This window comes from Hibiscus syriacus, unplaced genomic scaffold (genome assembly GCF_006381635.1).
Source record: "Hibiscus syriacus cultivar Baekdansim isolate YM2019G1 unplaced genomic scaffold, ASM638163v2 tig00111311_pilon, whole genome shotgun sequence".
Classification (NCBI taxonomy): Eukaryota; Viridiplantae; Streptophyta; class Magnoliopsida; order Malvales; family Malvaceae; genus Hibiscus; species Hibiscus syriacus.
This window is the reverse complement of record NW_024063054.1, coordinates 1,040,889-1,185,067: the sequence shown is the minus strand read 5'-3', so window position 1 is coordinate 1,185,067 and position 144,179 is coordinate 1,040,889. Positions and strand designations below refer to the sequence as shown.

The 144,179-nt window shown below is 33.1% G+C and overlaps 2 protein-coding genes and 4 pseudogenes across 2 annotated transcripts; 4 read left to right on the top strand and 2 right to left on the bottom strand.

Moving 5' to 3' along the window:
- Nucleotides 1-81,809: 81,809 nt before the first annotated feature.
- On the bottom strand, nt 81,810-83,892 carry LOC120158422 (annotated as a pseudogene).
- A 6,089-nt stretch (nt 83,893-89,981) lies between these two features.
- Nucleotides 89,982-92,723, bottom strand: LOC120158292 (pectinesterase-like). Its single transcript, XM_039169166.1, has 3 exons — nt 91,819-92,723; nt 91,567-91,727; nt 89,982-90,774 (listed from the first exon to the last, which is right to left on the bottom strand). Exons 1-3 carry the CDS (start codon nt 92,622-92,624, stop codon nt 90,080-90,082), a joined length of 1,662 nt encoding a protein of 553 aa, XP_039025097.1. The 5' UTR covers nt 92,625-92,723; the 3' UTR covers nt 89,982-90,079.
- Nucleotides 92,724-98,640: 5,917 nt separating this feature from the next.
- LOC120158365 lies at nt 98,641-105,305 on the top strand (annotated as a pseudogene).
- Nucleotides 105,306-107,579: 2,274 nt separating this feature from the next.
- On the top strand, nt 107,580-110,367 carry LOC120158291 (exocyst complex component SEC15B-like). The gene has a single exon (XM_039169165.1). The coding sequence runs from the start codon at nt 107,729-107,731 to the stop codon at nt 110,144-110,146; it is 2,418 nt and encodes an 805-aa protein (XP_039025096.1). The 5' UTR covers nt 107,580-107,728; the 3' UTR covers nt 110,147-110,367.
- A 974-nt stretch (nt 110,368-111,341) lies between these two features.
- LOC120158421 lies at nt 111,342-111,998 on the top strand (annotated as a pseudogene).
- A 960-nt stretch (nt 111,999-112,958) lies between these two features.
- On the top strand, nt 112,959-142,103 carry LOC120158340 (annotated as a pseudogene).
- Nucleotides 142,104-144,179: the final 2,076 nt, after the last annotated feature.

The window sequence follows — 144,179 nt, the reverse complement described above, 5'->3', positions numbered from 1 at the left end:
CAAAAGCACTTGCAAAGATCGATGGTGGTTGCTTAACTCAACAGTGATAAGCTACACCTCAACCAAATTAACATATCTACAGATCTCAGAATCAATTTCAGATGGGTTCGAGAGCCAATTTAGAACGAATCCAGTTCAACTTAACTCAATAATGAGTAGCATGTTTCTAGTTAACGTTTTCAAGCCAGATTTCAATTCCACGATGGAAGATATCCGGCTGACAGAATTTATTAGTGGGCTTTCCCGTGAAGGGGAGTTATCCAAAAATCATATCACTTGGTTCAGACCCACTCAGAGAAACCACATGAAGAATTATGACCAACTTAGACCCGTGAAGGGAAGCCATTTTTTTAAAGGAACTATTGGCAGCATAACTCAAGGAAAGAAGGGTTATCTGTCAGCCAAGACCTTCAAGTTTGATTACACTCAGCTCAAGGACATATCATTTCCAGCATAACTCAAGGCTAGAAGGGTTATTTGTCATCAAAAGACCTTCGACTTCGATTACACTCAGCTCAACGGCACATCATCTGCAGCATAGTTCAAGGCAAGAAGGGCTATCTACCAACCAAGACCTTTGAGTTTGATTACACTCAGCTCAAAGGCACATTATTTGCAGCATAGCTCAAGGCAAGAAGGGCTATCTGCCAACAAAGACCTTCGAGTTCGATTACACTCAGCTCAAAGGTAAATTATTTGCAATATAGCTCAAGGAAAGAAGGGATGTCTGCCAAAGACCTTCGAGTTTGATTACACGCAGCTCAAAGGAACATCATTTGTAGCATACCTCAAGGCAAGAAGGGCTATCTGCCAACAAAGACCTTCGAGTACGATTCCACTCAGCTAAAAGACACATCATTTGCAGCATAGCTCAAGGTAAGAAGGACTATCTGCCAAAGACCTTCGAGTTCGATTACACTCAGCTCAAAGGCACATCATTTGCAGAATAGCTCAAGGCAGGAAGGGCTACCTGCCAAAGACCTTCGAGTTCGATTACACTCAGCTCAAAGGCACATCATTTGCAACATAGCTCAAGGTAAGAAGGGCTATCTGCCAAAGACCTTCAAGTTTGATTACACTCAGCTCAAAGGCACATCATTTGCAACATAGCTCAAGGCAAGAAGGGTTATCTGCCAAAGACCTTCGAGTTCGATTACACTAAGCTCAAAGGCACATCATTTGTAGTAAAGCTCAAGGCAGGAAGGGCTATCTGCCAAAGTCCTTCGAGTTCGATTACACTCAGCTCAAAGGCACATCATTTGCAGCATAACTCAAGGCAAGAAGGGTTATCTGCCAACCAATACCTTCGAGTTCAATTACACTCAGCTCAAAGGCACACCATTTATAGCATAGCTCAAGGCAAGAAGGGCTATATGCCAACAAAAGACCTTCGAGTTTGATTACACTCAGCTCAAAGGCACATCATTTGTACCTTAGCTCAAGGCAAGAAGGGCTATCTGCCAAAGACCTTCGAGTTTGATTACACTCAGTTCAAAGACACATCATTTGCAGCATAGCTTAAGGCAAGAAGGGATATCTACCAACAAAAGACCTTTGAGTTCGATTACACTCAGCTCAAAGGCACATCAAATTTACAGCATAACTTAAGGCGAGAAGGGCTATTTGTCAACAAAATTTTTGAGTTAGGTTTCATTCAGCTCAATGAGTGTCGACTATTTTCATGCTAAAAAATGAGGTCTTTAAGTTGAGAAGAAGACCTGGGTTAGTCGTGCCTTAATGATAAGTAACCATAGTCCGACAGCATGGCTTGAGTCGAGAAAAACTATCTGTCAAATAAGATTTTTTAGTTTGGTTTCGAATTTTTAAATCAAAGTCTTTAAACCGAGAAGAAGACCAAAGTTGACTACAAATTGACAACGAAAAGCCGCATCCCGATTCAAATCCCGAATTACGTCTTCAATTCCACATCATTTCAAGATGGACTCGACTTCGCGACAGAGGAGTCATCCATAACTCAATTTGACATGGATTTATTCTTAATTGAAATACCAGAGCCAATTTTCAACTCCACCAAACGAAAATTTGTGTCCTTTTATCTTTGTCCTATTTTTTGTTCCACGAAAAAGGACAAAGAGGGGCAGTTGTGAACACTAATTGTCGCCCAAACTACCCAAACAACCAGTGATTTTTGGCACACTCAACCACCACAACAACAAACCCGATTTCATAGGATTCAAAGGAAGAACAAATTAGTATCCTAGTTCAACTAGGATACTAAAACAGGGTGTTTACAGATCTATAAATACATGCAACAAACGATGAAAAAAGAGGGGAACTGGAAGTTGTTTGCTTGATGTGGACCAAAGGTTTTTGGCTTTTTACTACCAACACTCTTTTGCCTTCATACGAAACCTCTCTTTCTCTCTCTTTCTATCGACCACTCGAATCGAAAATCACAACAGAACTCAAACAGAAACAGCAATGTTCCCAGATATATTCAAGCGCAAACCCCTCAAAAACATACATTCCTGAAAAAACCATCTTTGTCTAGAAAATCATCAGCGTCGAGTACGTATTACACTTACGGCAACTCAACACAAAGGCCACCACACAGAAACAAAGGTAATACCCGAATCAGAATCGACGAGGAAGGTTTCACGACCAACCGGTACTGCCCAGCCACGATCCAAGCCAGCTGTGCTTTTTCGGAGAAGATATGCCTTACCATGGCCATGAATAGCCGAGCACGACTGCGTATGAGATGGGTTTGCTAGCCCAAAGCTCGCAGGTTTGTTGATAACCCGCTCTAACGACGATGGCAGCGAATGGGGTTGCGAAGGGGTCATGAGGAATGGCCAGCGAGCCTACCTTGATGATGAATGGCGGCGCGACGATATAAAAACTCCACGAACGGCGCTTCTAGGGTCTGAAGCGAGAGACCAAAAGAAGAGGAAGAGCACAACGACGTGTAAAGAAAGAAGAAAAAGGCTAGGTTATTTGAGAAACACGTGCAAAATGAATGGGAAAATCAATCTGTTTGGCTTTGAGCGTGAAAATAAAATGGAAAACCCATGTGTTTTTAACTTTGGAGGATAAATTCTCTTCATGGTCCTTTAAACATCATTGGTTCTTTTAAAACCCATAAATTTCTTCTTTCTTTTAATTTAGTCTCTTTTTATATTGTTTTAACTATTTCTCATTATTTGGTTTTACATATCCATATTTGTGTTTTATTCATTTCATTCTCGAATTATTTCATTCACTCATTAAAGTCTCTAACTTATTTTTGTTTTGACTTGCAGGTTACATTTATTTTATTTTGGCCTTTTCCTTTATTTTATTTTTTTATTCTTAATTTATTTAATATTCTTTTTTTCCTTCTTAACATTTTTATTGTTATTTTCTCAGTTTATTCATTTATTATTTGTTTCCTTCAATTTATTTAATATTTATTTTTCAATCTAACCTTTTTTGACATTCTAATGGTAATTTCAATTGATCAAAGGTAAGTAATTCGAATCAAACGTTTTTAATTTCAATTTAAAATTTTAATTTTCGCTATTAAGACAACCAACAAATTAATTGGTACCGAAAGGTAGTTCAAGGGTGCTAATCCTTTCTTGACTATAACCGACTCCCGAATCCAACACATTTCTGGTAAAATGCAGACTCAACCGAAAGACGACCGCGACAACTTCTTAATAAATAAAAAATACTTCAATATAATTAAATATATTAACCAAACGAAATAACTGAAAGTTGTATCTTAGTCTTAATTTTTCAAAATTAAATTCATATATTTGTGTTATCTCTATGTTTTATATTAAAAATTAATTTAAATATTATTTAAAAAAATAAAAGTTAAAAAAACAAGACTATTCAAATAATAATTTAATATATTTTTGTTTAACTACAATAAACTAATATAAAAATATAACTAAAAATAATAAAATTTAATTTTTTGATAACTTATATATTATGATTTTTTAGAAAAAACTTTAAGGATAAAAGTTCCATCTTAGAATGATTTAAAAGATATGAAACTTTTTTTTTTTGTAAAAGATAAGAAAGTTAAATACAAATTAAATCACAATATTCTCGGATTAACTTGTCCTTTCAGGCATTCTTTACCTTTCATGAATAAAATGTTTCACCGCTTTAGCCTTATAAATACAAACTTTAGCGACCCTCCAAATATCACCAAAGAAAAGAAAAAAAAATTCACACGAAAAGACAGAACATTGTGGAAAATAGTTATGGCTGCAAAGAAATTGATGGTGACGAGCTTGATCGTGTTGATGATGTTGGCTTCTCTAACAACTTTAGTGCAAGCAACTGATGAATTAGATATTGGTGTAAAAGAAGGGATAGGTGCATGTGTTAAAAAGTGTATTTTTCCATGTGTTTCCCTTCTCATTCCTGTACGCATTGCTACTTGTATATCTGTTTGTATTTTATCATGCAAGGCTCTCCCTCCAGCTATTGTCGAGGACTGTACCACAGATTGTAAAAACTCCATAATCAAAACCTACAAACCCACTGGTATTTATCTACATTCTTATAAGCACACTAAAATAGTTCTCTACATTTAGTTATAATAAAAAAACATGTTATAATGTGCATCAATTATCCTTTTTATTGGATTTTTTTATTATACAGATGTTGGAAAAATTAACAGCATTGTCGATTCTTGCTACGAGTCTTGCAAGCATAACTAAAAGGATTTGAGCTTTTATAATTAAACTTGTTATTTGGTCACATTGTATCTTGAAGTGACTATATAAACAAAGTACTATTGTTCACTCTTATGCCTATCAAATAAATAAATTGTACCCTTTTATTCTATGTTTCTAATGCATTTTTTTCAATTTTCGGTATCTTAAGTATTCTATTCATTATTATTTTCTTTCTCTTAATTCGTAATTATATTTCTCAATTTGGTCAATACAAAGGTATGATAAACACTTATAAATTACAAGAAAATTGTATTATGGGTGTAGTGTCTCAAATGGCATTATGTAGTCTTGATACACTCCTAGATATTTTGATCTTTTATAGTTTTATTTCTAAAATAAAAGAGTTCAACTATTGACAGTTAACACTAGAGTCTCTAATCTTATAATATCTCTTCAATAAATGTATTTATATCACCGAATAAATTCTTCAACTACATTTGAAAAATATATAGAATTAATATGCATGTCAACAATTAATTTTAAACTTGGGCATGAACTAAAAAAACTCACCTAACACTATTGTTGACACGTCATTTCTGTCACATATTTTACACGTATTATATTGATATATATATATATATATATATATATATATATTATTTATTTGTTGTACAGGTCCAATACCAATAAATCAGGGACAAGGCCCAACAACCAAAACCCTAGCGGCCCAGACCCGTAGTAGATTAGGGTTTTTAGAAACCCTAGCCCCATCTCGTCCAAATCAGCGCCGTAAGCCATTGCTTGAGGATTCCTCACACCGCACACCTCCCTCGGCCGCATTTCACGGCACCCACGACTCATACCTCCAAACAACCGAGTTTTGCTCAACAAACAACAACCAACACGCGTAAGATTTCTAGTTAGATTAGGAGTCTAAAAATAGAAATTTTGTAAACTATAAATAAATCAACACTCACACAGAATCCAAGGGAGATTACACTAGAAAAACTCACAAAATACGAGAAGCATAAGAAGTATTTGTAACATTTTTGAAAGAGATAAAGGTAAGAAATTGCTCACCTTCCCGGTTTCATGGCTTGCATGTAGTTTTCTTATATCGATTTTTCTTATTCTTACGCTCGAACGAACAGTCGATGACTGGGGGAGGGTAAACGTTTCGAGATCTATTTTTAGATCCGGCCCTCCTGAGGCCAATTTTTCAAAAACCTTCCACACTTTCAGAAAGAGGGGAAGAAAAGAAATTGAAAAATGATTTTTTAGGCCACCGCCGATGAACGGTGACTGGCGCTGATGTATGTTGACCGGCGAGGCGGTGGAACTAGAATCTGGGTTTCGTGCGTTGGCTGTTCTTCAGAATGAAGAACAGCCTAAGAACATTTCAGAGGATTTTGTGGGGGATGTTTTGATCCAAATAGGGGGACGTTTTAAAATGAAAACATGTTCTTGATTTTTAAGTTGTATAGTGGCCCGTTAGACCACTCACTACTCGACCCGTACACGCATGACCTGCGTGTTTTCAAGAAAAGTAGGTTAATCCTAGTTCTAGTCCCCCTTCATTTTGAAACATTAATTTCACTCCCTAATCCACAATTTTAATGCTAATCATCTTTAATTTAGCCCTAAATTTTCTCTCTATTTTCGATTTAGTCCATTTATTTATTATATAGATATTTTATTCATTTATTTTTATTATTCATATTATTATTATTATATGTATATATATATATATTAAATTATTTTCATTTGATTATTTTTTTAAATACTATATTTTATTATTATTTATATATATATATATATATATATATATATATATATATATATTAATATTTTACTTATAAGTTTATCATTACTATATATATTGTAATTATCTTTATTTCGTTTTTATATTTTATCATCATGTATCTTTTAACATTTTATTATATGTCTATTATTATTATACACACACACACACACACACATATATATATATATATATATATATATATATTATCGTTATTCTTATTTATTATTATTAATGTAAATATTTTTTTTATTTTGTTCTTCGTTTATTATTATCATCATACATTTTTTAGTTGTTATTTATTTATTTATTATACACATTCTTATTATTTTACTTCATTTATTATATTTATTTTTTTTATTTTCTCACCTTATTTTATTTATTTCTCATTATCTTTATTTTCAAATCACTTTCATTTTTTCTCCTAACATTTCTTTTCCTTTAAGGTTATTTCAATCAATCAGAGGTAAGTTTTGGGATCGTTATTTTACCTTTTGATTTAAAGTTACAAATTTTCTTAATCAAAGACAACTGGAAATTACGTAGTACCAAAAGGGCAGTTCAAGGGTGCTAACCCTTCCTTGACTGTAACCGACTCCTGAATTCGACACATCTTTGGTAAGACGCATATCAGGTAAGTAATAAGGTATCCGATCTACCCAGTTGTTTTAAAATAAAAGATTGGTGGATACTTCTAATCCATTTTTTCAAGTCGAAGCCCAATTTCGGGCCCAACCGAAAGACGGTTCCGACAGCTTGGCGACTCCGTTGAGACAGGTAAGTGAGTCAAGCTAAGGTAATTTCCAGTTGTCTTTTTAATGAAAAGGGTAAGTTTAAATTTTAAGGTAACATTTCGATCCTTATTGCTTACTTTTGATTATATTTTTTAGTAAATAGTTGTACTAACCGTTTTCTAATGATTTTAGCATTCCAAACTTGTTTTTCACTTAAGGCTCTAAACCCGAGTTCTGAACCCATTTTTAAGTGGGGGTGAAAGCGACGGCTTCATGTGAATTTATTCATCGTATGGGCCTAGCAAGTAACCTTCAGGATTCATATATATTATGCCTTCGTGTGAATTTATTTTTCGTATAGGCATAAGGGAATGTCTCCTCTCGAGTTTAACTTAGTCCACACAAGCCTATGATGGGTTTAGGACTAAGGGTCTGGCAAGCCCAAGGGGGTACCGGCAAGGAGAACTTGGGTACCTTTTTTTAGAACCTAAACTGGGAGACGATGAAGAATTAGAGCCTATCCCAAAACCCCATTTCAAACCCTAGGATATTTTTACCCTAATCATGTTGCTTGATTTTTCTTTTTACCTTTTCTACTCTCATTCCTATTTTTCTTATTTTACTAACTTTTTGCTTTCATGTTTGTTTGTTTTTTTATCATTTGTATCATTAAAAAGAGGCGTTGATCCACCAAAAATGTGTTCTTTAAACGTAAATAATCTGCATTAATGGACAAAGGGGTTATAATACAAGAGACTAAAATACAGAGGACAGTCTACAAGGTGACTATGTGTCACATTCAATCCTCAAGACGTGGCGCCCATAATTGAAGAGTATATCTCATTGTTACGTTATAAAGGACTCAGAATGAATCGGGTCTACATCAAGCAAAATGAAAGTCTATCTTGGAAGAACTGACTGACAGAGGTTGCATGGGCAAGATGAAGGTTATTGATCTTGGGAGTCTCATCAAAGACAACAATGGCAAAACGATAGCTGAAATTGGAGACTATTGCTGACACAGACAAATGAACTTCACATAGTTCATATCAATTGAGGGCTCCAATGACGTATTCGTTGGGAATAGACTCAACAAAATATAAATGCCAGAGATGCAGTCATTCGAGACTTCTTGGGCCAATACAAAAAGCAACTCAACATTTGCACGGTTCATCCAGAGAAGCTGGAGCTGTTCGACAGGTTATTCAACCGGTGACAGACGAAGGCAGAAGACTAGTCAACATGTCAGAAGCTGTCATGATATTTTTTATCTCTTAAAAGATAAAACATTTTTGTCCCTAATAATGATTATTCATAATAACAAGCACATTTTTTTGGATCAATGCCTCGGACATTTCATGCATCATGCATTTAGACATATTTTGCATTTTGTTATTTTCTTTGCATTCACATTAACTAACGAAAGAGTGCTTCAATAAAGGAATAAATACTGGATACACCACCTCAAGCGCTGGACACACCCCATCTGTATAACACCCGCTTGAAAAAGAGGCGAATGGAGGCTAGAATCATTCAAATCGAAGAGAATATGGAAAAATTACAGAAAGAGCTGGAGGATAAAATGGCTCAGAACAATCAAAGTACCCTGGAGTCCATCAAAAAGAACCAGGAGTCCTTGGTCGATCAAATTATGGCCAAGTTATCAGGTCTCCAACAAGCCAATATACTAGGGGCAAGTTCATCTGAAAGGGTTACTATACCACCAACCCCACAAATGGTTGTCTCACCCAGGATCTCACCCGGATTATGAGGAGACTCATCTACTATCAAGGGGAAAGCCATATCTGGTGCAAATATACAAGCTTCCGCAACCAACACTGACAGTCATCTGGACGACTGCCCTATCCCAGATTTTGACAAGGAGGATAAGGCAAAGAAGATAAAAGAGAAGATCAGGATGTTAGAAGATCAAATGAAGATGGTCCAAGAGGACCATGATTATTATGGAGTAGACTCAATGGAGCTAAGCTTGGTTCCAAATTTGGTGCTTCCACCTAAGTTTAAAATTCCTGAGTTTGAGAAGTTCGACGGGAACAACTACCCTTCAGTCCATATTACTATGTTCTGTCGGAATATGACAGGATATGGGGGAAATAACCAACTCTTGATCCACTGCTTCTAGGAGGGCCTGTTCGGTTCAGGTATCTGGTGGTACAACCAACTTAGTCGAACCCATATCAAGACGTGGAAAGACTTAGCCAAATCTTTCTTAGAGTAGTACAAGTATATCAACGATATGAGACCAGACCGTGTTATACTGCAGAGCCTGGAAAAGAAGCATAACGAGAGTTTCTGATAATACTCACAACGATGGAGGGATTTGGCTGTGCAAGTTCATCCACCTTTGGATGAAAAGGAAACCAGGAAGCTATTTGTACAAACCCTGAAGACACCTTACTTCAGGCACCTGGTGGCAATCACATCGAAAAGTTTCTCAGATCTAGTTATGGCTGGTGAGATGATCGAGATAGCTATAAAACAAGGAAAAATTAAGGGAAGAGACTCCAATGAGAGGCCTCCCATTAAGAACAAAGAGTGAGAGATCAACAATGTCAACACATACAACGCTAACAAGGGTGTTACGATATCAACCACTACAGCTGTACCATCCGGTACTTCTAAACGAACTCAGAGAGAACAAAGGAATGAAAGGGATTCTTACCTGACTAATCTGGGGATTAGACCTCATAATGTCTTCCATAAAAAGACTCGCATCAGTCCAATCCCAATGACATATGAGGAGTTACTCCCAATGCTAGTTGAGACCGGTTCAATCCAAACCTAGAGAGGTCCCATATCCTGAAGGCCATGATATTAACGCCATATGCAATTATTATATTGGGAGCACAGGGTACACCACTGAGAACTGTGGGGCATTGAAACGTATGGTCCAAGATCTGATCGATTCAGGGGCATTCACTTTCAATGTATAGTGGGGCATTCTGATCGAGTTGATTGGGGCATCCATCAGGAGTTTTGTTGTGTTCTCATCTTGTTTGAAATTGTTTTTCTCTTGTGCTTCTTATGTTTAAAAGTTACTTGATGTTCAAACATTTTAAATAAAATGTTTCCTTCTGAGGAAGTGAGCAAATTTTAATCTTGAATTCCTTGAATATCAACTCAATTAAAAGTTTTTTAAATTGAGGTTATAAATATTTGACAAATGATAAGATTGAATCCTACAAAACAAAGACCCCTTGGTCATAATTTAAAAGATACATTAGACTACATGTTATTCTCTTACGGGGACCGAGCTAGTTTTCTCTTCTCATGAAGAGTCCATCACGGAGCGGATAAAATGGGGCATATAGTACTTGAAATTGCAAAGCTAATTGGTTTCTACTTCTTTTAATGACGTTCAGTGATGATCATGATCTTCTCAGATGGAATGGTCAAGTAGGTGAATTTAGTTTAGGTCAGTTGCCTAGGAATTGAACTCTAACGATGAGATTTTCTGACCTTCAAAAACACCTAGATTATTACAGGTTCTTCTTAACAAACTTAAGAAATTAGACCTGTATACCCATATTATAATATTATTTATATACAATAAAGCTTGAGTTGTCCCTCTAGAGCAATTGGTTAAACGCCTCGGCTATATGGATAATATTCAACTAGCCTGATAAAGGTGATTATACTATACAATAAAGCTTGAGCTGTCCCTCTAAGGTAATTGGTTAAACACCTCGGCTTTATGGATAATATTCAGCTAACCTGATAAAGGTATTTACATATTGAGCTGTCCCTCTAGAGCAATTGGTAAAACGCCCCAACTTTATGGATCCAGCTAGCCATTTAATGGAAAATCTAAATAAGGAGTTTCACTAAAAATGGACTAAGGGAGCTAAGGAACACCTGTTATAGTCAAATACACACGAGCACTCAAGAATCTCATTTTTAGACCGATATTTCTACACTACCTTTGTTAGAGGAGCTTACAAAACTTGAACAAATGGAAGATTTTAGATAAATGAAACAGAAGTATTTTGAAAGGTCTAGCCATTGATTATGCTAGTTGTGTCATTTTGTTCGCCTCCGATCAAAATGTCAAATCAAGAAAAAGGGTATGCCATGATCTTCACGATGACCGAATCGATGAAACAAACCTTAATAACCCACCTCTAAACCAACTTTTCGATTTTGATATTTGTCAAAGGTTTGCACCTATCAAAGATTAAAAGAGCATTTGATTCTTTTGATATCCAATAAACTCTTTTTTTATGATTTTCTTTAATTCTGAAACCTAGAAGGAGACAATATTTTCCAAAACTCCTTTTGTTATTTTTCAAAGTTTTGAAAATTCAAAGAAAGAAAAGAATTTTCAAACAAGATGAGTTCTCTAGAAGCATATCTTGGAAATCAACGAATATCTCTCCGAATCTAAAGATTAAAACTGGGGCAGGAGAAGCCAAATTTTTTGGGGCAAATGATAGGGAAAGGAAAACAAATTTTCTTAGGCTGAGGTTTGCAAGAGTACACCCCGGTGGAAATAAAGACAAACTGAGAGAATGAAGACTGCTCACATAATTATTCCCTTCACAAATCAACATTTTGTACATCGGATTTAAGCATATTGAAGAATCCAAGATCAAGAATCAGAAATTCAAGATTTCATCTCGAGAGTCATTAAGACTAACAACCAGAGAGATTTCTCTCTAAACCCTAAAATAACATGTTTCACATATACATTTTAGGCATACACAAGAGCATCGCATCCATGGCATCGCATATGTGCATAATTTTGCAGATTCATGCTAGAGTAAATGTCCATTTCACAGTGAAAGATATTGAATTCAAAAAAACTGCAATTTACAAGTGTGGATCTTAACCTCATAGCAAAGGACATCCAGTTAAAAGCTCAATTTCACAGCGAATGAATCATCCATGATTTCAATTTTACGAAGAAGGATATCGTGCCCGATGAAGTGATTTAGTGTCGCAACAAACCTGCCATCCACAGATTTGACTTCCTTCAGTCAACGATTAAAGCTTCTAAAAGGATTTCTTTAACGTGCATTAACAAGCAGATTATCGATCACCTTTGAGATTGTTTCTCTCAAAACAAAGAAGTCGTCTCGATCAAGACTAATTTACTCAAAACAAAGTTTTGTCTCTCTTGAGACAGTTTCTCTTAAAACAAATTTTGTCTCTCTTGAGACATTTTCTCTTAAAACAAATTTTGTCTCTCTTGAGAGAGTTTCCCTTGAAACAAAATATTTGAATCTGTTTTCCTTGAAACAAATTTTGTCTCCCTTGAGACAGTTTCTTTTAAAACAAATTTTGTCTCTCTTGAGACATTTTCTCTTAAAAATTTTGTCTCTCTTGAGACAGTTTCCCTTGAAACAAAATCTTTGAATCTGTTTTCCTTGAAACAAATTTCGTCTCCCTTGAGACAGTTTCTGTTGGAACTAAGTTTTGTCTCTCTTGAGACAGTTTCTCTTAAAACAAATTTTGTCTCTCTTGAGACAGTTTCCCTTGAAACAAAATCTTTGAACCTGTCTTCCTTGAAACAAAATCTTTGAATCTATATTCCTTGAAACAAATTTCGTCTCCCTTGAGACAGTTTATTTTGGAACAAAGTTTTGTCTCTCTTGAAGCACTAATCTTTGAAATTGTTTCTCTTGAAACACAAAAAAAAACCTTTGAAACAATTTTCTTGAAACACAAAAAAAATCCCTTGAGACAGTTTCTCTTGAAACACAAAAAAACCTTTGAAATTGTTTCTCTTGAAACACAAAAAAAATCTTTGAAAATGTTTCTCTTGAAACACCAAACCTTCGAGTTCAATTACGCTCAGCTCAAAGGCATATCATTTGCAGCATAACTTAAGTCGAGAAAAGCTATCTATCAACGAAGACCTTTCAAGTTCGATCTCATTCAGCTTGAGTACCTATCAACCACTTGGTGAAGTTAAAAGAATTATTTTCCAGTCAAATTTTTAAACCAAGATCTTTAAACCGAGAAGAAGATCGGAGTTGACTATAATTTGGCAACGAGAAGCCACATTCCGATTCAAATTTTGAATTACGGCTTTAACCCCAACAGATTGACCCAACTTCACGACGAAGGAGTCATATGTAACATAACAACACCGAAGTCTTCAGGACAAGTTTCACCTTCACGACGAAGTATCTTGGGCTAGAAGACGATCCAGGAGCTACTTCCTAATACTCTGAGTTTAATTTTAACTTCACGACGAAGGATTTTGTGCTCAATTTTTTTCATTTTAACTCGACCTCACGACAAGGGAGTAATTTCATATTTCAGTTCAAATTGACAGACCAACATTAACTTCAAATTTCAACTCTACGGCAAAGGCCATTCGATATGGACGAAATTCGTGTCTTTTAATCTTTGCTCTATTTTCGTTACACGAAAATGAGCAAAGAGGGGCAGCTGTAGACACGTCATTTCTATCACATATTTTACACATATTATATTGATTATATATATATATTATTTATTTTTTGTACAGGTCCAAGACTAATAAATCAGGGACAAGGGCCAACAACCAAAACCCAAGCAGCCTAGACCTGTAGTAGATTAGGGTTTCCAGAAACCCTAGCCCTATCTCGTCCAAGCCAGCACCGCAAGCCATTGCTTGAGTAGTCCTCACACCGCACGCCTCCCTCGACCACATTTCACGGCGCCCACGACTCACACCTCCAAACAACCAAATTTCACTCAATAAACAACAACCAACACGCATAAGATTTCTAGTTAGATTAGGAGTCTAAAAATAGAAATTTTGTAAACTATAAATAAATCAAAACTCACACACAATCCAGGGAAGATTACACTAGAAAACCTCGCAAAATACGAGAAGCATAGGAAGCATTAGTAACGTTTTTTTGAAAGAAATAAAGGTAAGAAATTGCTCACCTTCCCGGTTTCATGGCTTGCATGTAGTTTTCTTATCTCAGTTTTTCTTATTCTTGCGCTCGAACGAATGGCCGATGACCGGGGAAGGGTAAATGTTTCGAGATCTATTTTTAGATCCGGCCCTCCCAAGGCCGATTTTTCAAAAACTGACCACACTTTTGGAAAGAGGGAAAGAAAAGCAATCGAAAATGATTTTTTAGGCCACCGTCAATGAACGGTGACCAACGCCGATGTACAGCGGCCGGCGAGGCGTTGGCACCGGAATCTGGGTTTCATGCGGTGGTTGTTCTTCATTTTGAAGAACTACCTAAGAACATTTCAGAGAATTTTATGGGGGCGTTTTGATCCAAATAGGGGAGGTTTTAAAATGAAAACTTGTTCTTGATTTTTAAGTTATATAATGGCCCGTTGGACCACCCACAACCCGACCCGTACACGCATGATCCGTGTGTTTTCAAGAAAAGTGGGTTAATCCCAGTTCTAGTCCCCCTTCATTTTGAAACTTTAATTTCACTCCCTAATCCGCAATTTTAATACTAATCATCTTTAATTTGGCCATAAATTTTCTCTCTATTTTCAATTTAGTCCCTTTATTTATTGTATAGATATTTTATTCATTTATTTTTATTATTCATATTATTATTATTATACGTATGTATATATATATATATATATATATATATATATATATATATATATATATTAATATTTTACTTATAAGTATATCATTAATATATATATTTTAATTATCTTTATTTGGTTTTTTTTATATTTTATCATTATGTATACTTTTAACAGTTTATTATATGCCTATTATTATTATACATACATACATACATATATATATATATATTTATCATTATTCTTATTTATTATTATTAATGTAAATATTTTTTATTTTGTTCTTCCTTTATTATTATCATCATACATTTTTAGTTGTTATTTATTTATTTATTTATTATACACATTCTTATTATTTTACTTCATTTATTATATTTATTTTTTTATTTTCTCACCTTATTTTATTTATTTCTCATTGTCTTTATTTTCAAATCACTTTCATTTTTTCTCCTAACATTTCTTTTCCTTTAAGGCTATTTCAATCAATTAGAGGTAAGTTTTGGGATCGTTATTTTAACTTTTGATTTAAAGTTACAAATTTTCTTCATCAAAGATAACTGGAAATTACTTAGTACCGAAAGGGCAGTTCAAGGGTGCTAACCCTTCCTTGACTGTAACCGACTCCCGAATTCGACACATCTTTGGTAAGAATCAGATCAGGTAAGTAATAAGGTATCCGATCTACCCATTTGTTTTACAATAAAAGATTGGTGGCGACTCCTAATCTATTTTTTCAAGTCGAAGCCTAATTCCGAGCCCAACCGAAAGACGGTTCTGACAACTACCATAACAAAAAAAATCTAGATTCGAGTCTAAACCTAAATCCAGTCACTCAACCCACCACATACCACTTTCAAACACGACCAATCCTTTTCTCTTAGATTGCATAACACTTACTATAATCTATATTAACTATTTGTAAGAATGTTTAGTTTTTGTTAATATAATATATGGCTTTGTAGAAGAAGAGTTTTGTTAAGATGAATAGGGATGTGAAATCAGGTAATCGTTCAGGTTCCAGTCGGATCCTGTAAGGTCAAGTCAAATCAGTTACAAGGCATGTCAGGTTATTTTGATGGTTCGACTCGGATCAGGTCGGGTCTGGGTTAAAACAGTTCAGTATATTTTTAGGTTGATTTGACATCAAATTTAGTTGGGGTTCTTATCGAGTTAATTTCAGTTCAGATTGATATCAGTTCAGGTTTGAAGGAGTTAAATACAAGGTTAATTTAGGTTCGGATGGATTTCAGTCGGATATCGTTCAGATCGGGTCACATCATTGACATACAAAATTAAGGTCAGATCTAATCGGGTACAGATTGGGTTCAGGTCGGTTTATTTTTGGGTTAATTATTTTTTGTCTTTCATGAATGAAAAATTGTAACTTGTGATTGTATATGATTTGGAGTAGAATACAAAAATATAAATAATTATGGGTCAATTTTAGTAAAAATATAATTCTAAGGACTAAATTGAATAAACATGAAATTACAAAAAATAATTTAAATAAATTAAACAACATGAAAGGATGAGGGATTAAGTCGAAATAATTATAAAATGTTAAGTTGAAATTAATATAAAAATGGACAAAACTAAATCCATTTAAAAAGATGGTGAAAAAAGTTTAAAGGGTTTGGAGATTATGATATAATTTATAGCGTTTGAAATGTTAAAGTATTGAATTAAGTATATTATTAAGGTGCTGGAAATTTTAGTAACTTATGTGAAATGACCATAATGGTGAATGATCACTAAGAATTAAATGGAAAGGTTGATATAAATTCTAAGAAGAATTCATAATTAGCAAATTGAAAGCAAGATGGTAAAAGTTGGAGGGTTGATGATGAAAATAAATATTTATAGAATCGAATGAGTATTTTGGGAAGTTTGAAATTATTATGGGAATATGATTTAATTTTATACCAATTAAGTATCGATTATTTTTTATAGAATTTATTTTATCAGAATTATATTGTGTTGGTAGAATGCTAAAATACCGTTGAAATGGTATTTTGTATGTGATGTCGTACAAATTATGACAAATCTTGTGATTCCCGTGACTCGAAAGCAAGAGGCAAAGTTCTTAAGTAAAAGACTATCATATTAAAGTTTCAATAGTGAGGCAACGGTGAGTACAATTTATTTAATTACTTATTCTAATTGATGAAGACTTGTGATAAGTCAACCTCATATTATTATTTTAAAGACTTGTATTTTTTTGGTACGAGATTACCCAATTCATTTTTATATGATATTTTATGAATATATATTCGAATGAATTTTAGAATATAATTTTAAAGAATGATCTATAACTTTAGTGATGAAATATTTCATTAACGATTTTAGAAATGTTATTTGAATTCATTTTAGAACATGATATCTATATTCTAAATATGGATGATTTCGGGTATGAAAGAGTCAAGTTATGATTTTTATAATGATAAGTTAAAATTGATTCTAACATGGAAATGTTGATTATTATTATATGAATATAATATGATATGGAAGTCCATTGTATGTTGCATTGAGGGTCTGGGTACACTTGGCATGGAGGAAGTTGAGTAAAATTCAATTTAAGTTATGTTACATTCGTGTACATTACGTATGGCACCGTTGGTGCATATGATATGATTTGCACTTGGAGTGCATCTTATGATGATGATGATTAGCATTGTGAAGTGCCTAGTGCGCACATTATTTTTTATCTAATTTGATCCTATGGTAGGCAGAGAGGCAGCTGACGGCCCTAAGGTGAAAACCCTAGTTCTAATTTTCTTCACGTGGGCTGTATTGGGCTTTTGATTTGGGGCTCTGTAACAATTGTTTTTTCTTTTGTAATTTTTTATTTATTTTAATAATATTATTATTATTAGTTAATAATAATAGTAGTAATAATTATAACAAATAATAATAACAATAATTAATAATAGTTATATCAATAAAAAAAAATGGTGATTACACAATGAAATGAAAAAGACATCTTATCTAACCCTAGCAGGTAAGTTCTAATCCCGTCAGCGTTAGAATTGGTTGCATCTTTACCTATCACAACACAAATACAATGTTGTATCTAATAGCAAAGTTGCATATTTGATAGATGTTATTATGAGGATCGAATCAAACTAAACACAACCTTGTGCAAATTTTTAATTGAAAAATAATAATTAATGATTTTAAAAATAAAAACAACGCTAATATTTTTACGTGAAAAATCATTGATTGGAAAATTCACTAACAAAAGTGGTGAAATTTTATTAATGTAAAAAAAATAAGAATAATACAAGAGGATTGTATCTTTCAAATACTCAAATTATTTTTTAATTCTAATGTACGTTGCTTAATGAAAGAAGACTTTCATTAAAATGAAATGTTGCCGACATTATGTCATAAGCTATGATCATTGGACGATGCATTCAATCAACCTTTAAAATTTATTTATTTAGAAACTACTCTCTTCATTAAATAGTATTGTATAAAAGTAGTTGAAATACCCCAAATTCTAGGTAGTGACCAAAATGCAAGTTTTGAAAGTTTGGTGACCAAAGTATAAATTTGGAAAAGTTTAAGGACCAAAAATATAATTTTTAAAAGTTATAAAGAAGTAAAATCCTAGAAGAAATAGGATAATCGAATCGAACCGGAATTTCACAAAAAATTGTAGGATGATAGATAATGGTTTGAAATATCATTTCCATAATTTAGAACAATGAAATTTAGAATTAATCAGTAGAATTGAAATTAATTTTCCCTATTTACCCGAAATTGGGAAAATTAAGTGACTAAATTGTAATTTTCAAAAAATTGCTTGGGCAAAAGAGGAAATTAATTTTTTTATTCATATTCAACTTTGGAATATTAAATTGGAAGATATTGCAATGGCATGGTTGAAATTATCAAATTTCGTTAATGCCAAAATGGTAAACTAGTTTAAATGAATTTTAAATTCATTATAAAGCCATATGTATTATGGAAAATTGGTAGAAAATTCAAGAAAATCAGCTCCTTCAACCTCCCATTGTCGTGACCTCCATTGAAGAGTAAGCAAGTTTTTATTTTTCAATTTTAAACCATTTTTAATTGGTTTTAGGATTAAGATATTAGGTAAAGAAATAATCTACTTGAAATTCTCTATCATTTGGTATAATTGGTTCATGGAAAACATGATTGGATGATGAAATTCATGATTAGGGTTCATGCAGAACATGTTTGATTTTGAAGAATTAAAGCATGATTTTTATGTTATTGGTGTTGTACATTAATTTCCAAGCCTTTGTGATGATTAAAATCAAATATAAATGCTTAAAATCAATTTGATCAAGTTAGGGTTTATGTAAGTTGGTTGAATTTGGATTGAATTTGATGTTATGATGATTGAAATTGCATGAATTTGATCATAGGAGGTTGAATTCATGCTTAAAATTGAATGAAAATCAAGTCCTAGTATACTAATTATATTCGTCCAAGGGGAGAAAAATAGGGGAAATATTCAAAAATTTCCTATGATCTATATTTGATTTTAGAACGATCCTACAAATTTTAGAAGTTGATTTGGATCAATTTGGAACCTTGAGATAGAAAAAGGGCTATTTTGTAAATTTTGAGAATTGAGGTGCATTGGTTCATAAATATGTAAATTGGAGTATTCAGTGTTGAATTTTAATAATGGAATGTTGTAATTTTAAGTTAAATAAGTGATTTGGGATCAAATTACAAATGTGGATAAATTTGGTGATGGAATTTGAATAGTCTCAAAAGTTGGGACTTAATTTTGAATTTTGAAATGTGATGGTATTATTTTAGTATGGAATTTCAATGCTGGAAATTTATGTTAGTATTCTGATTTTTAAGTTTAAATATTGGATTTGGGATCATATTGCAAGTTTATTAAAGTTGGTGGTTGAATTTGAAAAGTCTAATTAAATATAGATTGAAATTGCAAGTTTTTGAATGTTAAAGTATTGATTTGAGTATATTATTAAGGTGCTGGAAAATTTATTAACTTATGTGAAATGATCATAATGGTGAAGGATCACTATGTATTAAATGGTGAAAACATTAATGTCACCGACTTAGTTGTCTCGCAATGATGGAATATGAGGGTTTTGATTTCTCGGCAAGGAACTCGAAATGAGTGGACATCTTAAGGATTTAGTTTTCCTCCAAGTGAACCCCTTTCTCACTCGTGGTGTTCTCTCTTCGACTTAGTTGTTCCGAACCATTATCTCATTGGTCGATTTTTTACTTTGTGATCTTCAGTAATGGGATCAAATGTTTGTCTGTTTGATTTGATGTTGGATTTGTGTTGTAAAGCTGAAACATCGATTTGTTCTTGAAATATAAGGAGAGAAGGTAGTTGAGAATGTGCATGGAGGTTGACACATGCCACGTCAGATGAAACTAATGAAAGATAACATTAGGGACCTTATTAAAAAATAACAAAAAGTTCAGTCACTTATTGCAAGTTTTAAAAATTCGATGACCAAAATGGAAACACCCTAAAAGTTTTGTGATCATTCATGAAATTTAACCATTTATTAATATAAACAAACTTACTCTTCCATCCATTCCAAAATGTTGTTTTATTTTTGCTTTATATTATTAGGGTTGCTTATTGTTATAAGGGTAGTGCGATTCCTGGTCGTGCGTTCCCGATCTTAAGCTTTCGGGACGATGGACTCATTGAAGCGCATTCACTATGTTATGGGATTTGTATGTCCATTGAAATGGACAGGGCCGACCCTGGGCCAGGGCAGGAGGGGTGCCCGCCCAAGGCCCACAAAATAAAAAAATTTTAGTACAATTTTGTTTATTTTTCTGATAATAAATTAAAAAATTAAATAGAGTAATCTATGCATTTAGTATATAAACTATTAGTTCTGATACGTTTTGGTACTTAAACTTTTAATTTTTTCAAAATCATATATAATGTTTAGTTTTCATTTCATTTTAATATTCGTCGTTAAAAACTTAACGCGTTTAGTACCTAACTATCAGTTTTGGTTTGTTTTAGTACATAAAATTTCAAAAAGTTTTAAAACTTAACGTTAAATTTTGATTGTGTACAAAAATGAAATAAAAAGACTAAAGTTTTTAATGGCGGGTACTAAAATGAAACAAAACCAAAACTTTACATATGGTTTTGAAAAATTGAAAGTTTAGGTATTAAAACAGACCAAAACTGATAATTTAGGTACTAAACACATAATTTACTCAATAAAATAATGATGCCCATGAATTTATTAAGGTGTAAATTATCTTTATTGAATTTTATATTTACGTTAATAAATTGTTCTTCCATAAAATTCTAATATAATATTTCTTTCTCAAAATTGAAAAAAAGATCAATTGAACTCTTTAATTTTGATCTTTTCGAATTCCCACTATCAATTTACCAAATCTATTTCTTAATTTTTCATATCAAAAAAAAAATTATTAACATTATTTTTTTCCAAAACTTAATTAGAGGAAAAAATTTAAGTATAATTAGCATGCTTCTTTCCTTTTTCATGTTATGTTATGTATTTAGAAAAATATATTGGAAAGCATTGATGTTGATACTATCATCAATGGTTTTGCATAAAAAAATGATTGAATGTAATATTTTTTATAAGTATTTGTATTCTTAAATATATTTTTTGACATCTTTTATATTGTAATGAATTACTATTTTTTTAATTTAATAAAAAATCTAATAAAATTTTTATATTACATATTTCTTAATTTTTTTATATTAGGGGCCCATTTTTATTTTTCGTCCCGAGCCTAAAAATAGTCAGGACCGGCCCTGGAAATGGAGTTTTCATGAGTGATTATTTGAATGTGGTGCGTCAGTTGGAGAATGTTATGAACTCAATAACACACTGATATGAATTGAAGACACTCAAGCTTATTTCAATGAAGAACAAGAGAAGAAAAGAGAAGAAATAGAAGATAAGTCTAGAAGAGAAAATTAGGGAGAAGAGAGGGTAACAAATTATCACATTTTTCATACCCTTTTCCTTTACCCTCTTTTGCATATATAATAACTAGCTAACCAACTAAACCCGATCAAAAAAGCCTTGGGATACCTCCTCCCACGTGTACTTTTACCCATCACGTGTTGCCGACTTGGCCATGGTGGTTGTGTGTTGCTTTAACATGGTTTGCCTTTGTCATAATAGAGAATCCGGCCACTGATGGAAGCTAGTCAACTGTTTGATTCTAACCTTCATGTTTCTATCTGAATTTTCATCGAGAAGCGAATGACGCTACTTATTTACTAGCGTCTCATATTTCTATTTCAATTAAGCCTTTTTATTTTGATTATGCTTATCCCGATTGTATTTCAGATGTTCTTATCACTGACGCTATTTTCAAGTGATTAATACATAGTTAACGTAAAAAAAAAGTTATATTAAATGATTAACATAAAATAAATAATTAAAAGTAAATTATATTATTTAGCCTAGAGTCTTAGTATGCTTTTATTAATATCATCTTATTAAGAAATTGTATGATTTTTATATTATTAAATTTAGAAATATGTAAAATAAAGTTATAATATCTTTTACTTCTTAATAAATAAACAATATATCAACATAATAAAATAAATTAACCAAACGAAAAAACTGAAAGTTTTAGCTCAGTCTTAAGTTTTCAAAATTAAATTCATGTATTTGTGTTATCTCTATGTTTTATATTAAAAATTAATTTAAATATTATTTAAAAAAATAAAAGTTAAAATAACAAGACGATTCAAATAATAATTTAATTTATTTTTGTTAAACTACTATAAACTAATTTAATAATATAAGTAAAAAATAATAAATTTTAATTTTTTGATAACTTATATATTATGATTTTTTTTAGAAAAAACATTAAGGATAAAAGTTCCATCTTAGAATGATTTTAAAAGATATAAAACCTTTTTTTTTTGTAAAAGATATGAAACTTAAATACAAATTAATTACAATATTCTCGGATTAACTTATCTTTTCAGGCATTCTTTACCTTTCATGAATAAAGTGTTTCGCCGCTTTAGCCTTATAAATACAAACTTTAGCGACCCTCAAAATATCACCAAAGAAAAGAAAAAAAAACACACGAATAGACAGAACATTGTGGAAAATTGTTATGGCTGCAAAGAAATTGATGGCGACGAGCTTGATCGTGTTAATGATGTTGGCTCCGCTAACACCTTTAGTGCAAGCAACTAATGAATTAGATATTGGTGTAAAATAAGGGATAGGTGCATGTGCTAAAAAGTGTATTTTTCCATGTGTTTCTCTTCTTATTCCTGTACGCATTGCTACTTGTATGTCTCTTTGTATTTTATCATGCAAGGCTCTCCCTCCAGCTATTGTCAAGGATTGTACCACAGATTGTGAAAACTCCATAATCAACACTTACAAACCCACTGGTATTTATCTACATTCCTATAAGAAAACTAAAATATTTCTCTACATTTAGTTATGATAAAAAAATCATGTTATATTGTGCATCAATTATCCTTCTTATTTGAGTTTTTTTTTTATGATACAGATGTTGGAAAAATTAACAACATTGTTGATTCCTGCTATAATACTTGCAAGCATAAGTAAAAGGATCTGAGCTTTTAAAATTAAAATTGTTATTTGGTCACATTGTATCTTGAAGTGACTATATAAACAAAGTACTATTTACTCTTATGCCTATCGAATAAATAAATTGTACCCTTTTATTCTATGTTTCTAATGCATTTTTTTAAAAATTTTCATATCTTAACTATTTTTTTCATTATTCTTTTATTATTTTATCTTTGTATTAATTAATAATTATATTTCTCAATTTGGTCAATGCAAAGGTATGATAAACACTTATAAATTACAAGAAAATTGTATTATGGGTGTTGTGTCTCAAATGGCATTATGTAGTCTTGATCCACTCCATGATATTTTGTTCTTTTATAATTTTATTTCTAAAATAAAAGAGTTCAACTATTGACAGTTAACACTAGAGTCTCTAATCTTATAATATCTCTTCAATAAATGTATTTATATCACCAAATAAATTCTTCAACTACGTTTAAAAAATAATATATAGAATGAATATGTATATCAATAATTAGTTTTAAACTTGGGCATGAACTAAAAAAACTCACCTAACATTACCATAACAAAACAAAATCTAGATTTAGGTCTAAAACTAAATCCAGATTTAGGTCTAAAACTAAATCCAGTCACTCAACCCACCACATACCACGTTCAAACACCACCAATCCTTTTCTCTTAGCTTGCATAACACCCACTCTAATCTATATTAACTATTTGTAAGAATAATTAGTTTTTGTTAATATAATATGTGTCTTTGTAGAAGAAGACTTTTATTAAGATAAATAGGGATGTGAAATGAGGTAATCGTTCAGGTTTCAATCGGATCCTGTAGGGTCAGGTCAAAATGGTTACAGGTTGTGTCAGGTCATTTTTATGGTTCGACTTAGATCAGGTCGGATTTGGGTTAAATCAATTCGGGTCATTTTTAGGTTGATTTGACATCAGATTCAGTTCAGGTTCGGATCGAATTAATTTCAGTTCGGATCGATATCAGTTCATGTCAAAACAGTTCAGATCCGAAGCAGTTAAATACCAGGTATATTCATGTTTGGATGGATTTCAGTCGGATCTCGTTCAGATCGGGTCACATCATTGACAAATAAAATTTTGATCGGGTACGGATTATGTTCAGGTCGGGTTATTTTTGGGTTAATTATTTTTTGTTTTTCATGAATGACAAATTATAGTTTGTAATTGTATACGATTTGGAGTAAATTACAAAAAAAATATAAATAATTATGGGTTAATTTTAGTAAAAATATAATTTTAAGGACTAAATTGAATAAATATGAAATTACAAAAAATAAATTAAATAAATTAAACAACATGCATGGATGAGGGATTAAATCGAAATAATTATAAAATGATAAGTTGAAATTAATATAAAAATGGACAAAATTGAATCCATTTAAAAAGATGGTGAAAAAAGTTTAAAATTGAGTATATTATTAAGGTGTTGGAAATTTTAGTAACTTATGTGAAATGGCCATAATGGTGAATGATCACTAAGAATTAAATGGAAAGGTTGATATGAATTCTAAGAAGAATTCATAATTAGCAAATTGAAAGCAAGTTGGAAAAAGTTGGAGGGTTGATGATGAAAACAAATATTTATATAATCGAATGAGTATTTTGGGAAGTTTGAAATTATGATGGAAAATATAATTTAATTTTATACCTATTTAGAATCTATTATGTTTTATAGAATTTATTTTATCAAAAATAGATTGTGTTAGTAGAATGTTAACAAATCGTTTAAAATGGTATTATGTATGTGATGTCATACAAATTACGACAAATCTTGTGATTCTTGTGACTCAAAAGCAAAAGGTAAACTTCTTAAGTAAAAGAGTATCATATTAAAGTTTTAATAGTTAGGCAAAGGTAAGTACAATTTATTTAGTTATATATTCTGATTGATGAAGACTTGTGATAAGCCAACCTCATATTATTATTTTAAAGTATGAATTAATTATAAATATAGATTATTTCCATAATGCTTATACAGAAATTTATGAATGATTTTTTTGGTATGTGATTGCCCATTACATTTTTGAAACATCCAAAAAACAGGGCTAGTGACTAAATTGTAAATTTTGAAAACTATATGGTCAATTTTGAAATAAGTTAAAAGTTTAGGGATTTAATTGGAGAATTTTGATGTTGGATTTAAAAGTAAATTTGGAAAGATGAGAGGGTGTAATGGTCATTAACTAAGGAAGATTTTTATTTTTCCCTTATTAAAGAGTGTAACACGTGGAAATAGAGAAATGAAAAAGGAAAAGTCTGGAGAATGCAAGCTTCTTCTCCTTCTCTTCCCGTGTCTCCATTGCCAAGGTGAGAATGCTTTCAGTTGGTTAATTCTTTCAAGTTTTGAGTTGGTTTTATTCTTTGGATGTTAGATAAGCTTAAGGGAAGCTTAAGATAGGTTAATACTCAAAGAATTTCAAGTTATTAGAGATTAAGTAAAATGAGATTTTAAGAGAATTATTAATTAAGAAGAAATAAATGGATTTTTAAGTTGAATTTGACTTGTCAAGGGTCTAATTAAGAAGATAGAAGTAATAGAAATGAATTATAAACATGTTGGAAAATTGATATGATTTTTAATTTCCATCTTGAGGATGAGATTTTGAAGATTAAGATGTGTTAAATGCTTAGGAAAATGTTTGAGTATGTATCCTGTAGTCAAGGGTATTAAAGGAGATAAGTTATGAAGGAATTGAGTTAGAATGAATGAATTTTCGGGCTCAAGAGTGATTTCTAGGCAGGGTGTACCGGTACCCTATGAACAGGTACCGATACACTAAGACCAAATTTGAAGAACATCTTCATAGTGTATCGATACTTTAAGGAGTGTATCGATAACCCCTTGAAAAGGAAAATTTCAAATGTAATTTGTGTACCGATACATAGGCAGTGTACCGATACACCAGTGAAGGGATGTATCGATACCCTATAGTGTGTACCGATACACTTCAAAGGGAAAATGGAAATAGATCCTTCTTTTAATTTAAGAAATGAAAATTAAAGTATGCAAAGTGGAATGCTGATATGTATATTATACATGTGATTATGTAGATATCAATAGAGAGCAATGTCCGGACAAGGTGTAAAGTAATAGCCATCAGAAGAGATAAGGAATTGGTATTGATTAGTGAGGCCAGGTGAGTGCATAGAATTAAGTATATTTTATTTTATGGAAATAAGACTTGCGGTAAGCCTATTTCCAATAGTAAAAATGCATGAATTCATTGATAGAAGTATGTATTTGTTATGATTTATATGCGTGCATGGGTATATGTATTAACATGTTATTACGTATGTTATATGAGTCGTATAAGTATATGTTAGTTTGATAAGTCATATGAAATAGTACAAATGATCTATATGATTATATAAAAACATGAAATAAGCTATGTGATAAGGACATGAGGAATGAAATGAACACGTGATATAGGCTATAAGCTAAAGAATTATTTGATATAAAATATATGGGAGCATAAGATAATCAAGTATAAATTATATTATATGGTATAAATGACGATATCAAATTATAGGACAAGTGTTATAGGGATGAATTAAATACTTAAAGGAAACTATGATATAGAAGTCATGTGAAATTGAACTAAATAAATAGATTAATTTAGTAAATAAATAATATTAGATAAGTGATATAAATTATATGTTATATTATAGATTACATGATTTGTATAAGTTCAGGATAGTGTAATAAATCATATGACTGGGTATAAATAATTATGTGAGTAAATGGGAAAGGAAGACAATATAAGCATTTATTTATAGGATAATAAGAGATTATATGAACATATAGTATAACTTTATGAGAAAGACTTAGGTGTTATAGGATTTAGGCATGGAAATAATCTATGTGGAAGTGAATTACGTGAATTATGTAAGTATAAAAGTACAAACCATAAGTTATATGATACGAATAAGTTATTAAATGTACATGATATATGTTATGAGATGTGATCTACGTGATTAAGGGAGAATGATATTAACAATAAGAGTATATGTACATGTGAATGATATCGAAATGAACTACGTGACTATGTGTGATTTAATGAAAATGTGATAATGAGCTATGTGAAAGAACTATGAGATTATGTGTATATGTGATATGAATAAGTGAATGTATGATAACATAAATATTAATGTCCATGTTATGTGTCATGAGAGCTAGAGGTATAGTTGGCATGCCAAGATTCTAGGGTCTACGTGGTCCTTCAGGACATATATGTATCATTTGGAACATCTATGAGGTCTTTTGAGACACATACTTGGTCCTTAGAATATGTATATGATTCTTAAAGAATATCTATGTGGTCCTTATGGACATTTTATATGGCACTTTGGTGCAATTCTACGCGGCACTTCAGGGCAATTCTACATGGCACTTGGGTGCATTTATACGAGCTATGGTGACAACATTAGTGTACAACCTCTATAGACTCATATATCTATAGTTATCAGAAGTATACATGGGCTAACAAAGAGATAACAATGAACATATTGCCTGTGAAGTATTTGTTTTTGTAATATGAATTGTATTACATGATTTATATGATGACACATGTATTGTTTGATTAAATGAGTCATATGTTGGTTAAAATGTTAGGTATAAGAGGATCTGATTAATACATATAAATGATAATAATATTGATAGTGAAATGAGGTTAATGAAGGAAATTGTGAGTGATATGTATATGTGTACATCTAATTATATGTAATATTATATATTGTTCGTGAATGATCATGCATGATTGAGTGTATAGAGTTCATATCATACGTGTCTTATGCCTCACTAAGTCATAGACTTAGAGTGTAATTGTTTCACACGTAGGTTTCGGAAAGCAAGAGAAGAAACTCAGAGGAGCGAGACAGGTCAGCATCTTCTTTACGAAATCCAGATCAAAAAAGTAATGATTAATAGGTATTTTGTTATGTTGAATAAGTTAGCATGTACTAATAGAATTGAGTTGAATACGATCTGATATGTTTTGTAAAATTAATTGTTTTAATTAATGTAAAGAATCACTTTCTTGAATCATGAATTTGAATATATATTTTGTCACTTGTAAAAGAAATGTTTGAAAAGTCAATATGACACCTCGAACTCGTATTCGGGTCGAATACGGGTTGGGGTGTTATATTTAATGGTATCATAGCTAAGGTTAGCCGATTCTAGGCTTAAATCGAAGTCAAATGAGTTTTAAAATGTGTATATGCCAACTCAAAGTGAAATTTCTGATATGATAACGTAAAGAGTGTGTTATCTTGCTAATAGAATTATATTATTACGTTATAATAGAAGTATAATAATAAGAGTTTCGAAAGAAGTGAGAGGTGATATACCTGATGGTGATAGCAATTCACCTGCCCTGGCCAGGCAAGATGAAGAGCGGACACCTCAGGAAGTACCTCGTAAGGTCAAGGTTGATTCCAGAGAGTTGAAATCATATCAGAATAGTGAGAGAAGATCTTTACTGTTTGAATCAGAAAAGTGATATGGAGTAGTTTTTTTATTACAAGGATACAATAGAATATGTTGAACAAGTGTCATCATAAGAACGTTAAAGAGTCTTTACTATTTGGAAGGGAAGAATTTAGATAAAGTAGTTTAGTTATTATGTGGACGAGTTGAAGTATAGTAAATAAATGTTAACATAAGAATGATAGAAGATTCAGGGATATGGTTATTAGTTAGAAAAGTTCTATAATAAGTATTCGGTGATAAGTTTATCAGATATATGAAGTCAGAGATTATGAATTTGAAACATAGGAATTGTAACGTGTATGGATAGGAGTGCAGTTTGATAAGTCTAAGAAATTGTTGTTAGGTTAATTCAAAGGAAATGATGTATGTAAGTGATGCGTGGAGGGCTTGTTTCCTAGACTAAAAGAATATTATTGGTGTTGAAATTGTTCTTTTCAAGAAGTGGTTAATTCTGTTAAGGATCTAGAGAGATCTCAAAAGGATTAAGAGAATTGGTATCTCACAGAAATCAGCACTATCGAAGAGAGGGCTTTAGCGAAAATGTTCTTGCTTGAGTTTATTTCACGTTAAAGAAGTAGTGTGGATCCCGGTGCAAGGGCTTTAGCACTGTAGGAAAGATCCCAAATCCTCTATGAAAGAAGACGAGTCTGTAGCCAACAATGAAATGAAGACGAAAGTCATACTCACTTAAGCAGTAGAGTCTGGTACTGGAAAATTAAATAAGGAATTGGAGATGGATATGAAGAAAAATAGGAAGGTGGAGGAATGTATTAAGAGTTCTATTAGAAATTATGTTAATTGAAGAAGAAAAAGTATTTAAAATGGATCAAATAATGTGGATATTATTTTGGAAGAGTTTAAGAATGTGTACATCAGTGATTAGTTTACAAGACAAGGGAAGTTGGAATGTTGAGTTTGAGCAAAGAAAATTGCATAGAGTATGAGGAAAGATGTGATTTTGATAAGTTAAGTAAATTATTGATGGGTTAATTCTGATTGAAAAGAATGTATATAATTGGTTCAATGAATGTTTACATTTCAGATTGGAAGAACTCGTGTTGATTAACGAAGTTATGTTATAATAAGTGTAATTGAGTTAAAGGATTAGAACATAATGTCAGGGTAAATTAATCAAGTATGGCATGAAATTTGGATACGGTTGCATATTGGATCTTATGAATGTAGTATAGCTAAGAAGATAAGGATTTTGTATAATAACAAGATTTCGGGTAATTCATATGAATTATAGGAGTTATGAAGATGCAATGAAGATGCAATGAAGATGCAATAAAGATGAGTAATCAGAGATAAGTATAAGGGAAGTAAAAAGAGTATGAGAACACGAGTGAAATATAGGGGTTAGTTATGTTATAAGGAAATCTTAATTATGAAAGGATAAGTGGAAAAAATAAATGAAAATGATAGAGTTTAAAGAATTAGATGTGATAAAGGTTATGTTGAGGTATGGATTTCAAGTGTGATTAGAAGTAAGAAAGGTATGCCAGGTAATACGAAAGGTTGTTTGAATATGCAAAGTGGATATTAATAAATTATGATGAAGAATTAAAGATTTCATTTTCTTTGACAATTAGACGTAGTCAGAGAAATAAATAATGATTTCTATGTATTAATGAAATTTTAGAGGTAATCAAGTAAAGATGGAATAAAAGTTTGGTTATTACGGTAAGGCAATTAAAGATTGATAAGGAATTTTGATTTATTTATGATTTTGAGTGATAAGAAATAATGTTACTATCTATATGATAAGTGACATGATATGGATGTATAAAGGAAAAAGGTAGTTGAAGAATTAAAGTAAGGAGAGCCAAGTTATTAGTGATAACATTCAAGATTAGATTAAAGAGGCAACTTGGGAATCTGAATAAGGTATGTGTAGACAATATTTTCATCTATAGGTGCAGTGAAAATTCGAGGATGAATTTTCTAAAAGGAGGGGAGATTTGTAACATCCCAAAAACAGGGCTAGTGACTAAATTGTAAATTTTGAAAACTATGTGCTTAATTTCGAAACAAGTTAAAAGTTCAGCGATTTAATTGGAGAATTTTGATGTTAGATTTAATAGTAAAGTTGGAAAGATGAGAGGGTATAATGGTCATTAACTAAGGAAGATTTTTATTTTTCCCTTATTAAAGAGTGTAACACGTGGAAATGGAGAAAGGAAAAAAAGGAAAAGTCTGGAGAATGCAAGCTTCTTCTCATTCTCTTCTCGTGTCTCCATTGCCAAGGTGAGAATGCTTTCAGTTGGTTAATTCTTTCAAGTTTTAAGTTGGTTTTATTCTTGGGATGTTAGATAAGCTTAAGGGAAGCTTAAGATAGGTTAATCGTCAAAGAATTTCAAGTTATGAGAGATTAAGAAAAATGAGTTTGTAAGTGAATTATTGATTAAGAATAAATAAATGGATTTTTTAAGTTCAATTTGACTTGGCAATGGTCTAATTAAGAAGATAGAAGTAATAGAAATGAATTATAAACATGATGGAAAATTGGTATGATTTTTAATTTCCATCTTGAGGATGAGATTTTGAGGATTAAGTTGTGTTAAATGCTTAGGAAAATGTTTGAGTATGTATCCTAGAGTCAAGGGTATTAAAGGAGCTAAGTTATGAAGGAATTGAGTTAGAATGAATGAATTTTTAGGCTTAGGAGTGATTTCTGGGTAGGGTGTACCGGTACCCTATGAACAAATACCGATACACTAAGACCAATTTTGAAGAACATCTTCATGGTGTATCGATACATTAAAGAGTGTATCAATGCCCCTTGAAAAGGAAAATTTCGAATGTAATTTCTGTAAAGGGATGTATCGATACCCTATAGTGTGTACCGATACACTTCAAAGGGAAAATAGAAATATATCATTCTTTTAATTTAAGAAATGAAAATTAAAGTATGCGAAGTGGAATGTTGATATGTATATGTTGGGATTTTTGGAAGCTCGAATCGACAACCTGAACGGTTTGCAAAGAGGGGTCGAAACGGTTTTTTTTAAGAGTAAGGAGATTGAAAGATAGAGAATTGCACAACGATTTATAGTGGTTGGACTTTCTCAACCAAAGTCTACATCCACTACCTTAGCTCATCACCAAGGATTTTCCAACAAATTCACTAATTTGTTCTTTCTTTTGAGGATAAAGGGTAACCTTACAAACTCCCTAGTTTTTCCGGGCTAAACTAGAACATTTCCCTAGATTTTACATGGGATTGGCTAGAACCTTTCCCCTTTACAAAAGGACAAGAAATGTAAACAAGAAAACCTCTATAAGATAGGTGTTTACAAGAATTAAGCTCACAAGAACAAAATATTTACAAGAGAAAGATGAAATAAGAATGAAAAACTCTTCTCTTGTGTTTGATTGCTTGGATAGTTGTTGTCTTACTTCTTCAAGTGTCCTTAGCTTGTATTTATAGCTTGGAATGTGTTTGAAGTCGTATATAACCCTTGGGGATGTTTTGGAGCCGTTTGGGGATGAGAATCAATTAATAAAACAGCTTGGAGCGTGTGAGAAATCGGTACCCCCTCATAGGGAATCGATTCCCTATATGTAAAATTCAAATATTTCGACCATTAAACAGGGGGAATCGATACCCCCTTGGGGGGGAATTGGTTCCCTCTAGGCAATCTGCCCATTTTGGTTTGATTTTAATTAAGAAATGATTTTTGACTCGATTAAGGCTCGAAATACTTTGTAAATTTGTTTAACATATTTTTACACTTTAGTAAGGATTAAAATGAACTTTAAAAGACTTGGAGTAATATTTTGATATTCGAATAATTATATCGAATATACTTTAGAAAACCTTTTGTAAAATCTTAAAATTCATTTAACTTAATTTGTTATATCGAAACATCAAAATGTTTTTAACAATCTCCCCCTTTTTGATATAACAAAACATTTTACTAATTTTAAGATTTTCTAATTGAAAATAAATTTAAATCAGTTTTGAAATTACTGCCCCTTACTATTACACTTCTCCCCCTTTTTGTTAAATAAAAAATAGCTCAATCTTTGAAGTTCAAAATAACTTTGGAGAGTAAGTAGTAAATTTGACATTTTAAAACTTATTTGAGAAATCAAAGCTCCCCCTCAATAAATGCATTCCAAACAAAATTTAGCTTTAAGAACTTGACACTTAAACACAATTGAATTTCAACAAAGAATAACAAACATGTTAGTAGTACATGAAATTCAATATATCCAAGTCTAAAATACTTTATGCAATATTAATTATTGAAATTAAGTGCATATGCATAAAGCTTTCCAAAAATGTTATGCATTTGAAAATTTTGATATCAATTGTTAGAGAGATATCATTTTCATTTAAATCACATGCATAATCATTTAAATTTAGGTCAAAATTTTGAAATTTGTAAAATCAAAGTTTTTGAAAAATTGATATCAATTGTTAGAGAGATATCATTTGCATTAAAACTAATTTTGACCAAAATTTTATTATGATGAACTAAAAATTCTTAAAAATTAATATTTCTTTAAAATGTTCATCATAATCATCTTTTCAACATACATGAGATTAAAACAATGATGCATAATCATTTAAAACCAAAACTCATGCATGATTAAAATCAAATGAGCAACCAAATAACTAAAATTAAAAACATTAAGCTTAGAGGTTACCCATTCCTTTACATGTGTGGCTAGAGCATCTTGAATATCATCATTTTCATCACCATTGCTCCCACACACCTACAAGAGACATTTAAGTAGATTTTGGTATCCAAATTGCTTTGGATCCTTGAACGTTAGTTTCAATGCCCCTTGTTCTTTTCGGAACCCATACTTGTCTAATTTTAAAACATTTTCCTTTCTTTAAAGGACAAGTATGTTCCATATGACCATGATAATGGCAATGTGAGTATTTTTCCATATTTAAACATAATAGGTTGTTTTTATAAATTAATTCTTTTTCTTTTATTAAGCTTTCAAGCTTAACTCCTAACTCAAACTTTTCTTTTTCTAAATCATTTATTTTGATTTTTGAAATCTCTAAATTATTTTTCAAAATTTCATTTTGATTTTCAAAATCAACTTTTGCTTTCAAAATCAAATTATATTTAATTTTGAGTTTTGAAATTAATTTCGTATATTTGGAATGCATGGTCTCAAATCCCAAATACAACCTATTATAAGCATCTTGTAACTCATCAAAAGTAAATGAATTAAATTCATTTGAGTTAGAAGATACCTGGAATTCTTCTTGAGTGACCATGAGGCATAGGTTGACTACTTCATCTTCATCATTGGAATCATCTTCATCACTCCAAGATGCAACAAATGTTTTTCCCCTTTTTCTTTAGAAGAGGACATTCATACTTGACATGCCCCTTTCTTTAACAATTGAAACATATCGGGGGACTCTTATTCTTGGTTGATTCATGTTTCACTTCCTTAGAAATCATGAATCTCTTGAGTTCCTTCAAGAGCTTGATCATCTCTTTTTCTTGTTCATCATCATCTTCATCCATCTCATCACTTGAATCTTGATAGCTTTCATTAGTGGATTTGAAGGCAATGCCTACCTCCTCCTTCTTCTCATTCTTCTTGTTTTCCTTCTCTTCCCTTTCTTCATCTTCCTTCACCATCATCTCATGAGTGAGAAGGGAACCAATTAGCTCATCGAGAGTGAGAGACTTTAGGTTTCTTGCTTCGATAATGGTCGTCTTGTTTGATTGTCACTCCTTTGGAATAGAGTAGATCATCTTCCTCACAAGCTTCTCATTTGAGATTAATTCTCCATATCCCTTGAGACCGTTGACAATCACGGAAAATCTATCTGTCATAGCTTTTATGTCTTCATTGGGTTTCATCTTGAAGTTCTCGTAGCTATGGTTGAGAAGACTTTTCTTTGATTACCTCACTTCGTTGGTTCCTTCATGAGTGACTTGGAGCTTATCCCAAAACTCTTTGGCATTGGAACAAGATGAGATTCTTCCATATTCATTTGGGCCTAAAGCACATAATAGAATATGTATAACCTTATAATTAAGCTGAAAATTTTTCTTCTCTTCTCTACTCCAATCGATGTACTTACCGGGTGGAGAGGAGTAACCATCTATGATTGAGTTCCAAGCTCCTAGATTGTAGTATTGAATAAAGTACATCATCTTATTCTTCCAATGTGCATAATTTGCTCCATTGAAGAGGGTGGCTTGTAGACCGATTGTGAATCCATAATAGGATATTCTTCAAGATAATAAACACCGGAGGAAAAAGTCATTTCTTTGTCGGTTGCGTCAAAAATTGGTAGAGCTTCTTCGAGGATCGTCTCAAGGTGGTTAAACATTCTTAACGAGTTAGGCTCTGATGTCAATTGTTGGGATTTTCGGAAGCTCAAATTGATAACCTGAACAATTTACAAAGAGGAGTCGAAACAATTTTGTTTTTAAGGAGTAAGGAGATTGAAAGATAAAGAATTGTACAACGATTTATAGTGGTTCGACTTTCTCAACCAAAGTCTAAATCCACTACCTTAGCTCCTCACCAAGGATTTTCCAACAAATTCACTAATTTGTTCTTTCTTTTGAGGATAAAGAGTAACCTTACAAACTCACTAGTTTTTCCGTTCTAAACTAGAACCTTTCCCTAGCTTTTACACGTGATTAGCTAGAACCTTTCCCCTTTACAAAAGGATAAGAAATGTAAACAAGAAAACATCTCTAAGGTAGGTGTTTACAAGAATTAAGCTCACAAGAACAAAATATTTACAAGAGAAATATGAAATAAGAATGAAAAACTCTTCTCTTGTGTTTGATTGCTTGGATAGTTGTTCTCTTACTTCTTCAAGTGTCCTTAGCTTGTATTTATTGGAATGTGTTTGAAGTCGTATATAGCCGTTGGGGATGTTTTGGAGTCGTTTGGGGATGAGAATCAATTAATAAAACAACTTGGAGCATGTGGGGGAATCGGTACCCCCTCATAGGGAATTGATTCCTTAAGTGTAAATTTCAAATATTTTGACCGTTAAACAGGGGGAAATCGGTTCCCTCTGGGCAATCTGCCCATTTTGGTTTGGTTTTAATTAAGAAATGATTTTTGACTCAATTAAGGATCGAAATACTTTGTAAATTTGTTTAACATATTTTCACACTTTAGTAAGGATTAAAATGAACTTTAAAAGACTTGGAGTAATATTTTGATATTCGAATAATTATATCGAATATACTTTAGAAAACCTTTTGTAAAATCTTAAAATTCATTTAACTTAATTTGTTATATCAAAACATCAAAATGTTTTCAACAGTATATTATACGTGTGATTATGTAGATATCAATCGAGAGCAATGTCCAGACAAGGTGTCAAGTAATAGCTATCAAGAAGAGATAAGGAATTGGTATTGATTAGTGAGGTCAGGTGAGTGCATAGAATTAAGTATATGTTATTTTATGGAAATAAGACTTGCGATAAGTCTATTTCCAATAGTAAAAATGCATGAATTCATTGATAGAGGTATGTGTTTGTTATGATTTATATGTGTGCATGGGTATATGTGTTAACATGTTATTATATATGTTATATGAGTCATATAAGTATATGTTAGTGTGATAAGTCATATGAAACAGTACAAATGATCTATATGATTATATAAAAACATGAAATATGCTATGTGATAAGGACATGAGGAATGCAATGAACACGTGATATAGGCTATAAGCTAAAGAATTATTTCATATAAATATATGGGAGCATAAGATAATCAAGTATAAATTATATTATATGGTATAAATGACGATATCAAATTATATGACAAGTGTTATAGGGATGAATTAAATACTTAAAGGAAACTATGATATAGAAGTCATGTGAAATTGAACTAAATAAATAGATTAACTTAGTAAATAAATAATATTTGATAAGTGATATAAATTATATGTTATAGTATAGATTACATGATTTGTATAAGTTCAGGATAGTGTAATAAATCATATATCTGGGTATAAATAATTATGTGAGAAAATGGGAAAGGGAGACAATATAAGCATTTATTTATAGGATAGTAAGAGATTATATGAACATATAATATAACTTTATGAGAAAGACTTAGGTGTTATAGGATTTAGGTGTGGAAATAATCTATATGGAAGTGAATTATGTAAGTATCAAGGCACAAACCATAAGTTATATTATACGAAAAAGTTATTAAATGTACACGATGTATGTTATGAGATGTGATCTATGTGATTAAGGGAGAATGATATTAACAATAAGATTATATGTACATGTGAATGATATGGAAATGAACTACGTGACTATGCGTGATTTAATGAAAATGTGATAATGAGGTACATGAAAGAACTGTAAGATTATGTGTATATGTGATATGAATAAGTGAATGTATAATAACATAAATATTAATGTCCATGTTATGTGTCATGAGAACTAGAGGTATAGTTGGCATACCAATAGTCGAGGGTCTACGCGGTCCTTCGGGACATATATGTATCCTTTGGAACATATATGAGGTCTTTTGAGACACATGCTTGGTCCTTAGAATATGTATATGATTCTTAAGGAATTTCTATGTGGTCCTTATGGACATTTTATATGGCACTTCGGTGCAATTCTACGCGGCACTTTGGTGCAATTCTACGCTACACTTCGGTGCAATTCTACGTGGCACTTCGGTGCATTTATACGAGTTGTGGTGATATATTAGTGTAAAACCTCTATAGACTCACATATATATAGTTCTCAGAAGTATACATGGGCTAACAAAGAGATAACAATGAACATATTGCCTGTGAAGTATATGTTTTTGTAATATGAATTGTATTATTAATTTATATGATGATATGTGTATTTTTTGATTAAATGAGTCATATGTTGGTTAAAAATGTTAGGTACAAGAGGATATGATTAATACATATAAGTGATAATAATATTGATTCTGAAATGAGGTTAATGAAAGAAATTACGAGTGATATGTATATGTGTACATCTGATTATACGTAACGTTATATTGTTCGTGAGAGAGTATGATATGAAATGTTCATGCATGATTGAGAATATAGAGTTCATTTTATACATGTCTTATGCCTCAGTAAGTCACAGAGTTAGCGTGTGATTATTTCACACGTAGGTTTTGGAAAGCAAGAAAAGAAACTCATAGGAGCGAGACAAGTCAGTATCTTCTTTACGAAATTCAGATCAGAAAAGTAATGATTAATTGGTATTTTGTTATGTTGAATATAGTTGGCATGTACTAATAGAATTGAGTTGAATACGCTCTGATATGTTTTGTAAAATTAATTGTTTTAATTAATGTAAAGAATCACTTTCTTTAATCATAAATCTATATATATATTTTTTGACTTGTAAAGGAAATGTTTAAAAAGTCAATGTGACACTTCGGACTCATATTCTGGTCGGATACGGATTGGGGTGTTACAATTTTTATATGATATTTTCTGAATATATATTTGAATGAATTTTTGAATATAATTTTAAAGAATGATCTATAACTTTAGTGATGGAATATTTCTTTAACGATTTTAGAAATGTTATTTGAATTCATTTTAGAACATGATATCTATATTTTAAATATGGATGATTTCGGGTATGAAATAGGCAAGTTATGATTTTTATAATGATAAGTCGAAATTGATTCTATTATGGAAATGTTGATTATTATATGAATATAATATGATATGGAAGCCCATTTTATGTTGCATTGAGGGTCTAGGTACACTTGGCATGCGAGGAAGTTGAGTAAAATTAAATTTATGTTATGTTACATTCGTGTACATTACGTATGGAACCGTTGGTGCATATGATATGATTTGCACTTGGAGTGCGTCTTATGATGATGATTATTAGCATTGTGAAGTGCCTAGAGCGCATATTATGTTTGATCTAATTTGATCCTATGGTAGGCAAAGAGGCAGCTGAGGACCCTAATGTGAAAACCCTAGTTCCTATTTTCTTCACGTGGGTTGTATTGGGCTTTTGATTTGGGGCTTTGTAACAATTTTTTTGTAATTTTTATTTATTTTAATAATATTATTATTATTAGTTAATAATAATAGTAGTAGTAATTATAAATAATAATAATAATAATAACAATAATTAATAATAGTTATATCAATCGAAAAATGGTGATTACACAATGAAATGAAAAAGACATCTTATCCAACCCTAGTATGTAAGTTCTAATCCAATCAGCGTTAGAATTGGTTGCATCTTTACCTATCACAACACAAATACAATGTTGTATCTAATAGCAAAGTTTCATACTTCATAGATGTTATTATGAGGATCGAATCAAACTAAACACAACCTGATACAAATATTTTATTGGAAAATGATAATTAATGATCTTAAAAATAAAAACAACCCTAATATTTTTACGTGAAAAATCATTGATTGGAAAATTCACGAACAAAAGTGGTGAAATTTTGTAACCCTCTAGCCCCGGCCTGGACGTTATGCCCATGTCTAGGTGATTATATATCACATTCATAAATTCTTTTTATATTTAAAACAACGTTGAAATCCATGTCTCAGTAATATATGAAATTTCTTCATAATAAGGATTTGTACGATAAACATATATTAATACCTATTTTAGAAAACCGTATAAAACACATACATATCAAAATACCATAAATAAAAACATATCATGACGGTAGTAACATGTCACCAAAATATAGCAAAAAGACATATAGGAATATAATATTTTAAAAAAGTAGCAGTAGTCGATCTCCCTTGATGCCAAGTCTACTAGTTTACGTTCTACTATTATCTGATAAGGATAAAATTTACAAAATAAGCTAAAAAACCTTGTGTGTTCCATACAATGTATAAAAAAAATATACTGATAAAATATTTCAGTAAAAATCAATTTATCAAACATGTTTTAAAAATATGAACACTACCCCCACCGTCAAGTCTAGAATGTGTAGGTTCTCCAAAACCATACACCCACCGTCAAGTCCAGTATTGGGCACAAAGCCGAGGAGCCTGCAAGTATACTTCCTCCAACAATATTTCCCCCCAATGACAGTAATAAACATGTATGTATTCGAGTGAAAATCGTGATTAATCCATTAAAACATGAAAATGTTTCATGCTAGAGAATCATATACAGAATTATGGAAATCATATAAATAAAATCAGTATTATACAGTAAATCAGATGCCGAGTAAAAATTATTCAGAAATCAGGTATCATGTTGTAACAATATTCAGAATTATCACCAATCTGAAACAATTCAAATGATAGTTTAAAACACTAAAATAACACCGTCATGAAACACACCTGTAACAGTCTGAGAAATCGGATAAGTAATCCTACTACTGAGTCTGTTGATCACGATCAGCGGCAGCGCAAGATCCTACGAGTCGGAAAAATCCATATTGGAATCCTAATATGAATAATCTTAACCTTTATTTAAATATTTTACGGAAACCTACGGGTAATTATCGTAAAATACCGATTGGGCAGATCTGACGAACGGAAAACACCGGACCTAACTGACCCTCGTTCAGGTGAAACACGAGTACCTTCATAAAAATATCTTATTGGATCAATTCCATAACCATATCTCAAATATATATAAGCAAAGAAAAATGCTAAAAATAATAAGCATTGTTTGGTTAACGAGCTCAATTTGGGGCTTTCGAATCAGAATTTCGCAAAACAGACTTCTGAATCGGACTCACGACATCGAAAAACATATAATATGACTTTTCAAAAATTTTGACTTTTTTGGTCAAAGTCAACGGTCAAAGGTCGGTCAATGGTCAAAGGTCGGTCAACGGTCAACGATCACTTAATGGTCAACTGTCAATACTCAACGGTCAACGGGTCAATGGGACGGATCGGGTCGGGCAGTCGGATCATCCAGTCGGGTCGGGTCGAGTCGATGGATTTTCAAAACTGTCCACACATGGTGGACATTCCCCATGGGCAGAGGTGGCACGTGGGGACACGTTCAGTGGCCTTGCAGTCCTGAAAAATTTATACAATAATTTCTAAAATTATTTTCAGGGATTTTGAGACACTTACCAGCTCGGTTCAAAATTTTGAACGGCGGAGAGCTCGATTTCAAAACGTCAGAAATTTTAACTTCCTCAACTCCCTCACGCGTCGGTGACGACGGAGAAAAGAAGGACACTGGTGGACATGGAACGACACAAGGAACACGATGGTGTGGGAGGTGTCAAAAATGGAGCAATGATCAACGATGAATTGACGATTTTCACGGCGGTGGTGTTAAAAAAACTTCGAACTTTGAATCGAAATTCATGGCGTTATATAACGTTTCGCGATGAGAGGTTTACGGGGTTTTGTTCATCGGTCAACAATGAACACAATGGTGGTTTCGGATCGACAAACGGTGGTCGGATGGCGACGGGATTGGTCTTGGAAAGAGGGTTGGCAGAGACAAATTTGGAAAATTTTGTTTCTGGTTTGCCACCATAAACCAAACATTAACGCATTTAATCGAATTGTCCGCATACACAAATTGGTCAAATTCATGGCTAGGTCCTTAAATTTTCTTCAACTTCTGAAATGGTCTACAAGTTCTGGAAACTTTTAATTTAACCCTAAACTTTTACCAAATTACTTATTTATTTTTTTCCAGTTTGTGAAAATAATTATTAATGTAAAAAAAAGAATAATACAAGAGGATTGTAACATTCAATGGCTCAAATTATTTTTTTAATTCTAATATACGTTGCTTAGTGAAATAAGACTTTCATTAAACTGAAATGTTGTCGATATTATGTCATAATCTTTGATCCTTGGACGATGCATTCCATCAACCTTTATTAAAATTGATTTATTTAGAAACTACTCTCTTCATTAAATAGTATTGCATAAAAGTAGTTGAAATACCCCAAATTTTGGGTAGTGACCAAAATGCAAGTTTTGAAAGTTTTGTGCCAAAGTATAAATTTGGAAAAGTTTAGGGACTAAAAATATATTTTTAAAAGTTATATATTTTCTCATATAAAAATAGTTTGTCTCGAAATAAATATTTTTGTGTGAATCAGAATTTTGATTTGGGATTTGTATTAAAAGTTATAAAGAAGTAAAATCCCATAAGAAATCTTATAATCAAATCGAACTAAAATTTCGCAAAAATTTGTAGGACGATAGATAAAGGTTTGAAATATTATTTCCATAATTTAGAACAATGAAATTTAGCATGGATCAGTGGAATTGAAATTAATTTTCCCTATTTACCCGAAATTGGGAAAATTAAGAGACTAAATTGTAATTTTCAAAAATTGCTTGGGCAAAAGAGTAAATTCAAAATTTATTTTGATTCATATTCAACTTTGGAATATTAAATTGGAAGATATTGCAATGGCATGGTTGAAATTATCATATTTCATTAATGTTAAAATGGTAAACTAGTTTAAATGAATTTTAAATTCATTTAATTTTATAAAGCCATATGTATTATGGAAAATTGGTAGAAAATTCAAGAAAATCATATCCTTCAACCTCCCATTGTCGTGACCTCCATTGAAGAGTAAGCAAGTTTTATTTTTCATTTTTAAACCATTTTTAATTGGTTTTAGGATTAAGATATTAGGCAGAGAAATAATCTACTTGAAATTCTCTATCATTTGCTATAATTGGTTCATGGAAAACATGATTGGATGATGAAATTCATGATTAGGGTTCATGGAGAACATGTTTGATTGTGAAGAATTAAAGCATAATTTTTATGTTATTAGTGTTGTACATTAATTTCCAAGCCTTTGTGATGATTAAAATCAAATATAAATGCTTATACTCAATTTGGTCAAGTTAGGGTTTATGTAAGTTGTTGAATTTGGATTGAATTTGATGTTATGATGATTGAAATTGCATGAATTTGATCATAGGAGGTTGAATTCATGCTTGAAATTAAATGAAAATCAAGTCCTAGTATACTAATTATATTCGGCCAAGAAAAAGGGCTATTTTGCAATTTTTGAGAATTGAGGAGCATTGATGCATAAATGTTTAAATTGGAGTATTCAATGTTGAATTTTAATTATGGAATGCTGTAATTTTAAGTTAAATAATTGATTTGGGATCAAATTACAAATTTGGATAAATTTGGTGATGGAATTTGAATAGTCTCAAAACTTGGGACATAATTGTGAATTTTCAAATGTGATGGTATTATTTTAGAATAGAATATCAATGCTGGAAATTTATATTAGTATTCTGATTTTTAAGTTTAAATATTGGATTTTGGATCATATTGCAAGTTTATTAAAGTTGGTGGTTGAATTCGAAAAGTCTAATTAAATAGAGATTGAAATTGCAAGTTTTTGAATGTTAAAGTATTGATTTGAGTAATTTATTAAGGTGCTGGAAATTTTAGTAACTTATGTGAAATGATCATAATGGTGAATGATCACTATGAATTAAATGGTGAAAACATTAATGTCACCGACTTCCCGACCCCCACCCCTGGGTTCATACCAATCCATGTGAGGGAGTTGTCTCGCAACTCTGGAATATGAGGGTTTTGATTTCTCGGCAAGGAAATCAAAATTATTGGACATCTTAAAGATTCAGTTTTCCTCCAAGTAAACCCTTTTCTCACTCGTGGTGTTATCTCTTCGACTTAGTTGTTCCGAATAATTATCTCATTGATCGATTTTTTACTTTGTGATCTTCAGTAATGGGATCGAATATTTGTCTGTTTAATTTGATGTTGGATTTTTGTTGTAAGGCTAAAACGTCGATTTGTGCTTGAAATATAAGGAGAGAAGGTAGTGGAGAAGATCTGAATATGTGCATGGAGGTTGACACGTGCCACGTCAGATGAAACTAACGAGAGGTAACATTAGGGACCTTATTAAAAATGAACAAAAAGTTCAGTGACTTATTGCAAGTTTTAAAAATTCAATGACCAAAATGGAAACACCCTAAATGTTTGGTGATTATTCATGTTGTTTACCCTTTTATTAATATAAACAAACTTACTCTTCCATCCATTCCAAAATTTTGTTTTGGTTTTGCTTTATATTATTAGGGTTGCTTATTATTATAAGGGTAGTGCGATTGTTGGTTGTCCGTTCCCGATCTCGGCTTTCGAGATGATGGACTCATTGAAGCACATGCACTATGTTATGGGATTTGTATGATCTCAAGAACACACTGATGGTGGTTGTTTGTTGCTTTAACATGGTTTGCCTTTGTGTCATAACAGAAAGTCCGGCCACTGATGGCTCGATCCTCTGTTTCTACCTGATGGAAGCTAGTCAACTGTTTGATTCTAACCTTCATGTTTGTATCTGATTTTTCATCGACAAGCGAATGGCGCTACTTATTTACTAGCGTCTCATGTTTCTATTTCAATTAAGCCTTTTTATTTTGAATATGCTTATCCCGATTGTATTTCAGAAGTTCTTATCACTGACGCTATTTTCGAGTGATTAGTTAACGTAAAATAATGTTATATTAAATGATTATCAGAAAATAAATAATAAAAGTAAATTATATTATTTAACCTAGAGTCTTAGTATGCTTTTATTAATATCTTCTTAATAAGAAATTGTATGATTTTTATATTATTAATTTTAGAAATATGTAAAATAAAGTTATAATATCTTTTGCTTCTTAATAAATAAACAATATATCAATATAATTAAATAAATTAACCAAACGAAAAAACTGAAAGTTTTACCTCAGTCTTAATTTTTCAAAATTAAATTCATGTATTTGTGTTGTCTCTATGTTTTATATTAAAAATTAATTTAAATATTTTTTTTAAAAAAAATAAAATTTAAAATAACAAGACGATTCAAATAATAATTTAATTTATTTTTTTTAAACTGCAATAAAATAATATAAAAATATAAGTAAAAAATAATAAATTTTAATTTTTTGATAACTTATATATTATGATTTTTTTTAGAAAAAACATTAAGGATAAAAGTTCCATCTTAGAATGATTTTAAAAGATATGAAACTTTTTTTTGTAAAAGATATGAAACTTAAATACAAATTAAATCACAATATTCTAGGATTAACTTATCTTTTCATGCATTCTTTACCTTTCATGATTAAAGTGTTTCACCGATTTAGCCTTATAAATATAAACTTTAGCGACCCTCAAAATATAACCAAAGAAAAGAAAAAAATCACACGAAAAGGCAGAACATTGTGGAAAATAGTCATGGCAGCAAAGAAATTGTTGGCGACGAGCTTGATCGTGTTGATGATGCTGGCTCCACTAACAGCTTTAGTGCAAGCAACTAATGAATTAGATATTGGTGTAAAAGAAGGGATAGGTGCATGTGCTAAAAAGTGTATTTTTTCCATGTGTTTCTCTTCTCATTCCTGTACGCATTGCTACTTGTATGTCTCTTTGTATTTTATCATGCAAGGCTCTCCCTTTCGCTATTGTCAAGGATTGTACCACAGATTGTGCAAACTCCATAATCAACACTTACAAACCCACTGGTATTTATCTACATTCCTATAAGCACACTAAAATATTTCTCTATATTTAGTTATGATAAAAAATTCATGTTATATTGTGCATCAATTATTCTTCTTATTGGAGTTTTTTTATGAAACAGATGCTGGAAAAATTAACAATATTGTCGATTCCTGCTATAAGATTTGCAAGCATAACTAAAAGGATTTGAGCTTTTATAATTAAACTTGTTATTTGGTCACATTGTATCTTGAAATGACTATATAAACAGAGTTTTATTGTTTACTCTTATGCCTATCAAATAAATAAATTGTACCCTTTTATTATATGTTTCTAATGCATTTTTTAAAATTTTTCATATCTTAAGTATTTTTTTCATTATTCTTTTATTATTTTATCATTGTCTTAATTCATAATTATATTTCTCAATTTGGTCAATGCAAATGTATGATAAACACTTATAAATTACAAGAAAATTGTATTATGGGTGTTGTGTCTCAAATGGCATTATGTAGTCTTGATCCACTCCTAGATATTTTGTTCTTTTATAATTTTATTTCTAAAATAAAAGAGTTCAACTATTGATAGTTAACACTAGAGTCTCTAATCTTATAATATCTCTTCAATAAATGTATTTATATCACCAAATAAATTCTTCAACTATATTTGAAAAATATATATATAATGAATATGTATATCAATAATTAGTTTTAAACTTGGGCATGAACTAAAAAAGCTCACCTAACATTACCATAACCAAAAAAATCTAGATTTGAGTCTAAAACTAAATCCAACCACTCAACCCACCACATACCACGTTCAAACACCACCAATCCTTTTCTCTTAGCTTGCATAAGACCCACTCTAATATATATTATCTATTTGTAAGAATATTTAGTTTTTGTTAATATAATATATGTCTTTGTAGAAGAAGACTTTTAATTAAGATGAATAAGGATGTGAAATGAGGTAATCGTTCAGGTTTCAGTCCGATCCTGTAGGGTCAGGTCAAATTAGTTACAGGTCGTGTCAGGTCATTTTGATGGTTCGACTCGGATAGGTCAGGACTGGGTTAAATCAGTTCGGGTCATTTTTAGGTTGATTTGACATCAGATTCAATTCAAGTTCTGATCGAGTTAATTTCAGTTTGGATCGATATCAGTTCATGTCAAAGTAGTTCAGTTCTGAAGCAGTTAAATACCAGGTAAATTCATGTTCGGATAGATTTCAGTCGGATCTAGTTCAAATCGGGTCACATCATTGACAGACAAAATTTTGGTCGAATCTGATCGGGTACAGATTAAGTTCAGGTCGGGTTATTTTTGGGTTAATTATTTTGTCTTTCATGAATGACAAATTGTAGTTTGTAATTGTATATGATTTGGAGTAAATTACAAAAAAAAATATAAATAATTATGTGTCAATTTTAGTAAAAATATAATTTTAAGGACTAAATTGAATAAATATGAAATTATAAAAAATAATTTAAATAAATTAAACAACATGCATGGATGAGGGATTAAATCGGAATAATTATAAAATGATAAGTTGAAATTAATATAAAAATGGACAAAATTGAATCTATTTAAAAAGATGGTGAAAAGTTTAAAGGGTTTGGAGATTATGATATAATTTATATCGTTTGAAATGTTAAAGTTTTGAATTGAGTACATTATTAAGGTGTTGGAAATTTTAGTAACTTATGTGAAATGACCATAATGGTGAATGATCACTAAGAATTAAATGAAAAGGTTGATTTGAATTCTAAGAAGAATTCATAATTAGCAAATTGAAAGCAAGTTGATAAAAGTTGGAGGGTTGATGATCAAAATAAATATTTATAGAATCGAATGAGTATTTTGGGAAGTTTGAAATTATGATGGAAATATGATTTAATTTTATACCAATTTAGAATCTATTATGTTTTATAGAATTTATTTTATCAGAAATAGATTGTGTTAGTAGAATGTTAACATGCCGTTTGAAATGGTATTATGTATGTGATGTCGTACAAATTAGGACAAATCTTGTGATTCCTGTGACTCGAAAGCAAAAGGTAAAGTTCTTAAGTAAAAGAGTATCGTATTAAAGTTTTAATAGTTGGGCAAAGGTGAGTACAATTTATTAAATTATTTATTCTGATTGACGAAGACTTGTGATAAGTCAACCTCATATTATTATTTTAAAGTATGAATTAATTATATATATAGATTATTTCCATAATGCTTGTATAGAAATTTATGAATGATTTTTTTGGTATGTGATTGTCCAATACATTTTTATATGATATTTTCTGCATATATATTCTAATGAATTTTCAAATATAATTTTAAAGAATGATCTATAACTTTAGTGATGGAATATTTCTTTAACGATTTCAGAAATGTTATTTGGATTCATTTTAGAACATGATGTCTATATTTTAAATATGGATGATTTTGGGTATGAAAGAGTCAAGTTATGATTTTTATAATGATAAGTCGAAATTGATTCTAATATGGAAATGTTGATTATTATATGAATATAATATGATATGGAAGTCCATTGTATGTTGCATTGAGGGTCTAGGTACACTTGGCATGTGAGGAAGTTGAGTAAAATTGAATTTAAGTTATCTTACATTCGTGTACGTTACGTATGGCACCGTTGGTGCATATGATATGATTTGCACTTAGAGTGCATCTTATTATGATGATGATTAGAATTGTGAAGTGCCTAGTGTGCACATTATGTTTGATCTAATTTGATCCTATGGTAAGCAGAGTGGCAGTTGAGGACCCTAATGTGAAAACCCTAGCTCCTATTTTCTTCACGTGGGTTGTATTGGGCTTTTGATTTGGGGCTTTGTAACAATTGTTTTTTTTTTGTAATTTTTATTTATTTTAATAATATTATTATTATTAGTTAATAATAATAGTAGTAATAATTATAATAAATAATAATAATAATAACAATAATAATTAATAATAGTTATATCAATCGAAAAATGGTGATTACACAATGAAATGAAAAAGACATCTTATCCAACCCTAGTATGTAAGTTCTAATCCAATCAGCGTTAGAATTGATTGCATCTTTACCTATCACAACACAAATACAATGTTGTATCTAATACCAAATTTCATACTTCATAGATGTTATTATGAGGATCGAATCAAACCAAACACAACCTAGTGCAAAATGTTTTATTGGAAAATGATAATTAATGCTCTTAAAAATAAAAACAACCCTAATATTTTTACGTGAAAAATCATTGATTGGAAAATTCACGAACAAAAGTGGTGAAATTTTGTAACCCCCTAGACCCAGCTTGGACGTTATGCCTAAGTCTAGGTGATTATGTGTCACATTCAGAAATTCTTTTTATATTTAAAACAACGTTGAAATCCATGTCTCAGTAATATATGAAATTTATTCATAATAAGGATTTATACGATAAACATATATTAATACCTATTTTAGAAAACCGTATAAAACACATACATATCAAAATACCATAAATACAAACATATCATGATGGTAGTAACACATGTCACCAAAATATAGCAAAAAGACATATAGGAATATAATATTTTACAAAAGTAGCAGTAGTCGATCTCCCTTGATGCCAAGTCTACTAGTTTACGTTCTGCTGTTATCTGAAAATGTTAAAATTTACAGAATGAATTAAAAAGCCCAGTGTGTTCCATACAGAGTATAAAAAACATACTGATAAAATATTTCAGTAAAAATCAATTTATCAAACATGTTTTAAAAATATGAACACTACCCCCACCGTCAAGTCCAGAATGTGTAGGTTCCCCAAAACCATACACCCATCGTCAAGTCCAATATGGCCCTGAGCACAAAGTCGAGGAGCCTGCAAGTATACTTCCTCCAACAATATTTCCCCCCAATGAAAGTAATAAGCATGTATGTATTTGAGTGAAAATGATGATTAATACATTAAAACATGAAAATGTTTCATGCTAGAGAATCATATACAAAAATATGGAAATCATAAATAAAATCAGTATTATACGGTAAATCAGATGCCGAGTAAACATTATTCAGAAATTAGGTATCATGTCGTAACAATATTCATAATTATCACCAATCTGAAACAATTCAAATGATAGTTTAAAACACTAAAATAACACCGTCATGAAACACACTTGTAACAGTCTGAGAAATCAGATAAGTAATCCTACTACTGAGTCTGTTGATCACGATCAGCGGCAGCGCTAGATCCTACGAATCAAAAAAATCCATATTGGAATCCTAATATGAATAATCTTAACCTTTATTTAAATAATTTACGGAAACCTACGGGTAATTATCGTAAAACACCGATTGAGCATATATGACGAACGAAAAACACCGGACCTAATTGACCCTCGTTCAGGTAAAACATGAGTACCTTCATAAAAATATCTTATTAGATCAATTTCATAACCATATCTCAAATATATAAGCAAAAATACTAAAAATACTAATCATTTTTGGGTTAACGAGCTCAATTCGGGGCTTTCGAGTCAGAATTTGGCAAAACGGACTTCAGAATCGGACTCAGGACATCGAAAAACATATAATATGACTTTTCGAAAACTTTGACTTTTTTTGTCAAAGTCAACGGTCAAAGGTAAAAGGTCAGTCAACGGTCAAAGGTCAACGATCGGTCAATAGTCAACTGTCAATGCTCAATGGTTAACGGGTCAATGGGTCGGATCGGGTCGGGCAGTCGGGTCATCAGTCGGGTCGGGTCATGTCGGGTCAGCGGGTCGGGTCGATTGATTTTCAAAACTGTCCACACGTGGCGGACATTCCCCATGGGCAGGGGCGGCGTGTGGGGCACTTGCAGTGGCCTTGTACCCCTGAAAAATTCTACAAAAATTTCTAAAATTATTTTCAGGGTTTTTGAGACACTTACCAAGCTCGGTTCAAAATTTTGAACGACAGAGAGCTCGATTTCAAAACGTCATAAATTTTAACTTACTCACCTCCCTCTCGCGCCGGTGACGACGGAGACAAGAAGGACACTGGTGGACTCGGAACGACACAAGGAACACGATGGCGCGGGAGGTGTCGGAAACGGAGCAATGATCAACGATGAATCGACGATTTTCACGGTGGTGGTGTTAAAAAAACTTCGAACTTTGAATCGAAATTCACAGCGTTAGATAATGTTTCGCTATGAGAGGTTTACGGGGTTTTGTTCACCGGTCGACAACGAACACAATGGTAGTTTCGGATCAATGAACGGTAGCCGGATGACGATGGGATCAACCTTGGAAAGAGGGTTAGCACAGCGAAAAATTTGGAAATTTTGTTTCTGGTTTCCCACCAGAAACCAAACATTAACGCATTTAATGGAATTCTCCACAAACACAAATTGGTTAAATTCAGGGCTAGTTCCCTAAATTTCCTTCAACTTCTAAAATGGTCTATAAGTTCTGGAAACTTTTAATTTGACCCTAAACTTTCACCAAATTACTTATTTATTTTTTCCAGGTTGTGACAAAATTTATTAATGTAAAAAAATAAGAATAATACAAGAGGATTGTAACTTTCAACGACTCAAATTATTTTTGAATTCTAATATACGTTGCTTTGTGAAATAAGACTTTCATTAAAATGAAATGTTGTCGATATTTTGTCATAATCTTTGATCCTTGGACGATGCATTCCATCAACCTTTATTAAAATTGATTTATTTAGAAACTACTCTCTTCATTAAATAGTATTGCATAAAATTAGTTGAAATACCCCAAATTTTGGGTAGTGACCAAAATGCAAGTTTTAAAAGTTTTGTGACCAAAGTATAAATTTGGAATAGTTTAAGGACCAAAAATATTTTTTTAAAAGTTATATATTTTCTCATATAAAAAATAGTTTTTCTCGAAATAAATGTTTTTGTGTGAATCAGAATTTTGATTTGGGATTTGTATTAAAAGCTATAAAGAAGTAAAATCCATAAGAAATCGTATAATGGAATCGAACTGAAATTTCACAAAAATTTGTAGGACGATAGATACAGGTTTGAAATATTATTTCCATAATTTAGAACAATGAAATTTAGCATGGATCAGTGGAATTGAAATTAATTTTCCCTATTTACCCGAAATTGTAATTTTCAAAAATTGCTTGGGCAAAAGAGTAAATTCAAAATTTATTCTGACTCATATTCAACTTTGGAATATTAAATTGGATGATATTGCAATGGCATGGTTGAAATTATCATATTTCATTAACGTTAAAATGGTAAACTAGTTTAAATGAATTTTAAATTCATTTAATTTTATAAAGCCATATGCATAACGGAAAATTGGTAGAAAATTCAAGAAAATCATATCCTTCAACCTCCCATTTTCATGACCTCCATTGAAGAGTAATCAAGTTTTATTTTTCATTTTTAAACCATTTTTAATTGGTTTTAGGATTAAGATATTAGGTATAGAAATAATCTACTTGAAATTCTCTATCATTTGGTATAATTAGTTCGTGGAAAACATGATTGGATGATGAAAATCATGATTAGGGTTCATGGAGAACATGTTTGATTTTGAAGAATTAAAGTATGATTTTTATGTTATTAGTGTTGTACATTAATTCCAAGCCTTTGTGATGATTAAAATCAAATATAAATGCTTATAATCAATTTGATCAAGTTAGGGTTTATGTAAGTTGGTTGAATTTGGATTGAATTTAATGTTATGATGATTGAAATTGCATGAATTTGATCATAGGAGGTTGAATTTATGGTTGAAATTTAATGAAACTCAAGTCCTAGTATACTAATTATATTCGGCCAAGGGGAGAAAAATAGGGGAAATATTCAAAAATTTCCTATGATCTATATTTGATATTTGAACGATTCTACAAGCTTTAGAAGTTGATTTGGATCAATTTGGAACCTTGAGATGGAAAAAGGGCTATTTTGCAAGTTTTGAGAATTGAGGGGCATTGATGCATAAATGTTTAAATTGGAGTATTCAATGTTGAATTTTAATTATGGAATGCTGTAATTTTAAGTTAAATAAGTGATTTGGGATCAAATTACAAATTTGGATAAATTTGGTGATGGAATTTGAATAGTCTCAAAAGTTGGGACTTAATTGTGAATTTTCAAATGTGATGGTATTATTTTAGAATGGAATTTCAATGCTGGAAATTTATATTAGTATTCTGATTTTTAAGTTTAAATATTGGATATGGGATCATATTGCAAGTTTATTAAAGTTGGTGGTTGAATTCGAAAAGTCTAATTAAATAGAGATTGAAATTGCAAGTTTTTGAATGTTAAAGTATTGATTCGAGTAAATTATTAAGGTGCTGGAAATTTTAGTAACTTATATGAAATGATCATAATGGTGAAGGATCGCTATGAATTAAATGGTGAAAACATTAATGTCACTGACTTCCCCACCCCCACCCCTGGGTTCATACCAGTCCATGTGAGGGAGTTGTCTCGCAATGCTGAAATATGAGGGTTTCAATTTCTCGACAATGAAATCAAAATTATTGGACATATTAAGGATTCAGTTTTCCTCCAAGTAAACCCCTTTCTCACTCGTGGTGTTTTCTCTTCGACTTAGTTGTTTCGAACAATTATCTCATTGATCTATTTTTTACTTTGTGATCTTCAGTAATGGGGTCGAATATTTGTCTATTTAATTTGATGTTGGTTTTTTGTTGTAAGGATGAAACATTGATTTGTGCTTGAAATATAAGGAGAGAAGGTAGTGGAGAAGATCTGAATATGTGCATGGAGGTTGACACGTGCCACGTCAGATGAAACTAACGAGAGGTAACATTAGGGACCTTATTAAAAATAAACAAAAATTGCAGTGACTTATTGCAAGTTTTAAAAATTCAATGACCAAAATGGAAACACCCTAAATGTTTGGTGATCATTCATGTTGTTTACCCTTTTATTAATATAAACAAACTTACTCTTCCATCCATTCCAAAATTTTGTTTTGGTTTTTCTTTATATTATTAGGGTTGCTTATTATTATAAGGGTAGTGCGATTGTTGGTTGTCCGTTCCCGATCTCGGCTTTCGAGATGATGGACTCATTGAAGCACATGCACTATGTTATGGGATTTGTATGGCCATTGAAATGGAGTTTTCATGAGTGATTATTTGAATGTGGTGCGTCAATTGGAGAATGTTATGATCTCAAGAACACACTGAAATGAATTGAAGACACTCAAGCTGATTTCAATGAAGAATAAGAGAAGAAAAGAGAAGATAAGTTTATATGAGAAAATTAGGGAGAAGATAGGGTAACAAATTATCACATTTTTCATACCCTTTTCCTTTACCCTCTTTTGCATATATAATAACTAGCTAACCAACTAAACCCGATCAACAAACCCTTAGGATACCTCCTCCCACGTGTACTTTTACCCATCACGTGTTGTCGACTTGGTAAAAAAGTAAATACTTCTTATTAAGAAATTGTATGATTTTTATATTAAATGATTATCATAAAATAAATAATAAAAAGTAAATTATATTATTTATCCTAGAGTCTTAGTATGCTTTTATTAATATCTTCTTATTAAGAAGTTGTATGATTTTTATATTATTAATTTTAGAAATATGTAAAATAAAGTTATTATATCTTTTACTTCTTAATAAATAAACAATATATCAATATAATTAAATAAATTAACCAAACGAAAAAATTGAAAGTTTTACATCAGTATTAATTTTTCAAAATTAAATTCATGTATTTGTGTTATCTCTATGTTTTATATTAAAAATTAATTTAAATATTATTTTTTTAAAAATTTAAAATAACAAGACGATTTAAATAATAATTTAATTTATTTTTGTTAAACTGCAATAAAATAATATAAAAATATTAGTAAAAAATAATAAATTTTAATTTTTTTGATAACTTATATATTATGAATTTTTTTATTAAAAACAATAAGGATAAAAGTTCCATCTTAGAATGATTTTAAAAGATATGAAACTTTTTTTTGTAAAAGATATGAAACTTAAATACAAATTAAATCACAATATTCTCGGATTAACTTATCTTTTCAGGCATTCTTTACCTTTCATGAATAAAGTGTTTCACCGCTTTAGCCTTATAAATACAAACTTTAACGACCCTCAAAATATCACCAAAGAAAAGAAAAAAATCACACGAAAAGACAGAACATTGTGGAAAATATTTATGGCTTCAATGAAATTGATGGCGACGAGCTTGATCGTGTTGATGATGCTGGCTCCACTAACAGCTTTAGTGCAAGTAACTGATGAATTAGATATTGGTGTAAAAGAAGGGATAGGTGCATGTGCTAAAAAGTGTATTTTTCCATGTGTTTCTCTTCTCATTCCAGTATGCATTGCTACTTGTATGTCTCTTTGTATTTTATCATGCAAGGCTCTCCCTCCAGCTATTGTCAAGGACTGTACCACAGATTGTGCAAACTCCATAATCAACACTTACAAACCCACTGGTATTTATCTACATTCCTATAAGCACACTAAAATATTTCTCTACATTTAGTTATGATAAAAAAATTCATGTTATATTGTGCATCAATTATTCTTCTTATTGGAGTTTTTTTATGATACAGATGCTGGAAAAATTGACAATATTGTCGATTCATGCTATAAGACTTGCAAGCATAACTAAAAGGATTTGAGCTTTTATAATTAAACTTGTTATTTGGTCACATTGTATCTTGAAATGACCATATAAATAGAGTTCTATTGTTTACTCTTATGCCTATCAAATAAATATATTGTACCCTTTTATTCTATCTTTCTAATGAATTTTTAAAAAAAAAACATATCTTAAGTATTTTTTTCATTACTCTTTTATTATTTTATCTTTGTCTTAATTCATAATTATATTTCTCAATTTGGTCAATGCAAAGGTATGATAAACACTTATAAATTACAAGAAAATTGTATTATGGGTGTTGTGTCTCAAATGGCATTATGTAGTATTGATCCACTCCTAGATATTTTGATCTTTTATAATTTTATTTCTAAAATAAAAGAGTTCAACTTTTGACAGTTAACACTAGAGTCTCTAATCTTATAACATCTATTCAATTATGTATTTATACCACCAAATAAATTCTTCAACTACATTTGAAAAATATATAGAATGAATATGTATTAATATAATCGTTCAGGTTTCAGTCGGATCCTGTAGGGTCAGGTCAAATTGGTTACAGGTTGTGTCAGGTCATTTTGATGGTTTGACTCGGATCAGGTCGGGACTGGGTTAAATCAGTTCGAGTCATTTTTAGGTTGATTTGACATCAGATTCAGTTCAGGTTTCGGATCGAGTTAATTTCAATTCGGATTAATATCAGTTCATATCAAAACAGTTCAACTTTGAAGCAGTTAAATACCAGGGAAATTCATGTTCGGATGGATTTCAGTCGGATCTCGTTCAGATTGGGTTACATCATTGACATACAAAATTCTAGTCGGATATGATCGGGTACGGATTGAGTTCAGGTCAGGTTATTTTTTGGTTAATTATTTTTTGTCTTTCATGAATGCCAAATTGTAGTTTGTAATTGTATATGATTTGGAGTAAATTACAAAAAATATAAATAATTATGGGTCAATTTTAGTAAAAATATAATTTTAAGGACTAAATTGAATAAATATGAAATTACAAACAATAATTTAAATAAATTAAACAACATGCATGGATGAGGGATTAAATCGAAATAATTATAAAATGATAAGTTGAAATTAATATAAAAATGGACAAAATTGAATCCATTTAAAAAGATGGTGAAAAAAGTTTAAAGGGTTTGGAGATTATGATATAATTTATATCGTTTGAAATGTTAAAGTGTTGAATTGAGTATATTATTAAGGTGTTGGAAATTTTAGTAACTTATGTGAAATGACCATAATGGTGAATGATCACTAAGAATTAAATGGAAAGGTTGATATGAATTCTAAGAAGAATTCATAATTAGCAAATTGAAAGCAAGATGGTAAAAGTTGGAGGGTTGATGATGAAAATAAATATTTATAGAATCGAATGAGTATTTTGGGAGGTTTGAAATTATGATGGAAAAATGATTTAATTTTAACTGATTTAGAATCTATTATGTTTTATAGAATTTATTTTATCAGAAATAGATTGTGTTAGTAGAATGTTAACATGCCGTTTGAAATAGTATTGTGTATGTGATGGCGTACAAATTAGGACAAATCTTGTGATTCATGTTGCTCGAAAGCAAAAGGTAAAGTTCTTAAGTAAAAGAGTATCGTATTAAAGTTTTAATAGTTAGGCAAAGGTTAGTACAATTTATTTAATTATTTATTCTGATTGACGAAGACTTATGATAAGTCAACCTCATATTATTATTTTAACGTATGGATTAATTATAAATATAGATTATTTCCATAATACTTATATAGAAATTTATGAATGATTTTTTTGGTATGTGATTGTCCAATATATTTTTATATGATATTTTCAAAATATATATTCGAATGAATTTTCAAATATAATTTTAAAGAATGATCTATAACTTTAGTGTTGGAATATTTCTTTAACGATTTCAGAAATGTTATTTGAATTCATTTTAGAACATGATATCTATATTTTAAATATGGATGATTTTGGGTATGAAAGAGTCAAGTTATGATTTTTATATTGATAAGTCGAAATTTATTCTAATATGAAAAGGTTGATTATTATATGCATATAATATGATATGGAAGTCCATTGTATGTTTCATTGAGGGTCTAGGTACACTTGGCATGCGAGGAAGTTGAGTAAAATTCAATTTAAGTTATGTCACATTCGTGTAAATTACGTATGGCACTGTTGGTGCATATGATATGATTTGCACTTGGAGTGCATCTTATGATGATGATGATTAGCATTGTGAAATGCCTAGTGCGCACAGTATGTTTTATCTAATTTGATCCTATGGTAGGTAGAGAGGCAGCTGAGGACCGTAAGGTGAAAACCCTAGTTTCTATTTTCTTCACGTGGGTTGTATTAGGCTTTTGATTTGGGCCGTTATAACAATTATTATTTTTTTGTTGTAATTTTTTATTTATTTTAATAATATTATTATCATTAGTTAATAATAATAGTAGTAATAATTATAATAAATAATAATAATAATAACAATACTTAATAATAGTTATATCAATAGAAAAATGGTGATTACTCAATGAAATGAAAAGACATCTTATCCGACCCTAGCATGTAAGTTCTAATCCAACCAGTGTTAGAATTGGTTGCATCTTTACCTATCACAACACAAATACAATGTTGTATCTAATAGCAAAGTTTCATACTTCATAGATGTTATTATGAGGATCGAAACAAACCAAACACAACCTGGTGCAAATTTTTTATTAGATAATGATAATTAATGATCTTAAAAATAAAAACAACCCTAACAAAAGTGGTGAAATTTTGTAACCCCCTAGACCCAGCCTGGACGTTATGCCCATGTCTAGGTGATTATGTATCACATTCAGAAATTCATTTTATATTTAAAACAACGTTGAAATCCAAGTCTTAGTAATATATGAAATTTATTTATAATAAGGATTTATACAATAAACATATATTAATACCAATTTTAGAAAATCATATAAAACACATACATATCAAAATACCATAAATACAAACATATCATGACTGTAGTAACACATGTCACCAAAATATAGCAGAAAGACATATAGGAAAATAATATTTTACAAAAGTAGCAATAGTCGATCTCCCTTGATGCCAGGTCTACGATTTTACGTTCTGCTGTTGTTTGAAATGGTTAAAATTTACATAATGAGCTAAAAAAACCAGTGTGTTCCATACATTGTTTAAAAAAACATACTGATAAATATTTCAGTAGAAATCAGTTTATCAAACATGTTTTAAAAAAATGAACACTACCCCCACCGTCTAGTCCAGAATGTGTAGGTTCCCTAGAACCATACACCCACCGTCAAGTCCAGTATGGCCCTAAGCACAAAGCTGAGGAGCCTACAAGTATACTTTCTCCAACAATATTTTCCCCCAATGACAGTAATAAACATGTATGTATTCAAGTGAAAATGGTGATTAATCCATTAAAACATGAAAATGTTTCATGCTTGAGAATCATATACAGAAATACGGAAATCATAAATCAAATCAGTAATATACGGTAAATCAGATGCCGAGTAAACAGTTTTCAGAAATCAGGTATCATGTCGTAACAATATTCAGAATTATCACCAATCTGAAATAATTCAAATGATAGCTTAAAACAGTAAAATAACACTGTCATGAAACACACCTGTAACAGTTTGAGAAATCGGATAAGTAATCCTATTACTGAGTCTATTGATCATGATCAGCGGCAGCGCTAGATCCTGCGAATCGAAAAAATCCATATTGGAATCCTAATATGAATAATCTTAACATTTATTTAAATAATTTACGGAAACCTACGAGTAATTATCGTAAAATGTGGATTGGGCTGATCTAATGAACAGAAAACACTGGACCTAACTAACCCTCGTTCAGGTGAAACACGAGTACCTTCATAAAAATATCTTATTCGATCAATTCCATAACCATATCTCAAATAAATAAGCAAAAATGCTAAAAATACTAAGCATTTTTGGGTTAATGAGCTCAATTCGAGGCTTTCGGGTCAGAATTTGGCAAAACGGACTTCGGAATCGGAATCAGGATGTATAAAAACATAAAATATGACATTTCAAAATTTTTGATTTTTTTGGTCAAAGTCAACGGTCAACTATCGGCCAACGGTCAACAGTCAAAGGTCAACGGGATAATGGGTCGAATAGGGCCAGGCAGTCGAGTCGGGTCGGGTCAACAGGTCGGGTCAATGGATTTTCAAAACTGTCTACATGTGGCGGACATTCCCCACGCGTAGGGGTGGCGCATGTGGGCACGTGCAGTGGCCTGGGAGTCCCGAAAAATTCTACAAAAATTTCTAAAATTATTTTAAGGGTTACCAAGATCGGTTCAAAATTTTGAACGGCGGAGAGCTCGATTTCAAAACGTTAGAAATTTTAACTTCCTCACCTCCCTCACGCGCGGGCGACGACTGAGACAAGAAGGACAATGGTGGACTCAAAACGACACAAGGAACACGATGGTGCGGGAGGTGTTGAAAACGGAGCAACGATCAACGATGAATCGACAATTTTCACGGCGGTGGTGTTAAAAAATACTTCGAAATTTGAATCAAAATTCACGATGTTAGACAACGTTTCGCGATGAGAGGTTTACGGGGTTTTGTTCACCGGTCGACAACAAACACGATGGTGATTTCGGATTGACGAACGGTGTCCGGACGATAATGAGATCGGCCTTGAAAAGAGGGTTAGCATAAATGAAATTTTGTTTCTCGTTTATCACCAGAAACCAAACATTAACGCATTTAATGGAATTTTCTGCCGACACAAATTAGTCAAATTTAGGGTTAGGTCCCTAAATTTTCTTCAATTTCTAAAATGGCCTATAAGTTTTGGAAACTTTTAATTTGACCCTCAAATTTCACCAAATTTCTTATTTATTTTTTTTCAGGTTGTGACAAATTTTATTAATGTAATAAAATAAGAATAATACAAGAGGATTGTAACTTTCAACGACTCAAATTATTTTTTAATTCTAATATATGCTGCTTAGTGAAAGAAGACTTTCATTAAAATGAAATGTTGCCGATATTATGTCATAATCTTTGATCCTTGGACGATGCATTCCATCAACCTTTATTAAAATTGATTTATTTAGAATCTACTCTCTTTATTAAATAGTATTGCATAAAAGTAGTTGAAATACCCCAAATTATGGGTAGTGACCAAAATGCAAGTTTTGAAAGTTTTGTGGCCAAAGTATAAATTTGGAAAAGTTTAGGGACCAAAAATATATTTTTAAAAGTTATATATTTCTCATATAAAAAAATAGTTTTCTCGAAATAAATATTTTTGTGTGAATCAGAATTTTGATTTGGGGTTTATATTAAAAGCTATAAAGAAGTAAAATCCCATAAGAAATTGTATAATCGAATCGAACTGAAATTTCACAACAATTTGTAGGACGATAGATAAAGGTTTGAAATATTATTTTCATAATTTAGAACAATGAAATTTAGCATGGATCAATGGAATTGAAATTAATTTTCCCTATTTACCCGAAATTGGGAATATTAAGTGACTAAATTGTAATTTTAAAAATTGCTTGGGAAAAAGAGTAAATTCAAAATTTATTTTGATTCATATTCAAATTTGGAATATTAAATTGGAATATATTGCAATGGCATGGTTGAAATTATCAAATTTCATTAATGGCAAAATGGTAAACTAGTTTAAATGAATTTTAAATTCATTTAAATTTATAAAGCCATATGTATTATGGAAAATTGGTAGAAAATTCAAGAAAATCATATCCTTCAACCTCCCATTGTCGTGACCTCCATTGAAGAGTAAGCAAGTTTTATTTTTCATTTTTAAACCATTTTTAATTGGTTTTAGGATTAAGATATTAGGTAGAGAAATAATCCACTTGAAATTCACTATCATTTGGTATAATTGGTTCATGGAAAACATGATTGGATGATGAAATTCATGAATAGGGTTCATGGAGAACATGTTTGATTTTGAAGATTTAAAGCATGATTTTTATGTTATTAGTCATGTTGTACATTAATTTCCAAGCCTTTGTGATGATTAAAATCAAATATAAATGCTTATAATCAATTTAGTCAAGTTAGGGTTTATGTAAGTTGGTTGAATTTGGATTGAATTTGATGTTATACTGATTGAAATTGCATGAATTTGATCATAAGAGGTTGAATTCATGCTTGAAATTGAATGAAAATCAAGTCCTAGTATACTAATTATATTCGGCCAAGGGGAGAAAAATAAGGGAAATATTCAAAATTTTCCTATGATCTATATTTGATATTAGAACGATTCTACAAGCTTTAGAAGTTGATTTGGATCAATTTGGAACCTTGAGATAGAAAAATGTCTATTTTGCAAGTTTTGAGAATTGAGGGGCATTGATGCATAAATGTTTAAATTGGAGCATTCAATGTTGAATTTTAATTATGGAATGCTGTAATTTTAAGTTAAATAAGTGATTTGGGATCAAATTACAAATTTGGATAAATTTGGTGGTGGAATTTGAATAGTCTCAAAAGTTGGGACTTAATTGTGAATTTTCAAATGTGATGGTATTATTTTAGAATGGAATTTCAATGCTGGAAATTTATATTAGTATTCTGATTTTTAAGTTTAAATATTGGATTTGGGATCATATTGCAAGTTTATTAAAGTTGGTGGTTGAATTCAAAAAGTCTAATTAAATAGATATTGAAATTGCAAGTTTTTGAATGTTACAGTATTGATTTGAGTAAATTATTAAGGTGCTGGAAATTTTAGTAACTTATGTGAAATGATCATAATGGTGAAGGATCACTATGAATTAAATGGTGAAAACATTAATGTCACCGACTTCCCCACCCCTACCCCTGGGTTCATACCAGTCAATGTGAGGGAGTTGTCTCGCAACACTGGAATATGAGGGTTTTGATTTCTCGGCAAGGAAATCAAAATTATTGGACATCTTAAGGATTCAGTTTTCCTTCAAGTAAGCCCCTTTCTCACTCGTGGTGTTATCTCTTCGACTTAGTTGTTCCAAACAATTATCTCATTGATTGATTTTTTACTTTATGATCTTCAGTAATGGGATCGAATATTTGTATATTTAATTTGATGTTGGATTTGTGTTGTAAGGCTGAAACATTGATTTGTGCTTGAAATATAAGGAGAGAATGTAGTGGAGAAGATCTCAATATGTGCATGGAGGTTGACACGTGCAATGCCAGATGAAACTAACGAGAGGTAATAATAGGGAACTTATTAACAATGAACAAAAAGTTCAGTGACTTATTGCAAGTTTTAAAAATTCGGTGACCAAAATGGAAACACCCTAAAAGTTTGGTGATCATTCACGTTGTTTACCCATTTATTAATATAAACAAACTTACTCTTCAATCCATTACAAAATTTTGTTTTGGTTTTGCTTTATATTATTAGGGTTGCTTATTATTATAAGGGTAGTGCGATTGGTTGTTGTGCATTCCCGACCTCAGGCTTTCGGGACGATGGACTCATTGAAGCACATGCGCTATGTTATGGGATTTGTATGGCCATTGAAATGGAGTTTTCGTGAGTGATTATTTGAATGTGGTGCGTCAGTTAGAGAATGTTATGAACTTAAGAACACACTGATATGAATGGAAGACACTCAAGCTGATTTCAATGAAGAACAAGAGAAGAAATAGAAGATAAGTCTAGAAGAGAAAATTAGGGAGAAGAGAGGTTACCAAATTATCACATTTTTCATACCCTTTTCCTTTACCCTCTTTTGCATATATAATAACTAGCTAACCAACTAAACCCGATCAACAAACCCTTAGGATACCTCCTCCCACGTGTACTTTTACCCATCACGTGATGTCGACTTGGTAAAAAAGTAAATATCTTCTTATTAAGAAATTTTATGATTTTTATATTAAATGATTATCATAAAATAAAAAGTAAAAAGTAAATTATATTATTTATCCTAGAGTCTTAGTATGCTTTTATTAATATCTTCTTATTAAGAAATTGTATGATTTTTATATTATTAATTTTAGAAATATGTAAAATAAAGTTATAATATCTTTTACTTCTTAATAAATAAACAATATATCAATATAATTAAATAAATTAACCAAACGAAAAAATTGAAAGTTTTACCAGTCTTAATTTTTCAAAATTAAATTCATGTATTTGTGTTATCTCTATGTTTTATATTAAAAATTAATTTAAATATTATATTTTTAAAAATAAAATTTAAAATAACAAGACGATTCAAATAATAATTTAATTTATTTTTGTTAAACTGCAATAAAAATAATATAAAAATATATGTAAAAAATAATAAATTTTAATTTTTTGATAACTTATATATTATGAATATTTTTAGAAAAAAACATTAAGGATAAAGTTCCATCTTAGAATGATTTTGAAAGATATGAAACTTTTTTTTGTAAATATGAAACTTAAATACAAATTAAATCACAATATTCTCAGATTAACTTATCTTTTCAGGCATTCTTTACCTTTCTTGAATAAAGTGTTTCACCGCTTTAGCCTTATAAATACAAACTTTAGCGACCCTCAAAATATCACCAAAGAAAAGAAAATAAATCACACGAAAAGACAAAACATTGTGGAAAATAGTTATGCCTGCAAAGAAATTGATGGCGACGAGTGCAAACTCCATAATCAACACTTATAAACCCACTGGTATTTATCTACATTCCTATAAGCACACTAAAATATTTCACTTCATTTAGTAATGATAAAAAAGCATGCTATATTGTGCATCAATTATCCTTCTTATTGGAGTTTATATTTATGATACAGATGTTGGAAAAATTAACAACATTGTCGATTCCTGCTATAAGACTTGCGAGCATAACTAAAAGGATTTGAGCTTTTATAATTAAACTTGTTATTTGGTCACATTGTATCTTGAAGTGACTATATAAAGAGAGTATTATTGTTTACTCTTATGTCTATCAAATAAATAAAGTGTACCCTTTTATTCTATGTTTCTAATGCATTTTTTTTAAATTTTTCATATCTTAAGTATTTTATTCATTATTCTTTTATTATTTTATCTTTGTCTTAATTCATAATTATATTTCTCAATTTGGTTAATGCAAAGGTATGATAAACACCTATAAATTACAAGAAAATTGTATTATGGGTGTTGTGTCTTGTTGGATGATAGCTGATGTGTATGGTTAGTCAAGGAAGCTGTTATAGCAGTTGCTAGATTGGTTAAGCGTTGGTTAGTTGTTAAGCAGTTAAAGGTTGTTGTGGTTACTGTAAACTTGTATATAAAGAGTGCTTTGAATCAATAAATAAAAGGCACGTTATGAGTCAAATTCTTCCTACTCTATGCTATTTTTCCCATATGGTATCAGTCGCCATAAGTTCCTGGAGTTATCGGTCCTAGCTGCGTGATTCAAAGAGTTCTGGTTGTTCGTGGTAGTTGCTTACTTGCTAGCTTGATATGTTATTCTTTGTCAAGAAACGGCTTTCTGTGTGATTCTTGTCTTCTTGCTGCCGTAGTGTTGTAATGCGATGTTCACTAACAAGAAAATCAACGTAGTTCTTGATGAAACGAATTTCTTGTTATGGAAACAACAAGTTCTACTCACCGTTCGCAGCCATAGACTTGAGCGCCTTCTTACTGGTGTTATGCAGTCTCCACCGGAGATTATTCTTGATGAAGATGGTAATCTAGTTCCCAATGATGCCTATGATGATTTTGTAGCCAAAGACAGCATGTTAGCATCGTGGTTGTTGTCTACTATCAGTCCACATCTCTTATCTCGGTTTGTGGGAGCAGAGACAGCTGCTTCAATTTGGGTTACGGTGCTGCAATACTTTGCAACAAGATCTTCAACCTCAGTAATGAGCTTACATTGTAAGCTTCAGTCACTCAAGAAAGGCGAAGACAATATGAGGGTCTATCTTTCTAAAGTCAAAGAAATTTGTGATGCCTTGGCTTCATATGGAAGTCCAATTCCTCTAGTAGGGCATATTGCCAGTATCTTGAAAGGACTCCCGCGTGAATATCAGTTGTTTATGGTTGTCATAACGACGAGTGGTGAAACGTTGCCGCTAGACAATGTTTGCACCATGTTAATAGATACAGAGACATAACTTGCTGGTTTTGATCAAGAAGAAACCGTGATGACAACAACTCGTGTTGCTCGTGGAACTAGTGATTACTCCAAAAGGTCTTACTCAAACTATGATAGGGGTCGTGGTACTGCTGCTCGAACAGGTGGTAGGTCAGGTGGTCGAGCAGGACGAGGTTAAGGCAGACCGCGTATTCAGTGCCAGCTCTGTGGCAAAATTGGACATTTAGTTGATCAATGTTGGTATCGTTATGATGAGTCATTTCAGATTGTTAGCAATGGTCAGTCAAGTTACGATGGTGAACCTGCTCAGGTTCATACTGCTGTTTATGATAATGGTACGAGTATGTACTCTTCAAATGGGTCTCGGTAACATGCTTCATCGGGTGCTGATATGTCTGTGGCTGAACAAGAACAGTGGGTCATTGATTCTGGAGCCACTCACCACATTACACCAGATTCAGATGTGGTAACTCGAAAAACTGGTTGTAGTGGACCAGGTAAGTTAGTTGTGGGTGATGGTGCATTATTATCTGTTGGTTTGATTGGCAGTACAACTATGCAATCGGGTTCTAGAATTTTACAAATTAATGACCTACTTGTACCTGGCATAACACAAAATTTGTTATCTGTGTCCAAGTTTGCTAGGGATAAAAATGTGGTGATTGAATTCTATGAACAAGGTTGATGTGTTCGTGATGCAACTAATGGAGAAGTACTTCTTCGTGGAAGAATGCAGGAAGGACTTTATGTTTTCCCTAGTACTACTATAACTAATGTTTGTAAAAAATGCATGTGTGAATGTTGCTAATGCTGGTGATGTCTACAACCTTTAGCATAGGCAGTTAGGGCATGCAATGCATGATACTGTTCTTAGTGTATGCAAAACGATTGATGTACAAGTTAATAAAGTTGTAAATAAAGTTTGTGAAGCATGTTGTATTGGCAAAAGCCATAAATTGCCCTTCTGCTCTTCTAAGACTGTCTATATTAAACCCTTTTTACTTATTTACACTAATATATAGGGACCAACTCATGTATCCTCTAATGGCTATCGTTATTATCTTTCGTTTGTAGATGCATACTCAAGACACACTTTGGTCTATTTCTTAAAAGATCGATCACAGGCAGTAAGAACGTTCAAGGTGTTTCAGCAGATGGTTGCAACTCAATTTGGCTTAGTTGTAAAGGCTGTGCAAAGCGACTGGGGTGGAGAGTACCGAAGTTTGTCAGTTGTGTTATTAAAGGAAGGGATTGAACACCGAGTTGCTTGCCCTCACACATCTGAACAGAATGGTGTGGTTGAGAGAAAAAATTGCCACATCATTGAACTTGCCTTGGTTTTGCTGGCACAAGCTGATATGCCTTTGTGCTATTGGTACTATGCAGCTGTCACAGCAATATATCTTGTTAATCGACTCCCTACTAAAGTCTTGAGTGGACTATCACCTTATGAGAAGTTGTTCAGCAAGAAGCCTGATTATGGCTTCATGAAAGTTTTTGGATGTAAATGCTTTCCTCATTTGAGAATGTTTCAGCAGCATAAACTGGAATTTCGCTCTCAATCGTGTACATTTCTTGGTTATAGTCCTCAGCACAAAGGCTACATGTGCTTAGCAGCTAGTGGTCGAATATATGTCTCAAGACATGTTGTTTTTGATGAATTTACCTTTCCATTTGCAGGGGTTAAAGGATCAAGTAGTACAACTTCATCTGTTAAGCAACGGTTTGCAGAACTTGAAGTGGTGGCTGATATCAGACAGTTTCAAAACAACGTGTCTCATGTAAATCATGAAACAACCACTAATGATATGAACTTGACTGATTTGTCTGAAGCAATTCCTCAGGAAGCTGGTGGTGCAGCAGATGATGTTGTGAACTACAATCATGAAGCGTCCCTAGAAACTCCTGCTCAAGGGAGTGTTAATGAAGAAGTTAATGAAGATGGTATAGTTATAGTTGAAGGTGATGAGGTTGATACACCTGAAGTTGTTGAATCGGCAAGTCAGAGTCAACTGTTGGCAATAGTTGATTCGGCTGACAATGTTGTTTCCTTAAGAAATGTAAGTGATGTCAATCCCCTGAACAGTCATTCAATGCTAACAAGGAGTAAATGTGGGGTATTTAAGCCTAAGTTGTACGTGGTTGAGTATGGTGACATGAAACCCCTTAATGTGCATAAAGCAATCCATTCACCTCATTGGAGAGCTGCAGTGCATGCAAAAATTGAAGCCTTGAAGAGGAATGGCACATGGACCTTAGTAAAATTACTTGAAGGCCAGTCTGTCGTGGGCTGCAAATGGTTGTTCAAATTGAAAAAGAACCCTGATGGTTCTATCAGCAGGCATAAAGCAAGGTTAGTAGCTAAAGGATATTCACAAATGCCAGGGCATGATTTTGGGGAAACATTCAGCCCAGTCGTCAGATTTGCGACGTTGAACGTAGTTCTTTCATTATCTGTTACAAATGGCTGGCAGTTACGCCAGATGGATGTCAATAATGCATTCTTGCATGGTGACTTGCGTGAAGAAGTATTCATGCAGCAGACACCCAGATTCGAGCAAGTAGCTGCTGATGGCAGCCCGTTAGTGTGCAGGTTAGAAAAGGCCTTGTATGGCCTATGCCAAGCCCCTCGAAGTTGGCATGATAAATTAAAGAATTGCCTACTCAGAATTGGCTTTAAAGAGTCTTCAGCAGACACGTCTCTTTTTGTTCGCTGCGATGGTGGTCAGTATGTCTACATACTTGTGTATGTTGATGATATATTACTGACTGTAAGCTCCAATCAGCAGATTGAAGAGGTGGTGTAGTTACTTGGAAGAGAATTTGCCCTAAAGGATCTTGGTGAACTTCATTATTTCTTGGGCATAGAGGTCAAACGATGTAATAGCTCCTTAATTCTCAACCAAATGAAGTTTATACTGGAACTATTAATGAAAACAAAAATGCACATTGCTAATCCTGCATCTACACCCATGCTGGTGTCTACCAAATTGAGTCAAGATGAAGGGGTGTTGCTTCAGGATGCCTATGAGTATCGAAGCATTATAGGAGTGTTATTGTATGATTGTCACACTCGTCCAGATATTACCTTCAGTGTCAACAAAGCAGCACAGTACATGCATGCTCCAAGGCAAGAGTATTTGGTTGCAGTTAAGAGGATCTTAAGGTATTTGGTGGGAACGATTAATCACGGTTTGGTCATAGCACCCGCTGTAGCAGGGTTTAATGTGGTGGCCTTTGCAGATGCTTACTGGGCTATAAGCAAAGATGGTCGAAGATCGGTATCTGGTTATTGTGTGTTTGTAGGTGACAACCTTGTGATGTGGAACTCGAAGAAGTAGAAATCCGTGTCTAGATCAACTATGGAGGTTGAATATAGAAGTATAGTAGATGTTACTGCTGAAACGACTTGGGTAGATGCTTTACTAAGTGACTTGGGCATTGCAAGGCAGAAAATTCCTATAGTTTGGTGTGACAACAGTAGTGCTATAGCCATGACTACCAATCCAGTCTATCATGCAAAGATTAAACATGTTGAACTAAATGTTCACTTTGTTCGTGAGAAGGTAGCATTGAAGGAAGTGCTGGTGAATTATGTTCCAGGGAGTCACCAGGTTGCTGATGGATTTAAAAAGCCATTGGTTGCTGGTCGATTTCAAGTTTTTAAAGCCAGGGTGAATGTGCAGTCTTTTCTTTGGGAAGAAGAAGGAAAAGTATGGAGAATGTTGGATGATAGTTGATGTGTATGGTTAGTTAAGGAAGCTGTTAGAGCAGTTGCTAGATTGGTTAAGCATTGGTTAGTTGTTAAGCAGTTAAAGGATGTTGTGGTTACTATAAACTTGTATATAAAGAGTGCTTTGAATCAATAAATAAAAGGCACGTTATAAGTCAAATTCTTACTACTCTATGCTATTTTTCCCATATGTCTCAAATGGCATTATGTAGTCTTGATCCACTCCTAGATATTTTGATATTTTATAATTTTATTTCTAAAATAAAAGAGTTCAACTTTTGACAGTTAACACTAGATTCTCTAATCTTATGATATTTATTCAATAAATGTATTTATACCACCAAATAAATTCTTCAACTACAATTGAAAAATATATAGAATGAATATGTATATCAATAATTAGTTTTAAACTTGGGCATGAACTAAAAAAAACTCACCTAACATTACCATAACCAAAAATTCTAGATTTGAGTCTAAAACTAAATCCAATCACTCAACCACCACATATCACATTCAAACACCACCAATCTTTTTCTCTTAGCTTGCATAAAACCCACTCTAATCTATATTATCTATTTGTAAGAATATTTAGTTTTTGTTAATATAATATGTGTCTTTGTAGAAGAAGACTTTTATTAAGATGAATAGGGATGTGAAATGAGGTAATCGTTCAGGTTTCAGTCGGATCCTGTAGGGTCAGGTCAAATTAGTTACAGGTCGTGTCAGGTCATTTTGATAGTTCGACTCGGATCAGGTCGGGACTGGGTTAAATCAGTTCAGGTTATTTTTAGGTTGATTTGACATCAGATTCAGTTCGGGTTTCGGATCAAGTTAATTTCAGTTCGGATCGATATCAGTTCATGTAAAAGTAGTTCAGGTCCAAAACAGTTAAATACAGGTAAATTCATGTTCGGACGGATTTCAATCGGATCTCGTTCAGATCGGGTCACATCATTGAGAGACAAAATTTTGGTCGAATCTGATCGAGTATGGATTGAGTTCAAGTCGGGTTATTTTTGGGTTAATTATTTTTTGTCTTTCATGAATGACAAATTGTAGTTTGTAATTGTATATGATTTGGAGTAAATTACAAAAAATATAAATAAATATGGGTCAATTTTAGTAAAAATATAATTTTAAGGACTAAATTAAATAAATATGAAATTACAAGCAATAGTTTAAATAAATTAAACAACATGCATGGATGAGGGATTAAATCGAAATAATTATAAAATAATAAGTTGAAATTAATATAAAAATGGATAAAATTGAATCCATTTAAAAAGATGGTGAAAAAAGTTTAAAGGGTTTGGAGATTATGATATAATTTATATCGTTTGAAATGTTAAAGTATTGAATTGAGTATATTATTAAGGTGTTGGAAATTTTAGTAACTTATGTGAAATGACCATAATGGTGAATGATCACTAAGAATTAAATGGAAAGGTTGATATGAATTCTAAGAAGAACTCATAATTAGCAAATTGAAAGCAAGTTGGTAAAAGTTGGAGGGTTGATGATGAAAAAAAATATTTATAGAATCGATTGAGTATTTTGGGAAGTTTGAAATTATGATGGAAATATGATTTAATTTTATACCAATTTAGAATATATTATGTTTTATGGAATTTATTTTATTAGAAATAGATTGTGTTAGTAGAATGTTAACATACCATTTGAAATGGTATTATGTATGTGATGTCGTACAAATTACGACAAATCTTGTGATTCCTGCAACTCGAAAGCAAAAGGTAAAGTTCTTAAGTAAAAGACTATCGTATTAAAGTTTTAATAGTTAGGCAAAGGTGAGTACAATTTATTTAATTATTTATTTTGATTGACGAAGACTTGTGATAAGTCAACCTCATATTATTATTTTAAAGTATGAATTAATTATAAATATAGATTATTTCCATAATGCTTATATAGAAATTTATGAATGATTTTTTGGTATGTGATTGCCCAATACATTTTTATATGATATTTTCTGAATATATATATATATATATTCGAATGAATTTTTGAATATAATTTTAAAGAATGATCTATAACTTTAGTGATGGAATATTTCTTTAACGATTTCAGAAATGTTATTTGAATTCATTTTAGAACATGATATCTATATTTTAAATATGGATGATTTCGGGTATGTAAGAGTCAAGTTATGATTTTTATAATGATAATTCGAAATTGATTCTAATATGGAAATGTTGATTATTATATGAATATAATATGATATGGAAGTCCATTGTATGTTGCATTGAGGGTCTATGTACACTTGGCATGTGAGGAAGTTGAGTAAAATTCAATTTAAGTTATGTTACATTCGTGTACATTACGTATGGCACCGTTGGTGCATATGATATGATTTGCACTTGGAGTGCATCTTATGATGATGATGATTAGCATTGTGAAGTTCCTAGTACGCACATTATGTTTGATCTAATTTGATCCTATGGTAGGCAGAGAGGCAACCGAGGACCGTAAGGTGAAAACCCTAGTTTCTATTTTCTTCAAGTGGGTTGTATTAGGCTTTTGATTTGGGTCGTTGTAACTATTGTCTTTTTTTATGTAATTTTTTTTTTATTTTAATAATAATAGTAGTAATAATTATAATAAATAATAATAATAATAATAACAATACTTCATAATAGTTATATCAATAGAAAAATGGTGATTACACAATGAAATGAAAAAGACATCTTATTCGACCCTAGCATGTAAGTCCTAATCCCATCAGCGTTAGAATTGGTTGCATCTTTACCTATCATAACGTAAATACAATGTTGTATCTAATAGAAAAGTTTCATACTTCATAGATGTTATTATGAGGATCGAATCAAACCAAACACAACCTGGTGCAAATTTTTTATTGGAAAATGATAATTAATGATCTTAAAAATAAGAACAACGCTAATATTTTTAGGTGAAAAATCATTGATTGGGAAATTCACGAACAAAAGTGATGAAATTTATTAATGTAAAAAAATAAGAATAATACAAGAGGATTGTAATGTAAAAACCCGGAAAATGGAAAAAAACCAATTTAATTAAGCAATTTAGCGAAACTTGAGGATTAAATTAAAAGTTTTCAAAACTTGTAGCCTGTTTTAGAGTTGAAGGAAATTTAGGGACCAAGCCCTGAATTTACCCTTGGAGTATCAGCAGAATTATGTTATATACGTGGGTTTTCTATTTTTGAAACATTAAACAATTTCCAAACCCGATCTCGACGCCGTCCAGCCACTGATCGTCGATTTGAAACCATCATCATATTCGTCTTCGACTGATGAACAAAACTCGTAAACCAATTGAAGTGAAAAGTTGTCAAACGCCATGAATTTTGATTCAAAGTTTCGACTATTTTTAGCACCACCGCCGGGAAAATCTTAAATTTATCGTCGATCGTTGCTCCGTTTTCGACAAATCCCGCACCATCGTGTTCCTTGTGTCGTTTCGAGTCCGCCGGCGTCCTCCTTGTCTCCCTCGTCGTCGGCGCGTGAGGGAGGTGAAGCAGTCGAAGTTTCCGACGTGTTGAAATCGAGCTCTCCACCATTCAAAATTTTGAACTGAGCTTGGTAAGTGTCTCAAAATCACTTAAAATAATTTTTAGAAATTTTTCGGGGTATTTTTAGGACACCGGAGGTCGTCGCACGCATCCCCACGCGCCGCCTCTGCACGTAGGGTAGCTTCAAAATGGGTTAGGAGCAGTTTGACCGGTTTGACCGGTCTGAACCGATTCGACCCGTTGACCCGACCCGTTAACCTTGACCAAAAAGTTAAATTTTTTTAAAAGCCATATTTATGTTTTTCGATGTCCTGAGTCCGAATCCGAGTCCGTTTTTCAAAATTTGAACCCAAAAGCCTCGAAATTGTCATTCAAATTCGTTGACTTTGACTTTAACCAAAAAGTCAAAAAATTTGAAAAGTCATATTTTATGTTTTTTGACGTCCTGAATCTGATTCCGAAGTCCGTTTTTCCAAATTCTGACCCAAAAGCCTCGAATCAGCTCGTTAACCCAAAAATGCTCAAGTATTTTTAGCATTTTTTATTATTTATTTGAGATATGGTTATGGTATTGATCCAATAAGATATTTTATGGAGGTACTCGTGTTTCACCTGAGCGAGGATCAATTAGGTCTGGTATTATCCGTTCGTCAGATCCGCCCGATCCGCATACTATACAAATTACTCGTAGGTTTCCGTAAATTATTCAAATAAAGGTTAAGATTATTCATATTAGGATTCCAATATGGATTTCTCCTATTCGTAGGATCTAGCGCTACAGCAGAGCGTGATTGACAAACTCAGTAGTAGGCTTCCATATCTGATTTCTCATACTGTTACAGGTGTGTTTCTTAACGGTGTTACATTACTGTTTTAAAATATATATATATATATATATATCTGAATAATGTGTAATTGATATCTGATTTACTACATATTTCTGATATGATTTCTGGTTACGGTATTTTATACCGATTTTTTAATATTGCTTATCCGACATCTAAATTATTGTATATTACTGATTTGACTTCTGATTTCCGCCTTTATGTATATGATTTCCAAGCATGAAACATTTTCATGTTTTAAAGAATTAATCATGGTTTTCACTCGAATACATTCATGTTTATTTCTGTCATTAAAGGGTATTGTTAAGGAAGTATATCTGCATGTTCCTCGGCTTTGTGCTCAGGGCCTTACTAGTTGTGTAACAAACCGAAAAAATGGAAACAATTTTTTAATTAAGAAATTTGGTGAAACTTGAGGATTAAATTAAACGTTTTCAAAAATTTTAGCCTGTTTTAAAGTTGAAGGAAATTCAGGGACCAGGCCCTGAATTTACCCTTGGAGTGTCGACAGAATTATGTTATATACGTGAGTTTTCTGTTTTCAAAACAGAAAACAATTTCCAAATTCCTTCCTCTCACACCCTACTTCCAAACTCGATCCCGACGCCGTCCAGCCACCGATCATCGATTTGAAACCACCATCGTGTTCGTCTTCGACCGATGAACAATACTCGTAAACCAATTGAAGTGAAACACTATCAAACGCTGTGAATTTCGATTCAAAGTTTCGACGTTTGTTTAGCACCACTACCGGGAAAATCTTAAATTCATCGTCGATCGTTGTTCCGTTTTCGACACCTCCCACACCATCGTGTTCCTTGTGTCGTTTCGAGTCTTCCGGTGTCCTCCTTGTCTCATTCATCACCGGCATGAGAGGGAGGTGAAGTAGTCAAATTTTTTGACGTGTTGAAATCGAGCTCTCTATCGTTCAAAATTTTGAACTGAGCTTGGTAAGTGTCTCAAAATCACTTAAAATAATTTTTAGAAATTTTTCGGGTATTTTTAGGACACGGAGGCCGCCGCACGCACCGCCCCTGCGTGTAGGGGAGTTTGAAATGGGTTAGGAGCAGTTTGACCGGTCTGAACCGGTTCGACACGTTAACCCGACCCGTTAACCGTTGACTTTAACCAAAAAATTAAATTTTTGAAAAGTCATATGTTATGTTTTCCGATGTCCAGAGTCTGAATCCGAAGTTCGTTTTTTGAAATTTGAACCCGAAAGGCTCGAAATCGTCAGTCATACATGTTGACTTTGACTTTGACTTTGACTAAAAAGTCAAAATTTTTGAAAAGTCATATTTTATGTTTTTCGACGTCCTAGATCTGATTCCGAAGTCCGTTTTTCCAAATTCTAACTCGCAAACGAATTACTCATAGGTTTCCGTAAATTATTTAAATAAAGGTTAAGATTATTCATATTAGGATTCCAATATGGATTTTTCAGATTCGTAGGATCTAGCGCTGCAGCAGAGCGTGATCGACAAACTCAGTAATAGGCTTCCATATCTGATTTCTCAGACTGTTACAGGTGTGTTTCCTGACGGTGTTATATTACTATTTTATATATATATATATATATATATATATATATATATATATATATATATATATGAATATTGTGTAATTGATATCTGATTTATTGCATATTTCTAAAATGATTTATGGTTACGGTATTTTATACCAATTTTTGAATACTGATTATCCGACATCTGAATTATCGTATATTACTGATTTGACTTCTGATTTCCGCATTTCTATATATGATTTCCAAGCATGAAACATTTTCATGTTTTGAAGAATTAATTATGGTTTTCACTTGAATACATTCATGTTCATTTCTGTCATTGGGGGTATTGTTGAATGAAGTATATCTGCAGGTTCCTCGGCTTTGTGCTCAGGGTTTTACTGGTTGTGTGGGTTGGGTGTATGGTTCTGGGGAACCTACACAAACAAATTGTGAAATGATGGGGGTAGTGTTCATGTTTTCAAAACATGTTGCATAAACCGATTTTATTGAAATATTTTATTAGTATGTTTTTATACACTGTATGGTGCACACTTGGCTTTTTAGCTCATTTTGTAAATTTTACCCTTTTCAGATCACAACAGACCGTAAACTAGCAGATTTGGCATCAGGGGAGATCAACTACTTTTACTTTTGTATGACCGTATATCTCTATGTGTTTTCAGTTGTATTTGGTGACATATATTTTGCTATCATTTTGGATATATTCGTATTACCGATATTTTGTTCTGCAAATGTTTTATACGGTTTTATGTGGTATTTTGATAAATATGTGTTTTATATGGTTTTCTAAAATGTGTGTTCATAAACGTTGTTTTAAATATCAAAAGGAATTTCTGAATGTGATACGTAATCACCTAGACACAAGCATAACGTCCAGGCCGGGTCTAGGGGGTTACGTGTAACTTTCAACGACTCAAATTATTTTTTAATTCTAATATACGTTGCTTAGTGAAAAAAGACTTTCATTAAAATGAAATGTTGCCGACATTATATCATAAGCTGTGATCCTTGGACGATGCATCCATCAACCTATATTAAAATTAATTTATTTAGCAACTACTCTCTTCATTAAATAGTATTTCATAAAAGTAGTTGAAATACCTCAAATTCTAGGTAGTGACCAAAATGCAAATTTTGAAAACTTTGTGACCAAAGTATAAATTTGGAAAAGTTTATAGACCAAAATATAATTTTTAAAAGTTATATATTTTGTCCCAAAAATAAATAGTTTGTCTTGAAATAAATGATTTTGTGTGAATCAGAATTTTGATTTGGGATTTATATTAAAACCTATAAAGAAGTAAAATCCCATTGGAAATCGAATAATTGAATCAAACCGGAATTTCACAAAAATTTGTAGGATGATAGATAAAGGTTTGAAATATTATTTCCATAATTTAGAACAATGAAATTTAGCATGGATCAGTGGAATTGAAATTAATTTTCCCTATTTACCCAAAATTGGGAAAATTAAGTGACTAAATTGTAATTTTCAAAAATTGCTTGGGAAAAAGAGGAAATTCAATTTTTTATTCATATTCAACTTTTAAATTGGAAGATATTGCAATGTCATGGTATAAATTATCAAATTTCATTAATGCCAAAATGGTAAACTAGTTTAAATGGATTTTAAATTCATTTAATTTTATAAAGCCATATGTATTATGGAAATGATACTTTGAGCACGAAAATCCCTTCCTAATCCTCTCAACTCTTCATATTTCACCCCTTTATATATTCTTAACTCTTATACACCTATTTAAACTAATTAATACCCATTCAATATCTCTTAAACTTCAAAATCCATTCCTCCACATAGAATTTAAGAATCTCACTCAAATTCCCACATGTTCTAAATTTAATTCTAACACTTTGTATGTCTTGATTAAGTCGATGACAAGTCAAATTCAACCTCCGATTCCAAATATGAACTCTATTTCAAAATTCCATTCAAGAACTCCTAATCTTTAATTCTTCCTAGACCCTTCATCTTGTTGTTTTAAAACAAATTAAGCTTTCCTTAAGCTTAATTAGCATTTAAGGAGCAAAACCAAACTTAAATTTCAGCAAACAATTAGCTCATAAGAAATCTCACCTTTGTTTTGACCTCTTCACATGTGGAGAAAGAAGAGAATAAGAGAACTCTGGAACATTGTGTTTTGCTTCCTTCTCTTCCACGTGTAGCTAATATATATATCCCTTCTTTAATTATTTCCTTGCAAATGACCATTCTATTCTTCAATTCCATCTTCCTTGCAATTTAACCCTATACCAAATTACAATACTATTCAATTATTTTGCTTTAATTACCAAATTCTGAAGTTTTACAATCTAGTCACTAACTCGATATTGAGGTTGTTACATCCTATGATAGGCAGAGAGTCAACTGAGGACCCTAAAATGAAAACCCTAGTTCCTATTTTCTTCACGTGGGTTGTATTGGGCTTTTGATTTGGGCCTTTGTAACAATTGTTTTTTTTGGTCATTTTTTATTTATTTTAATAATATTATTATTATTAGTTAATAATAATAATAGTAATAATAATAATAACAATAATTTTTAATAGTTATATCAATCGAAAAATTGTGACTACACTAAGAATTCAAAAAGACATCTTTTCTAACCCTAGCATGTAAGTATCTAAACCCATCAGCTTTAGAATTAGTTGCATCTTTACCCATCACAATACATGTAGACACTCATTTTCGTCTGGAGTTTCTTTTAATATAGTATAGTTTTTTATTTTGTTTTGAAACATACAGCTTTTAAAAATCGGTTTTTTGAAAATATATATAATATATAGTTTTTGAAAATATTTTGAAAATATATATATAATATATAGTTTTTGAAAATATTTTGAAAATATATATATAATATATAGTTTCTGAAAATATTTTGAAAATATATATAATATATAGATTTTGAAAACATTTTGAATATATATATATAATATAGTTTTTGAATTCTTTTGAAAAAATATATATAAAATATAGTTTTGAAAACATTTTTAAAATATATATATAATATATAGTTTTAAAATATTTTTGAAAATATATTTTTGAGAAATATTTTTGAAAATATATATAATATATTATTATTATTATTTATATATATTTTTAACATTTTTTATTTTTTAAATATTTTATTTTATTTATTTATTTTATTTTATTTTGGTCCAGGTCTAAGATCAGGGTCTAAAAACAAGGCTCAACCGGGTAGCCTGACCCAGCAGACCCGGTTCAGCCCAAAGGAAATTATGGTTTCATCTTAATCAGTGACCCCGCACATATGGTGCGTGGAAGCCACGCGCGAAGCGTGGAGATCGGAATTCAACAACTGAACACCCAGGACTAACCCATCGGAAGTCAACAACTGAACGCCCAGGACTAACCCATCACGGGGTTTTCGATCAACCCACAATCGCATGAACGATCGAACAACCCGATAATAACGTGAACAGGCCGTTGAGGGCGGAAACATCGAACACCGATGGTAGGGTATAAATACCCCACCAAATCTATCAAACGGGGACAATTGGAGAGCAACCAAACATAACGGAAACAACGAAAAAATGAAGCGTATAACAAGCAACAACAACAAGCCAACAAAGAAAATAAGGCAAGCAAAGTAAAACTTTCGGAAGTAAAAATCACAGAAATATATTCGGTATCGGAATCACACGGAAGGAAGCACGGTGGGGAAAGCCAAAGATTGTCGGAAAAGCGAAGAGTCTCGCCGGAAAGGTAAAAAAAACCGAACGTTTCTTTGTAGATCTATGCCGATTTTGTGCTTTGTTGAATAATCGGGCTATGGGATGGTGTTTAGGAGGTCAGGTGAGCGGCAGCCGGAGTGGTGGATCAGACGGTAGGTGGTCATCGGAAGGTGGTCGGCCACTTGGTCGGATGGGGCATGGGTTGAGAGTGTTTTGAGAGGTTTTTTTGTTTTTTTTTTTTTGTGAATGGGTAAAATGATTTTTTTTTTGTTTTAGAGCTATTTATAGTCGAGGGACCTTTGTGAAAATAGGAGATAATTAAATTATTTTCACAATCTCTGCATATTTGATGTGTAATTCATTTTGGTCACATGTTGTAAATTTACCCTTGAATCTTGAATTGTTTCGATTTAATCCATGTTCATATTTTTTATATTTATGCAATTAAGCCCTCTAACTTCCTATTTTCTTCCTGCAGCCCATAATCAATGTCAATTAAGCCTTCGATGTTTAGTTTCCTTTCAATTTAATCCTTTAATTCGAATTTTCTTTTAATTTTTTTCTCCACTTTTTATTTTTAGTTCATTTTCATTATTATTTTATTAGCCTTTTTAATAAATTTTATTATTATTTTTTGACATCCTTTTTATTTGTTTTATTTCATTTTATCATTTAACATTAATTCAGTTTTTTTAGGGATAATTTCAATCGGTCAAAGGTAAGCAATTCGAATTGAATCCTTAAATTTTGATTTTAATTTTCGCAATTAAGACAACCGATAAATTAAATGGTATCGAAAGGGCAGTTCAAGGTTGATAATCCTTCCTTAACTGCAACTGACTCCCGAATCCGACATATTTCTGGTAAAACGCAGACCAGGTAAGATGGTGTTCGGTCAGTCTAAATATTTTTAAAATGATAAGTGACGACTCTAATCTATTTATTCAAGTCGAAGCCCAGTTCCGGTCCCACCCGAAAGACGGCTGCGACAACACAAATACAATGTTGTATCTAATAGCAAAATTCCATACTTCATAGATGTTATTATGAGGATCGAATCAAACCAAACACAACCCGGTGCAAATGTTTTGTAGGATAATGATAATTAATGATCTTAAAAATTATAATAACGCTAATATTTTTACGTGAAAATCATTGATTGGAAAATTCACTAACAAAAGTGGTGAAATTTTATTAATGTAAAAAAATAAGAATAATACAAGATGATTGTAACTTTCAACGACTCAAATTATTTTTTTAATTCTAATATACGTTGCTTAGTGAAAGAAGACTTTCATTAAAATGAAATGTTGCCGACATTAGGTCATAAGTTTTGATCCTTGGACGATGCATTCCATCAACCTTTATTAAAATTGATTTATTTATAACCTACTCTTTCATTAAATAGTATTGCATAAAAGTAGTTAAAATACCCCAAATTCTGGGTAGTGACCAAAATGCATGTTTTGTGACCAAAGTATAAATTTGGAAAAGTTTAGGGACCAAAAATATAATTCTTAAAAGTTATATATTTTGTCTCATAAATAAATAGTTTGTCTCGAAATAAATGTTTTTGTGCGAATCAGTATTTTGATTTAGGATTTGTATTAAAAGCTATAAAGCAGTAAAATCCCATAAGAAATCGAATAATTGGATTGAACCGGAATTTCACAAAAATTTGAAGGATTCTATATAAAGTTTGGAAATATTATTTCCATAATTCAGAACAATGAAATTTAGCATGGATCAGTGGAATTGAAATTAATTTTCCCTATTTACTAGAAATTGGGAAAATTAAGTGACTAAATTGAAATTTCAAAAAATAGCTTGGGCAAAAGAGGAATTTCAAAAACAATTATTCATCTTCAACTTTGTAATATTAAATTGGAAGATGTTGCAATGGCATGGTTGAAATTATCAAATTTCATTAATGACAAAATGGTAAAGTAGTTTAAATGAATTTTAAATTCATTTAATTTTATAAAGCCATATGTATTATAGAAAATTGGTAGAAAATTCAAGAAAATAAGCTCCTTCAACCTCCAATTGTCGTGACCTCCATTTAAGAGTAAGCAAGTTTTTATTTTTTTCATTTTTGAACCATTTTAATTGGTTTTTGGATTAAGATATTAGGTAGAGAAATAATCTACTTGAAATTCTCTATCATTTGGTATAATTAGTTCATGGAAAACATGCTTGGATGATGAAATTCATGATTAGGGTTCATGAATAACATGTTTGATTTTGAAGAATTAAAGCATGATTTTTATGTTATTAGTGTTGTACATTAAATTCCAAGAATTTGTGATGATTAAAATCAAATATAAATGCTTATAATCAATTTGGTCAGGTTAGGGTCTAGTAAATTGGTTGAATTTGGATTGAATTTGATGTAATGATGATTAAAATTGCATTAATTTGATCAATAGGAGGTTGAATTCATGCTTGAAATTGAATGAAAATCAAGTCCTAGTATACTAATTATATTCGGCCAAGGGGAGAAAAATAGGGGGAAATATTCAAAAATTTCCTATGATCTATATTTGATATTAGAACGATTCTACAAGTTTTAGAAGTTGATTTGGATCAATTTGGAACCTTGAGATAGAAAAAAGATCTATTTTTGCAAGTTTTGGGAATTGAGAGGCATTGATGCATAAATGTGTAAGTTGGAGTATTCAATGTTGAATTTTAATTATGGAATGCTGTAATTTTAAGTTAAATAAGTGATTTGGGATCAAATTAGAAATTTGGATAAATTTGGTGATGGAATTTGAATAGTTTCAAAAGTTGGGACTTAATTTTGAATTTTCAAATGTGATGGTATTATTTTAGTACGGAATTTCAATGCTGGAAATTTATATTAGTATTATGATTTTTAAGTTTAAATATTGGATTTGGGATCAGATTGCAAGTTTATTAAAATTTGTGGTTGAATTTGAAAAGTCTAAGCAAATAGAGGTTGAAATTGCAAGTTTTTGAATGTTAAAGTATTGAATTGACTTTATTATTAAGGTGTTGGAAATTTTAGTAACATATGTGAAATGATCATAATGGTGAAGGATCACTATGAATTAAATGGAAAGGTTGATATGAATTCTAAGAAGAATTCATAATTAGTAAATTGAATGCAAGTTGGTAAAAGTTGGAGGGTTGATGATGAAAATAAATATTTATAGAATCGAATGAGTATTTTGGGAAGTTTGAAATATGATGGAAATATGATTTAGCTTTATACCAATTTAGTATTGATTATATTTTATAGAATTTATTTTATCTAAATTAGATTGTATTAGTAGAATGCTAACATACCGTTTGAAATGGTATTATGTATGCTAACATACTCTTTGTATTTTATCATGCAAGGCTCTCCCTCCAACTATTGTCAAGGACTGTACCACAGATTGTGCAAACTCCATAATCAACACTTACAAACCCACTGGTATTTATCTACATTCCTATAAGCACATAAAAATATTTCTCTACATTTAGTTATGATAAAAAATCATGTTATATTGTGCATCAATTATCCTTCTTATTGGAGTTTTTTTTTTATGATACACATGCATCGTCGATTCCTGCTATAAGACTTGTAAGCATAACTGAAAGGATTTGAGCCTGCGGAGCATTGGATCTTCGCTGGGTGATTTGCAATCGATGTCAAAGATGAGCCCTTTGGTGTATCCTTAGTCGGTACCTTGGACCGTATCCTAACATGTAGGACATCTTTAAGGGGTTGTCTCCTAGCAGATAGTCCACCTGATAATAATACATTTATGAAAGTTGGTTATAAGTTTTAAAAAAATTAACTCAAAAATTAATAATGAACCCCAACAATGACCTGTTTCTTGGAAATGATTCGGAAACTTTTCGGGGTGCCCTGGTGCCACCGCAGTTAACAACTTGGTGGGCTGAAGTACTTGGCATAGGTGAGAAGCAGGAATGAGGTGGAGGTAACCTATTGCATGTTGCTGTCACTCATCTTAGACAAGAGCCCACCTGTGTAAAGAAAAGACATTAAAGAGGAAAAAAGATTGGCATTCTACATTTATTCGAGAAAGCTAGATGGGAAGAAGTAGGGACCTGGAGTGTATCGAGATGAAGAGAATGGGGCTCCTGGAATGATTGAGCAAATGAAATTATCTGCGTGTCCCTTGTAATCATGGTGAGATTTCAGTCCATGGACGAGGAATAGGATCGGAAAAGGACAAGAAATGGAACCTTGGAAAGAAGAATCCTTTCTCCAACATGTTTGTTATCCCATCCGTAACTGTTGTCGAACTCTGCAGCTCCAAGTATCTGCCCATTTACCTGAATGTAGCTTCGGTAGGCCGGGTTCTTTGTGGCTCGGTGTAGCCAAGAAGCCCCCCACAACAATTCATCCTAACATTAACCACAGAAATAAATTAGGCTGGCATACACTCGCATTACATTACCTCAAGCAAACAACCCTTAAAAGAACAAATCTTTAGTAACATTAACGCACCTGATATCCAGAATAAGAGCAATAGAACGGGAAGACATTCTTTTTCAATCCATTGCTATAGGGTCCTCTGCACTTATCAGCAAATTGAAACACATGTTACTCTAGGACAACGCCAATTTTCAGTTTTCAGAGGAAATTTAGAACAGAGCAGGGATCATTTCGCAAATGTTCTGTAAGAATATACGAGAACTTTTACCCTGATAGCCCTCCTAGCCAAAAGCTTGGAGTAAGTAGGGTCACTTCTTCTGAAGACCAAAGAGGCAGCTGCAAGAGCAGCAGCAGTTTCCCCGGCTACATCAGAACCGGGAGTTTTTTTGTCTACTTTGAAAACACTTCTCGGAGTGTCCATGTCTTCTGGTCTTTCCCAGCAAGAGTGGTCCTTGTTTGCATCACCAACCTACACAAAAACCCAGAGCCAACATTAGATCCTCTGTTATATGCAAAAAAAAAAGTAGAAAATTTGAGTTGGGATACCTGAACATAAATGGTGTCTGGATGTGCAGTAGCTTTGAGCAAGTAATCAGTAGCCCAACGGATGACTTGTTTAGCTTTTTGTAACTCTCCTTTCATCAGTCCACCAAACTCAATCACACTCCAGGAAAGCATGATGGTGGTGAATGCCATTGGGAACCCGAATTTCACATTATCTCCAGCATCATAGTATCCTCCCACCAAATCAACCTGCATTTTTCATGTTTCACACTCAATATCTCATGACAACCCAACTTGAAAGAAAAACCAATAAAAACATGCAAAAAACAGACTATTCAAAAAGAAAATGAGAGCATGGTTTTGCGTATTTACATGCATGGCAGCACCATCTGAGAGGCCAGAGTCTCTTCTCCAAGTAACCCTCTGGTTAGAGGGAAGCATCCGTGACCTCTGGCCTTCGAAAAATATGATAGATTTGGAAAATGCATCTCTATAGTTATGCTTGGCAACGCGATTGTGGTGGTATTTGCGAAAAGGGCTGCCATTACATTGAAGGAAAGAGCCATTGAAACAAGCAAGAAGAAGTATGAGAACCAAAGGAGAAAGAGAGAAACCCATTTCTTTCAGGCTGCCCCAACTCTCCAACCAACCAATCTGCTGTAAGCCGCAGAGCAGACTACTTCCCTTCGTTGTTTACATAGCAAAAGTTGCTGCTCCTTTCCCTTCCCGCTTGGCTACTGGCTACTGGCTACTGGCTACAACTTACTAGTTACCACGTCACTCTTTTTGCTCTTTTATTTATTTATTTTTTAACATGTTACCAGTTAGAACAGTAATTAGACTCACATTCGCAGCCTTAATATATGTATAAAAAAATGTACTATCGGTTTATTATTTAAATAATAAAATCTGTAAAAAAATTATCGAAAACATTATTATTTTTATTAATTTTATTATTATTGACGTTTTACCGATTTTGTTAACAAAATCGGTAAAGCGCTACCTTAGGTGCTTGGTATTGTCTCATAAATAGGGTTGTAATTGTAAACCAATAGAGTCGAGCTCGAATATTACGCAGTTGGACTCGATTTTAAAAGTTTAAAATTGAGTTTGAATTTTTTTCTAAAATTTGTGAACTTAATTTTATTAAATTCAACTCAAATTCAAAATAAATAAAAATTGAAGATATAATTGACTCAAAAGCTAACGAGCTTAAAATATTAAGTATGATTCAAAATAAAAAATTGAAGCTCTACTCAAACTCGAAAAAACTTAAACCCGAAATATTCTTTAACTTAGTTCGGTTAAAGCTCAATCTCGAACTCGAACCTAAACATTAAATACATGAAAGTCTTATATTGTATTTAAAACAACAATATATAAATATTAATAATTTAATTTTAAAAAATCTAAAATTTTAATATATTATTTTTCTTCGAGTTTCTCGCGAGTTTTTCTAGTTGAATTTCAAATAGCTCATTTCGGGTCGTTAGGAATTTTGATTCGAGTTCGAACTTGAATCAAATTCATTCAATTCAAATATTAATCAAACTTTGATTGAATCAATCTCAAATAACTCAAGATTTACCTATTACTCGTGAATTTTACTCCAATTTCCCCAAGGTTTTTCTGGATTAATTTATTGAACCATAGATACCCCTTTTGAATTCAATGTTCTTACGGGCATGCAAGCAGGCAAGGGGGCTTTGATAACAGAAAATTATAGTGGTCACATGGGAGTTTTGATTACATTGATTAAATGTTCTTGGAAATTTTCCCAATAGTGTTATGACATGTAAGTACTGCCAGGAACACTTTTTCCACAACCTACAACTGGCTAGTCTACACAGGATTTTCCAAGGAGAGAAAAATATTGTTTTCAAAGAATGGAAATCCATTCTCCATGTAAGAATAATATATTTAAAAAATATATAACAGTAAGAGTGTTGCACATGTCATTGTAGTATCATGTAGATTGCATTTTGATTTACTTTTACAATGAGTATACTTTTTCCATTTTTTTAAATATCTGATTGGAAAATAATTAATTTCATGAGATGAATTTAATTACATTATATGGTATTGGTTTAAAATATGATATGATATTTTTTATTGCAATATGATGTGATATTTTTAAGTGATATGAAATATTCATCCATTATGTTATTCTGTTATAGTTTAAAATGTTTAAATAGTGAATTAAACTTAGTTTAAAATATTCTATCAAAGTTAAGACATCTTAAACAGGATAAGTCAATTTGAAGTATGTGTGTCAATTCAGTGAGTTCATGCTACAACTCTCGAATATGAGCAACAAAGACGCTTTCTTCACTTTTATGGATGGTTTACAATGTTGGGCTAAGACTAAGCTACAACGAGGAGGTGTTAAGGAGTCCTCTAAATTCATAGCTATCATCGAGTCATTGATCAAGTTTATTAGGGACAAATCGATCAGAGCCAAATCTTGCATGCCCTAAAACGAAGAAAAACATGATGAAAAGCAATCAAGTGATGGCGAAGGAAGTTATTTGGATAGGAATGACGCTCAATATTAATTAAGTGGATCAAAATTGTCAATTCTGGAGAAGTCCCAACCATGCATGGGAGTGGTACGAATGGTCCAACAATAGATTGGTGAATGGAGAGGCCATGAAGATTTTAAAGTAACCCCTTTGGATGACTATGACTTTGTCCTCGATTTAATCTTCATTGACCATATTAATGCTCTTTATTATCTCTTGTATTGACTCTATTTATGTCTTGGGTGCTTGCAAATAATATATTGTGCCAGTCCATCAAGATGCGAAGAATGGATTAAAACACTGATCGTCATTAACTTTACCAAAGATATTTGGAGGAAGACAAACAAAGCTACATGATAATATAGGGCAAGGCAAGCCATTCAAAGGCGTTGGAAGCAAGCCAAATCCCCAATGGAGATATGTGATAACTCAAACCGAGTTAGTTCTTAAAAACGACGAGGACATCGTTGAATTTAGTGGAAGACAATATCATAAGATGTGAATCAAGGTCTGATATCCATTCAAAAATAGGCGTCCGAGGAGTTTTAAGCGATGCATTAAAATAAAAAAGTCATCCAAAGCTGAATTATACTTGTTATCATCCCAAAAAAAACACATTCAAGAGACTCAGTTCATCAAGTAAATAGAAACAAAGTCGGATTAAGATTCAAGAATAAAACATAGGCATTGATCTGTATTAGGACTTACCTTGTGGTTAGATTTTTTAATCATGACCAATGGAGTAAATGGAGTCGACGTTGGATTACATGATTATTTTTACAAGCAAATAAGATAAATAATAGCATTTCACTCAAATATCTTTTGTCGTCCTTTGATCTTAAACCTTCTCAAATACTATTTTCACTTATTCAACTTGTTATATCATTTTTAAGCCAAGGAAACAAATTTTTCATCCAAATTAAATGTTGATTTAGGCACACAACTCATGTTTCCGTGCCTAGGACCGCACGTTTTACTAGTTTGAACCCTGGCCGTATGACACAAGAATGTGCTCGTGTACGAAGTTTGTCTCACGTTTTAATACCATGTCACTAGGCTAATTAAGACGCCAGAGGAAAGAAGAGCATTTTTCGACTTGATACCCTTGTTAGTAGAGTACCGTTTTAGCTTTCCAACAATGTATTATACGCACAAAATTAAGTTTAGAGTTGAAGACATGATAAAATCACTAAAACATATTTACGTTAGAATTTATATACAAGTCCAAACTGCAAAATTATGTCAAAATTTAACTTTAAGCTCCTTTTATTTCCAATCTTCCACCTATTCCAAAAAAAAGTTAAATAATAGCCAAAATTCAATAATTAAACATTCAAATCAATAAGACTCAACCATCACTGAATAAATAAAAACAATGCAACCAATCGTAAGATATAATTTTAGTTAAATTGGACATCATAGACAATAGACACTGAACCATAAACATAAAAGAAAAAAATATATGAGATCAAATGTTCAAGATTGAAAATTTATGTCGGAGAAAGATGGTGGATGGAAACGTGGGTTGAAAAAAAAATCCTCTGGCAAATCGATCTTTTGAGTTCAACGAGTTAGTCACAAAAGGATGGATAGATGCCCATGCAGAAGAAAATTTTGTACATTGTAATCATACCCTTGAATCTATAATTCAAGATAAGGCCAAAGAACTCGTATCTCCAATGCACATGGGGAATTCGGATCACCTCCACCCACCAAATAATTTCACAAATTTGTAAATGTCAGGTCATGCAATCTTGTTCCTCCCATCTTTGTTAGAGTGCTCTAATTTCATCTTTCTTTGGAGCGTCATGTAAATCATGAGGAATTATTGATGGAAGGCTAAACTTTTACAATTAGATAAAGTGTCAATCGTGGATATCATATACTATCCCAAAATGAGTTTCTCCATGTGGGAGGGGATTTGATCTACTTTTGTGATTGAACTTTCTTTTTGCGTGAGTATTCCATATGCGATACAGCATAATTTAGGTGGGGGAATTCCCTTAATTTGCTGCCAATCAGAAGAGGATTGAGACTAGACTTGTGGGTAGGTCTTAATTTTCTGAATTATGTAAAAGGAGTGGCAGAAGAGGAGGACCCATGTCATGTTGCTGAGCACAATGGTCAGTATGTTTTTGATGCAAATGAACGAAAAGTCGAAAAGAGAAAATAATTAAAGATAATAAAACGAAAAAGCAGCCATCCAGCCATCTTAGTTTTATTATTGAAACAGAACTAAACTGTTCATAGTTAGTATATTAACCTGCATAAATAATTTCTCAAAGGTTATTATATTTTGGTAAACTACAGAACTATTATTTTTGTTCCGTTTTTATACTCAAATTTTATTTTTTTTCAAAATCATACTTAATGTATAGTTTAGTTTTCATTTTGATATTTTTTGTTAAATTGTAAACGGTGACGTTGACATGTTATCATAAGTTAATGTCATTTCATCATTGAAAAATAAAAAAAATATAATTTCAGCAGTTCTATTAACTCTTTAACGGCTGGTACTAAATTAAAACCTAAGCTAAATGTTAACAGTGATTTTTTAAAACAAAATAAATTTTGGATACCAAAACAGAATAAAAATATAGTTTAGGTACTAAACATGTAATTTATCATCATATTTTAGAGGTTTTTGAATATATTATAAAAAATCAATTCATAAAATATATGATTTTAATATTATTTTTAAAATATTGATAGGTTTCAAAATTCATGATTGATTGATTTTTTTTTATAATTCTCGTGTGAAAATAAGGTTTTATTTGTTTAAAAAGTTAGTAATTTGACAATAAGCGTTTATACTTTTAACATACGTGATGCTTGAATCCGGGACCTCAAAGAATAATAATAATCCTTTAATCATTGATTTAGTTTTAAATAACTCTCGACTTAATGATATATATTATACTTTTAATATAAGAATTTAAATTTGAGTTTAAAAATTTGTTTTAAGAAAGAAACAATCATAAACCTTAAATATAAACGGTAAAATAAATATAAAAAATAAAATTAATATATCCATTTAAATTTGACTATAAGCTAATGCAGTGAACTAAAAATACTGGCACGACGTTTTTTCTCTTTCTATCCCCTTCGATTCTAAATAAAAATTTTATTAAAAAAATAAGAATGTAAATAGAGTATTAGTAAACCAAAGGGAATGGGACACTGCATGTAGACTAACAGGAATTATTCTCAAACTTTCATCTATTAATCAACTAAAACTTCCACAAAACGATAGACACAATATTAACATCTATTTATATTTGATATAGTATATTATTTTATATATTATACTTTAATATATTTTTAAGAAAATAAATGATATATTATATTTTAATTGAAGTAAAATTATATATCTTCATGTAATCCTGTTAATATTAATATTACTGGCGTTACATTGACATGATTCTTTAATAATCGAAGAGCCTCCTCAAAATGAAATCGAGGCACAAAAGGATCGAGATTACGACGTTGAAATTTTCAACTTCATCTACTTAAATTTTATTTAAATTTACTTATTACTAAAATCCCACATGTTTAAGTTCTATTTAAAATTGTCTTCATCTTTCTTTTCTAAATATAATTTATTTTATAAATAGATTCATATAAACATTATTAAAAATTTCAATTAAATAATTTCAAAAATAAAATATACAAAAACCATAGGTGGAAGTAAAGATAAGCACAATCAAGTAATATAACAATAGAACAGGACAGCACAATGAGAGAGGTAAATACATTATTTAACAAATATTTAAATTAACAATCGGTTTAATTACAACTCAAACACAATATATTTTAGATAACTACTAGAAATGAAATTTGGATCAAACATTGGGAGAGGTAAATACATTATTTAACTAATATTTTAATTGAAAATGACTTAAAGTACGTAATATTATGCCAGAAAATGATCTAACTATATCCGAAACTACTAACATTTATCAAAATGAAAGAAAATAATTCGACAATAAATTAATAAGATGACAACCAAATAGAGAGATAAAGATAAATTCAACAATATAAAGGATTTTTTTAAAAGTAAAATTAAAATTTGATATAATAAGAAACAAAAACAATCATAAAATGTGATACAATTGGGTATTATCTTTTTACCACGGTTAAATGCTCTCACTTATATTATGAATAGATGGATTTTCTAAGTCGAGGTGATCGAGACTTGGAACTTTTGATTTTTCAAAAAAAAAAAAACAAATAAACCTTAATTTTAATAGAAAAGCAATTTGACAAGACATCAATATGCAGGGTGGCCTCACTTGATCAAACCAACATAGAATACGATTACTAACAAAAAGAAAAGAGGCGCCTAAATTTAGCACTCCGGCACTTTCAACTCAAACCAAGAGCGAATGGAATGGCAGTAGAGTTTAACCACTCACTGCCCTGTATAAATGGCTCAACAGTAAACTGAATTACCTCAGTGGAACTGTTGATAACCCTATAACCAGGCCAAGTTACTCTTGCACTCGTATTCGACCCTGGCCCTCGGTTCAAATACTCCCCATAATACAGGGTACTCAAAGCATATGTCCCATTCCATTCTAACCATCCAGCAGGATCCACCGAGTCATCGATGTACGAACGCACAATAACCGTCCTCGAATACTCTTTCCAAGGACGCCCCAAATACGTCTTGAACGACGATTTTACCGGGATCAAGTCCGTGGCAGCAGCAATCTTGCAGTTCAAAATTGAAATCCCGGTGTTCTGGTTAGGGTCTTCTCTTCCTTGAGCGGTAAAAATGTTCTTTTGGTTCGGATTCGGTTTACGAGCATATAAGTTGCAGCTTTGGAAAACAGCAGCCGCGTTCCCGAATATGAAGTCAACGGTCCCGTATACGTCGCATTCGCGATAGAATTGCCTGAGGGAATGTACGTAGAGAGTGTCTTGGTAGGCAACGAAACTGCATTTATAGAATGCCGAGAGGTCTGACCCGCTCCTTAATGCCACTGCTTGGTGTTTGCTCGGTCCTGCCGAGTTCTCAAACGTTATCCCCTTGGCTATGAATCCGCCCCCCACCACAGCTGAAACAAATTAAAAGAAAAACACAATACTCTGCTTTAATTAGTTGGAGAACTTTCTTAATGATTAGGAAGATCAATGAAATCAATGAAAAGGTACCCACAAAGCATGCGAGCAACTGTAGAGAGAGTTGAATTTTTTTGTAAAGTTGTTTCTTATTATAAATGATTAGCAATAATTAGGTGTTCTGAATAAAAGAAAGGAAAAGACAAAAACCTTTCTACCCGACAAATTCAGTAATTAACGCGCTTTCGTTAACCCTAGATGCACGGGCATCAGGGCATGCCTGTTCTAATCGTATGCTACCGACACACCTTAAAATGGATAAAACAATTTCATCCCACGGCCGTAATCCTAACTCATTGATAATATAGACATAGTTGCTTAAACTCGGAACCTATAAGAATAATAATGCATATGCTTTACACAAATTCAAAATCTATTAAGAAAAATAACTCTCTTTCACTACTAAAACCGCTTAATGAATTAGGAGAATGTGGTCCGTCGTTGAAACAATGGGGTTGCTTTTATCATAGCATGCATATTGCCCAGTGTCTACTTTATTCTATTCAAATTATTCGAAATTGCTCGCGAGGATCTATCAATATCATCTACGTATATGACCAGAAGGAAGAGAACAAACAGAAAAAGGAACAAAAAGATCATGCGGGGACACGTCAGCAAGACTTTCGTTTCTGATTGATAAAGAAATCAATGGAGATACACTCCTGCACATGGTGAATACATCCAATATGGATCAAAATAGAAAGTTGTTTGAGAATTTTTAAACTCACCAACGGTGGCAGAACGGAACGTCGTAGAGCCATCAACCACATTTCTACTGGCCTTCACCACTGTCTTCCCGATCCCGTCTCCCACAAACATCAGCATTTTCTTTTTCCTTACAACTTCTACATTCTCAAAATAAGTCCCTGCTTTTATATGTATCACAAACCTGTTTCAACAACTAAGCAGCCTTTATCAATGTTCTCAAACTAGTTAACATCTAATGGAAAAATGTAGCATGAATTTGTCAACTAATTTACCTCGTCTCACTGTTATTTGGAGCAGCGGCAACAGCCTCACTAATCGTAGTGAAGTTTCCAGTGCCGTCCTTGGCAACTACCAGGTCGAACTTGGTTTCATTAACTAAAGCCTGTACGAGTCTCCAATCTCTCCTGGATAACCATGAAGGGAACCCGTTTTTCAAGCGTCCGTGCTGAGGAAAAGCCTCCGATTTGGATTTGTTGACACCAGGGACTTTGTTGAGCATGACGAGAGAGTTGCTGACGTGGTGGCTGATCTTGTGAAGACCGTTTTTTATAATGTCCCTAGCATTTCCTCTGCTGCGAGAGAACCCATCAAGACACGTGTACTGGTTCGTGATTGCCGCGCTTAGCAATGTCTGCAAGTCGTGGTAGTTCTTGGAGACTGCTAGTTTCTTGGGGGAAAGATCAACTAGGGCAACTCTCAGCTCCTCCAGGGTGTCGTCAAAGAGCTCAAGACAATCTTTAATGGCCGCCTCTGCCAATGCGTTGTAAAATTTGAGTTTCTTTTCGATGGTGGAGCAGTTTGAAGAGGAGAGTCTAACCTCGTATATGGTTTGGTTCAGAGTTGCTTGGATGAGCTCGGGCAATGATTTGGAGGTGAGATCTGGGAGTGAGGAAATGGTGGAGACACAAAGGTCGGGGTATAAGGTTCCTTCACACGCTGAGTGAGCAATTTGGAGGTGGTTGTGGACATGAAAATGCTGGATTTGTGTGGCGTTGGCAGACGAAATGAAGACCAAGGCAAGTGCTGAAATGGGTAAAAGGAGAAGCAAGGTCGTGTACCTTGCACTAGGATTATACATGCTCGATGCTAGTTTTTTTATGTTGGAAATCGAAGAGAAATAGAGACGAGAGGATGGGAAAGGAAAGAGCTTAGGTACCGACAAATGCACAAAGGCGAGTTGCTACTTGCTAGGTATCTACTACTCTATTAAATAAGGTCGGTGATTGACGTTGAGTAGATCGATGTTTGTACTTGGACCTCACGGGGTCTGCCTCGGAGGGAGCTTTTTCAAAAGGTTTGCTCGGGCGTACAGTATACCATTCTAATGCCGAAGTTAGCTGGTTAAATGTTAAATAACTTTACAAAACTAATAGCTTCAGGTGAGTCTTTGTCGTGAACATGCAAATGTGAAATTGTGACCCATAACCATAATCAAGGAAGTCAAATATTAACACGATGTTCATTGCATATTGCACCTCTAGTGGTTGACTATATCTCTCTCTTAATAAGCTATCTCTCCTCACCTAATTTTGTCTGGACCAATAAATGGACATAAAAATTTAAATCAGCCTAAAGACTAAAATTGGGCTTAAGCCGATTTTCTCTTAAATCCAAACTTGGGCTCAAAACCAAATCTAAACAAAAGTCCGAGCTCGAAAATTAACTCACTTTTCCTAGTCAAATCAAACTCACTTAAAGTTTATAAAAGGATAAATTACACCAATGATCATTAATGTTAGGGTAAGTATTCATTTTTACCATTGATGTTTCAAAAGTTACAAATCGCTCACTAACGTTATCGATTAATTACAAACATGTCACTCAATGATAACAGAAGGTAATAGGCATGACGAAAAATATAATTAGATCGTTATTTACTGAGTTGGATCGTTGACCACTACAATTAGACTATTTTGATCATCTCTTCTTCTTCTTTAACCCAACCCCTCTTCTCCCTCAACCCAACCAAATTGGTTATGAGTGATAGATTCTCTTCTTTTCTTCTTTTTCTTTATTTTTCTTCTCCAAAACTTCCCAAACAAACAAATTTACAATTAACCCAAACAGTATCTTAAAAATTAATAGCATGCATGATGAAAAAGGTCATAAAGTGATAGCATCTCTAGCGTCCACGGAACTCGCCGATCTCAAATCAGTTTCACCCACCAACTCATCATCATTGTCGTCAACAACAACAACAACAAACTCACATCCCTATTTACACTCAAACCCATCACCACTCATATCACATATATTATGAAGAACACTACAAGCTCTAACAACACCACCCAAATCCTGCAACTTTAAATCACTCCTTCATCTGCAAACAATACCATCTCCTTTTTATTCTCATCAATGCTTCTTTACCAACTCTCTGGATCTCACTAATCTTCTTGTTAAACACGTGTTGCATCCATGTTAACCGTATTTGATTGCAAGGGACCAAAACTCACTTCATCAATGGGTACCCTTAGCTCCCCGCGATCCAAAGTTCATTAAAAAATCCACTCGTTGCTTAACGGTGACGTCTTTATCATCATCGACGACAGAGTTCAACTTGAAGTAAATGAACTCGAACGTTGACTTGCTCATCCTAAATGTCTTCTTGAATTCACCTTCCGGATAATCGGGTCTGTTACACTCATCCCACCATAACAGCTGATCCGATCCGGATTTGATTTCCGTCCCGATAAAGGAATCCTCCATGGAGGTTGAAGAGGGAGATGATGGTTTGTTGTATGAGAAAGTGGAATTGAATGAGTTGAATCTGAAAAAGAAAACGAAAGTGTTGAAGTGTCTGGAGAAGACATTCGGATTTCTTGTGAACTAATCAATTATGGCAGTTAAGGGAATTTGAGGCTCGGTATGAGCAACGTGAGGCATATAGAGTGTGTGAAAGGAAAAAAAAAGGAGAGTGTTCGATTGGAGATTGAGAAAGAATGGGAAAGAATGGGAAAGAAAGTAGGAAGAAAGAAAAAAGGGAGGGAAGAAAGAGAGAAAGCTAGGGAGAAGCTGGGAAGGCAGAGAATTAATGAGTGAGAAGTTATGGAGAAGAAGAGTGAAGAGAAAGAAATAAGAAGAAAAGAAGGGAATTTGTGATTGATGCTTACTTGGGTTTCCAAGCAGACTGTGTGGCTTGGAATACAATCACCAATTTGGTTAGGTTAAGGAAGAAGATGGGGTTGGGTTGAAGAAGAAGAGCCAATCAAAATGGTTCAGTTGTAACTGTCAATGATCCAACTCAGCAGATAGCGGTCTACCTATGTTTTTCGTCATGCCTATTAATATATGTTAACGTTGAGTGATCAATTTGTAACTAACACATAATATTAGTGACCGATTTGACCTTTTAAAACATAAGTGGTGAAAAAGAACACTTACCCTAACACTAGTGACCATTGACCTAGTTTACCCTTTATAAAATCACTCTCTCACTCTCCTAAATCGCTCAACCTCCAACTAACATTAAAATGAGTTTTATTTCCTTTGATGGTAATTTGACAATACTAGTTTAGAGATATATTATTTGTCTTCTCAAAAGAACATATTTTTATCGTTTAAATTGAGAAAGTTTCGAACCTTAAAAATGATAAATCTTTATATTTGATTTTATGAGTTCTAAAGAGGTACAAAAAATATATAAATCGATAAAATGATAGAGGATGATGAGATGGGTTCGTCGGTATCTAGATTTGTTATAGAAAACACTAGATAATAGTAATTTTTGATGGAAAATGAAAATGGGTGGAAAAAAATATTAATTTTGATAAAGAATATTATGAGGTGAAATAAAAAAAAATATTTATTAAACTTCAGGTCAACACCAAAATGTTACTAAAGCATAAACCAACTTATCTCATTTTTAAAGGAATTATTATTATTCCTAGAAGTCATAAGTTCGAGCACCAGTAACTGCAGCACTGTGATTGAGCGTTCATTATCAAATGGTGAAGAGTATTTAGAACAAATAATACTTAGTAATTACCTTAACTCAATAAAAAATTGTTATAAAAATTTATTGTGAATGATTTGTTGAACAAGTGACAAAAAATAAAGGATAAAGTACAACAAAAAATGCTCAAATGATCATTTTATTCACTAATCTTTTAAAAGTTATAAGACGATCATTAAATTTATCAATTTTTTAATAAATTATCATTAAATTTTAGCAAACTATTATAAAATGATCTATATTTTTATAGAATTTTTACAAGTGTTCACTAAATTTATCAAAATTTTACACTTTTTATAGCATCATAGTGATTATTTTATAACATTTATATAATAATCTTGTGATAATGAACATTTAAATATTCTTGCAAACGATATGATTGAATTAAGAATCTCTAGATATAGCAATCATTCCATTAACTATTATGATTGTTTGATTCGTAAAATTAAAATTAAGGACAAATTAGATGCACAAATTAAAATTTAATGAGTACAAAAGAAGGTTTTACTTTTACACAGTTTAAAAACATAGCAAGAGATTGAAAATTCGAAGGGGAGCCAAATTTTTCTGAAAGTGGGGCGGAAATGCAGATGAGAATAATAAAAGCCAGCTCGTGGTACAGGTACGCAAGCCAAGCGTCACGCTCTTGCTTTCACGTGATAAAGCCATTCGAATTGATGAAGTGTTGTCATATGAATTTCTTGATAAAGGGAGGGGAAAGGGCCAACAAGGGGCCATTGCAATCATTCACTAGCATGTTTGGTTTGTACATTTCAAAGCTAAATCATGATATTGCCTAGCTACCCACATACCATTATCATAAGGTACACCCAAAAGCTGAGCACTTTTTTCCGAGAATTCTAATAAGGGATGGATGTTAAAAAACTGTAAATTTATGGGAAACAAAAAGGGATCATTAGATTAGAGAAGAGATTAATAAATTAGATCTGAGCCGTTAAACAAAATAAAAGGGAAAAAAAGTTGAAACAAGAAAAAACAAATAGTAACCCACGTTAACAACACTTAGAAATTTAATTTAATATGTTAATGGGAAAAAATTTTGTGTACCCATTATTTATAAGAAAATAATATTAAATTTTGGATTATCATTCTTATATTTTTATATCCGCCACTGGTGCATCAGAAAAAGAAAAAATAAAGAAAATTTTCCAATGAAAATATTGTTAGAGTAAAATCTATAATTATGGGCATATATTTATAATCTATATTGTTATCATAAAATATGACATAAATTAAGTGATCAATTATGTTATAAAGTCATAAGATATTAGAAGTGTCATGAAAATAAAAATAAAAATATTATTAAAGTTGTATTATGATTCGATGAGGTGTAGAGTTATAAGTGTATATAATAATTGATTCTTAAATCAACTATATAAAGGGGTTATGGTTCTCAAGAAATAGACAATCTAGTATTTCTTTTATCCAATCAAATATACTTAAGTGAACTCTATCATCTTGGAAGATCTTTTAACTTATCAATTACGCTTCCGCATCTAATATTTTTATTCTTGATGATTTGACATGATTAAATCCCTGAAAATAACAAAATATTGATTTAATACGTTAAAACCAACTAACTTGACCCACCACGCAAGATAACCACGTTGACGGGATATTTAACTCTCCTCTTTAAAGACTCTCAATCCCTAAAAATTCTTCCTTATCTTCCGGATGACAGAGACTGGACAGCAGGCCGTGAACTCTCTCCAAATGGTGGGAATTGGGGCATTGAAAGTCTTTGGAATAATGCAAGAAACTCATGTCGAGCCCAACTCTTATACAATTATTTCAATCCTTGCTGCATGCGAAGATGAAACTTATTTAATTATTGGGAGGAGAGGACAATTCATGCTTTTGTGATAAAGCAAGGGATAGAAATTAATGTACCCTGGAACTCTGCATTAACTGCTATGTATATCAACAGTGGCGATTAAGCTATGGCTAGGGATCTTTTTTGATAGCTCTCCCTATAGAAATTTAATCTCGAGGAATGCTTTGGTTACCACCAAGAAAAAAATGACCTAGCTCATGTTACCTTTTTAATCTTGAGCAGCATGATTTCATGAGTGGATCCCAACACAGTTACCATAATAACTATCCTCTCATCATACATCTTTCTCATTTGCCTCAAGGTCAATGTCTGCATGCTTATATTATACGACGGGAATCTTATTTAGGTCACAGTTTCTCTTCAGCATGTTTTTATAACAATGTATGTAAAGTGTGGAAGCATAAGAAATGCTAAAAAACCTCAAAAGCTTACCAAGGAGAAATATTATCTCATGGAATAAATAATTACACCACATATTGCTGTCTGCAATTAAATTTGGGCATGATTGCATTGCGACAGTGTATCGTATGGCTACCAATCAACTGCTTTATGATGAGCTTAATCGGACAGGCTTGTTAGTGTAGATGTCCGCTGGAGGAGGGGGAAAATTAATTATTCAACATTTCCCCACATCTTAATTAGCTTCGTGAATATACTTAATAATATAAATATGGGGGATGGAGCCAAGCCCATATCTAGAGAAGGTGATACATACAATGCAACCCCGCAATTAACAATGCAGTCGAATTGTGATCTGTAAGTTTTGTCTCGTTGACCTACGCAACAGAACCAATATTTTAAAGTCTTGGAACGCCTTGCTTGCTTCTCAATGTTCCCATTTCTTGAATTGCACTGCACTAGCCATATTATGGAGTTCGGACCCAGGGTTTCAAATCGCGGTCGAGATCGCGTTTTCGGTTATTTCGAATTTACCGTGATTACGGCCGTCGCGGGCGCTATTGCGGCCGTCACAGGTAACTCAGACAGCGGCGAAACCGCTATATCACGGCCAAAATCGCGGTCGCGAACCGTTTTTTAAAACCCTGTTCGGACCATATACCTGATATATTTATAAATTATTTTCAGGCTCCCATAAGTAAGCAGCCTCTGCATGTGTGTTGGGGAATAAACAACTAAATATACATGTTTCATTTAGCTGATATAAATATATGTATATGTTAAAAATTTGCATACAGTAAACTTATCTTCTCCTTTTAAATACTCCTAATCCCATCAACGATCTTTGCAAAACCAGTTCACCTCTCTTTTATTAAACAATCAAAACCTATGGCTTCCAAGCTCTATTATCCTCTAACATTGTCTTTCTTCATTCTTCCTTTATTTATCTCTCCTTCGCTTGCTTATGCTTCCCTGTCTGTCTCACCAGGGACCATTTGCAAGTTCACCCCAGACCCTGACTATTGCATATCTATCCTCCCTAATCGAACCGCCAATGTCTACCACTATAGTCAATTCTCCGTTCGCAAATCTCTGTCACGTTCCCGAAAGTTCCATAACCTCATTGAAGAGTATCGAAATAAATATTGGTTGTCTTTATCGGCATCCGCCATTCGTGCTCTAGAGGATTGCTGCTTTCTAGCTGTCCTGAACATTGGCTTCCTTTGAGAACATTTAAAACGGTCAATGCCACTAGTGAAACTCTGTCCTCTTGGGATGCTGATGATATACAGACCTTCCTTAGTGTTACTAGAACTAACCAGGAATCCTGTCTAGACAGCATACAATCGATTGATTCAGCTTGGAGCATAAGGAACAACCTAATGGATCCTCTGTTAAACGACACAAAACTCCAGTGTTTCTCTGGCTCTTTTTACAATGGGATGGGTTTCTAAGACGAAAAACCGACAGCACGGCAACCTAGTAGCAAGCATATAGGTTTCAAACATAGACGTTTGCTAATGTCTAGTCGGACACAGTCAACAATTTACGAGATCGTAAGCCGAAGAAATCTTCTTCAGTCAACCGCTCCCGATGACATTTTAATCAGTAACGTCACGGTGGTGAGTCAGGACGGTAGTGGAAATTTCTCTACCATTAACGATGTTATATCTGCATGTTGAAGTAAGCTTGAAGTAAGGTAGTTGAGGTTGTAGCTGATCATTTCTCGTGTGGTTGCTAGTTGCAGTTTCAGCTGATCACTGCTCATGGAGTTGATGCAGTTAGACTGTTAGTTAGTTAGGATTGTTAGCAGCCATGTAATCGTATGAATGTATGAATGTTATATAATGCATGTAAAGGGAAGAGTTAATTAATGAGAAAGAATACATTCTTTTCTGGCTGTGTAGTTGCTTAGTTCATTTACATCATGTTCTCTCAACATGGTATCATTCACGGTTGTATCCTAGGGTTTGCTTTCGATGTTCGTGCTATTATGGATCAAAGTGCTTCTTCCACAACCACTTCAATGGAGTTTTCTTCAAGAAACACCAAAGTCTTCACTAACAAAAGGGTGAATGTGATTCTTGATGAAACAAACTTCTTTCTTTGGAAACAACAAGTGTTACTCACTGTGAGGAGCTATCGCCTTAAGCGAATGTTGACTAAAACGATGTTTCCTCCTCCAGAAACGGTGGTTGGTGAAGAAGGAGTTGCAGTTATCAATGAAGAGTATGAGGAGTTCCTAGCCCAAGATAGTGTATTAGCTTCTTGGTTATTGTCAACGGCCGGTCGTCACTTACTCACTCAGTTTATTGGTACTAAGACATCAGCTCAGGTATGGAACAAAGTCTTGCAATTCTTTGCTAATCGTTCTGCCACTGCTGTAATGAGTTTACATTACAAGCTTCAATCCCTCAAGAAAGAAGGACATAGCATGCAAGTTTATCTTACAAAGGTGAAAGAAGTTACTGATGTATTAACTTCTTGTGAAAGTCCAGTTCCAGTGTCTGAACATGTTGCAAGCATCCTTAGAGGTCTTACAAGGGAGTAATAGCCCTTCATCGCGGTCATATCTGCTGTGCGTGACTCACTGTCACTTGATAGCATATGCACCATACTTATTGATGTTGAAACACAGCTTGAGGGCTTCGATTACCAACCTGAATCTTTGCCTATTAGTGCTAATCTTGCACAAGAAAAGGTTGAGTTTGACTCTAACAAGAATCAAGAAAAACAACAATATCGATCCAATCATCCATCCTACTCGCGTGGGAGATCTCGTGGAAGAGGAAAAGGACGACATAGAGTTCAATGCCAGTTATGTGGCAAGAATAAACATCTAGTCAGTCAATGATGACACATGTTTGATGAGGACTTCTCTGGTATAACACTTGATGATCATACCTCTGGTCCTAAAACTTCAAAAGTTTACTATACTGCCAATGGAACTAATGACAGTGCATGTTGTTGTTGTAATCACAATAGAATATATCATGATGATAACATGACTACTGGGCAAAATCAGGCACATGTTGTTTCTGCTGGTTAAGATCAGTGGGTGATTGACTCTGGTGTAACGCATCATGTTACTTCCAATGCAGCCTTGATCACTCATCACACGAATTGTAGCAATCCTCATAAGTAAATGGTAGGTAATGGTGATTCTCTGCCTGTTCATATGGTTGGCAAGGCTGAGTTACCTGCTTCATCACGTACTTTGTCTTTAAGTGACAACCTCCATGTTCCCTCTATAACTAAGAACCTACTTTCTGTTTCTAAGATTGCTAGGGATAACCATGTGTTTCTTTAGTTTCATGCCAAAACCTGCTGTTTTCAAGATGAAGTCACCAAGGTTGTGTTGCTACGAGGTGAAGAGTGTGATAGGTTATATGCTTTCAAAGCTAGCAGTTCTCAAAATAGAGATGTTGTAGCAAAAGTGCATGCTGCCATGGCATCTTCCAAGACATCTGAAATCTGGCATAAGCGACTTGGTCATCCTGCCTATGATACTCTTGTTAAAATTTGTAAACAAATTGATGTAAAAACTCTTCATGATGTTAATAAAAGTTATATTGCTTGTCATTTGGGTAAAATCCATAAGTTGTCATTTCCTCGATCTGATAGTGTATATGTTGAACCATTTCAACTTGTTTATTTTAATCTATGGGTACCTCCACACATTTCCTCAAATGGTTTTCGATTTTATGTGTCATTTGTTGATGCTGCCACTCGATTTACATGGTTGTATCTGTTAAAGACAAATGCTGAAACTATTACAACATTTAGGTTGTTCCAGAAGCTGGTTGTTACACAGTTTGGTGGAATAGTTAAAGCCCTTCAAACTGATTGGGGAGGAGAGTTTCGACCATTGACATATGAATTAAGCAAGGTTGGTGTTCTTCATCGCCTTATTTGTCCTCATACTTCTGAACAAAATGGAGTGGTTGAACGAAAGCATAGACATCTTGTTGAAATGGCCCTAGTTCTACTTGCTCAAGCTTCCATGCCCATTAAATTCTGGTTCTATGCCATTCAGACCACTGTGCACCTTGTTAATAGGTTACCATCAAGGGTGATGCATGATAAATCTTCATTTGAGGTGTTGTATGGCAAAACTCTAGATTACAGTGGACTGCGAGTGTTTGGTTGCAGATGTTTTCCACACCTAAGATCGTTCTTGCGGCACAAGCTTGAGTTTCGGTCTCAGCTGTGTACGTTCTTAGGTTACAGTACGCAGCACAAAGGATTCCAGTGTTTAGCAAGTGATGGACGTGTTTACATTTCCAGGCATGTGATGTTTAATGAGGATGTATTTCCTTTTGCAGATAATTCTGGCAGGAATGATGTTGCAGCCTCGAGTGGAAAGCAGTCTCGATCGCTTGAGCTGGTCACTGATGTCACTAGGTTCATGTCTCAACAACCTAAAAACTACAGGTTTTCCACAAATGTCAACAGTAGTTCATCAAGTAGCTTACAAATATCAGATGGTGCTCATGGTATGAGAGGAAATGAAATTGCTCATGTTATTGATACTAAGTTACCTACAGTTGCTACTTATGGTAGAAGTGGAGGTGTAGAGCATGATTTGGGCTCAGAACGACATACTGATAACATGGCTATAAGTGATGGTGCTGAAGCTCAACATGCTGATGACATGGCCATAAGTGATAGTGCTGAAGTTGAAGTAAGTCGTGGCAACACTCACCCTATGATGACTCGGAGCAAATGTGGGGTGTTTAAACCCAAAGCGTATATTGTTGTTGATAATGTTTCATGCAATTTGCATGAAGCACTTAAGTCTTTAGAGTGGAAAGCAGCGGTTCATGAGGAATACAATGCACTGCAACACAATGAGACTTGGGAACTCACTAGGTTACCAGAAGGAAGGAATGTGGTAGGCTATAAATGGTTGTTCAGACTAAAGAAGAATCGTGATGGCTCGATTCATCGTTACAAGGCATGTTTGGTTGCTAAAAGTTTCTCACAAATTCCTAGCTATGACTTTAGAGACACATTTAGCCCTGTGGTTAAGTTCACCACCTTGAATGTTACTCTTTCACTAGCAGTAACTAACAACTGGGCTCTACGAAAAGTAGATGTAAACAATGCATTTTTGAATGATGATCTTCAAGAGGTGGTTTTCATGCAACAACCACCAGGTTTTGAACAAGCTACTCCTGATGGAAGTAAGCTGGTGTGTCGATTGAAAAAGGCGCTCTATGGGCTAAGGCAGGCACCCAGAAGTTGGCATACCAAGCTTCGAGATAGCTTGTTAAGTATTGGTTTTAAAGAGTCACGAGTTTATGTGTCTTTGTTTATCAAGAAGAAGGGTGTGCACTATATATATATGCTGGTATATGTTGATGATATAATCATCACTGGTCATTTGAGTGTTGAGATAGATGAAGTAGTTCGATTGCTAAGTGATAGATTTTCACTGAAGGATCTCGACCAACTGTCATATTTCCTAGGCATTGAAGTCAAACGAACCAGTGAGTACCTTGTTCTATCACAAAAAAAGTTTATCATGGAGCTTCTGGAGAAAGCTAACATGTTAAAATCTTCTCCTACACCAACTCCCATGGTAGCAGCCACCAAGTTGCGTTGTGATGATGGGGAACTAATTGCTAATGCACACAACTATCATAGCATTGTTGGAGGGTTGCTTTATGTGTGCCACACAAGGCCTGATATTGCGTTCTGTGTAAACAAAGTTGCATAATACATGCATGCACCACGACAGTCGCATATGGTTGCAGTCAAACGGATTTTGCGTTATTTGGTTGGCACGGTAAACTTTGGTCTGGTATTCACTGCTAGTGGAACTGGAGTGAAGGTTGTTGGTTTGCAAATGCAGATGCAGATTGGGGTGGTAACCTTGATGACAGAAGATCAGTGTCTGGGCATAGTGTTTTTGTTGGCAACAATTTGGTTGCCTGGAGCTCGAAGAAACAAAAATTCGTATCTCGCTCTACAATGGAGACTGAATTCAAGAGTGTTGCTGAACTACAGCAGATGTGGTCTAGATTAGAGCCTTGCTTGCAGAACTTGGTGTTTGTCAGAAAGAAGAGTCAGTCATATGGTGCGACAACACTAGTGTTGTGGCTATGAGCGTGAACCCTATCTACCATGCTCATACCAAGCACGTTGATCTTGACATACATTTTATTCGAGAGAAAGTTACAGCAAAGCAAATGCGTGTTAATTATGTGACTGCTGCTCATCAGATTGTTGATGGTCTGACCAAGCCATTGGCTCGAAGTGCTTTTAAAGAGTTTCGTGAAAAGTTGTGTGTGAAGTTGTGTTGAAGAGTAGGAGAGGAGAGAAAGTAGGAAGAATGTTGAAGTAAGCTTGAAGTAAAGTAGTTGAGGTTGCAGCTGATCATTGCTCATGTGGTTGCTAGTTGCGGTTGCCGTTGATCACTGCTCATGGAGTTGCTGTAATTAGATTGTTAGTTGGTTAGGGTTGTTAGCATCCATGTAACCGTATGAATGTATGAATGTTATATAATGCATGTAAAGGGAAGAGTTAATTAATGAGAAAAAAGCATTCTTTTATGGTTGTGTAGTTGCTTAGTTCATTTGCATCACTTTCTCTCAACACTGCAACACCAATGGCCTATTAGCTACTTTTTGATTTACATCACTGCTGGCGTTTATCAAGAGTACGTTTCAATTCCTCAGAACAAAAAGTACTTGATGATGGTCGGTGACGGAATCAACCAGACGATTATCACCGGAAACCATAGTGTTGTCGATGGTTGGACAACATTTAACTCTGCAACCTTTGGTAAGTTATTCAATAACTACATGTGAAACTGCATAATAGCTTAATGATCTGATAAACTGTGTTTAATATTACAGCCGTGACGGCTTCAATTTTTGTTGCGGTAAACATAACATTCCAGAACACTGTCAGAGCGATCAACCATCAGGCTGTCGCAGTTCGAAATGGGGCTGATCTGTCAACATTCTATAGTTGCAGTTTCGAAGGATTCCAGGATACTCTATATACTCATTCCTTAAGGTAGTTCTATAGGGAATGTGACATCTACGGCACCGTTGAATAATTCAACGGCGTTGATTTCACTTTTGGAAACGCTGCCGTTGTTTTTCAGAATTGCAACATGTATCCTCGACAACCAATGCAGGGTCAGTTCAATGCAATCACCGCACAAGGGCGGACAGATCCGAACCAGAACACAGGCACATCGATTCATGTCTGCAACATCAAGGCTGCTGACGATTTGGCGTCCAGCAATACCAGTTTCAAAACGTATCTAGGGAGGCCATGGAAGGAGTATTTGAGGACGGTATACATGCAGGGTTTCATGGACAGTTTGATAAACCCTGCTCGATAGAAAGAATGGAACGGAAGCTATGCTGAGTACGATAATTATGGACCTGGATCCAACATTTCCAATAGGGTCACATGGCCTGGTTACCATGTGATTAATGCCTACCGATGCTGCTAACTTTACGGTGTCTAGTTTCTTGTTGGGCAACGACTGGTTGCCACCCACTGGAGTGCCTTACAATGAAACCTTAATATGAGATGGCATTTTACGTTCTTTTCATTTTTGGTTTTATAACGTAATAATCGTTTAAATGGCTGAAAAATTCAAGCGTTTTTATGATGTGATTCACCGATTAATTCTTGTTTTGTTTTTGTTTTACGTAAAATTTGTGTATTGCTGTAATTTTATGATAATTATATTCTAAATATTCGTAACATTATTCATGATCACTCTTTTCTAATAAGCTAAATATTTGATTGAGATAAAACAAATTCATAACTAAATTCACTTGATGAAAAAAATGAGATAAAAAACAGAGATATAAGGTGGATGTAGAGACTCTTTAACTCAAACTATATTTCTTATGTTAGCTTTCTATTGAAAATAGAAAACATTGTAGAAGATTTAAATTTCTTTGTAATTGCTTTTGGTAATGCTTTCTAAAAATACTTTTAGTTTAAAAAAATAGTTTTGACCAATCACAAAAACTTAGATTTCTAGCTTTTTCATTTTCAACTTTACTTATATTTTTATCTTTACTAATGCATGACCCCACTCATTTGTCCTGAAAAAGAATTTTAAAATTTAATTTTATTTATTAATTATGTATTTACATTTTATTTTAATAATTTTATTTATTAATTATGTATTTACATTTTAATTACCAAAACCGGATCATGTGGAGGTCGGATTCGAAACTCTGCAGATGTTTGCTTGGAAGCTTTCCGTAAATTTTTTGGTCATGTTTCCGTTCTTAAAGCTGAGCTGTGGGGTATTCTTGAGGGCCTCCGAATAGCTTGGCAACAAGGTGCAGAACGGGTGATTATTCAGACAGACAGCAGCGACGCTCATGCTCTCTTGTCTCCTCCTCCAATTGATAGCCCATTTGCTTTACTTCGGTCAGTAGCGTCTCATTGTCACAGGTCTTGGTTAGTTGATTTCATGCAGATTTACTGTGAAGCTAATTCAGGGGCTGATTATATTGTGAAAATAGACACCCACCAGATGGTTCAGTTCTTATCTTCGATTCTTTTCCATCACCTTTACCTGACATTTTTTTATAGAGGATATCTACGACCCTCCTTTCCATAGGATAAATAGAGCTTTGTAATGGCAATTCGCCTTTACCTGACATTTGTAATGGTACATGCGTTGCTTGAACTTTTTTTTAGTGATTTTATTAATAAAATTGTATCAGCTTAAACAATAGATTATTTTAATAGAAGTACGATCATATATTTTTATTTTGTTCTATTATATATTGTTTTTAAGGAGCCTTAGTCTACTATTTTACCTAGGGTCCTAAAAAATCAGGACTGGAGCTGAATATAAGTTGTATTTTTTAAAAATTAATAATTTAAAAATAATAAAAATCATATACCTAATTACCTGAATTACGGATATCTTTTTAGTAAGGATTAAGCGTTCAATCGAGTCGAGTTGAAAAATTTTGAGTTATATGAGTTGACAAATCCTAATTTACAACTTGATGTTGACTTGAAATTAGAAAATTATAACTCGAAGTTATTTTGAGTCATTTTTTTTCAAATCGAATCGAGTCGACTCAAAAATATCAATTTTTCGAATCGATTGGAATTTGGGTCACCTATACTTTTAGTAACTTATCACTACAAAGTATCTTGGATTCTGGATACAGGCTATAATTATCAACATTGTATTTCCCCGTCTTGGACTCTCTTATTGATATAGAGAATTCACAAACCAAAATGACCAAATTCCGGTACTATTATCAACGTCACTCGATCTACTTGGTTCATAAAATTGATGTTTGTTGTTAGTTTACCATTCAAGCATACCACGTAGTAACATCAGATCTTAACGGCTTTGGTTAACAGCTAAGAAAATTAATGAAAAAGAAGCAAAAATTGGCTCCATCTTTATCAAAACTGTCCTAATATATTGTTTTTTAAGTAAAATTTATCACTTATCACCGATCAAGGAATTCACCGATAAACAATTTTTAATTTAATTTATTGTAAAATAATATAATATGACATAAATTGATATATATCAATAAAATAATACTGTATTAATAATAAAATACACATAAATTATCTTACAAAATTAATTACTAAAAAATTAATAATTTAATTAAATAATAAAATTTAAGCACAAAATTAAAGATTAAACTAAATTTATTAACATATCAAATTAAAATTTTGAGATAAGCTTTGCGTGTAGCGATTAGCTGGGCGGGCTTAGAATAATTATAAAAGATGACTGGTATTTTTAATTTGAAGTGCAATCTTTTTTTCCTTTGAAGACGTTTCTCCGAATTTCCGGCGAGATTATTACAAACAAGCCCATCTTTCATCACCCTAGTGTCAATTTCGTCAAAAAAACCAAAAACATCATTTTTCGGTGTCCAAAAACACCCCGATTCACAAACTCACTTCTCTCTCTCTTATCACGGCGCCGACACCATTACCGTTAAAAGAAATGCAGTCAACGAGGTCACGTCGCAAAGTGGCTCCAGGCGCCGCCGATGCTGCAGAGTCCGGAGAAAAGCAGGAACAGCTCCTCCTTTCTTCCGCCATCTGTAACGGCGAGGACCTCGGCCCTTTTGTCCGCAAAGCGTTCGCTTCTGGTAGGCCTGAAACCCTGCTCCACAACCTCCGTCAGTTTTCTCGTTCGAAAGAATCGGAAATCGAAGAAGTTTGCAAAGCTCACTACCAAGATTTTATTCTTGCTGTCGATGATCTTCGATCTCTTCTCTCCGACGTCGATTCCCTTAAATCTTCTCTCTACGACTCCAACTCAAGACTCCAATCCGTCGGCTGTCCCCTGCTTTCTTCCCTTGATTCCTTCGTCGAAGCTCAAAATTTTTCGAAGAACGTGGACTCCGCTTTGCAATCAGTGTCTTTGTGTATTAAGCTAATGGAACTTTGCTCAAGAGCTAATCATCACCTCTCAAACGGCAGTTTCTACATGGCCTTGAAATGTTTAGACTCGATTGAAAACGAGTTCCAAGATAAAACACCATCGTCTACTTTAAAAAGGATGCTAGAGAGCAAGATTCCAGAGATTCGATCTCATATCGAGAGGAAAACCAGCAAAGAGTTCGGCGATTGGCTTGTGGAGATTCGCGTGGTGAGTCGCAATTTAGGGCAATTAGCAATCGGACAAGCCTCAGCTGCTAGGCAACGTGAAGAGGATCTGAGAATTAAGCAAAGGCAAGCCGAGGAACAGAGTCGACTCAGCTTGAGAGATTGTGTTTATGCTTTAGAAGAAGAAGAAGAAGAAGATGAAGGTGGATTTGGGGGAGACGATAACGATAGTTATAATTATGGTAAAAATGGCTTGTTAGGTTTTGATTTGACTCCTCTCTATAGAGCTTATCATATACATCAAACTTTAGGGCTCGAAGACAGATTTAAGCAGTATTACTTTGAGAACAGGAAACTTCAACTAACGTCAGATTTTCAAGTATCTTCTATGACTCCCTTTCTTGAATCTCATCAAACATTTTTCGCCCAAATTGCTGGATTTTTTATCGTAGAAGATCGGGTTTTAAAGACAGGAGGGGGTTTCATTTCGAAAATGGAAGTTGAGAATTTATGGGAAACTGCTGTTAGTAAAATGTGCGCTGTTTTAGAGGATCAGTTTTCAAGGGTGCAGACTGCTAATCACTTGTTACTGATTAAGGATTATGTGAGTTTGTTAGGGGTTACTTTGCGGAGGTATGGCTACACTGTTGGTGCATTGCTTGATGTTTTGAGTAAGCATAGGGATAAGTACCATGAGTTGTTGTTGTCTGATTGCCGGAAGCAGATTGCAGAAGCACTTGCTGCTGATAAATTTGAGCAGATGTTGATGAAGAAGGAGTACGAGTATTCGATGAATGTTCTATCTTTCCAGATACAAACATCGGATATTATTCCGGCATTTCCTTATGTTGCACCATTTTCATCTACTGTACCTGATTGTTGTCGGATTGTTAGATCTTTTATTGAAGACTCTGTTAGTTTTATGTCTCATGGTGGCCATTTTGATTTCTACGATGTTGTTAAGAAATATTTGGACCGGCTTTTGAGTGAGGTTTTGGATGGGGCTCTTTTGAAGCTTATTAGTTCATCTGTCCGTGGGGTTTCTCAGGCTATGCAGGTTGCAGCAAATATGGCTGTATTGGAGCGTGCTTGTGATTTCTTCTTTCTTCATGCTGCACAACTTTCAGGCATTCCTTTGAGAATGGCAGAAAGAGGTAGGAGGCAGTTTCCTCTTAGCAAAGCCTGCAATGCTGCAGAAGAAATTCTGTCCGGGATGCTCAAGAAAAAGGTTGATGGTTTCATGACATTGATTGAGAATGTGAACTGGATGACTGATGAACCCTCACAAGGTGGTAATGAATATGCGAATGAAGTCCTAATATATTTGGAAACTCTAGTTTCTACTGCACAGCAGATATTACCACCTCAAGTTCTTAAAAGAGTTTTACAAGATGTTCTTTCTCACATATCAGACAAAATTGTTGATACTTTACTTGGGGATTTAGTTAAGAGGTTTAATGTAAATGATATTATAGGGATTGATGTAGATATTCGCTTATTAGAATCATTTGCAGATAACCTGGCACCCCTGTTTTCTGACGATGGTGCAAATCAGTTGAAAAATGCACTTGCTGAGTCGAGGCAGTTGATCAATTTGCTTTTGAGCAGTCATCCAGAGAATTTTCTGAATCCAGTAATTAGAGAGAGGGATTACAATTCCCTGGACTACAGGAAAGTTGTGACAATTTCGGAGAAGTTAAGGGATCCTTCGGATCGGCTATTTGGAACCTTTGGGAGCAGGGTTGCCAAGCAGAATCCGAAGAAAAAATCTTTAGATGCGTTGATTAAACGACTCCGGGATGTGAGTTGATTTGGCGAAGAGCTGTAAGTCTATGTTCTTTTGCCTTTAACCTTTGTTGATTGCAATTGCAGATATTTCTAGTATATTATTGCTAGTTCATTTGCTTCATAGAAAGCAGAGCAGTTGGTTCTCTCTTTTCTTTCCTTTTCCCTAGTTGTATTGAAAATTTTGTTTGTATGTATCATTCATATACATTTTACTATCAGCTTTATCAAATTCTTTTTGGGCCATGATTGATTTTTTCTTACTAGTTGAATGACACCTATAGCCATATGTCTATAAGTAAAATTGCTATATTCATTGCTTGTATTTTTTTCCTCTCTGTTGGATGCCTGCCAATACTGGGCCAATGCTTTGATCTAGCAATAGCTTTTCAAAGGGCATGACACATTACACACGGTTGATTCCCTACTTATGCTGATGTATTTGTGGGATGCACACACATTTATATATGCCTTCATTCTCGTTGGGATAAATTTAATTTTTATTTCGGGAGTTAGCTTTGCGCCACAATGTAGACTGTCTAGTTAAGGAAATGATTTATATTTGAGAGCGGCCGAAAATTAATTATGATTGTCCGAAAATTAATTATGATTGTGAGTTGTTTTTCTCAGAAGAGAATGGTGGAAATCTTTGATGTTGAAGATGGTTATTTGTAGTATGGCAACCAATCAACTGCTCAATGATGAACTTAATTGGATAGGGCTGGTTAGGTTAATTGTAGATGGTCCGTGTATCTATATAGTACTTGTTTTTGATTAGTCAGTTAATAAATTAGATATTCTCTAATTATATTTTTGTGTCTTTATATAATTATTTAGATAATAATTGTATTTTTTATACAGAACTTAATTTTATTAATATTCAAATTTTTAAAGAATTTAAATTAAATTGAACTAAAAATATTTGGGGCATGACCCTTCTTTTACTTAGCTCCGTCGCTGGTGCTAGGTTATACAAAGATGCTAGTAGAATTGGTTTGTATTTTATTTGTTATTTTCTTTTCACCCAAGTTCATTTTCTCACGTCTCTTTCTTCAACTGTTTTACAATACGTGGTCGACTTTACAATGAACGAGTAGCATCTTTGAGACGGCACGTTACCATCCACCGTACAAATGAACATGCGTTCGCATAGACGCAGGCAGCATCGGTTCATATAGTTATGAGCATGAAAATGTGTTACTCTGTACCCGAAGGAGCACATGAAAACATTGGATGATGTCGTCGGTAAAAAAGGTCACCACGTGGCTGGTAGCTTTTATATTATTTGTTTCCAGTTGCGGCTATAATTAATATCACCCCAGGCTGGTAGCTTATTTCACTTTAATTCCCCCACCAAATTCCATCAACCATTGAATCAAAAAAGAAGCGTCCCCACGCGTATTCACCCTGATTCTAGTCTCCCTGTGGGCTTCATTTTGTTCAGCCGATGAGAAGTTATCCGCGTATCAAATTGTTCAACAGTGCGGCTTCCCAGCAGGCATCCTTCCCATGGGGGTAAGTGGGTACGAATTGAACAGAGAGACGGGTGAGTTCTCAGCTTATTTCGACGGAACCTGCAACTTCAAGATCCAATCGTACCAATTGCGTTACAAATCCACCATACAAGGCGTGATCTCGCCGTGAAAGATATCCAACTTGAAGGGCGTGAGCGTTAAGGTCCTCTTCTTTTGGCTTAACATCGTTGAAGTGATCCGAGAAGGTGGGGAGATACATTCTTGGTGAGTTTCACGTCGGCTAACTTCCCTATTGACAACTCTTACGAGTCTTCACAGTGTGGGCTCGGGTTCGACTGCTATGGCTTGAATGGTTTCGCCGCCTCGATTTAGTTAGCTGACAGTACTCATCAGTTAATAAGTTTAGGGTATGTTTAGGTTTACGAGCTTGAATTCTCGGTATATAGCTTCCGTTGATCAGTAAACAACTTTTTTTTCTCTTACTTTTTTTATTTAATTATTAGAAATAACATTGAAATTATTTTATAATTATTTTTCTTATTAATCTAGGATGCTTACAAGTAATAATATATGTTCTAAAAACTCTCAATCATTTAACAATAAATGTTCAAATACTTTATAGTCTCTAGTGCTCGAATTTTAGACCTCTAGAAATATTAATTATTCTATTGATAACTGAGGTAATTTGATTTGTATAAAATGTATAAAAGAAAGAAAGGTAATTTTTTTTAAAAAAAATTAAAGAGATGAATAAAATGATTAAAACTGACCCTAGATATAAGAATAAAATTACGGATAAAAAGCTTGAATTTGAGGACAATAACTCGATCTTCTTTTACTACTTCTCAACGTGAGAATACGTGGATGACTTCAATAATTTATTTCTAGCAAACTTTGTGGGAGATTTGGAATCAACTCTTTCCACATAAACAATGCTCTAATTAGTTCAACCATATTACTCAAGTTTTGGATCTTTCAAATTATTTTTTTATATTAAAATTTAATAATTATATTTTAATGTCTTAATATATAAGAAAAATTGACATAATTTAATTAAAAAATAAAAGAAATTGCGTATTGAGTATTTAGCTTGATGGGCTTCCTCTTATGGGCCCAGGGATTCGGCCCGGTAGTAAGGAAAGGAGTGTTTCACACGATTTCCTCTTTAATGCAAACGAGGACGAAGAAGTTGGTATTTTGGTTAACTAGTCAAAAAATTCCAGAACAGGCGCCACTGTCGTGCTCTGAAAGCTGCTAAAACGACATAGTTTTGAAGCACACCTAAGACCGTATAGAAGACTAATCAAGCGATTTCTCCCGCGCTCTGCTTATCAGAAGTCAATAGAGTAACAAGCTGTAAACATGGCAAGTAAGCTGAAAGTAGAGCAGCTCCGACATGAACTCGCCAGGCGGGGGCTCGACACAGCAGGAACCGAGCCCTTTCTGGTTGCCCCCAATATCCTTGTTAATCTGCCTTTTATATATATATAATTTAAATGCAATTATCACTTTTTCTTTAATTTTGAGCTGTTAATAACAGGTGCATAGACTGGAAGAAGCTTTGCTTAAGGAGAAGAAGAAAGAAGAGTATAACGAAGACAATGCAAATGATGCAACCCAAAATAACACGAGGAAGAGAGGGAGGGAATCGGATATTGATAATAACGAGGATTCAAACAAACTCAAGGTCATCGAGGAATTTCGACTGATGCATGTCAAGCAATTACTTGAACAAGTTACTCTTCGTGGTCTTTCCACTTCTGGAACCAAAAAAGAACTTCTCAAGAGGCTTCGCCAGGATGCTGACAAAAAAATTCTATGTGGTAAAATGATTTTCGGTTGTGTTTGTTCATTTTGTTTGTTAGTTCCACTGATTAAAGACTAAAGAGAGTTTCCTTGTTTGTTGCATGAGTAGTTCAAGAGGAGGAGGAAGAAGAAGAGAAAGAGAGTATCAAGGATTGTTACGGCCACAAAGAAAGGAGTGGCTGTTCTGGATCAATGTATCCCAGATGAAATAAAGGATCATTATCACGTTTTACAACAGGCTAGTATTTTTTCTGCTTAAATTCCATTATTTAGACTTCCCATTTGGAAAATATTTTGCCTGCATGGTTTATTTTTTCATTCTAATGTATATGTTTGGAGTAGAAGAATTAGTATTTTGATTTCTGTGATTCAGGGCGACAATATCTATGATGCCATGTTAAATCAGACAATTTTGGGGAAAACAATAACAATTTCTTTGTGATCCAGCTTCTAGGTTAGTTATTTGCTATAATGCATTTGGATTAATTGGTCAATTGTATGTTCGCCGAAAGTGGATGGTGGTTTGGGCGTTCCAGATCTCAATCCTATGAATAGGGCTTTGCTTGGAAAATGGATCTGGAAGTTCGGTGTTGAGAGGGAATCTTGGTGGAGAAGAGTATTATGTTGTCTGTTTCAAATGTCGTTCATTCTCATGACTCTTGGATGTGGAGGGGAGTGGTCAATAATTTTATAAAAAATGATGATTTCGGGGAGTGTCTTCGATCTCATTTCCATCATAAAATTGGAAGAGGGATGCCATCTCATTCTGGCATGATATATGGCTGTTTGACGTCCCCTTGAAGATCAAATTCCCAAGGCTGTTTGCATTGTCTACTAATAAAGAAGGTAAGGTGATTGAATTCGGTTTTCATTAATCTTCAGGTCGGGTTTGGGATGTTAAATTTAGAAGGAACCCTGCTGATTGGGAGTTGGATCTTTGGCTCGAATTGATGTCGGCTTTGAATCTTGTTAAACTCATGTTTCAGAGGATGACCGATTGATGTGGAATGACAACGGTGAAGGTGTTTATACGGTAAAATCTTGCAGAAAATTGGTGACAAAGAAAGGAAATAACGAAGGGAGTTGGAATATTTATGTTTGGAAGGGTTTAGCCCCCCAAGGATAGAGTTTTTCGTATGGCAGGTGGTCCACGAAAGGTTTGCAGTAAGAGCGGAACTAGTGAAAAGATGGGTGCTGGATAAATCAGAAAATATATGTCCATTATGTAATTCGTTCCCAGAATAGCCATCTGTTCTTGGAATGCAATTTTGTTTGGGAGTTATGGAATCTCTTTCTTCGGTTATGGAACCTTTCGACAGCTTTACCAAGTGAACCAAAAACGTTGTTATCATTTTGGGATGATTTCGTTCCCAATTCCTTAATCTGGAAATTCATTCCAGGGGCAGTTTTGTGGTTTGTGTGGAAGATTAGAAATAATGTTGTTTTAGAGAATGGGCTGCGATTGTCTTTCTTAACAAGATTCAGATTAGCAGCCTGGTTTTTAGCTAAGTATCCGCACTCTGCAGTCTCGCTGGACTCTCTTTCCGGTGACCCCTGTTTGGCGGATTCGCTATCTGTCCCTAGAAAGATTAGAGCAAAAACAACCTGTTGGACACCCCCTCCAGAAGGTTTTTTTTTTAAAGTTAAATGTAGATGAGGCAGTAATCTGTGATTGGAGGAAGGGGGCATTGGAGGGCTGTTAAGGAATTTGGACAGTTACACCTTGCTGTCCTTTTCGGAATCCGTGGGGCCAGGTCCTCCTATCCTAGCTGAATTGAAGGCAACCGGAGCGGGTCTGTTGTTCTTCTTCGACTCAGAATGGGGCTCGTTAGGTTGTCTAATTATGGGGAGTGATTGCCTGGTAGCTTTTGTAACACCCCAATTTAGGGGCTAAATTTAAGAAAATATAAATTGGTGGATTTAATTTAGTATTTTGAAAGAAATAAGGGATTAAATTGTAAGATTTCAAAGTTGATAGACCGTTTTAAAAAGTGCAGGAAGTTCAGTGGCTAAACTATTGGTTTAGCCATTTTTAATTATGAGATGTTATAAACCCCCAGACTCCCGTATGTTTCTGGAAAATTTTCCAGTTTTCCTCTCCCGTTCTCCCTACTTCCAACTCCGATCTACTCGCCGTCCGACCTCCAAACGACAAGCCGAAACAACCATCGTGTTCGTTGTCAACCGAGGAACAAAACCCCTCAAACCTTTCGTCGTGAATCATCGCCGTTCGTCGTGAATTTCAGTCGGAAGTATCGTCGGTAATAACTCGGTTTTAGTTGGTTTTTCATCGATTCACGACGATCGGGTCATCCGTTTACGACACCTCCTGAACCATCGTGTTCCTTGTGCCGTTCCGAGTCCACCGGTGTTCTCCTTTTTCTCCCGCGGCGGAGGCGTGTTGGGAGGTGAACCGATCAAACTTCCCGATTTGTTGAAATCGAGCTCTCTGCCGTTCAAAATTGTGAACCGAGCTTTGTAAGTATCTCGAAATCGCTCAAAATAATTTTTAGAAATTTTTCCGGGATTTTATCACTGTTCACGCGCCCCCACGCGCCGCCACTGCGCGTGGGGAAGGGAAAAGTGACCGGTTTGACCGGTTTTGGAACTGTTTTGACCGGTTTGACCGGTCACAACCCGACCCGACCCGTTGACCCGACCCGACCCGCTGACCCGACCCGACCCGTTGACCCGACCCGTTGACCGTTGACCCGTTGACCGTTGACCGGAGTTGACCACTGTTGACCAAAACTTTGACCGGCTTTGATCGGGCATTAAACGACCTTTGACTTCGACCGAGTATACCTATCCTGACATTTTTCGACGTTCCAAATCCGATTCCGCTGTCCGTTTTTTGAAATTCGAACCCGAAGGCCTCAAAATTTTCAGTCAAACCCGTTGACTTTGACTTTGACCGAAAATTCCAAATTTCCAAAATGTCATATTTTATGCTTTCGACGTCTTGAATCCAAATCCGAAGTCCGTTTCACCAAATTCGAACCCGGTAAGCCGTCTTTCACTAATTTATCACCCGATTCGATCAGTTTATCGTAATTAAGCTCCGTTTCTGATATAATTTATGTTGATATGTATCTGAGGAATTATTGGAAGTTGAATTGAAGATCAAAGGCGTTCGAATGGAATTTTTATGGTCGATCAGTATTGCACGGAAATCGAGATAATACTTTACTACCTCTTTATGCTTTATGGAACATGTTGATATTGGTAAATGCATGAATAAGATAATGTTGTTCACTTTTGTGGAGTTGAATAATTTATTCACTCGATATGAATGTGGTAGAAATTCTGTAACTGAATACGGATCGAATGACTAATATAAGAGATTGAAAGATTGTTAGAATTAAATTACAAGTTTGTGGATAGTGATAAAGAAATCAGACATGGATTTGTAAATTATATTTTATATCATCAAAGGTTAAATGTTAAAGGTACTTGGATGGGAAATTATGAGAATACTTCGGTATGGTAAAAATACGAAATTACCCTTATATTAGAAAATGATAAGAATTGTCCCTGGAAGTGGATTAATAAATCTGAAAAGACATATTGATATGATAAATATATTGATGTGCATAAGAAATGATAGTTATACTTAGAAATTATGGATAACCGGTTTTTAACCCCAAGAGGGTTTATACAAGATACTAGAAGTGTGTTAAGGGAATTATTTCAAGATCAGAGAGTGTTCAAGAAAGCAATTAATCATAGGATCTCTAAATTATATTATTTTCGTTAAGAGCTAATATCGAACTTATCTGGTTAAGAAATTACGGAAATGCCCTTATGAGGTAGAATAGTCTGAGATGACTCTGAATGAGAAAATACTTGGAGGATTCGTACTTAACTCGATTAAGTATGGATTTAATTGTTAAGATCCCGACTTAGTGTAGGAAAATTCCTGATATTCCGTTTGTAAAGTCTGAGAAGACACTTGACCTGAAAATGTTCAAATAATGAGTAAATACTTGAAGAGTAATTTATCGGGGGTATTCTGCTATCAGAATTGTTCGAACGGACTGGAATAGATAATAAATTGGAATTAAATAATAAGATCGGATTGAGGAAAAAGATTGAAATACTGTGGATCTGTAAAATGACCAAAATACCCCTGTAATAGAAATGACCCAAGAATATCACCAAGCTCAGGAATGATTGGATATCCTCGAGCTCTGAAATGAATAGAATAAAACTGAACATCAAATTTACTAAAATACCCTTATGGCCTAAATTAAGTAAATGTCTTGGATTAATTAAGGAATCCAAGTAAGCATAGGTATTGAACTACCTTTAAAGGTAATGGAAAACAATTTAAGTGAATAGATCAACCCTAAAGCTATGTCAATACCTGAATGACATAGATATTACTAGAACATGTGTTCGTCTTCTCAAGTTTGGCTCGATGATAAATTTTGGAAGTATTCAGCTCAGCTCTAGATCGTATTCAGTACTAAGAATTGGATGTTTGTTCGACAAATCAACCACGAAGACCAAATTGAATGGAATGGAAGTACAACATGTATCTGAAATTCAGGAACGTTTGAATTACTCTGGAAAATCCTGAAGTAACTGGAATGGACATGACTGCTAAATGAACTAGGTAACCTCAATGACTGAGGATTTAATAAGTGATTTGGATAAGTCTGGAAACTCTGATGAGTTTACGTAGTGTACAATTACAATGGGTTATGAACAAATTAATCAAGTACGTCATCATTTTATGATATTTTGGAAGCGTGGAAATGAAATAAAAACATTGGAATATTTATTCAGCGATGATTCCGAAAATGGTCTGCGGACAAGAATTTGTGTATTAAAGAGTAAATACCCTAGAAGGAAAATGAACTGATCAGTCAACATAGATTGTTAAGGTTCTAAATCTTCGTTCTCAAGTTGTTCGATTATCCAATCAATTGACATGGATGTAAAGGATTCTGAATACCCTTCTAATTACGTACAACTTCTGAAAACTGTCCGAATAAAATAATACCTGTAAACTCTGGTGTGTTCCCTAATTACATGAATATTTTATCTGATTTCAAATTTGAATTCTGTTATGATACCTGACCTGGATTCTGATCTGATATTGACATGGATTCTAATCTGATACATGATATGGATTCTGATATGATACTTGACTTGAATTATGTTTTGATTTTTGATATATCCGTTTATGGACGGAACATGTTTTACTGGGGGGTAATGTTGGAGGAAGATTACTTGGAGGCTCCTCGGCTTTGTGCTCAGGGCCTTACTTGCAGGCTCCTCGGCTTTGTGCTTAGGGCCTTACTGTTCGTGACGGGGTTGTATGGTTCTGGGGAACCTATACATTTTGTTCGTGACGGATGGGGGTATATATATATGTGTTTTAAAAAGATCTGAAAAGTTATATAGTTTTTGGGAACACACTAGAAAACCTGTTCTGATCTCCTGAACCTAGACATCCGAAATATTTCTATCTGAAATGAATATTATCTGTCACTACCTGCGATATCAATGAACCTCAGCTCAGCCAAAGAAATCTGTAAATATCGGAATCAATAAGGAAAAATACGTTTATCTGTATCTGCATGTTCATCAGCATCTTCTGGTAGTTCTGTATTACTGAGCTTTCCAAAGCTCACTCTATTACTCACATTTTCAGGTTAAAAGAATTGTACCAGTGCATCTATTGACTTCAGTAAGGGAGTTCGTTCGGCGTTGTTGCAGAGTATGGTACATGTGACTAGGGGGCATGTAATTGTATTTTGATTTATATACGAGTTTGGAAATCTGTTTTATTTTTAAATAGTGAAAACTGATTTTATAAGTTTACATGTTCTGATAAAAAGTTTTTAATTTTCCGCTATTTTTACAGTGGGTCGCTCCGGTGGCCCTAATGTGACTTCCCGGATCGGATCGGGCTACCCCCATCGGTCTGGGGGGTTACATTTAGTGGTATCAGAGCTATGGTTTGAGTCAAAATTTTTCAAGATAGATCGGCCGGTCAAATGTCAAAATATGTCTAATCAGTACATGCCACTAGACTGCAATCGTACCTCTCTGAGCTGGATCTCCAAAGCTGAGTCCCTATCTGTATTGATTAAAAACCCCTCATCTTGTTCCTCTTGTTATGAATCTGTTGTTAGGGAGATTAGTTACTTGGTTTTGTCAAAAGATGTTATGTGTCGTTTGATCCTAAGGAGTGCTAATTGGGAAGCTGACGAGTTGGAAAAAAAAGGGATTGGATGAGGCGAGGAGAGGGATAGTTGAGAGATGGGTTTTGCTGTTGTACTTGGTAGAGGTGGCAATCGGGTTATTCGATCGGGTTTGGGTCGGGTAATTTTTTGTCTAGATTAAATTTGATTTAATTTTGTTCGGATCTGATTCAGATCTAATTTGGGTGTATGGTGAATCAGATCGAGTGATTATTGGATCGTTTGTTTTCCATTCGGATCAATATTGTATTAGTTAATTTTCAGTTTAGGTCAAATCTTTAGATCGTGTCAATTCGGGTTAAATTGGTTATGGCTCTAATCAAAATTAAGTATATATAGAATAATTGATATATACTTGTAAAAATATGTCTTCTTATTTGTTAATTTTATCATTTAGGTTTAATTTCAATTCTCAATCGTTCAATATTTTGAATTAAAATATCATTTAAAGATGATAATTGATAATTTGACACAAATACGATCCTATAATACGTGTTAGAATTTGTTATCAAAATGTTATATTGATATCGTATGAAAAATTTATAATGAGAACTATTTGATAAAGAAATAAATTTTTTATTAAAAACTTTTATTTCCAATTATAAATTAAATATTTTTATTATATTTTGAAAAATAATACATAAATTTATTTGTTAAGTTTTAGTCGTAACATATATATAAATGTTATATTATTTTTATTATAAATTTAATATTATTTCCTTTGTTTTAGTTTTTTTTATTTTTATTATAAATCTAATATTTTTAGAACAAGTAAGATAAGGAAATTTTATTTATTATTGTTTTCAATTTTACAATTAGATTCTTACTTTTATATTCTTCTTAAATTTTCTATTATTTTATTATCAATCTAAAATTTTTAATAAATTATCTATTTTATTTAAATTAATTTATAACTTTCATCAATTTCAATCTGCTCGGGTTACTAATTTCAATATATAGAATAATTGATATATACTTGTAAAAACATATCTTCTTATTTGTTAATTTTATTATTTAGGTTTAATTTCAATTCTCAATCATTCAATATTTTGAATTAAACCATCATTTAAAGATGATAAATCGATAATTTGACACAAATACGATCCTATAATACGTGTTAGAATTTGTTATCAAAATTTTATATTGATCTCGTATGAAAAGTTTATAATGAGAAATATTTGATAAAGAAATAATTTTTTATTAAAAAAATTATTTTCAATTATAAATTTAATATTTTTATTAAATTTTAAAAAATAATACATAACTTTATTTGTTAACTTTTAGTCATAACATAATTAAACTTTATATTATTTTATTATAAATTTAATATTATTTCATTTGTTTTAGTTATTTTCTATTATTTTTATTATAAATCTAATATTTTTTTATTAATAACTAATATCACATCTATTGATCGACTAATCCAGATTACGGGTACTGCAGAGGCTGGGGCGACCCTCCCAACCCAATTTACTCCATTCACAAACGCCAGGATTCGAACCCCTGACCTTGCTTAAGGGACCTAGTGCCTCATCCCACTAGATTAACTCGTTGTTGGTATAAATCTAATATTTTTTATAACAAGTAAGATAAGTAAATTTTATTTATTACTGTTTTCAATCTTACAATTAGATTATTACTTTTATATTCCTCTTAAACTTTCTATTATTTTATTATCAATCTAATATTTTTAATAAATTATCCATTTTATTTAAATTAATTTATTATTGAAAATAAATTTTATCAATTTTAATCTGTTCAGGTTGCTAATTCCAATCTGTTCGGTTTACTTTCGGTTCAGGTTAATTACGGTTCAGGTTAATTTTGGTGCTGGTTGATTTCGGTTTCGCTAAATTTTGGATCGGGTATGAGTCGAGTATCAGATCAAATTCGATTATCATGTTCAAGTTAATATCGGATATTGGGTCAGATAAATCAATTAGGGTCAAATTTGCTAGGTCTAGTACTGGGTTTTTTGTAATATGTTGGCTGTAACGTTGGGTATTCAAACCCATATTTTAATCAAATTTGAGGCAAGAAAGGAGTTTTTAACGAGGACTCATATTCTTATAAAAATTGTTATAATGAATTTTATCCCAAATCCGGAAACTGATATTCAAATTTATTGCTTCAAGTGTTTTCCTATGATAATTTAATAATTAGTCAGAAAGATCATTTAAATTCATTTGCATAGGCAAGTTACTTCCTTTTTTGGGGTGTCGGGTTGGATGTTTGCTTGTTCTGCTTTGATCATGGTTTCCTTATTACAAATTTTCCCATAGAATCTGATGACTCAAAGACATACATGGTTCATAATAGATGGGGTAGAGTTGGTGTAAAGGGTCAAACTAAGTTGCATGGCCCCTTTACTTCACTAGCCGCTACAATTAATGAGTTTCAAACAAAGTTCTTTAACAAGACCAAAAACTATTGGTACAACAGGAAAGACTTTGTTTGTCACCCCAAGTGCTACGCCTTGCTGGAGATGGACTATGATGAAAAGGGAAAGGAATCTGATGTGAGTTGTTTTCAGACAAAGATAGATGACATACTGTCTGTGTCTCCTGCACCTTCTCCCACTATCTTCCCCTTCCTAATTTTCTTAAATGTTTAAGAAGCAAGATATTCGCTTACTCATCTTTAAAGAAATGAGAGGAATGGGAGAGAAGGAGCATCATATAACCTATGCTAGGCTATGGAGCTTTAGTCTCCTGATGAATTGCTTATGACTTATTAATAACTATATTCAGGTCATAAAGACAGACTCTTCCATAGGGACTCAATTACGGGAGACAAATCTTGAACCACTTGTTGCTAAATTTCTCTCTCTTATATGCAATATCAGCATGATGAAGCAACAAATGATGGAAATGAGTGAGCTTATAATTGTTTTTTAAACTATTTATATAAGTGGCAGATATTTTGTTCAATTTTTAAGCCATGTTTGCTTCATTTGTTTTTCTATGACCTTGTAAATTCCTTTTCACTTGAATCCTTGTATTGCTGCTAATATTTCCTGTAAATATTGTGGTTGTCTTCAAGGATACAACGCTGACAAGTTGCCTCTTGGTAAGCTAAGCAAATCTACAATTTTAAAGGTACTTTTTCATTACATGCACTAGACATTTCTCTTTGAAACATCTTTGGTTAGTTAGAAAGCTCAAAAGATTTTAGAAGGTAAAGGTGTTCCATAATGGTGATACCTTTCGTACCAATTTTAAATGTTTAAGGTCTAGTCTGGTCATTGAGTCAGTAAGTGTAGAGACTTACAGTTTGGTGCCACAGCTTTCAATTTTTTGATCGTTCAGATAACTTCTTTTCATATGCCCCTTAATTTACTTTAGGGGTTGAGCACCCCTTTTATGGTCTCCTGCCTCCAACTATGCATTGCCTTACAATGGTTTCTTAGCATCAATCTTATTGGGCATGTCTTTGTTTCACACTGCTGCATGCTTGTCTTTCACAAGCTTGCAATAACTATAGTATTGGCATGTTACGAGTACATTTGTCAGATGGTATCCTTTTTTTTTTTATCAAAAATAACAAATTAATTATTCTTGTATGTGTTCAGGGTTATGATGTCTTGAAGAGAATTGCTGATATGATTGACCAGTCAAACAGGAGCAAGTTTGAGCAATTAAGTTCGTAAGTACTTTTCCATGACTTGTGTTACACGTGTACAACAGTAATGCTTTATGGTATTGGCTTTATATTCAAGATAGCATGTCATGTTGATTACAGTTGTGTGCTCTCTTTTTATTTATTTTCCATGAACTTTCCATGCAGAAATGTGAATTTCATTGTTGGTTAATTCTTTTTCCTTTTAATTGAAGGGAATTTTACACTGTGATTCCCCATGATTTTGGATTTAGAAAAATGTGTGTGTCTTCTTCTTCCCCTCCTTCTTTAGCCATACCCAATAACAATATTACAACTGACATGGAACTATCTGTGGCAGGTGATTTTCTCATTGACACACCTCAGAAGTTGAAAAAGAAGTTGGAAATGATGATTTATACCTAGCTACTTTATATTGTAATTATGCCTGAGCGTTTTACAACTTTGTGCCATTTTTCTTAGTCGTTTTCATAAATAAGGGTAATCTCAGTTCCTCTTATGTGATTGAAGGTTGAAGCCCTGGGAGAAATAGAGGTTGCATCAAAATTATTAGCGGATGACACTTTGGAGGAGGTATTTTGCTTCTAAGATCTAATGTTCTTTTCTACACTCTTGTCCCTTTGTTAATCTCCCATTTAGGCCATCCTTTAGATTAGCTGAACAAAAAGATGTGTTTTAAACAACTAATTTGAACACCTAACAGGTATTGCATACAGCAACCATGTTTGTATTTTGCTTTCAAGTTTTGATTATTGTTGTCTTCATATGCATGATATTCACACATGAATCTTGAGGAGAAAGTTGAGTTTGTTGTAAACTGTAGAACTTCTTTTTCATTTGTGAGTGCTTTAATTGTATGATCTGAAAGCCATATGACCAACAGGCTACAATTATGTCCTTTATGACTGTTTTGAGTCTACATTTCAACCGTCTGTCATTCTTTTTTCTTCAGTTAACTGATAAAAATTTTTGATCTACATATAGGGAGCTTAATTTGGGAAATAGTTAATTCCAAATTTCTTTCTTCTCTAACTTATTTTGTTATATTAATGATTCCATGTACGCATACACGCACAAGTACTATTGAGATGTTTATGTTTTTTTGTTCCTTCTCATTAGATTATGTATGTGTAGACATCATTTTTTTCATTTAAATTTATTATTATTATTAAATATTTTTATTATTATTATTATTATTAAATATTATTATTATTATATTATTATTAAATAATTATTACAAGCCCAAATAATCAGGCCCATTTTACAAGCCCAAACCCTAAACCCAATTAGGGTTTTCATCATCTCAGCTTACAGCCGCCAATGATCTCAGCCGTTGGATCTGGTCTGATCCAACGGTCCACAGCTTTCCAGATAAAACCCTAGGGTGATGATACCCTAGGGACACGTCCCAGCCTCCGCCTCTGCTTCCAGAAGACTCCACCGCCACACCAACGTCTCAGCTTCAGCCACGCCCGTTTAAGACTCCAGAAGTGCGCCCTATGGTGAGTCACCACCATAGTCCGGTGACTCACCAAAGGTCACCCCTTTGTGACCGGTCCGAGACGAACCTCATGGTGGCTATAAAAGCCACTGGTTCCCTGCAAACAAAAGAAAGGGGGGAGCAACCAAGATACAGAAACAGAGAGCAGAGAAAAACAAAAGAAAAAAGAAAAAAAAACAGAAAGAGAGAAGAAAAAAAAACGAAAGAAAAGAAAAACTACCAACGATCCCAGTCAACGACGAACCAGTATAAAAAAAAGGGTAAAGAAAAGAGAAGAGAAGAGAGAGCTTACTTTGTCATCGGAAGCACTCGAAACATCACCGGAAACCTTCGGATTTCGAAGGTAAAATCCTAGATCTAGGAATTTCTAAGGATTTTTAGGATAAATAGAGGTCGTATTCGACCTCAAGACGTTTAGATCTACGTTTTGGGGGTATTTTTGTAAATTCCGGCCACCGTTTACGGTGGCCGACGACGGTGATCAGCACCGGAGTACGGTGGCCTATGGCTGCCGGTTTCCCTCCGGCGAGGGAAATTAGAGAGAAACCAGAGAGAACTCTGGTTCTCTCATTTTGAGAGAGAAAGGAAAGAGGCAAATGGGAAGCTTGGCCCTTTGGGCCAGGCGTTTAGGGTATTTAAAACCCTCCCCAAACGACGTCGTTTTGGGGAGGGTATCTGTGTAATTTAAGAAAGGGTAAACCCTTTCCGCAATCCTTATAGATCTGTAACTTTACAATTTAGTCACTGAAATTGATTTTTAATCATTTTAATTCGGTTTTATAATTTTATTTAATTTATAATTTAATCCTTGCCTGCTTATATAATATTTAGGGTAAATACCCATTTTAGTCATTATCAGTTTATATATCTTTAGGATAAATAATAAATTTAGTCCCTTATGTTTTAATAATTATTATTTTAGTCACTAAATTAATAAATGCATAAAATAGCATGTTTAGCCACTGCAATATTAAATAATTAATTACGAATTAGAGTATTTAATTTCAATATGTTATAATTTAGTCACTAATTTTAATACTTTTATTTAATTACAAGTTTTATTACTTTTTATATTTAGTTTTAATTTTATTTTAATTTTAAATATATTTTAATTTTATATGTTTAATATTTTAATTAGTATTATTATTTTATTTTTATTAATATATATTATTTGATTAATTTTATAAATTAATAATGTTTATTTATTTTTAATATCGAAGAAAATGACAGTCTTGATATAACTGGATGTCCTATTCTGGTATTTTAAATAATTAAATATTATAATTTAATTTTACTTAAATTATTTTACTTTTAAATTTTTACATTTTTAGTTATTTATTTATCAATATCAAAGAAAAGAGTTGTTTTAAGGCACCTAGAAGCCATTTTATGATATTTTTAAATAAATAAATATCTTATTGAAATAAATTTTTATTTTAAGAAAATCTTTTGGTTATTTATTTATTTATTAATATCAAAGAAAAGAGCCGTCTTAAAGCACCTAGAAGCCATTTTCTGATATTTTTAAATAAGTAAATATCTTATTTATATATTAATATATTTTCTTAAAATTATTTGAAATAAAAGGATTATGAATTAAATATATTATTGAATTTTTAAATTTCTAATAATAGAGACAATTTATAATTAAAAAGTACCAATTTTAGGCGTTGTATGGGTGCTAATCATTCCCTAAACGTAACCGACCACAAACCTTTTTTATTATAAAAAAGAAAGAATTTTTGGTTATAAACGCAGATCAGCTCATCTTTTAATAGATGTTTTCTTAAAAACTCTGTTAAAAGATAATTTTTAGATATTCGACCTACCTGACCCAAAAGGCCGATGGCGATTCCCAAATTATTTTCAAAACCATTTATTCACATCACTTTTCCCGCCAAATAAATATTTCGTGCCCGGACGAAAACCGGTTACGACAGCTTGGCGACTCCGCTGGGGACTGTCAAACTTTAAAATCAATTATAAATTGTCTCTATTAATTAGAAATTAAAAATTCATTTATTTAATTTTTAATTCTTTTCTTTCAAATTTTTATAATTTATTATTTTTATATTAATATTGTTTTTTTATTCAGGTATTAATTATTTTATTTATCTGTTAGAGGTTTGAATATTTCTCCTCACACACAACACTTGCATTGCATAACATAAAGCTCTATAATTGAGTTTGTCCCTTTTAAGTGGGAGTGAAAGCGACGTCTTCGTGAGAATTTATTCTCCGTGTCAGACCTAGCAAGTAACTTTCGGGGTTCATATGCTCTATGTCTTCGTGAGAATTTATTCTCCGTGTCAGGTATAGAGAAATGTGTCCCCTCGAATTGAACTCGATCCGTTTAAATCTGTAATGGATTAGGATTGATGGTTGACAGCCCAAGGGGGCATCAACAAGGACAATTCGAGTACCTTTACTCCTAGAACTGAAACTCTGCATATAATAAACCCTAGAAATTCACCTAATCTAAGACAGTACTGAACCTATGTTCATAGGTGTACACAAAGGAGAATTAAGCTCTAGCTTTTAATTTATTTAATTTATTATTATTTTTTCTCCCTGAATAAATGCATGCGAACTAGAAATCATGCGGTTAGGTTAAATTTTCCAAACAAAGCATGGAACTAGAAAGCATGAGGTTAAGATTTATACCTTGATAGATAGATTTTTTTCATTAGTTGGTACTAACTATTTTATTTTTTTCTCATGTCTTTTGTTTGCATTGCATGATCATAGCATAACCAAAAGGTGTTTACTTGAAAGACTGTTCATCATATTGGAAAGAAATTATAAATGGACAAAAAGTTTTATGATCAAACAAAATATGATGCGGCCAAAGAAAGACATCCTGAGAAAACTCTGAGGATAGAAGCAAGCTATGCACCCAAAGATCGTATGACCATTGAAGAACAAAAGGAGATACGAGAAATAAGAGAGCAGATGACCAAGATGATGGATAGAATATCTGTGTTGGCCAAAGGAAAAGAGATTCCAGCACAGAAAGAGAGAGAGCTCAATGAACCTAACTCTGCAGTTTCAGATACGCAAGGGACTTCGATTCTTAACCAATTTGAGAAATTACAGACAGTCATCATTCGTATTCACAAATCGTCTGGAGATACCAAAGAAATGGTGACGACCGTACAAGCTCCCAGAGAAGAGAAGAAATCATGTAATCAGAAATTATCAAAGTTTGGTCTGCTCCCGATGTCTAAAACTCAGGTTCAATCCAAGACAAAAGGTGGTTCTCATCTTGATACTATCCCCATATCATATAAAGAGTTGTATGAAAAGCTACTTGAAGCACGAGAAGTGGATCCATATTATATAAAACCGTTCCAACCTCCGTATCCAAATTGGTATGACATCAACATTCATTGTGAATATCATGCCGGAGCTCAAGGACATACCATCGAGAATTGTCTTGCCTTCAAACGCCGAGTCCAAAGTCATTTAGGTCATGGAACCTTACAATTTATGGTAAATGATCGACCTAGTTTGGTAACCGAGGGTCCTGATAGATTAATACCAAAAGTCTTCAAATGTAAGAATATCAGTAGGGACGCCCAGAGAGAAGAAGATTTGCTGAGGTTTGAAGCTCAAATACGTCATTTGAAGATTGAAAACGATAAATTGAGCACCAAAATGGAAACCATACATGAAGACTTCCAGAAGGTCAGTCAAGCCTTTCAAAATGCTGGTATAGGAAACACCCCAGAAGAGTGGATAGCAGGGGTCACCAAACTGAAAAAGAGTTGCAACATACATGAAGATCTTGTCCAAAAACTTTTTGAACACAAATGTTCTCTCACAAAGGAAAATGATCAACTCCAAGAATTGACATAGGAGATGAAAGAACACCAGAATGTCATGGAAGAAGCTACAGTCCAGAAAAGCAATATGGCCCATAAGCTGATAAACTAACTTGGTTTTAGAGAAGAAAATGGGAAAGTTATTCCCTATATGTAAAGTTTTGTTGAAGTTAGGACTGAAAGTTGTCCCCTACATGTAAAAGTTTTGTTTGATGTACTGAAGCTTTTGTGTTCAATGAAATCTGTTCTAAGATGATCACTCTTAAGTAACACCTTTTCATACATGCATTTACATTTTGTATCTGTGCATTTTCATTTTGTATTTTTACTTTTTATATCTTTGAATTGCACATTTTGCATTCTTATTTTTCCATTTATGCATTTTTCACATTTTTATTTAAGTACTGTCATGTACTTTAATTATAAAAACATGTTAATAATTAATGAAAGGTTTTGTAACAGTAAAACCAAGGTCATTCATTCATATTACTTTACTGTCATCATGAAAACAATGGAGCAATCTTATAAGGGACTACAAGACCAGTGGCCAGAACAATTGACAGGGTTACCTCCAGATATAAGGAAAGAAACATCAGATTCAGTACCAGATGGATCAAATCAAATCATTCAGTATGTGACATCTGATAAAGAAGAGATAATTGATAAAGAGCAATCATGCTGTCAGATTGAAGAGTCGAAAATGGTAAAACCCTCCGGGGCATCCCAATTGAACCCAAAGAATAGCCTTGTTCATTATTCGCAATATGAGGAAAGATTCAAGAAGATGGATGAAGCAATCAAAAATATGAAATGTGTTGATACTTCCCACAAAGAATTAGAAGCAAGAGAGCTTAGCTTGGTTCCATATTTGATTATTCCCCATGAATTCAAAATGCCTGATTTTGAGAAATATGATGGCATAAGTTGTCCCCTAATCCACCTGAGAATATTTTGCAGAAAAATGGGAGGATATTTAAATTCTGATGACCTGTTAATTCACTCTTTCCATGATAGTCTTGTTAACCCAGCAGTAGTCTGGTACAATCAGTTGACCCAAGAACAGATCAAGAAATGGGTAGATTTAGCTGATGCATTTTTGGGACAATATCGGTATGTTAAAGGCTTAGCTCCAACACGTATGGATCTTCGAAGAGTAAAAAGGAAAACCAATGAAAGATTTCAAGAATATGCCTTAAGATGGAGAAGAGTGGCAGCACAAGTTCAACCTCCCATGTTAGAAGAAGAGATATCACGTATGTTTCGTGATTCCCTTCCAGCGCCTTTCTTTGAGTTAATGCAGGCAAATCCGACAAAGGAATTCGAGAATCTTGTGATAAGTGAAGATTTAATTGAGAATGTAATCAATGAAGAAAACTCAAAAGTCACATCCAAGAGCCCAACGGATCAAAAAGCGAAAGCTGATGATGTGAATGTATGTCGCATCCAGAATCCCCGCAACTGCAAAAGAAAAAGAGCAAGTAACTGTTCGGATAGACCAAAGAAAGTCATGCGATCAAGAAAAACTTTAGAAGTGTTCCAAACTTCTATTTCAGACTTATACCCTCATTTGGTTAAAGGTCAGTACATCACACTAAGACCAACTAAAGTGACATCAAACCCTTCTGCTCATAGCTATGATCAAAGTAGTGTTTGTGATTTTCACTTGGGAGTATTTGGGCATTCCACGGGCAATTGTAGGCAACTGTTAAAAGAAATAGAGATGCTTGTTGACAAAAGAGTCTTGACACAAAAAATGATCAAGAAATGGGAGGTAAATGAAGACAATGATTCTGATCTTATTACACAACCGACATTAAAGGAGTGATGATGCATGAACAAGTGGAAGTGTTATCTACCACTGTAGTACCTTTCTATTTTCAGCATCTTGTTTGAACTTGTTTTTTGTTCCTTTCTCCGCTTTTTGTGCAATAAATAAATGTGTGTTGCTTATTAAGGTTATGAGCAAGGAATCAAATTTTAATCTTGAAATTATTGAGTATCAAGTAGATTAAATATTCTTTTAATTTTTCAAGAGTTATAGATTTATTGGCAAGTGGTAAAATTATATCTTCAATATCCCATCCAATGCCAATTATTCAAACTAAATCTTGACACTACAAAGATTCCGAAGAAATGTCTCCACCTGTTTTTGAGACACCTACTCCAGATGTTTACCTTTTCGGGTAGAGTTGATTGATGATACTACATTCCACCATATACATGACTTCAAAAGTCACACATTTGTCTTTTCGAACACAAAACCATCATAAACCAAAAGACCTCAAAAGAACAAAACTTTCAATTATTCGTGAATTTTACTGCAAGAAGAGACGAGATGAGGCATCATGGACCAACTCATTGATGATAATTTCGAGTGATTAGGGCATACTCAAAGAAGAAGGGAAAAGTGGTTGATTGAAATAAATATATCATGCATTAATTACATTTTTTTCATGTAAATAAAGTTAATCTTGAATATTCATCCCCCTGTGGATACCTCTTTTTACAAAGGTTTCTGTGTATGAGATGATGAACGGCATTGTTTCATTTATCCTTTAATATATATATATATATATCCTTTGTTGTCCCCATTTGAGCCTGAATAATGTTTCTTCTAATTCAACCCTAACCAAGGATCACCCTCTACATTGGGGGGAAAGGTAAAGGATATTGGCTCACAAGAATAAAGATTGTCAATACAGTTTTATTACGAAGACAAGTTTCCATGAAGTCATGAAAGTTTTGAACTATAAAGTATGTCAAATACAGAGTGCTTGAAGATCAATCCAATCAAGAATAATGGAAAACCTCCAAAATGCAAAAGGAAAAGGAGGTGCTCAAAGCAATTGAAGTATTATACTCATCCAGCAAAGAAAGAAGAAAAAAAAAGAAAAAAAAAGAGGAAAAAAAAGAAAAAAAAAGAAAAAAATTGAATCAAGATGGGTGAGCCTCAAGTTACAAGGTTGATCAAGTACAAACAAGAAAAGCAAGAAATGTTGAAGATATGAGAAAATGGAAATGAATCCAAAATTTGGCAGTCTAGAGGGATCCAGATGATGGAAAAATCCCCAACAAAGCAGATCCAAGTTAAGCAAGGCAAGGTGATGGCATCAGAATGAATTGATCCTTGGTTTGATTACCCTTAAACACTTATTTGGGCCTTTTTATTCATTTCTTTCGTAACCATAAGCCATGACCTACGTTACGTACCTGAAAAGTCCATTTTAATCATACATGGTTTTCTAAGTAAAAGACAATATCTTCAGAATTCATTCCGCCTCTCAAGAATGATTTTTATTTGCAAAAATTGGTTTTTAAAATCTTTAATGCATGATATGAAAAATGATAAAAGGGGGGTTCAAGATGTAAATTTTTAAATAACATTTTAGAACCAAAGGAGGATTCGAGTTGAAAACCTAAAAAGGCGACTCGAATATTGAATGGTGCAACAACGACATAAGAGACAATTTTAAGCTCTTAAAAGGAGCACCGCACATCCCAAAGACGTTCATGAGATTATGGAAACGAGAAGCATCTCTACAAGATGAGCATAACAACCTTTTCTTCAAGTTAGTGGAAGCCCGAAGCGACATACTGAACCAACTTGAAAAAACCTACTTTATCAGAATCAACCTACACCTCAAATCAGTCAATAATTTTGACACTTGCCATAGGACTATGATTTTTGAATGATTTAAAAGTGTAGTTGATTTATTTGATATTTATTAAACTCATTGTTTATGATCTGATTCTATTGTGAACCTAAGAAGGGCAATACTTTGTAAAAGTCTTTCATTCTTCAATAAACAAAGGAGGAAAAAACATTTTCAAACAGGACAGTCTCAAATGAGGAAGGTCCTTGAAGCAATTATTGCTTATTTTACCTCTGTTGTAGAAAAAGAATAAACAAGGCCAGAGGAATGAAGCACTTCACATTTTTTGAAGGCAAGTGGTCCAAGAAGCTAGAAAGTCTGGGGAATTGAACTTGTGACACTCCCCTATGACATTATTAGTAGCTCATCAAGAAAGATTATCGTTTATCTCATGTTGAGGTCGATAAGCATCACCAGACAAATTACTTTCCCCAGCCATTAATCCATGTTTCTGGCAGATTACATCACAGAGATATAGGTCCCAGTAAGATGTATTATGGGAATGAACAAGTCACTATCTGCGCTCTGGTTATACTATGATGCTGGCTCAAGTCTTGATACATCATTGCTACTTCTTCTAGGCCGATCATTTTCTTTGTCAAGATGATATCCATTATGTCCTTCAGAAGATTGCTGAATTTGAATTTAAGGACTTATAGCACAAAATAAGACATTGGAACAAATTTTACATTTGTATGCCGTACAGGATTCCAAAAGTTGAGATAACCAGTTTTACCATCAACTAAACCTGTCCATGGTTAGGGAAGAGTATGTTATGGCAGTGTGTATTTTGAAGCAGCAAAAGAGATAGTTGTCGTAGCAGTCATTGCAAGAAAATGCACCAACAAAAATCTTCTATCTTATCACAATGATGTTTATTTCTTCCAGTAAGGTTGTTACGCTGGATGCCACTGACAACAAGGTCGAATTCGACAAAACTACTCATCAATTGTTCCAACTGATCATCATTCAGTTCTTACACATATGTTTTTAAAGGTATGCCAAGACAGTTGAAGGCAACCTCTGCATCACTGATTTTAGAGAAAAGAGACAGAACATTGATATCACTAGAGAACATGTCTCTAGAAGCTCCTCATGTATAGTTTTTAGGGAAACCTAGAAGCATTTCCACCTCATTAGGTTCAAGTGAAGTAACTTTATTCCTTCCAACCCATACCAGATTCCATTTTCAGCACTCATCATGAACATACTTCTGGACACTCGAAGGAAGGCCATCATTTCTTCGTCAATGGAAAAATATCATGTATAGTGCGTGGAGAAAACAAGATAAGAGAAAATATGTTCTCAATTGGCAGAATTATGAATATAGCCCTTTTCAGTGTAGTAGCATGAAAATACTTCGAATCTACAAATTCTGGCTCTACATCGAATAAGTACTGTGATATTCCAGTCCAAACATTAACTGAAGCAAGTGCCATGTGATCATAGTAGAAATAAGAAGACTCAATAGCATCTTCTGGAAGTGTTCTTTGAGTTATCTGATTTGGTTTGGTATGAACCCCAAAACCAATCATTGGATTTGAAAGATGAATTTGCTCATAGTAGAAATAAGGAGACCCAATAGCATCTTCTGAAAGTGTTCTTTGAGTTATCTGATCTGGTTCGGTAGGAATCCCATAACCAATCATTGAAATTGAAAGATGAACTGCATGATCGTCTTCATTAAGAAGCTTCTTTTCAAGCTTCCTCTGCTTCTTCCTTTTCCACAAATCATAGCCCAAGTTTCGCCTTTACTTGTAATTGGGGTCATTGTATAATGAATTCCTACCTTCTACTGGAAGAAGTACGTCAGCAGCCTTAGCCATTGGATCAGCACATATAAAATCTGTCAACTTTACAATTGATGAATCTGGAGCACATATCTCCATGGCTATTGAAGCCTCAGCCTCTGAGAATCCCATTTTTGTCAAGTATAACAGTTTATTCTCCTCATCAGAATCAGAATTCAGGATTTCCTCGATATCAGAAGAACTATCAATATCTGTGAAATCATCCTAAAAGATCGCTTCATAATCAGATGAGTTATTATCAAAATCAACATGTTGCATAGGTGTAGATTTTCAAGAGCCTGTACCACTGTATATGTAGTCTTGTTATTGCATCAGATTACTGTTTGCATAAATTGGTTTCTCTCCCACATAAAAGTATATTTCAGAGATGGCTTTCACTGAAAGATGATAAGCCACTGTGTCAGCCTGGAACGTATTACCAAACTATTTATACTGCTATGTCTGACTAGACCCCTCCAGATACAGAAAATGGTCACCTCATTTCAGACGTTTATGTCAGAATGATTGAGTACTTCTTAAATTTTTGACAACATGAAGAGAATTTCTCCAGTTACTTGACAACACTGCTGTTCAGTAACACTAGAATGAGAGTATTTAAGATAAACAGATTTGGGGCATGAAGAAAGCTACAAGCACCACAGTGCATTGTCAAAATTGGACCTCATGAGGATCATGATATTCCAGTTAAACATACATTGAGAGTTGAATCAGAAGCAAAATATTGGGGCATCTCGAAAGCTCACTTCAGACAGATACATGTGGGGCATTTTGAAGGCTCAGATTAACAAGAAGCAAATGTTGGGGCATGCTGAAAAACCCTTTTCAATCCGAATCAGAAATGTTGAAATATTCTGAATATTTATCAGTAAAATGCTGGGGCATGCTGAAAGCCTATTTCAATCAGAATCAGAACTGTTGATGCATTTTGAACACTTGTATTAGCCAATGTTGGGCATACTGAAGGCCCACAACATCCTGTGTCAAGATCATTGACTTGAACAAATATTTCCAATGAGACAGAAAGGTGTGAAGAATGAAAATGGTGAAACAGTGATAGTCGAGCTGACTATACATAATTGCTTCGTTCATCAAGCAGTTATATTATGATCATGTTGTTGAACAAATATATACTCAGCAGGTATGGTTTCAAATACCCAATCTTCTTAAACCATGTGTCACATGACAGTGTGTTCTTTGATAAACTACATAATGATTGCATGGATAAAGATGGTCCCCAGGCAGACTACTCGATCCAGAGTTCAGTTTCTCAAAATCTCGGCTTTGAATTTTGCATTATGTATATCGGTGATGATTGGAAATATTTCTTTGAGATTCCTGGCAGTTAGTTTCAACCATACTGTTAGAATTACGAAGCTATTTTTCACAATAGTTTTTGCTTACTTGATGACATTAAAAAGGGAGACTCGACTCTCAATTATATTACTGTTATTCCCGTTGTTATTGGGATCATCATTGCTAGCCAAGATGAATTAAGTTTCCATCTATTTTGGGTTTTATCATGTGCGTTTCATCCCCAGCAGCAAGAAATCCACGGATATCTTTCTGTACATTGATCCTATAGCTGAAGTGTTTCTACTTTCTACAATGCTCATTATGAAAGAAAGCATGATCAGTATCACATTTGCCTTTTCCAGAGATGATATCAAGATTTGTTGGTATTTCCTATTCAATTCGATACCAGCACATTTTGTGAATTTGACCAACTTTTTGGTCATACCAACATTACACTTGAATCCCCACTGAGTTTTGTTCTCAAGTGGTCTTGTGACGTTATTCAAAAGCTTTGAACATTAGGAAAAGAGCTTAAATGATTGAGAAATCTTGGCAGAAGCCACAGTAAAGGATGAATGTGTTGTCAAATGTTTTACGAACATCTGAACAGAAACCACAGGAAAGGATGAATGTGTTGTCAAATGTTTTACGAACATCTGAGCAGAAGCCACAGGAAAGGATGAATGCACTATCAAATGTTTTACGAACCTGCTATTCTGATGCTGAACCAATGTTACGATCATATGGTTTCCATTTATTGATCCAAGATGAAGTTTGTCTTCTTCAACCCCAAGATTAGAAGTGAGATATAATGAAGATTTCTTTCTAAGGAAAGTTGAAATTTTAAACAAGAAACTAATGGGGTCAACTAAGGTTGAACTACAGGTTGTTGTTAAGCATCTCGACATGATATTAGTCCAAGTTGCCTTATTCGAGATCTGATTATATGTGGAGACATGAAAGGAATTGGAATAAATCTTCCTTGTGATGTTTCAAGAGTTAAATTAGAACAGACTCTACTCTCCTAATTAATCCCTGCTGAGTCAGGCATATCTACATCTACACTCTTCAAAGATGATAGATTCTCTTTTTAAAGATGAAAGCTTTATGGGATTTACACACAAGTCCAAGCAAATAAAGTTGGTTTTATCCAAGACAAAATGGGGCATCAGGGTCATAATTTTGACTACGACAAGAGTTCCACAAGTGAAACATTTCTTCTAAGACTTTCATGAAGCAAAGAAGATAGCAAAGATACAAGTTGATCAGATGATTCTGCATGAATGCAAGCTTGATAGCATAAGTTTCTACACTGATATCTAGAGGTAATCCTGGCAATAAATGATGAAGTGAAGGAAGACCAAGTTCACCACTTTGAAGTCAAATGAAGATTGCATCAACATTCATGCATTCATAAGAACATCATTTGCACAATAGACAATGCATTACATTGATACATCTGAGTGCATTCAAAAATGAAGTTTTACAGATCTTCGGAAGAACAAGAAGATTCATGGTAAGAAATACCTTACAAGAAGAAGGTATTCAAAACCGTAAATACAGGAATCACGCAAACATCTGAAGAATAGATGGACGTAATCCACAAAAATGAGCATTATTTTGAGATTGGGGCATGTTACCCAATCAACATGTTATTTTGAAAAATAATGAGAAAACGATTTCCATAGTTTCTCATTCAATCTTTTCTAAAAATGAAATTGTTGAAAAGTAAGAAAACGATTTCCTTAGTTTTTTTACTTAGTAAACTATTTCCCTCATATGTAAGTCCTACAGTGCATGATGTTTCCAAAAAGCCTTCGGGAGCTTTTTGATGTTTTCAAAACCTTAGGGTCATCTGTAAGTCCTTCAGTGCATGATGTTTCCAAAAAGCCTTCGGAAGCTTTTTGATGTTTTCAAAGCCTTAGGGTCATCTGTAAGTCCTACAGTGCATGATGTTTCCAAAAAGCCTTCGGAAGCTTTTTGATGTTTTCAAAACCTTAGGGTCATCTGTAAGTCCTTCAGTGCATGATGTTTCCAAAAAGCCTTCGGGAGCTTTTTGATGTTTTCAAAACCTTAGGGTCATCTATAAGTCCTTCAGTGCATGATGTTTCCAAAAAGCCTTCGGGAGCTTTTTGATGTTTTCAAAGCCTTCGGGTCATCTGTAAGTCCTTCAGTGCATGATGTTTCCAAAAAGCCTTTGGGAGCTTTTTGATGTTTTCAAACCTTAGGGTCATCTGTAAGTCCTTCAGTGCATGATGTTTCCAAAAAGCCATCGGGAGCTTTTTGATGTTTTCAAAACCTTAGGGTCATCTGTAAGTCCTTCAGTGCATGATGTTTCCAAAAAGCCTTCGGGAGCTTTTTGATGTTTTCAAATCCTTCGGGTCATCTGTAAGTCCTACAGTGCATGATGTTTCCAAAAAGCCTTTGGGAGCTTTTTGATGTTTTCAAAGCCTTCGGGTTATCTGTAAGTCCTTCAGTGCATGATGTTTCCAAAAAGCCTTCGGGAGCTTTTTGATGTTTTCAAAGCCTTCGGGTCATCTGTAAGTCCTACAGTGCATGATGTTTCCAAAAAGCCTTCGGGAGCTTTTTGATGTTTTCAAAAACCTTCGGGTCATCTGTAAGCCCTTCAGTGCATGATGTTTTCAAACATTTCCATCCTGCTCAAAAGAAGCCAAATGAAAAAATTATTGTCTTTTTCGTCTTTGCTCTATTCTTGTTAACACAAAGATAAGCAAAGAGGGGCAGCTGTAGACATCATTTTTTTCATTTAAATTTATTATTATTATTAAATATTATTATTATTATATTATTATTAAATAATTATTACAAGCCCAAATAATCAGGCCCATTTTACAAGCCCAAACCCTAAACCCAATTAGGGTTTTCATCATCTCAGCTTACAGCCGCCAATGATCTCAGCCGTTGGATCTGGTTTGATCCAACGATCCACAGCTTTCCAGATAAAACCCTAGGGTGATGATACCCTAGGGACACGTCCCAGCCTCCGCCTCTGCTTCCAGAAGACTCCACCGCCACACCAACGTCTCAACTTCAGCCACGCCCGTTGAAGACTCCAGAAGTGCGCCCTATGGTGAGTCACCACCATAGTCCGGTGACTCACCAAAGGTCACCCCTTTGTGACCGGTCCGAGACGAACCTCATGGTGGCTATAAAAGCCACTGGTTCCCTGCAAACAAAAGAAAGGGGGGAGCAACCAAGATACAGAAACAGAGAGCAGAGAAAAACAAAAGAAAAAAGAAAAAAAACAGAAAGAGAGAAGAAAAAAAAACGAAAGAAAAGAAAAACTACCAACGATCCCAGTCAACGACGAACCAGTATAAAAAAAAAGGGTAAAGAAAAGAGAAGAGAAGAGAGAGCTTACTTTTTCATCGGAGGCACTCGAAACATCACCGGAAACCTTCGGATTTCGAAGGTAAAATCCTAGATCTAGGAATTTCTAAGGATTTTTAGGATAAATAGAGGCCGTATTCGACCTCAAGACGTTTAGATCTACGCTTTGGGGGTATTTTTGTAAATTCCGGCCACCGTTTACGGTGGCCGACGACGGTGATCAGCACCGGAGTACGGTGGCCTATGGCTGCCGGTTTCCCTCCGGCGAGGGAAATTAGAGAGAAACCAGAGAGAACTCTGGTTCTCTCATTTTGAGAGAGAAAGGAAAGAGGCAAATGGGAAGCTTGGCCCTTCGGGCCAGGCGTTTAGGGTATTTAAAACCCTCCCCAAACGACGTCGTTTTGGGGAGGGTATCTGTGTAATTTAAAAAAGGGTAAACCCTTTCCGCAATCCTTATAGGTCTGTAACTTTACAATTTAGTCACTGAAATTGATTTTTAATCATTTTAATTCGGTTTTATAATTTTATTTAATTTATAATTTAATCTTTGCCTGCTTATATAATATTTAGGGTAAATACCCATTTTAGTCATTATCAGTTTATATATCTTTAGGATAAATAATAAATTTAGTCCCTTATGTTTTAATAATTATTATTTTAGTCACTAAATTAATAAATGCATAAAATAGCATGTTTAGTCACTGCAATATTAAATAATTAATTACGAATTAGAGTATTTAATTTCAATATGTTATAATTTAGTCACTAATTTTAATACTTTTATTTAATTACAAGTTTTATTACTTTTTATATTTAGTTTTAATTTTATTTTAATTATAGTTTAAATATATTTTAATTTTATATGTTTAATATTTTAATTAGTATTATTATTTTATTTTTATTAATATATATTATTTGATTAATTTTATAAATTAATAATGTTTATTTATTTTTAATATCGAAGAAAAGGACAGTCTTGATATAATTGGATGTCCTATTCTGGTATTTTAAATAATTAAATATTATAATTTAATTTTACTTAAATTATTTTACTTTTAAATTTTTACATTTTTAGTTATTTATTTATCAATATCAAAGAAAAGAGTTGTCTTAAGGCACCTAGAAGCCATTTTCTGATATTTTTAAATAAATAAATATCTTATTGAAATAAATTTTTATTTTAAGAAAATCTTTTGGTTATTTATTTATTTATTAATATCAAAGAAAAGAGCTCGCTTAAAGTACCTAGAAGCCATTTTCTGATATTTTTAAATAAGTAAATATCTTATTTATATATTAATATATTTTCTTAAAATTATTTGAAATAAAAGGATTATGAATTAAATATATTATTGAATTTTTAAATTTCTAATAATAGAGACAATTTATAATTAAAAAGTACCAATTTTGGGCGTTGTAGGGGTGATAATCCTTCCCTAAACGTAACCGACCACGAACCTTTTTTATTATAAAAAAGAAAGAATTTTTTGTTATAAACGCAGATCAGCTCATCTTTTAATAGATGTTTTCTTAAAAACCCTGTTAAAAGATAATTTTTAGGTATTCGACCTACCTGACCCAAAAGGCCGATGGCGACTCCCAAATTATTTTCAAAACCATTTATTCACATCACTTTTCCCGCCAAATAAATATTTCGTGCCCGGTTACGACAGTATGCACTAATTTTTTTCTCTAATTTAATTTTGTGGGGAATGTTTAGGAAGATCCTTTACATTATCGTTACCAACAGCTTCACTGTGAACTGGTTCCCCTTGACAACAACTCTGAGGAATTTGCTATGGTATTTGTTCATCTTTCCAGCTTTGAATTTTGAAGTTAACATGAAATTTAAGCAATTGTAACTTTCCGTTTTCTTTTGGAGGCCCTTTCTCAATTTTGAAAAAAAAAATTGCAGAAGAATGGTTGACTTCTATTATATTTTTAGCCATGCATTTGGGAAATTAGCTTGTTTACATTTTCTCCATTCATTTTTCCTTCCCCTGATCAGATTGTCAAGTATATTCAGAATACTCACGGAAAGACACATTCAAATAATATGGTTGATGTTGCTCAAATATTCAAGGTGACGAGAGAAGGTGAACTTGAACGCTTTAAAAAGGTGCCTCCCATGAAAATGTTATTTCCCTGTTAAGAGTAGGGTGTCCTTTCCACCAAGTAATTATTATTGGTGTAACTTTATGGCTTCTTACCTGAGCAGTTTTCTAGAAAGAAAAATAGAACGCTTTTGTAGCATGGTTCTCGGCTTACTAACTAGAATGGCATTCTGTCCCAAGGTCTATCCTTTTCTCTCTTGTTTCTAAATGTAATTATGTATGTAGATATGTGGGTAGTATGTGTTCCTATTTTCTCCTGTTTCCGGATCTTGGGATTGGCATTCTGTATCAAGGCCTTTCCTTTTCTCTTATGTTTATGCATGTTGTCAAGGGCGCATGAGTGGGAATATGGGATGTGTTTGTCAATAACCACAGGATATCTGACAGCATCTTGTACTTAACATCCATCATGTTTGCGCATAGCTCGACCTTAAGCACCTGTGACAGGTTACATGTTTGGTAAGGGGGTTTACTTTGCTGATATGTTCTCCAAAAGCGCGAATTATTGCCATGCTAATTCTACGTTCAGGACTGGGGTGTTGCTTCTATGTGAGGTTGTTCTTCAATCGGTTCAAATGATATTTTGGTAATACCATAGAATATGGTTGATTGTTTTACCATCAAATGTGTTACATATTTATATCAGAAATTACAATCTGAGTATTTCTTTATCTCAGAGATTAATTAACCAGATACTCTTTGTATCGACTGTTCAAATTGATCGGTTTTCACTAGAGAAAAATTAGTTTCCTATCATTGATCTCCTAACATTGAAGCTATGCATACAAATTTTCTTGGAAATTTTGAAATTGACTCCTTACTATCTGTTTCTGCATGTTTTCTTTCCAATATCCATGCGTATGTTATAATCATTCCTTTCTTGTGGTCAAGTATTCTCATAAGCGCCATTTATCTCTTAAGTTACCCTGGGCGACATTTATCTCTTTGAATGTGTTGTTTGTATCGTACCATTTGAGAGCAACACCAGTATTATATTGTACTCTTTTTAAAACATGTTAAATGACATTGATTCTGTCTTGCCAGCACAAAAGGTGCTGGTGCAACTGCCCCGGATCCTTCTGAAGCCCAGACACTTGATGACAGTGTCATAGTTCCCCTAGGAAAACCAAAAGAGCAAAAACATGAGGTATGTTTAAGAAATCAATCATTTCCTCTGGAAATGTATTAAAATAATTTAATTTTGCTAGATGCATTTGGTTTTCCTTTGCAGGGGGCTTTACGCTACAATGAATATATAGTCTACAATGTCGACCAGATAAGGATGCGCTACTTGATTCAAGTTAGTTTCAAATATACATAGTTTTCAAGATATTTGTAGATTTACCGGCTCTTTTATATATATATAGATTTTGTTTCTTAATCCATGTCTTATAAATTTATAAAGGATATTTGCAGCCCCTCTGTAGAGAACTAGCTTCATACGTTTTTTTTTAAGAAGCAACTAATTTTATTTAAAACAGTAAATATCCCAAATTATAATAAAGATTTACCATTAAAACCGTAAATTAAGCACATAATTTGGAAAATTTCCTATAATCATTAAAACAAAACTAACAACTTAAGATCATATAAGGATCATACATGGAATGATTAAAAATCTAATCAAGAAACTCAAACAAAGATAGATACAATCGGCAAATGAACCACAAAAGAGGATTAAACTATTGAAAGACCACCGACAAACCGCAAATCAGACTCGAACGACGTAAAAATCTATTCACGAATACAAATCGGGTATCCAAATCCAATCCATGTGTCTAAAGCAGAGAAGATAACAAGATATCAAATAAGCGCTATCTTGATCAGTCGTGGTGATGTCAATGTTGGATTAAAATCGATAATTATGGGTACATATTTACAATGTTTATTGTTATCATAAAATATGATATAAATTAAGTGACCAATTGTGTTATAAAGTTAAGGTATTAGAAATGTTATGGAAATAAAAGTATAGATATTATTAAAGTTGTATTTATAATTGGATGAGGGGTATGGTTATAAGTACAAAAAATAATTGATTCTTAAATCAACTATATAAAGGGGTTATGGTCCCCAAGAAATAGACAATCTCGTATTTACTCTTTTCACTACAAAGAGTCTATACTCAAGAGAACTCTATCTTCTTCTTGAAAGATCACAACCCAATAAAGATTCAATGATTTCAACCCAATAAAGATTCAAGGATTTCAACCCATCAATTAATTCAGGTACGCTTCAGCATCTAGTATTTTATTCTTAATGATTTGGCATGATTTGATCCTGGTAGATTTTCATATTTATTATGATTTTGGTTCTAACAAGATATCTCCCACTTGGGCAACATATGTTTCTTGATAAATGTATAACCGTATGAGCTCAAAACTTGTTATCGTACAATAGGTATTTTATAACAATCTCGTCTATCAACTATATCCATATCGGATCAAAGCGACCTTTGCCATATCTATCATGACTAGACCCATCAATGGTCACGTATACAAACACAATCAAAACATGTCTATTTCTAACTGGTTCTCTTTAAACATTAGTGAGATCAAATTTTACCAAAACCAAAGTGTGGATAAACCAAAATAAACTTTATTTATGTAGAACATAATCTTAAAATAAATATCCTTAAACCGAAGTAACTGAAATTGTGTTTATAATAAATGATCATTAAATACAAACTCCCACTAAAACTGAATATCCTTAAATGATATTACACCCACTTGAGTAGTGTGCTCATGAAAGACCTTGGGTAACAATTTCTTAATAAGCGCGGAATTATAAGTTTGTACCAATATGCTCTATAAACACATAACCACTCTAAATTTTCTTTGACAACTAGAAACATAATGTCTAAGTGCTTAGACTTTAAGGTGTTTTTGTTATATATATGAAATAAAGGACTGCAATTTAGTTGTCAAAAAATAACTCATGTGGTCTTTCTTATCAATCCATAATTAGCAGTTCATGTGACAAAATTTTGCATCCATATTTCAATAAATTGAAATCCACAAAACTTATTATCTCTTACTTACTAGACTTCAGGTATGTGAGCATGTAACATTTTTGTTCCTAAAAGGTATTGTATGAATCAATTTGTCTGCTATCCAACGATCCATACCCAAATTGCTTAAATATCTGCTTAATATCCTACAATCATACGCTATATCCGAATGCGTATAAACTTGAATATACACTAAATTATTTATTTATTTTGAAGCATGAGGAACCTTTCTGAAATTCTTTAGTTTCAAAATCATCCTTATGTCACTGATCAAGACTAAACTTGTTTCCTTTAGCAATAAGGGGTATTACTTAGTTTACTCCCACTGAACTTATAATATATACAATTGTCAACCAAATTCATCTCAAAACCAAACGAGATAATCAC

Excerpts from the sequence above, each read along its gene's own strand:
- LOC120158292 (XM_039169166.1), bottom strand. The coding sequence starts at position 92,624 with ATGTATAATCCTAGTGCAAGGTACACGACCTTGCTTCTCCTTTTACCC. Across the intron at positions 91,728-91,818 it reads CCAAATAACAGTGAGACGAG|GTTTGTGATACATATAAAAG; the intron begins GTAAATTAGTTG and ends TTGTTGAAACAG. Across the intron at positions 90,775-91,566 it reads GTTCCGTTCTGCCACCGTTG|CTGTGGTGGGGGGCGGATTC; the intron begins GTGAGTTTAAAA and ends AATTTGTTTCAG.
- LOC120158291 (XM_039169165.1), top strand. The coding sequence starts at position 107,729 with ATGCAGTCAACGAGGTCACGTCGCAAAGTGGCTCCAGGCGCCGCCGAT.